Consider the following 144179-nt stretch of genomic DNA (forward strand, 5'->3'; position numbering starts at 1 on the left):
AATTGGTGGATATTTTGTTACCACAAGGGAAATGTCGAAGAAATGGGTTAATTTTTTTGAGGCTACATATGTGACGTGAATTTCGTATCATTTCTAGGTAACAGGGATGATGTTATGGGAAGGATCAGGGCAGCTGTCGACGGTGGAGGAAGCCTTTATGATATCTGTGGAACAAAAATCAAGTATTCTGAATATATTTTGTAAATAAAAAGGTACAGTACTGCACAGTAACGAAATTACATTGTTTAATAACGTTTTCCATCCTTCCATTACTCGACTCTTTTTCCTTTTCATTCGATCATTCCACCGCACAGAGAGTTTGCCAACACATCTGGAGTTTGGACAAAAAATCAATCTCTGGGAATTATATGTTACTTCAGGCCACCCAACTTCCTGAACTGTGTTTATCTGAAGCAGGCTGCACAACTCACTTACTCCTCCTTCGTTAACGTAATATACGAGATGCACTATTTGGCAATGGAACAGAGAAGGTTTTCATAAAATACGTTGAATGTATATTATACATACATGCATACACATATTTTTTCACGACATATTGTTATGTCATTCGATCTATACAATCTGAAAGCCTCAGTGAATGTCTTAACCGCACTTACAACCATTTATTTGTAATCAGTAGTATGGTTCCTTGTAGGTCTAATCTTCTTAACCACCCTACCCCGAACCCCATCAAGAAAACTCGGAGAAACCATAGTCTCCTATATCTCCCCCTGCCTCTGTTACACCCCAAGGCCGAGTATGTACATTATTCTCCTCCGCAAGCTACCCTTCTCCCATTCACCTCACACTTCCCTACTGCCGAAGTCAGTTCATATACACCACTTCGTACTTCCAGGTCATCCCCAAATTAGCCGTTATATATTATATTTCACTTTTATTGCTAAGAATAACAGCCGAGAGGATTTGTCGCGCTGACCACGCTTCACCTCGTAATCTCTAGGCCTTGCGGATCAACAGCGGTCACTTTGTAGGCTAAGATTTCCCAGAGCTGTAGCAGTTTTTGTCTTTCTTATCACGACTCCCCTCCTGTCATTGTTCCCACCAAGCTGGACCAGCTACTTTTCGTGTCTGTTATCAATAGATTATGAATGAGATATCGTATGCCCACCCAGCTTGGACTCCTGATCAGCAAGGAGCGATGAAGAGACAGTTTCATCTGCTAACTCTCGTCTTACAAAATGGTGTTGATATAAGATGGGAAGTCACTACGTTAGCTTTATTTCGCGCAATGGTCCAACAGCCACTTGCGATCCAGTTTTATGCATCCCTTCTCGCTTACTACAATTCTGAATGACATCGGTCCCTCTCCCTAAACCGAGGTAATATAACGAGATGTGTCTTTACGGACTAGAAGACAGCAGGAATCGTGAGCGCCACTAATTCATTATGGGTACCTCGAATGAACCTGTAAAACTAGTACAGATACGCAGAACACGTACTTCAAAACAGGAGGTGGATCCACAGACCGAGAGCACGGTGATGAATAGGCTGGAAAGTGGGCACCGTATGTCAAGTGTCGCAGTAGCTCACATGGCAAGCGGGAGGGGCGGTATGTGATAGTGGACAGTGCTCGAGGTATGGCTGTGTGTGACGTGGAGCTGATGACGTCAAATCCTGCCTCGCCTTGTCACGGCGAGATTGCTTCAGCCAACTAAGTGTTCTAACGTTAATAACTTTTCTTGGGATTATGATTAAAATATAATAACAACATTACCGTATTGGACCCTTTAACATCTTTATTTCTACCAAGTTTGATGAAAATCCGCCAAGGAGTAAAGAATATATTCAACGTAATGTAACGATTTCAACTCCCACGAGTTCAATGAAGTCCCACAGTCGAGACCCGACGGTCGACGTGTGGAGGTACGTGCAGCGATGTACTAGTCTATGGTTTTCGTCAAAGTGTCGAGTGATTGATTTCTTTCTACGTTGTAGGAACTAAAATTCTTCAGTGACAAAACTGAACTTGTAATTTTCTTCAGTGTTTATATATTTATGAGTGATTGAATTATTTCTGTGGTGAACTTAAATTACGAACGGTGTTATAAAGCTGGTGTTTTTTATAGTAAAATTTCAAGGTGATTAACTATTTCTTCGATCTGAAACAAGTGCGTTAGAACTTGCAGATTTTCCAAGTACTCACGTTTCAAGGGGACAGGAATATTTTCGATTGAAAAAGCTTGATCAATGTGATTGAACTTGTATCCTCGTCAAGTGACTAAAATATTTCGACAGTTAACACCTGTAGAGCTGTTTCGTAAGACTTGTCTTTTCTCAAGTGTCGAACATTTCCAAGTGATTGAAATATTTCTCTGACAAATTAACTTAGACTTCGTAGCAACGTTATTGAACTTACAATTTTTCTCGATGATGATGATGATGCTTGTTGTTTAAAGGGGCCTAACATCGAAGGTCATCGGCCCAATTTTTCTCGAGTGGAGAACATTTCTAAAGTATTTAAATCATTTCTGTAGATAATAGACTAAGAACTGTGTGTTAGGAATTGTGTTTATTTAAGTACAATTTGACTTTACGTGTGATTGAGACAAACTTTTAGCGAACAGAATCAATTTCCATTTTTTTGTCTAACATTATTATTTATAAAATTATAGTGAACGAGACTAATTTCACGAAGCAAGCTATTTCATTTTCTGACAAATCAAAGTGATTAATGAAATGTGTAAATATTTCTATCCAAGACGTAGGACTCTCTTTTATGCCAAGTGTCCCGTAATTTGAACTTGTTGATTCCATTGATATTCGACTGTACGAAAGAGTACTACAGTAATTTTCTAAGTGACAAATTTATTTATTGTGTGAGTTCGACTTCATTACCATTCGACTCTATTTCTTTACTCACAAGTTTATTTTCAAATGATCAATCTTAAACCACGGACTAGATTTCATTGACATTTTACCGTATGAAGTTAGTACTCTATCCTTTCGAATGCACGTTTTTTGGTGTTATAAATCATTTTGAATTTATTACTTCTTTTTCGTCTCCGCAGAAGCCGCTTTCCAAATTAGCACGTCCACAAGTTTAAATTTGTGTGTTCACGTCTATATTTCAAGTGACCAATCTCAGTACCCAAAATGCTAGATCTTCAAGACCGTCTAGACCTTCCAGAACGTCTAGACCTTCCATCACTGGAAGAGCCGTAGTTCCATGGTGCAGAGAGCTGATCCGTGGAGGAACGAGGGGAGCAGCCGACCTACGAATAGCATCGTCAGCCACAGGCCGGGGAAAAGTCATACCTACTTATCTTTTGTACAGAGGTGATATAAAAATTGATCTCTCATCAATAAATTCGGATAGTTTTTTAAAATTCTACGAACTTTATTTAACCTCTCTCTCTCTCTCTCTCTCTGTCACTCCATTAATGTACCGTACACGTCCTCCGTGAATTCTTGTGCACTTCAAGCCCAAAGTACCGGCATTTCCCGTTACAATAGGTAGGGCGTAAAACCCACACATTTTTATTATCTATATAAATAATGTTGTAGCTGATCCGATGTCTGTAATTTCGCTCGTTGTGACTATTTTTCAGATAGTTATCCGTTTTAGGTCAACTCAAGACCGTTTTTATTTTTCGTGTCTGATTGTGCCACCATCTCGGCGAAACGGCTAGATAGATCTCGAATAAACTTCATATGGACATCATTTAAAAATCGCTGAATAGACGGGGGGTTTACAGGAAATCCAGAACAGTTTTCATCCATTTTCTCTTATACTATTGAATTTTTGTAAAATTCATGGACTATATGTGAAACGTCCCTTCATTTTAAACAGTTTTTGTTACGTTCATAATTTCGCTTACTCTTCAAATGATGAAGAAAGTTATTATTTTCTGTGGCTTTCATGATCTGCATTGGAGTGGCCAACAGAACCTGTTACCATGGCAACGTCTATAGCTGCTTGCAGGAAACTACAGAATGCCATTTTCGTCATGGTTCTTGTAAACTCGTGGTTGTTCCTTGGGTAGGAAGCGAAATAGGTGTCCAGCTTCCATTCTGCGGGATACTTGCGGAATAACGTTGGAGGTTACAATCGTCCTCGAATAGCACTAAGGGGTTGTTAATATTTGATTAGTACCGCGGAGTGTAGCCTATTATTTCACACCGTAAGGTGTTTTCTGGTATTTGTTACAATTTTTACTGCATTTCTCTTCTATTTCTGTTTTCCGCTTTAATTTCTTCCCTCTTCCTTTCCTCTATAGGCTTAAGTAATAACACCTTAAGTCATCTTTTCATCTCTTTATCTATAAATCCTTAGGCCTAAATTTCTCCTCTGTCACCGCCTTCTTATATCCGTAGCTCATATCTTCACAATTTATTGACGGACATTTCATTTTCCAATACATCCACTTGATTTTTGCATATTTGTCCTATCCGGCTGTCCTCAGTTATAATCCTATTTTCGATTATTTTCAACTTCCTTTACTGCATTACTTTCTTCCTTAATTACTCCGTATGTATACGAGTGCTAATCCAGAAAGCTGGACACTCTTCCCTTTGAGGAAACTTTCCGAGTTGTTCAAATATAGGCTATAACTTTTTGGCTACCTGAAAATATCGAAATGTAGAGGCAGTCTTAATGACGTTTTCAGACCTTCGCTTCAGGAAAACTGCTGGATAAACGGTAAGTCATATCACAAAACAGATTACACAATCGTTGTTTAATTTGGAGAGTCTACAACTTTGGGCCTATGACTATTTTTGTCATATCTCGATTCTTTATACGTTAGATGGGGCTGCAATTTTCTATTATAATAAAATATTTTCAACTCGATTGTGATTGTCATTAAGGAAATGGGCCTTTATTTATTTCGAAAATTCTCCATTTCTATTTTGAATGACAGTTGGCAAGTGGGCCTGCCGTTATTGTAGGAACTCCCGAACTCGATTGCGAATGGGAGTAGGTAATGTGTCCTGCCATTATCATCAAAACTTTCCCAATGTCCAACTTACATCGGAAACAACGTATGGCGTCCTTCCTGTTTTGTTTCTCGAATAGCCCTAAGAGACATGTCCTTTAATATAATTCACTGCACGTACAGTAATTTACGTAGAAATCCGTATACGTGGTACCGTAGCGAAGCACGGGTACATTTGCTAGTATTTATTATATTGAAAGGAGGATTAAGATACTGTCACCTAAGTAACACACTGGCGTTTAATTCATTAACGATTTGATTCTGTAGGTTTGTTTATTGACTCTCAGAGGCACAATATCCCAAATAATCGGTTTGAAGTAAGTAAATTCGAATTCACCACACAGTTGTGACATAAAAGACAGAACAGACTCACTACATCAAAACATGGGGGAGATTATTCATATACTGAGATGTTTCGTTGATCCCTCTTTCGCTGTCAGAATGTATAAACATGGAATGGTTATTTCAAAATAAACACAGAAAATATGATTTAGTGTTATAAACTTCCTACAGAGACTGCCTATAGGGCAGAAATGATATTTCTCTATTTATGCTGTCAAGAAGATATGTAAGACAGGATTGTCAACTAATCAAGCAAGCCACTGTATTACCTCAGATATTTGTTTGGGCGCTTCTAACGGCTACCACGATATTCAATTTATTTCGAGGAGTTGAACTTGTTATTTCACAGCTACTCCTCCCAGGCGTTGTCGGACTCCACGAAGAGAACAACTCCATTCTTTGTTATATTATTAGAGAAATAAAACAAACAAAAAATAATTTTCTTTTTGAAATTTCCGTTGAACTTGTGAGAGCATCTTTTTTTCTTGAGCAGTTGCTCTTGAATAATATTCATTTATGTATAAACAGTTTGTAAGTTTCCCTCTGTCTAGCTTTCATAAATTCATTGAATAATGTGTTTTTCTTCCAACAGGTCATATTGTTATTGTTATTTCATTCTCCAGGGAATATAAATATCACTAATATGTAAATACGTCACCTAATAACAAAGCAAAGCAAAGTCACCTTGGTACAGGCCATGAAGGACCTTGGAGGCGTGGAAGGTAAAGGCTTCCACCATTGTTAACCTCGGCACGTGATTGGGTAGAGTGGTTAGCTCTAGGCCCGGCCCCCTTTGCCCCTAGGAATTAACCTGGTACTCATTTTTGGAGTAGGCTGAGTGAACCTCAGGGCCAAACGCACCTTCGGAAGTGAAAATCTCGTTTCTTTAATTTTACGAGTTCCTGACGGGAATTCGAACCCACGTCCTTCCAAGCGAACCGAGCACGCATTTACCGCCTCGACCAGGCAGCCCCTGTTACATGATAACAGTAAAGACAAAAATAAGTTCGTATAGGTCTACTCACTGAAGACGTATGTCTTATTTTTTATCACAGTGTTCCTGTTTATGTGTAAATAACTTTTTATCTACTTTTAGTAATTTGAAATAATTATTTCGTATTTCCTGTTTATGTATAACTAACTTTTATCTACTTTTAGTAATTTTAAATAATTATTTCATATTTCCTCTGTAATTGTAGATAAGAACAATCCGTCATAGTGTAAGTCAACAACTCAGTATGACGGTTTCCTCCCTTCCTTCCTCCTTCCAGTAGTGAAACGTGGGGATTTTCTTTGGGTATAGTGAGCGGAATACACATTTTCTTGTAATAATAATAATGAAATGGAAATGAAACGGCGTATGGCTTTTAGTGCCGGGAGTGTCCGTGGACAAGTTCGGCTCGCCAGGTGCAGCTCTTTTGATTTCACTCCCGTAGGCGACCTGCGCGTCATGGTGAGGATGAAATGATGATGAAGACGATGCGTACACCCATCCCCCGTGTGAGCGAAATTAACCAATGATGGTTAAAATTCCCGACCTTGCTGGGAATCGACCCCGGGACCCCTGTGACCAAAGGCCAGCACTCTAACCATTTAGCCATTGAGCCGGACAATAATAATAATAATAATAATAATAATAATAATAATAATAATAATAATAATAATAATAATAATAATAATAATAATAATAATAAAACCAACTCCTGGAAATACCGCGCCTACAGATGGTTTATTAAATGCCGGTATGTTATAAATATCATGTAACTGCCCCATGTATAGGAGACATGGAATCCGAAAATTGTCCATTCAGCTCTGAAATATCTTTGATAGTACATGCAGTTTTGTTTTAAACTTTCACAACATTTTAATGACCCTCTGCCTATTACTTCCACTACTGTTTTTAGCAGATGTTACCTCTTTATATGCACTTCAGATACCATCTAAATCGTCTCTATGTCTACAAAAGTGATAATATGAAATATCCTAAGCCTGTTTGAAGCTTTACATGGCACTAATGTAATTCGACATATCATTCGCGAAATAACCATAAACCACAGTATTTTCACACTCAAAGAGCAGTAATTCTTAGAGAATGTCTACCCTAAAAGTCCTGTAATGTTACGCGTGTCAATAGGCGGCTTTCCATTTCGTTTGCCACTTACTCGTATCGGCCTACAAGTGGAGGCTGCGATCACTCCGCTCACCCTGATACTTTCCCATGAACAGAACATGGTTTGCTAACTGGGTATTCCTTCGCTATGTATATTCGCTCCTTTCAGTAACATATTAAATTAATATATATTTTCAGACCTTTTCTGAAAATGTTTAGATTAGGCCTACTCTGTGAAATTTAAGTCAAGAATTCTGCAGCGTAGTTCCACGGGTTCATGGGGCTATAAAAGGTCCATGCTAGTCAAATAAAATTAATGTTTATATTCACCGAGAGGGGGGTAACAGTCTTTCGGAAGTTGCAAGGGCGGCTGTCTAGATGATTGACTGATATGGCCTTGTAATAATACTCAACATGGCTTAGCTATGTTGATACTGCTACACGGCTGAAAACAACGGAAAACTACAGCTGTAACTAACTCGCGAGGACATGCGGCTCTCTCTGTATGAATGATGTACTGATGAAGGCTTCCTCCCGGGTAAAATATTCCGGAGGTAAACTAGTCCCCCATTCGGAGAGGGGGCGATCATCAGAAGGATGGATACTGACATTCTGCGAGTCGGAGCGTGGAATGTTAGAAGATTGAATCGTTGTGGTAGGTTAGAGGATCTGAAAAGGGATGTACTTGGTATAAGTGAAGTACGTTGGCAGGAAGAACAGGATTTTTGGTCAGGCGACTACCTAGTTATCAACACAAAATCAAACAGGGGAAATGCAGGAGTTGGTTTAATAATGAATAAGAAAATAGCTCAGCAGTTAAGCTACTAAGACCAGCATAGTGAAAGAATTATTGTCGGAAAGATAGACACCAAACCAATGTCCACCACAACAGTGCAGGTCTATATGCCTACTAGTTCAGCGGATGATGAGGAAATCGAAAGAATATCTGAAGAGAAAGACGATTTAATACAATATGTAAAAGGTGACGAGAATCTAATTGTGATGGGAGACTGGAATGCAGTGGTAGGCCAAGGAAGAGGAGGCAATGCAGTGGGATAATTCGGATTGGGACAAAGGAACGAAAGAGGAAGTCGGCTGGTTGAATTCTGCACAGATCATAACTTAGTCCTTGCCAACATTTGGTTCAAACCCCACAAACGACGGCTGTATACGTGGACGAGATCTGGAGACACTGGAAGGTATCAAATAGACTTCATTATGATTAGGCAGAGATTCAGAAACCAGGTGTTGGATGGCAAAACTTTCCCAGGAGCAGACGTGGACTCTGACCACAGCATGTTGGTAATGAAATGCCATTTGAAGTTGAAGAAATTGAAGAAAGGAAAGAGTGCAAAAAGATGGGATCTAGACAAGTTGAAGGAAAGAGTGTGAGGGATTGTTTCAAGGAACATGTTGCACAAGGACTAAATGAAAAGGCTGAAGGAAACACAATAGAGGAAGTGTGGATATTCGTGAATGAAGTCAGTAGGGCTTCTGAAGAAATGTTAGGAAGGAAGAAAAGTTCAACTAAGAATCAGTGATTAACTCAGGAGATACTAGACCTGATTGATGACCTACGAAAATACAAGAATGCTAGAAATGAAGAGGGCAGAAAAGAATACAGGCGATTAAAGAATGAAGTGGATAGAAAGTGCAAGGTCGCTAAGGAAGAACGGCTGAAGGAGAAGTGCAAGGACGTCGAAGGTTTTATGGTCCTGGGAAAGGTAGGTGCTGCATACAAGAAAATCAAGGAAACCTTTGGAGAAAGGAAATCTAGGTGTATGAATATCAAGCTCAGATGGAAAGCCACTTCTAGGGAAAGAGGACAAAGCAGAAAGATGGCAGGAACATATCCAACAGTTGTATCAAGGTGAAGATGTAGATAATTTGGATCTGGAACAAGATGCTGATGAAATGGGAGACCCAATTTTGAAGTTAGAGTTTGACAAAGCTGTGAGCGACTTAAATAGGAACAATGGAATTGATGACATTCCCTCTGAATTATTGACTACCTTAGGAGAAACCAGCATGTCAAGGTTATTCCATTTAGTGTGTAAGATGTATGAGACAGGGGAGTCCAGGCGCGGCTCCATAATACGATCTGCAGAGCTGCAGAACCACCACAATGAAAGATATGCGATAATATATAGCGATTAGCCATCCCATCTTTCAAATTGAGTGTTTATATCGAGCCAAAGATCGATACACATACAGCCGCTGATGAACTGGCAACCCTGTTTAGATCTGTGAACGGCAGAACATTAGGAGACCACACTGAACTACAGCTTTCTTCCAATAGGTGGCTAAGGGTCCCCATAAGGTTCTGTATGAAGTGCACGCCTTGCAGTACCTTTGACCTATTCCCGTGACCATACAGTTAGCAAATAATACACGAGAGAGCGCCACCGTCCGTGAGAGAATCGCTCCAGCGAGCGAGCCTGTTGAAATCTCAGCTGTTTGGGGAAAGCTCCCTCCTTTGTACACATCAGTGAAATAGAGAACTAATAAGTATGTGTGGATATTCATATGGTTTAAAATTCTTACATGTCAACATTCTCAGCTATTACAGTGTAGTTGTGATGCTTCTGTTCAGTAGAAAGAATGCCCAAATAGCTTAAATACATGATAAATGCGTGATAAAAGAGGATGGTTATGATTAAGTAACACAAAATCAATTTACTGTCCATGTTAAGTGTATATTTTTCTATCTTTGGTGTAAATGACCAGGACTTCAGCAAAATTCTATCCAGCGATCGAAAATATTCTCGTACGAAGCGAATTAGGGAGTTCTTTGGCCTACAAGTAATCATGACTAAGTTTCTCCGTAATGGTAGTAAATTCTTCTGAGTTAGGTAGTCATGGAAATGAAAACAGAAACGCTAGTACCATCAGATAATGTTTCCGCTCCATTAAGAAAGCCGGCTGCCAAAGATGTATGCAGGTCTTGCAACATTTGTAAATATGAATGTGTCGATAGGTCAATTTTTTTTTCGATAAGCGGAAGAGGGGCTTTATTTTTTGTAACTTTTTAATTGTTGTTTTTGCACAAGTCAGTTATTTATATTGTCGATGTCCCTCGAAATCGGCGTCTTTCAAATTGAGATGAACGTCTACCTTCATTATTTCGGTACATTTTGGAGAACTTCACACTGATAGGACATTGAGTAAAGCGTTTCCGCGGGCTTGGAGGACGGATTCACACTAGCTCAGCTAACACTTACCGTATTTAATACGAATTTAGATTTGTCTGTTACACTTACTGCAATGGACTGGGCGTCACAGAACAGAACCACCAACATTATTCAGCACGATCCGCCACTGACTGGTGTATAATTTGTTTTTTGTTACCCCCTTAGGAGGTCTGTTCTTTCTTGGTTTAGTGGTAGTTTTGCTCTCGGCAACGGAATGCGTAGACAAGAGCAAAAATGGTTGTTTTTTAGATTTTTCTCCCGGTAGCCAGTTAGCAGGACTTCATCCTTTCTAAAGTACCTAGCCTTACCAACAGCAAATTTACCTTTCAGTTTGAAGGCATATCCTCCCTGTTCTGCGGGAAATTATCTGTGAAGAATGTGTCCTTAGAAAACAAATGCTGGGCCAGAATAATCGCAGTAAAGAAATTGCCCGTTACCACATGAGAGCCCTTCATTAGGTAGTTGCCTATCGCCAGTAATTTAGTCACAACAAGAAATGCTGTTCCATGTTTCTGTATATTTTTTCTATCGACATTGCTCTTTGCCCCTCGGTATCAGAAGAAACCCAAACAATAATGTAATACTGAGTCGCACAGCATCCAGAATTTTATCTCCCATTTGTGATGTTTTTGTTTGGAAGATACTGCAAAAAAGAGGAATGAGATTTTGTTCCAAAAAGTGACTCGTCTATGCTAAGGTGTTGGAGGGAAGTGTAATGGTGTCTGAACAATTTTTTGCTTTGATCCACAAGAGGACTGAAGAGGGCACATTGATTATATTTCTCATGGCTTGGTGGAAACAGCTAATCATTATTCACAAGGTGGAAGAATTTCAGTATTAGCTGGAATCTGTATCTTGAGAAGATATTTCAAAACCATGGCATGACTCAAGAATCAGTGTTCCAGTATGAAGATATTGTCGGTCTGCGTGTAATTTCCATTTCTAAGAATACAACGATAAAACCTTTCATTTCCTTCAGAGCAACAGGCCGCCACTGCATTACGCGGAAATTCAGCGTCAATTGTGCTAACGTCAAGAATTGACTAGCATATCTATTAGATTTTGTCACCATGAGCTGCCACAGAACCTGAGTTAAGATGTGATAAAAATAAGAAATAGGTTTCGTGTTGCAAGGCAGGACGTACTTTGGACCTGAATTTCCCAAGTATTCAGGTGCAGGGTGATAACGAGTGTCACTTCCTACGAAAACCTCCCGAAACACATATCTTTGGGGAGCATTGCTACTATCACCATTCATCGTCATCATTATCATCATCATCTTTATCCTCATTCTCTGGACCGTCATTTGCTCCATCACTAAGTTCGGAATCCTCGAAGCTCTCAGATATATTCGCTGCACTTACTCGCGCGGTTCCAGGCATAACCTCACTACTGTCACTGTCTGAGTCACTATTCTCAAAACCACTCCCATTAAAGGCTGAAGTGTTCAGATACTCCACTAACTCGTACTCTTTCGCGAACACATCCCCGTCAGTATCATGCCTTGCTGCCATTTTCACTAGCTACTCAGCGACACTTCATAAAACATAAACCAGATTCAAGCCCGTACAAAAGAGCGTAGTGACAACCCGCATGCAGTAACTAAATTTTTGTGCCTCTATTATCCTACATCAACTAGTTTTTCCACCCATCAACAAAGCAATACTCAGTAATTAGTGTTTATTAAGGCACTAGCGAGAAGAGCGCAATCCCGCACCCGGCAGTAATAGCGGGTGTCGGGAGGAGCGCAGTCACGCTTCGTGAACATTAGTCATCGTCCGGTAATGACGTTGTGAGGTAGGTACGAGTCAAATATGCCTTTGAGGAGACGAAGAAGGCAGAATCAGCACCTTACTGAGTTTGAACGAGGCCGTGTGTTAGGACTACTAGAAGGTGATTGTTCCTTCCGCGATATTGCAGAAAGACTTGACAGGGATGCATACACAGTGTATCGGTGTTGAAAACAATGGTCACGGGAAGGCACTGTCTGAAGGAGACCGGGATCCGGCCACACACGGGACACTACCGAAAGGAACAACCGCCGTATTCACCGCATGGCTCTGGTGGATCGTACTGTATCTTCAGCAGCCATTAGAGCTTTCTTCTGGCACCAGATGTCCTGAGCGTTCACGCCACTAACTCTGAATCACTAGCATCTGTAACTCCAGTTGTGTCAAGTAAGAGCCCATTGGAGGACGGAGCTGAGTTCTCAAATGAGAGCCGTTTCTATCTTGGTGCCAGTGATGACCGTAGGTTGGTATAAAAGGAGAAAATGTGAGCGCTTGGAACCAAACTGTCTGCGGCGTCGACACACTGGACCTACAGCATGTGGAATGGTCTGGTGAGCGATTTCCATTAACAGAAAGAGCTCTGTCGCCTTTCTCCCGAGAATCTTGACAGCGGATTTGTACGTCATACTGGTGACTGAATCGGCTCATTCACAGTATTCAAGGGGGTGTTTTGCAACAGGATAATGCTCGTCCTCACACTGCTGTTGTCACCCCACGGTCTCTACAGAGTGTCAACCAGTTGCCTTGACCTGCGAAGTCATCATACCTTTCGCTCATTCAGCACGTATGGGACGTTATGAGAGAATAAATCCAGCGTCAGCCAATACCAGCATTAACCGTTGCTGATTTGAATTACCAACCGAAAGTCGTGGAATTCCATCCCACAAAATGGCATGCGATACCTATACGACGCAATGCACGCATGTTTGCATACTTGCATTCAAATTCATAGTGAGTACAGTGGTTAATCATGTACTACACCCTAGCCAGAGGGCGCAATACCACCATGTCACATGTGTTCTTGAACCTGTGACCTGGAAACTTTAATCAAGTAAATATGTCACCTAAACAATTTTAGTCTAAATTGCAATCCTCTAAAACTAATTTCATCTTGGTGTTGCGATTTAATTTTCCACCAGTGTATATGATAGCTTACATGTGTATTTTATAAATAATACGATTGTACTTTATTACCACTTGGTTATATTATTCCATTAGTATTTTTATTATTGTTATATTTACTGTATTCTTTCTTCTGAACATTGTTAGTCCAATTATCTAAAAGTAGCTTTTACTAGGAATAGTATGTTAGGTTAAGTCTGGTTAAGTGTAAGAAAAGAGAAATCATTTCTCTTAAAGTGTAAGTATATCTACATAATACAGTTCAGGAGGCTCATATTGCATTATTGTGAACTGAATGGTGTTATGTTTTTGTACGAAATATTTAATTTACTGTAGGTCAACTTTTAAAACTCAGCAACTACAAATGCTACTAAGCAAAATTTTACATGTTTGGCGTATATTCGGGAAGTAGGCCTACTGTTCAGACATGTTTTTAACCGAATAGTTTTACCTGCAAATATTTCACCAAATTTACATTCACATATTTGCCCCTAAATATTTACACTTTCTATACTATACTGCAGTCACTGAATATACAATTACTATGAATGATTTAGAAACCTATATCAACAAATACCTGTGATATTTACAATACTTCAGAACACTTTTTCTTGTTAACCTTCCATATACATTTTTGTATTCTTGCACTAATAATTATTTTTAAATTCAAATTACTTTCGCCAAAGAATATAGCTTAGATCCTGTTATTTATGTAAACAAAATACACTATCGTGCAAATATCTTCAACTATTTTTAAATTACGTTGATAACCATGTGTAAATGTGAATTTTACAGAAAATGAGTAACTAAAAAGTTACTGAGTGGGACCTAGCATGTGGCATACATGGACATTAACAGGTATACCTTTTGAAGCAGTGGAGATGATTTTTTCACGTATTCAAAGAGGAAAATATAAGGGAAAAAAACAAAATTTCTGGGATTTTTATCCATTGAGATATATCTGCCTCCTAACATTCTTCTTAATAATGTTATATATATATTCCCCAATACGGTTCAATTCCTACCTATAAGAAAGGAAATAAAGAATGAATGAAAGAAAGATAGAAGGAATTATTGCTACAATATTAATTACAGTATTAAATGACCATTTAATGGCGAAGCGTACAGTATATCGCTTCCTGGATTAAAGAATGACACTAAATCTACTTATTAGGCAATATTATTTCTCTTGTTTACAATGAGAAAATCACTCATCACGAACATTATCGTGCACCAACTCCAGTTTCTTGGGCTCGGTAAGTGGGTTTTCTCTACTCCCCTTGTTTCAATACAGACTTCTTCCTCTTGCATTACGTGTCACCCGAACCTTCGTGTTTCAAAGACCTTTATTTGGTCTTCCCAGGACCATCCTTGGTCAATTTTTCTCAAGCACAAAAATTGCACTGAAAGCATGGTAAATGCGAAATACCGTAAGCTCAGGATGTTATTTTGGTAATTACAAGATTCTAGGTTTAAATTATGTGGCGAAACTCCATTGTTCTGCACTGTCTCAGGTTCTGATTAAGGGAAGTGAGTTTCGTCATTTCTTTCTGGTAGAATATTGATAAAACTCTTTTAACGCGAGGAAGGAATTTGATCTTTGACTCTTGTAATATAAATTTCCTTCTTTCTCGTGACTTTATCACTCTCTACGTGCTTCTTCTTCGTGAGAGATAAGAGACCATTGCAGTTTACCTTCACTGGCAGTAGTGTTACGTAAAATGAAAGTTATCCTGGAATGCTGTAATGCACAGCTCGTGAGGTACAAGACTTCAGCTTATAAACACAAAGAAGAATGCGGCCAGAAGAGCTGAATGAGATAGTTATTGAAAAACTCAATGAAGTTATTCTTAGAACACAAAGGATTAAGGGAGGGATAAAAGTGTTAACTCTGCACTACAGATACCGTTCTGCGTTGAGGTGCGGTTCTCATATGTTTCTACGGGGGGAATAGGTACGAATATATATATATATATATATTAAAAAACAGGAGTTTTGTCTGTACATCGCTCACAATTTAAAAAGGATAGCATTTATGTATCAGTCATGTCCACAGTAACTTGGAAATGCACTTTTTAATTTTCCGTAATGTCTGTCTGTCTGTCTGTCTGTCTGTCTGTCTGTCTGTCTGTCTGTCTGTCTGTCTGTCTGTCTGTCTGTCTGTCTGTCTGTCTGTCTGTCTGTCTGTCTGTCTGTCTGTCTGTCTGTCTGTCTGTCTGTCTGTCTGTCTGTCTGTCTGTACACGCTTCACGAGAAAACGGCTCAAGAGAATTTAATGAAAAGCGGTATGTAAAGTCGGAGAATAAGCCGCTACAGTATAGGTCATAAATAATTTTATTCACGCTGACTGAAATGGTAGTTTAGGGGAAGGCCTAAAATTTAATCCTCAAATATTTATGTCATTAGTGGTCGTATTTTAATGAAAATCGGTATGTAAAGTCGGAGAATAAGGAACTACAGTCTACGCTATAAATCATTTTACAGATCACAGAGTGGAAAGAAAACTAAATGTGAAGGCCTCCAATATAGAAAACTCATAACATTGATCAACAATAACATTACAATGACCATTGTTTGTTATGTTGTGATTTGTGTCTTCTGTTGCCACTCATCTCCGGTAGATAGGATTACTGCTGCGCACCGAGTATTTTTTTTTATTTGCTTTACGTCCCACCGACACAGATAGGTCTTATGGCGACGATGGGATAGGAAAGGGCTAGGAGTGTGAGGGAAGCAGCCTTGGCCTTATATAAGGTGCAGTCCCAGCATTTGCCTGGTGTGTAAGTGGGAAATCACGAAATACGATCTTCAGCGCTGCCGACAGTGGGGTTCGAATCCACTATCTCCTGGACGCAAGCTCACAGCTGCGTGTTACTAACCACACGGCCAACTCACCCGGTCGAACAGAGTGTAACAGCCTGCCTGAATATTGACGGGAAGTAGCTGGGGAGTTACATAACTTTCTTCTTTAGCATGCCATTCCTCTGGTTCATAAATTTCCTGATACTGCTGGTACGTAAGAAAGTGGTTCATCATAGCATTCGAGCTATTCAATCCCTACTCTGAGGTACTGATTGGAATGACAAATGTGCATATTTAACGGAATAATGGCAGGGGAGTGTTCACGGCTATCTGCGGCATGGTCATTCCAGGTCTGGAACTTTGGACTGTTAGATTGGCACCGTAATAATGTTCATTAAAAGTGATAAAATGTGCAAGTTTTTCATTTCATGGAGTATTTTATATTTATAAAATATATAAGTTTTTGCTTTTAATCGCTACATTCCTACTGACGTTTTTGTAATGACTATGTTGACTCCAGTTAGGAAAAACACAAAGTCAGTCTTAGAATCCCGTAGCGAAGCACGGGTACATCAGCTAGTACATTACTGTATAAGGGAGTAAGGAGACCAAGGTAGTCGATTCATATATACCCCATCGGGCATACATTTTTCACACTGGAGGGGCATTGGAACCGAAACCATGGTGTAGTATAGGCCTACAATTGAACTACACCTCCATGTCGCTAGAACAACCCCAACAGGCTTATAGGGCGCACACGCATACCATCCCCCAAGGCAACAAATTTATTTTCCCCTATAAATGCATTATTTTCTTAACGCTGATAAAACGGAATTTAAATACTCATATATGCATTAAGTTTATATGAAGGCGATTCGTGAACCACCTGTTGAGAACCTACCTTTGGGCGCGCATACAAACATATTGCAGTCGTATACAGTTTATTACTGCATCTCCCACACACAAAACTGGCAATAAAAGGTCTGGCCTTCTCCCTCATAACAGCCTTGGGGTGTACATGGGGAGAACTAGGTGAGGTACAGGAATCACAGAAGGTGTGTAGTAAGCGCTGTTGTGCTGTATTTAGGTTACTCCTCTTCTGCCAACCTAATTAAGAAATTATATCGTAAAATACCACCTATTGCCACTTCTGCATCCGTCTCTTGGCACATGTTCAGAGCAAAATGTAGCTTCACCGGGCGAGTTGCCCGTGCGGTTAGGCGCGCGCGACTGTGACCTTGCATCCGGGAGATAGTGGGTTCGAATCCCACTGTCGTCAGCCCTGAAGATGGTTTTCCGTGGTTTCCCATTTTCACACCAGGCAAATGTTGGGGCTGTACTTTAATTAAGGTCATGGCCACTTCCTTCCAACTCCTAGACCTTTCCTATCCCATCGTCGCCATAAGACCTATCTGTATCGGTGCGATGTAAAGCCGCTAGCAAAAAAAAAAAAAAAAAAAAAAAAAAAAAATGTAGCTTCCACCGCAGACCCAATCTCAACAATGGCTATGACAGTATGGAAGTTGCTGGGGTAGGGTGGTAGGTGACATTCAGAGCAAGACTAGAGCGTCCGAGTGTTAGGAAAGGTGTTGGTTACTTGGTAAATCATGTTGCAATAGCACTTTCTGGCCAAGCGAGGAAAGCAATGGCAAACCCCTCATTTTGGTTCCCTATAACCGTATGATCTTTGGTGTTCTTAAATCAAATTCAGGAAACTCAATCGTCAAAAATTACCAGTGTTTCGCCCCAGTGCAGCATGGGCTCATCAGTTGGATACCTCACCTTTCCAAGACACTGGCCGGCTAGCACGCCAGTAGCGTCACAACTGCAAGCTATACATGTGGTAAGCACTACACAGTGCCGACGTACGTACTTAGCTATCTCAATCGGAAGCCATATTTTTTGTCATGCTAGCCCGGGAGGGCATATATAGCAAGTAGAGATGCAATTCTCCTCCAATACGTTTTCAATGTGTCATGAACTAACGTAAACGATGAAGATATAAGAAAGTTAAAGGCTATGTCCGTCTATAAGGTAAAGAACGGACATTTATCTGGTGTGAAAATGGGATACCACGGAAGACCATCACTAGGGCTGCCGACGGTAAGGTTTGAATCCATCATCTCCCGATTGAAGCTTACAACTACACGACGCGAACCACGTAGCCAGCTCGCTATGTAAATGAAATAAATTGCATTAGGTAATACCGTAATGATGTGTCTCATTTGTGTAAAATACAATATAAGTATAGAAAATATGAACTCATCAGTCAGAAATTATGGTATTCTTCGGAGTTCGATTAACAGATAGCATTGTAAAGACATGATTCCGCTACTCTGGCGAGTGTAAAGACGTTGGCAGTTAGAATGTACATTCAAACATATAACAGTATTATTATTATTATTATTATTATTATTATTATTATTATTATTATTATTATTATTATTATTATTATTATTATTATTATTATTATTATTATTATTATTATTTATAATAATTTTACAGCGTTATTCTCATCACTATAGAACTTATTTAGCTGATGCTGACATTTTTCTTCTAACAAAATCTCTTCATCTTTGCATTGAAAATTTTCCTACGTTCTTCCGTCCATGATTGCTTTTATGAACTGGAGTCGATCTTGAATAATTTCCTGTGGGATAACAATTTCCAGAAGGACGTTTTCAATTTCACTAAGCTAGTTGTTCTTGACTTTCAATGAGAGAGCAAGATTGAGAATCATTTTGGTGAGCCTGTCATTATTCACTCTGAGAATGTGGCCATAGAACTCTAATCGCCTTTTCCTGATAGTGTCGGGGATCTTTTCAGAATGCTGATAAAGCTCCTGAGAATTCCGTTTCATCCGGATTCCCCCTGAGAAGACTGGACCAAAGATTTTCATCAATATTTTCCTCTCCTGTTTCTTTATATGCCCGCCCCGCGGTGTAGGGGTAACATGCTTGCCTCTTACCCGGAGCCTCGGGTTCGATTCCCGACCAGGTCGGTATCTGAGGGCTGGTTCGAGGTCTACTCAGCCTATGTGATTACAATTGAGGAGCCATCTGACGGTGAGATAGCGGCCGTGGTCTAGAAAGCCAAAAATAACGGCCAAGAAGTTTCGTCGTGCTGATCACACGACACCTCAGGCCTTCGGACTGAGCAGCGGTCGCTTGGCTGGCCATGGCCCCTACGGAGCTGTTGCGCCATGATGTTTTTTTTGTCTTTAATAAGATATCTGACCCCAATGATCAAGGTTTCCGAGGCGTATAGTGTTTCAGGTTTGATAACTGAATTGTAATGTCTTAATTTTGCGTTCCTGGATATTGATTTGTTATATCTGTTCCAGATGAGTCTATAGGCCTTCTGTAATTTTGAGATCCTCCCCTTATTTGCTTCACGATTCAAGCCTGATGGCTGAATTACTCCTCCTAGGTACTTAAACGTATTAGTTTGATTAATTTTGCCGAATTATTATTATTATTATTATTATTATTATTATTATTATTATTATTATTATTATTATTATTATTATCATTATTAATATTATTATTATTATTATTATTATTATTATTATTATTATTATTATTATTATTTTCCCGCTCGCTCCGCCAGCAAATTTATCTTGTTGTTCATTAATATTCCCGCCGCTGTACTTGCAGAGTTTCGAGGTAATGAAATAATACATATTAGGCTAACTGTTCTTGCAATAGAATGTTGTTTGTCCAACCCTTGTCCCGTTTCTCTGTGGGGTCGGGTATGAGGTGAGGTGAGATGAATCTTTCGTGGAGGGGGTTTTTATGATCGAATGCCCTTCTTGACGTCAATATCAGAGGAGTTAATGAGATGAATGAATGACGTGATATGTATGCCCGGTGCTGGCACGTAGCCTACTTCTGAAGAAGAGCACCAAGGGGTCTGCTCAAGACTTAACGTCCCCATCCGACGGACGAATCACCATGAACAGCGTCATATTCCCTCAATCCATGTGAGCACTGAGGAGAGGTTTGGAATTTAATCCTGGCTTTTGGCACGCAATCAAGTGATAAGAAATTGTATAACACCAGCCCCGCTACCCTATCGGCCAACATTCTTGAAAATGTTTCTACCAACGGGACTCGAACCGGCTAACCACGGTGTCAGAGCGTTTAGACTTCAACGCATCAACGATCATGGTCACCAGGCGGGCTTGTAGTAGAATGTAATATTATATCAACAAACACATAAAAATATATCACAGATAGAAATTGAATAACTTTTTTTCTGCAGTTATTTATTGCGAATTATTGATATCGAATCGTTAACTCTGTACATCTATTCTTACTACGAAAGCATTGATGGAGTTACGGTGAAATATTTAGAGCAGACTTTCCAATTGCTGCAATATACGGACGTGGTAAAGGTATTGTCAAGAGGACATACTTGTACGATTGCTTCGAAAGTTACTTAGCCTACATGTGTTCGGAATTCAGTTTTGAAGGTAATCTGGTTGAAATCCGTTGATTTATTCGTTTACAAATGGCATAAATTATGAAGATATTACTCGCATAACCGTGTTTTTCTCTCCTTCCACGTAGTTATAATAACAGCCATACGTCCAGCACCAACAAACAGTTTAACCCGGTACTCCTGCAATCTGTATGAAGTTGGGTCATGGCGCCTGAGTGTCAAATATGATATAAGAAGGTGAGAGAATATATTCTTTATTTATTCGTTATCTAGTCGATTAGATTAGCAGTTTTTCTGTTTCTACCACTACGGGATCTAATGCGATTCAATGCATTGTTTCACTTGAGCACCAAGACGAGCGCTAATGTGAGTCCACGGCCGACTTGATGCGTCGCTCTAGCTAGCTCCTTACCGGCCTTGACAATCGGGTCCACGTACTGTAATCGGAGTAGTTACACAACTCGACACGTGGCGCTGGCGGCCGACCTATTTGCGGTAGAAATGCATACTTCTTTATGGAAAATATATTGACTTTGGTTGCCGATTTATCGTAATTTAGAGCTATGGAGAATATTACATGGGTTAATACTGTTAAAATGATTAATCTTAAAGGTTACTTTCGTTGATATTTGACAAAATGATGTCGTGAAATGAAACTGCGGGGAGATGACTTAGTCCAGCTGACATTCTGATATTGACTCTGATTGCCGATGTATCTTAATTTAGGGAATAAAATAGTATGTTACATTGACTAATATTGTTAAAATGATTAATCCTAAAGGCTACTTTCATTGATATGTGCCAAAACAACGTCGTGAAATGAAACTGCGGAGGATGGAGTAGTCCAACTGACGTTCCTTAATTGTGAGGAATAATAGTAATCGTTTTTATTATCATGGCATTTAGATACATAGCAGAACTTACCACAATGCTTTTGTCTTCTGGTGTTAATATCGAGATTAAGAGTCATTGTTCAATTAGAGTTTTAAAATTCTTCAAGCGCTGCTTTTAGGAAGGGTGCTGGACAAAACATAAGAGTCTTACTTTTTCCATATTCGTTGTATGCAGAACATAAATATTTTGACTCAAACATGTTTAAATGTTAATTTCAATATATATAGTTTCAGATTATATTTCATTCATACCTTTCACTAGAATATTAAATACCGGGCAAGCTGGCCATGCTAAATTCAGAAAATAAATTTTACTTGAAATGCAGTAGGGTGGAACACATTGGCCGCGCGGCGTGGAGCTGTGAGCTTGCATCCGGGAGATAGTGGGTTCGAACCCCACTGTCGGCAGCTCTGGAGACGGTTTTCCGTGGTTTCCCATTTTCACATCAGGCTGTACCTCAATTAAGGCCACGGCCGATTCCTTCCCACTGCTAGCCCTTTCCTATTCCACCGGCGTCATAAGACCTATCTGTGTCGGTGCGACGTAAAACAAATAGCGAAAGAAGAAGAATTTTAAATAAAAATTCAGTGAGAGAAAAGTATTTTGAGTAAATAAAATGTAAACTGTTCTCTGCTCGATGATGATGATGATGATGCTTGTTGTCTAAAGGGGCCTAACATCTAGGTCATCGGCCCCATTGTTCAGGTAACAACACTTCATACGCTGGCCTTACCGTCATAGCAGTAGTGATTCTTACTTGTCAATGTTTAAATGTTAAAGTTCAGATTATCTTGAACAAAAATGTGTTGTGTTGCTATCATATGGCAAATACGACACCGCCTAAAGGATTATTCTATGAAAGAAAATTCATGGGTAAAAATGATTAGCGGCCACTCACGGAGGCCCGGGTTCGATTCCTGGCCCTGCGACGAAATTTCAAAAGTGGTACGAAGGCTGGAACGGCGTCCACTCAGCCTTGGGAGGTCAACTGTGTAGAGGGTGGTATCGATTCCCACCTCAGACATCGTCGAAGTGGTTTCCAATAGTTTCCCACTTCTCCTCCAAGCAAATGCCGGGATGGTAACTAACTTAAGGCCACGGCTGATGCCTTCCCTCTTCCTTGGATACGCCTTCCAATCTTCCCATCCCCGACACAAGGCCCCTGTTCAGCATGGAAGTTGCGACCGCCTGGGCGAGGTACTGGTCATCCTTCCCAGTTGTATCCCCCGACCCACAGTCTCACGCTCCACGATACTACCCTTGAGGTGGTAGAGGTGGGATCCCTCACTGAGTCCGAGAGAAAAGCCAACGCTGGAGGGGTAAACAGAGTAAGAAAAGAGAAAGAAAGAACGAAGGTAAATACCCGACATAGAAACGGAAAACTAAGACGTAGTTTTGTCCTGGTCTACAGAGAATTCGTAAAATGATAGTGTCCCTTTGCTTTTTTCTTCCTGTTCGGAATACAAAAAAGGCACACAGCAATATATATTCGAATATTTCCTAACACAGTTAAAGAAAAGCAAATCAACACACCATTAAAAAACGAATTAGCACATAAATTGAAATCCTTGTTCAGGACGAAGTTACAGCGAGAAATCACTTTGTTCTTGTTTCCATAAAATTTCTGCTCGAAGTACGAAAAGGTGCACAAGAATGTCTCAAATTCCAAGATTTGTAAACACAATTTAAAAAAATATAATCACCACACTACACAATAAAAAATAAACTCACTAGCGCACAACTATCAGATTTCATTATCAAGGCAACAAGCACCTCATTGCGAACACATTGCTAACATTTACGACAGCAAAACCAAAAAATAAAACTGGAAATGCGGCAATTTGCGGTATACAGCATCCTGTCAATGGGTAGTAGGCCAGCGCTCCAGCGGCATTATGGTGAAACTTTCCAATTACAGCTTTATGCTGGGCTTGACAAGCGATTGTCAAGGCCGGTATAAGGAGCGCAGCGAGGTATCCAGTCGGCCGTGGTGAGTCAATACATCGTTTCACTTAAGCGCCACTACGAGCGCTAATGTCAGTCAATACATTGTTTCACTTAAGCACCACTACGAGCGCTAATGTGAGTCAATAGATTGTTTCACTTAAGCACCACTACGAGCGCTAATGTGAGTCATTGCATTGTTTCACTTAAGCACCACTACGAGCGGTAATGTGAGTCAATGCATTAATTCACTTAAGCGCCACTACGAGCGCTAATGTGAGTCAATACATTGTTTCACTTAAGCGCCACTACGAGCGCTAATGTGAGTCAATACATTGTTTCACTTAAGCACCACTACGAGCGGTAATGTGAGTCGATGGATTGTTTCACTTAAGCGCCACTACGAGCGCTAATGTGAGTCAATACATTGTTTCACTTAAGCACCACTACGAGCGCTAATGTGAGTCAATACATTGTTTCACTTAAGCACCACTACGAGCGCTAATGTGAGTCGAAGGATTGTTTCACTTAAGCACCACTACGAGCGGTAATGTGAGTCAATGCATTGTTTCACTTACGCACCACTACGAGCACTAATGTGAGTCAATACATTGTTTCACTTAAGCACCACTACGAGCGCTAATGTGAGTCGATGGATTGTTTCACTTAAGCACCACTACGAGCGGTAATGTGAGTCAATGCATTGTTTCACTTAAGCACCACTACGAGCGCTAATGTGAGTCAATACATTGTTTCACTTAAGCGCCACTACGAGCGCTAATGTGAGTCAATACATTGTTTCACTTAAGCACCACTACGAGCGCTAATGTGAGTCAATACATTGTTTCACTTAAGCGCCACTACGAGCGCGAATGTGAGTCAATACATTGTTTCACTTACGCACCACTACGAGCGCTAATGTGAGTCAATACATTGTTTCACTTAAGCACCACTACGAGCGCTAATGTGAGTCATGCATTATTTCACTTACGCCCATATAACTACATTCGGGTGGACATTTTTCAAAAAATCAATAAAATCTGAAGGTATTGAACCAAGGAACACATTACAAAAAGAATTATGTTAATAAATTAATTTGGCTAGGATTTGAATGAAGAGTAAGGAAACAAGCGATTTTAGGCTGCTTTTCCGGAACTGCACTTAGGCCGGAAGTGATTTTCGAAATTTGATTTTTATTTTGATTGACCTATCCGACTCACGATTTGAAACTTTTCTGGGCCCTTTAGCCCTTCAACTTTCGGCACAATTGAGGAAATTGCTTTATTTTACATTTTTTGTAGTAGGCCTATAGGGATCCCCACTTTGGCTGCTAAGATATTTTTTTAACATCAGAAATACGCCCTGTACCAACAAACACTTTAGCGCTTAGTCAAGAAAATTTTTAATAAATAGAGGTATATCACATATTATGACTAGTCTTATGAAATCTTTGAAGATATAACTACCTCTACGACGCGTCTGGCTCATTTATGGATTAGTGAGTCTCATTGACACAGTTGTGTCAGAGTTTCTCGCCGTATGAATTTCATAGCGTGATATCTTTTTGCTAGGGGCTTTACGTCGCACCGACACAGATAGGTCTTATGGCGACGATGGGATACGAAAGGCCGAGGAGTTGGAAGGAAGCGGCCGTGGTCTTAATTAAGGTACAGCCCCAGCATTTGCCTGGTGTGAAAATGGGAAACCACGGAAAACCATCTTCAGGGCTGCCGATAGTGGGATTCGAACCTACTATCTCCCGGGTGCAAGCTCACAGCCACGCGCCTCTACGCGCACGGCCAACTCGCCCGGTAGCGTGATATCAATAAATGTATTTGCAGTGGCCTGGATTCAGCCTGGGAACTCGTTTCCCCCTGTGGGTGGGGGTGGTAGAATAACACCCACGGTATCCCCTGCCTGTCGTAAGAGGCGACTAAAAGGAGCCTCAGGGGCTCTGAACTTCGGAGCGTGGGTTGGCGACCACGGGGCCCTCAGCTGAATCCTGTCATTGCTTCCACTTACTTGTGCCAGGCTCTTCACTTTCACCTATCCTATCCGACCTCACTTGGTCAACTCTTGTTCTTTTCAGACCCCGACGGTAGGCCTATTACGTATGGAGAGCCTAGGGAGTCCTTCACTTTCATGCCTTCGTGGACCTTGTCTTCCTTTGGCCGATAACATTTTTCGAAGTGCCGAATCCCTTTCATTTTTTCTCTCTGATTAGTGTTATATAGAGGATGTTTGGCTAATTGTACTTCCTCTTAAAGCAATAATCAACACCACCACCACCACCTGTGAACTATTCGAGTAAGAGGATATTTTTTTAGAGAATAAATCGCTGGATTGTTTCATAGAGCAAAACGCAGGGAAGTACCAACGAAGAGTTTAGTCCTGTACTTCTGTACGAGGTTCGACCATATTCCTTGCTATTCTCAGTTCCACGGTTTTCCTTCAGAGCTTTGATACTTAAAAAAGAGCGCCAACACGTAAAACTTCTACACGTATATCACATTCTTCTTCCACCCCTTTTCCCACATCTGCGGGGTCGCGGGTGCAAACTGTGTCACACATATGTGGATTTGGCCCCGTTTTACGGACAGATGCCCTTCCTGACGCCAACCCTATATTGAGGGATGTAATTACTAATGCGTGTTTCTGTGGTGGTTGGTAGTGTAGTGTGTTGTCTGGTTATGAAGAGGGAGTGTTGGGACAAACACAAACACCCAGTTCTCGGGCCAGAAAAATTAATCACACACGATTAAAATCCCGACCCCACCGGGAATCGAACCCGGGACCCTCTGAACCGAAGGCCGCAACGCTGACCATTCAGTCAATGAGTCGGACTTGAGCATATCACATATTATGACGAATTTTATTTTATTAAATCTCTGACTATATAACTAGCCCTATGACCCGTACGAGTGCTTCATGAGCCTTGGTGCAAATTTCGGTACTGATCAGTGGAGGCGTGCTGATTTGTATAACAAACAAACAAAAACGCCAATACTACGGCTCGTGGAGGGAGGTATTCACTATTTGATGATCCTGTGATTGTCGGTGGTGTGATGTGTTGTATGTAAGTGAAGATGTGCGTCAAGAAGAGCGCATCAATCGGGTTCCCGAACTGGAGAAATTAATCAACCTGAGTTTAAATCACCGACCCGGCCGAGAATCGAATACAGGGCGCTCTGAACAGAAAGTCACTACGCTGACCATTCAGCCAAGGAGCCGAATATTGCTATTTCTCCTGTTACTTACATTACTTTATTATTATTGTTACTTTTATTATTACTAGCATCACTTGTCTCTATTCTGATCTACTGCTCCATTCCCGACAGTTCTTTTCCTTACCGGGCGAGTTGGCCGTGCGGTTAAGGGTGCACAGCTGTGAGCTCGCATCCGGGAGATAGTGGGTTCGAATCCCACTGTCGGCAGCCCTGAAGATGGTTTTCCGTCGTTTCCCATTTTCACACCAGGCAAATACTGGGGCTGTACCTTATTTAAGGCCGCTTCCTTCCTATTCCTAGGCTTTTCCTTGTCCCATCGTCGCCATAAGACCTATCTGTGTCGGTGCGATGTAAAGCAAATAGCAAAAAAAAAGTTCTTTTTCTTAGTGATAGGACTCAAAATAGAAGAGGCGACTAAGAGGGAGAATCTCAGGAGTGCTGAACTTGTGAGCGTGGTTTAGTGACCACGGAACCTCTAGCTGATTCTGACGTTCCTTCTACTTCCTTGCGCCAGGCTCCTTACTTGCATCTTTTCAATCGGCCTATGGCCTTTCCTGGTCAATTCTAATTTTCTCGCAATCCCGAGAGCGTCAGCCTTTCACCGTCGTTACGATTTTGCCGATACCTTCACTATTTGAAGTGTCAGAAGTCTTCCATCTTTTTTTTAAAATTTCCTGATAAGTGTTTTTCTATAACCTGTGCGAAATAGGATGCTATTTCCATTATGATCGTTTTTATGAAGTAAAAATATGTGTAAAGAATTGGCATTCAACGCAGTATGATTTTCCACGATGCACCGCGCAGTGAGTAGGTGGGATAAAGCGACAACATAGTAGCCGCTTGATTGCAAGGTAAGTGAGTAGCCTCTCGTGGCCGAAACGCTACCGTTTTGATTTAGCTGTACTTCCCCTTAAAACATTAATCACTACTACCACCATGAATGGCATCGGTCATGGTCATGACATCCATTTACCTTATGGTGTGGCCTTCACTGACGACGTTAATACAGGTACTGTCAGAATAATACAGTACACAGAAAAATCTACTGTCACTAATGTGCATATAATTCGTTGAGACTTCTATAGGCTAAGAAATTTTTTAAAAGCTTGAGAATGGTACAATAGGCAGCATTCGTCTCGAGTATCAGGAGACTCCTAGAACATCCTGTCATGAAATAACTGCAAAACGGACCGTGACCCGTGATGGAAATACTGTATTCAACTTTTAGTACTACCTGCCCACGACAAGAGTGGCTGATCGAAACGTTTGTGCTTCTGTGGTCACTGGACTCCGTATAACCTTTCATTCTAACTTTTACCTTAAAATTTGACTTTCTTGGCATATTGAACTTAGCCCAAAATAAGAGGACCGTCTTATTGTAAAACCACAAGAGCAAATAGCCCTATTCATTTAACCGAAATCTCCTATGCGAAACACTTTGCTTGAACACTAGTTCTTTGTTTTTAGTTCGTTTGATTGATTGATTGATTGATTGATTGATTGATTGATTGATTGATTGATTGATTGATTGATTGATTGATTGATTGATTGATTGATTGATTGATTGATTGATTGATTGATTGATTGATTGATTGATTGATTGATTGATTGATTGATTGATTTTTGTTGTTGTTGTTGATGTTGTTGTTTATGACGACATTAAGGAGACTGTTGTTATAAACTTAGATCAATAATAATGGTCTAACAATGTTACTGCTTCAACGTCCCACCAACTATTTTTACGGTTTTCAGAGACGAAGAGGTGCCGGAAATATGCCTTGCATGAGTTATTTTACGTGCTGATACGATTCGAAGCTGACGTATTTGATCACCTGTAAATACCACCGGAATGTGCCTGGAACGAACTCGCTAACTTGGACTGATAAAGCCAGTACTTCTACGATCCGAGTCACTCCAACCAGCTAGTCTCAAACCATGATGTAACATAAATATAATACAATTTCATGAATAATGGCAACCAGGAAACAAACGGAGGATAAAGCTCCAATGATCAGAATGTCCGGACATTAATCACTTTACTGTCAATACCCGCTTCTTTCCACCATATTCAGAAGAATGTTAGTCACGTCGCTCATATACATAGTGTTCGCTACACAGAGCACATCCTAATGCTCTACTTACAATGAGTCTTTATTTCACTACCTAATCAAAACATGAGTGTTCAAAACTTACTGGATGTTATCATGTGAGGATTCATTCATGGAGGCTACTCGAGGTTAAAGACGACAATGTCTCTAAGTGTCTTCATGAACAAATCATTTTGAATACTGTAGTATATAATATTTTACGTATTTTGTCCAATGTTTACCCTTGTGATTATTTACAATTTCATTTGAAGTTAAGACGTTTTCAAAAAATTCAATATTTTGTTAAGAAAACGAGTAGACCAAAGAATTGTACGAGGATTGTCCAGAAACTATAGTAACATCAGACGAGCTAAAAGTAAATCAAGGAATTATTTTCACTGGTGAACTACTTTCCTGTACAGTTTCCTCAAATTACTGAGTCAATAGAGGAGAGGTAACAGTCATTCTATCCTTCTAAGGCATCACATCATCTGCTTGGAGGCTGATTGCATAATCACACACCACCAAAGGTTATGAAGTTGTATGAAAACCGCAAGGACCGATGACAGCACCGTAATGAGGTACATCTCGGGGCAAGAAAAGTGAGACATTTTCCTCACTGAATCAGAGATTGCTACTCCAGCACGACTGAATCTTTGAGTAGCAGCTTTCGCATTATCGTGACGCACTAGCTGTGGTCTGAAAGTCATTACTTGGTACCACCCATACTGTACGTCCGCATCCTCTGTATTGTCACGTCCTTAAATAATGCTCAGCCTTCACTGAAAACTGCATTTTGCTATGGCGTGTACAAAAAGAATCCATCCATTGAAAAGCAACAACAGGCGGGATACTTGCATACTATATATCCGCTAGAAATGCAAATGGCTCGAGTGGTCGTTTATATGCACCGTCATAGCCTCACTGATACATTCGCTATTTGTTACCAGTGGTAATGGAAGGCATTGCCACTTAACTTTGTACTACGTATAAACGAGAGTGTTCTTTAGAGAAATGCATGCTTACAACATGCTTGGAGAGAGTTTATGTTGAGGAAGATTTGACTAAATGTCAGTTAGGGGTGAATATGATTAAAATAGTTCGTCTTTTTAGTGTCCTTGCACTTTTCAGTGTGTGAGAAGGGGTCAGGGACCGTGTGCTGTTCTAATTGACTCGTCTTCACAAGCGGAACATACTCCTTTGCTATTATTATCGTACTGGAAGAACTTTGTGCTTTATGGGCATACGATTGTTTAGCTCAGGTTCTTAAATTAAGAGATCAGTCCTTCTTTTTTTCCTTTCTTTTATTCTCCTTTATTTTCACTTAACGACCTGTAACGAATTGTTTACTAACCTGCCTTATAACCTTTCAGATATCATGCTGGAGATCTGGAACAGTTTGTTCCTCAAACTACGGTTCGCAACTTCTGAGGCTAAAATCTTACCTTCTCTTTTATGGTATGAGTGTTACCTTCATAAAGGCCCCCTTGTAAAAACAAACAGAAAGTCTACAGGGAATCCAAGATTATCTTTATTTGTTTTTATGTTCAAATAGGGGCCCTAATGTTTCAGATCATGGGTCGGCTAGTCACCAGGTTTACATTTCAAGCTCAACAGGTAAAATTTGTACTACAGAGGGTTAGAATGGAATTATTAGCATAATAAAGGAAGGAATAAAAGAAAGAAAGAGGGAAGGAAAGAAGAATTTGTATGTGAAATGGTGTGGACAAGTAGCAAATGTTCTAACACCCTCTAATGTAAAAACTGATCGCATGTTATGCTTGTATCAGGCTACGTATTTACTAATTGGTCATCTTAGCAAATGTTCAGTCATATAAAATAAAACTACAAATCTACCCGACTTCAAAAGTTGAGTTTGGTGAGAAATGACCCAGGAAAACTGTTAGGTAAAATTAAGCAGTTCAATCCCCATTTTAAAACTTCTGGTTGTTACCAAGACGTGCTTTTCATTTATTTCTTCATTCTTCACTCTCATTTCATAAACTGATTACGTTTCAATCTATTTCATGCTCCTGATAACATACGCCAATCCAAATTCGAAACCATAACTATGACAAAAGTTACATGCATCCATTCAGGATTATGAGACAAGTTTTACTCACGCGGGTACACATGGACCTTTACATTAAGACGATGTAATATTTCCTTCCTGACCTTTTCCCATTTAATAGAGGTCGGCAATGCATGTGGATTTAAGCCTATTTTTACGGCCGTATGCCCTTCCTACGTAATGGGATATATTCAGTATTATGTATATCTGTAGAGGTTGTAAGTGCGTTGAACTAATTTAAAGGTATGTATCAAGACGAGCTCAAACACCCAGTCCGTGAGCAAGACGAATTAGCCACACGCAGTTGAAGCTTCCTTATCGGCCAGAGTTCAAAACCAGGGTTCTCGCAATCGAAGACCACAATGCTGACCATTCAGCCATCAAGCTGGACAACATTTTCTTCTGTTTATGCCAGGTGTTTCTGGATGTCACTGAAGCCACCATGGTTCTCTTGTATTTTGGCCACAGAATTTAAGGCCAGACGCCCTTTGTGACCACATGATTTTCAGGTGAACATTCCAAGGCGCTATCCACAAGGATTCTTCCAAGTTCGGTCGTTCGAACAAAATGATAACAGCTGAGCCATTGGACTAACCACGGCCCCTAAACGTATGATTTCGTTAGTCCATAAAACAAAAACAACAACGATAACAAAAAGTAAATATAATTTAAATACTGATTTGATATTCTGACATGACTGTCTTTAAGTTGTCTTTACTAAAATATATCCTGATGTCAGAGCGTCATGAACCAAATATTCTTCAGCTTATCCTTGATTTTACTGGAGTCGCGGATGTCATCCTGGTTCATTTTAGATTTTATCAAGACCTTGAAGGCCGGTAGGACGCTCTTCCCGACGACATGTTTCTTCAGGCGCTGATTTCAACCCAATATCCAATGGGAATCGAGCCTCGGCTGCCCGCATGAAAATCCCCTGTGCTAACTAAGTCCTCACTTAACGAACCAACTAGCATAATATGCATAATTGGACTCTACTGAGTAAAGTTAACATAACTAAATCTATTTACTAAATAAAATGTCACAAGCAAACAAACTATTTTTATTTTGCTAATGGTTCAACGTACCGGTAGTACTAACACATCAAAGGTGTCCAGTGACACAGTCAGGGAAAAGGGGTACAATTTGGACGGTACCATCCGTGGCTTTAATTAAGATACAGCCTCAGCATTTGCCCGGTGTGAAAATAGGAAACCATGGACAATCATCTTCAGACTGCCAACGGTTGGATTCGAACTCATTATCTCCCGAATGAAAGCTCACAGATAAGTGACCCTAACCACGCGGCTATCTCGTTCGCTAAAATTACATTTCATTTATCTGAATTAGTTTTACTGACTAAAGCAGCTGAACTATTTATAATTTAACTACCGAAATATTATCTGATATGTTAATGGTCACGTGTCGTGAGCGAGTCCGCTCACTTCAGTGTATTGCTTTGTGCTCATACGACTGCCAGCCCTTTGGAAGCCCACTTCGGTATTTTCTGGAAAGGATGAGTGAGTCAGGCTAGGAAGCATCCGACCAGCCTGAGGGCATAAGAAGGTCTCTCCTTGTATTCAGTTTTTTGTGTCTCCGTGGACTTTCTGAGAGGCAAAACTAGTTCGGACGAAAGTCGAAGTTAATAGAATTTCGTCAGCAGTTATATAAAAGCAGGCTCGCCGCGAGCAAATGATTTGTGTTGTGTTGGAAAGTAGTGTTGTTGTTGTTTAGTTTTATAGTAGTAGTAGAGATGATATGGAATAAGTTGTTCAGTGTGTGGAGTGGTCACGTGAGTTATCGGTTTTGTCTGGAGTCGAGCCAAGAATACAGCCGTCGTGATAGTCAATGGCGTACGTTCGAACGTGTCTGCAATGGAGGTGCTGTGTGGAGTGACTGTTGCTTACGAAACAAAGTTAAAGGCGATATCTGCCAATCAGATTATGGAAGGATCGCCCGTTCCAAGTAAATACCACGCAACCGGAGACACACTGTGAAGTCAACAGACTTTTCTAAATGGTCACTGAGAGTTTCCCAGCCCTAGATGACGTAGAAGAATTCTCGTACATATAAAAACCCTAACCTTCTGTTCATCCACAGCACGGTTACCTTTCTAGTTCATCACAAATAAAATTCGTTTAAAAATTTGAGACCAATGTTGGTAATTCACATTCAGCAGCTCACGAAGTACAACCAAGTCTAATTGCAGTTACCTTATTTACCCATATGGGTTGGACTACCGTACTCAAAGCCATCCGGTGACTGTGTCATGACGGGACAGAAGTTAAAAGTATTATGCACACATTATTGTACTCGAAGGGCGTTTATGTTCCATAATTTTGCCATTACGTAACCCTACAAGCACAAAAACTACAATCCCTCTCTTCATATTAACGAGAGTTCTCTCAACTTCCAAAGTCAAGAGCGATATTTTTGTCTCGGTGTATGTTTCATGATTGCCAATACAGTAGATACACGTTCTGCAAACGGGTCCTCATATTTGGAGTCCTCAGGGTTCCCTTCTTTCCTTCAGGGTCTCGGGCTCGTTTTTCGTCCGGGCGAGGGTTCTTGGTCACTTTTTGTTAATTCCTGTGATAAGTAAACTCGTGTCCTCATCCCGAGGTGGTGCAGCTCTTTTCAGGCACACCCTTATTGGAGGTGAGCTGCATGTACCATTTCAATCACATACCAGCCTTCCTGCCATTCCTAAATTTCTGGCAGTACCGGGAATCGAACCCGGACCCCCGAGGACGGCAGCTAATAACACTAACCGTTACGCTACAGATGCGGACAATTCCTGTGATACAGCGAGTGGATATTTGCATTTATATTGACTTAAACACAACATTCCACACTACCAATCACTACAGAAACATGCAATGGCGAAGACATTCCTCTTCGCATGGATGGCGTCAGGGAGGTCATCTGACCGTAAAACTGGGATAAAACCCACATGAAGTGTCAACCCCAAGTAACTGAGCATATCACCCGGGAAGGAGAAAAAGTTTATTTTCAGATCACCCGTTGATGAGTAATTATGTTTCATCAGTTTTTCATTGGAATGGCAATGCACGTAAATATGAAGAAAAGAGAAGTACCGAGTAACACAAATCCTCTAGAGCCTACGGTAATTTCGGTAAAAAAGGATTTGACGACATGAATTTAAATTTATACTCAAACTTTTACCTTTTTTAATGTTTCATTCCTATCGAAATGGAACTTAGAAACAAAATTGCGTTCATTCTACGTGCTTTCTGCAATTTGGAAATTATTTCTTTATTTGCTTCGCGGTTTAAACCAGAGGGCTGAATAATTTCTCCCAAGTATTTAAATTGGTTCACTTGAACAATTTTGTCGAATTTAGATATCATAGGTTGTCCATCTACAGTAAGTATCGTGAGGCTCCTTCGGAATCTTGTCTCTTGTACAGCTAGGATATTGATTGGGTTTTTTTCCAAGAGCTTTTCTAGTACTTTTTGATTTCCAACACTAGTAAGTGAGTTGACGTTTATTGTTCCAGTGAAACAGTTCTTCTTTAATTTGACTTTGGGAGGTGTTTCAAGACGCTCCGACTCGTCTTTCTTGCGGATGTTGGGACTCCCCTGAACCCTAGGTCCCGTTGCATTGCATAGTGCAATGGTGGATTTCTCTGCTGAGCTGCCACCTGGGGTAGTGCTTTCTTTCAGTGACATTTACATCTTGCGAATAAAGTTGCGATTTGTGAAGAAAGGAATTAGCTTCCAAAGTAAGATCGGTTTGTTAGTCTGAAATGATGACTTTTTCGTGGTTTACTCCACTAGGTTCTTCCGCTCTCATTGCCGTTGGGAGTTAAGATTCCTCTTCCGCCTTCTACAACGATGACCGAGCAACTTGCAGTCGCCCCTAACATGGGAGACAAACGTTGCTGATAAATAGTGTACTCATATTATTCCCTGAGTACTGGGCTGCCTCTTCCGCAAACTCCACTGTTCCGAAGTTCAACTTCAACTTCTCCGCTATAGATTCCGTTGAGGTGTTATTATTATTATTATTATTATTATTATTATTATTATTATTATTATTATTATTATTATTATTATTATTATTATTATTATTATTGCAATGTAGATCTATTTTATTTACATTTATTTGTAACTAAAATATATTCATTTTATTTTGTAAAATTATTCAGGGATATTCTGCTATGTGTGTGTCATCATCAGTATGACATACAATTTAACACGGACAAGCAATAAATTTTGTCCGTAACAACAATGAAGCAAAAACGCCGGAGAACGCTGCCGGCATGTTCTGATTTCTCGCGCTAAGAAGAACATATTTACCTTCACATTCGGTAAGAAAAAATCTATTGTCTGTTTGGTTTTAGGTAAATTGCACACTCAATGCCTACCACAAATTGTTCGGCTGGAAAGTCTAAGGGAAGCATTGTTATTCTCGCCACAGCCTGCGTGAAGATACCGTTTAGAAACGGATGAGGGTGGGAAAGTTGAGTGAATGCAACGAACAAGTTAATTTATGACACTGACACCCATTTTCTTGCTGATGGTCATTGTGAGGACAGTTGCATGTCAAACTGTGAAGAAGGGATGAATTTACGGTGAGAAACTTCTCTTTTACAACGCAGTATGCTATGCAGCGGTTTGAACACAAAGTGAGCTTTAGATACACACAAAAAACATTGTACACTTGGTTTATTGTTGATTGTTAAGATATATGTGCTGGATAAGACTGTTTCAAACTAACGTTCGCCGGATTCTCTCCAAAAATGTCTACCAAGTATGAGATGATAGTACCAGCCTTTTCTTTGCATTTACCGGTCTACTTCACAGGCTAGTTTTGTTTGGACATTGAAACCGTTGCTAGCGCCAGGATAACAGGGATATACCGACTGGTGAAGTCTGACTTCAACCTCTGGGACGAGGTGTACATGTGTACGTTGTATGCTGAGTCTCTAGCCCGAAGGCTGGTTAGATCCCGAACTGCTCTGTTTCTATGTCGGGAGAAATATCGACCCAGGAATCTAAAGTCGAGAGCCTCCTTCCCACCTGGAGAACCCTAATTCAATTCCCAGCTAGGTTAGGGATATTTACCTCGATCTGATGACTGTTTAAGATCCACTCAGCCTGCTCGCGAATAATTGAGGATCTATCTGACGGTGAGAAACGAGCGCGGGTCTAAACAGTCAAGAGGATTCGTCGTGCTGACCACGCAACTTGCAGGCCTTCGAGCTGAGCAGCGATCACTTGGTAGGCAAAGACCTGTCAGGGCTCTAGTGCCATGGATTGTTTTTTCTGTAAATATACTGAAGTCTCAGTGAGTTACATTACATGAGGAGCTTACGTGAAAAGAGGAATAGAGAAATAGAAGTTCATCACTAGCTTACACGGCGAGAGAGAGAGAGAGAGGTGGTGGAGGAGGGTGGGAAGATGGGAATTGTTGACCACTACTTTATCGTTGTATTCTCTCGGGATGAAGAGAGAGGATGTAGGGGCGTGGTATGTGGCTATCATTTGTCATGACTTGTATTATACGGACAGTGGTTCTAGTTATAGATAAACCGCGCGGATGATGTATCTGTGTAATAGACTGTTGAAGGGGGTGTTCAATATGCCTCGGATGTGATATTAATAGCTTAGCTCCACAGCAATGGACGAATTATGATAATAGGTGGTCACAGAGGTCAATGTGTCATTCAGTTTATATTTGAATCGAGAATGAGTATAAACATTATTGAATGTGACAGTAGCTGGCTTTCCAACAGCGTTATGCGGCTTTCCAATGGACACACCGGGAATTAGAGAGTAAATGATGGACACATTTACGTCTTCAAATATTTGTAGACTGTGTTTCAATTAACAGACATAAATGTTGGTTCCTTGTGCATTTTTATCTCAGTTATTACGATAGACTAAAACTGGCTGAGGGAAATAGGATAGCAAGAATATATTTAGGTACAACAAAATAACACCCAGCATTTGCCTGTGAAAAACGGGAAAGCACGGAAAACAATCTCCAGGGCTGCCGACAGTGGGGCTCGAACCCACTATCTGCCGGATGCAAGCCGACAGCTGCGCGCCCCTAACCACACGGCCAAATCGCCCGCTATTATTATTATTATTATTATTATTATTAAGTTCTTTTGGGACACCTGTGGACCACGGTGCTTGTGCCTTAAGCTATGTTTTTGTTGTTGTTGTTGTTGTTGTTGTTGTTGTCATCGATATTTGACACTTCTTAGTTTTCTTGATGCCGGTTCTGGCTGTTGCTTCCTTTTTGGAACCTTGATCTTTTCTGTTGGCCCAGAATCCTTCATTTTCTTGCTGAACTCAATCGTACGTTTCTTGGACCACTTTTTGGTGTCTTTGTGGTTAGCTGTTTTAAGGGATATTAGGAAAAATCTGGGTTTGATAGTTGAACGGTAGCTACTTCTGTAAGTTATTATAGCTTGATTAATATTCAGTTCTGCGAGATCCTTCTCTAACTGCTTGGTCAACAGAGATCTAGTGGCCTTACCCTTATTGGCTACTTTGAAGATCTTATAGGACAGCCTTTATTAATTCTTGTATTCAGTTGTTGCTTCTGAAACACAAATAAATAATCTTAAGACCAGAATTAGCAACATATCTAAACATCAGCCAGTTAACAAAATGTGCAAATAATAATAATAATAATAATAATAATAATAATAATAATAATAATAATAATAATAATAATAATAATAATAATAATAATAATGTCCGCCTCTGCGGTGTAGTAGTTAGTGTGATTAGCTAAAACCCCTGGAGGCCCGGGTTCAAATCCTGGCTCTGTTACGAAATTTGAAAAGTGGTACGAGGGCTGGAACGGGGTTCACTCAGCCTCGGGAGGTCAACTGAGTAGATGAGGTTTCGATTTCTTCCTCAGCCATTCTCGAAGGTGGATTTCCGTGGTTTCCCACTTCTACTCCAGGCACATGCCGGGATGATACCTAACTTAGGGCCACGGCGCTTCTCTGCCTCCTCCTTGTTTATTCCTTCCGATCCTCCCATCCCCTCCCCCCCCCCCCACAAGGCCCTTGCTCATTGTAGCTGGTGAGGCCGCCTGGGCGAGGTACTGGTCCTTCTCCTCAGTTATATGACCCAACCCGATATCTCATGCTCCAGAATACTGCCTTTGAGGCGATAGAGTTGGGTCGGGTCCCTCGCTGAGTTCGCGGGAAAAATCAACCCTGGAGGGTAAACGAATGAAGAAAGAAATAATAATAATAATAATAATAATAATAATAATAATAATAATAATAATAATAATGAAGGTAATTCCATTTACAGCTGGCCTCACTGTCTAGGGGTAATAAATCTGTCTCTTATCCGAAAAACCCGGGATTAATTTCCAGTATTTTTATCTGGGTATGGGGACTGCTTCGAAGTTGACCCGCCCTACATGAGAATTAAGGAGCGATCTCTACCCACTACCTTGAGTATATCCCCAGAAATCTTTTCCGTTCCAGTTGCTCTTCTATTTTCAACTTTTTTTATTTTGTGTTCTGTACTAGTTCAGAATATGTATCCATAATTTAATGGACAGTATTATATTACAATGTATTTCTCAGTTAATTGTTTACGGTTTGAGAATCTTTACATACAGGAGAAAATATTCATGCAGTCATTGCGTTTAGATTGATAACATTTATGGAAGAATTTATCGCGGAATGAGGTTTCTGTACCTCTGTAATGCCTGAACTCATGAAAATTTACTTCCATTAAGATTATTTCCCATAACTTCAGCTCACCCTAAGTTCCAGTTAAACTCAACACTTCTTCCAACTTTCACTTTTGATGTGATTTACAGTGTAGACTATTAAACAATCTTCAATAAACGGGATAAGAAGAAAGTAATTGATGAAATTTTGATCAGGAATATATGCATTTATCACATTATAAAAAATTATAAGGTCCTAAATGTTTTCATCGGAAATATGCCCTGTTCCATATTTAAATGGTTAGCATGCTGGTCATCCGTCCAAAAGGCCCCGAGTTCGATTGCCGGCAGGGATGGATATTTCAGCCTTCATTGGTAAATTACTGTGGTTCGGACCTGAGTATTTGTACCATTTTCAACATTAGAATTGATCATAGGTAGGGCACCATGCTCACAGACGTGCAGGTCACCTATAGGGTGTCAGCTCGAAAGACCTGCAGCGAACCTCTCCGTAGGCCATACGTCTCCATTATTATTATTATTATTATTATTATTATTATTATTATTATTATTATTATCAGGAGTATTGATATGAACATTTCGAAGTACAAAACAAATTAATAAAAATCTTAGTTAATATTACTAATACAAATGAACTGTAAGACATTTGCTGTTTGTATTTTGTTCACAACACGTTTATGTAGAGCATGAACCTAAAACACACGAGCCTTGAATGAAATTATGCCTGTTGACTTCCTACCTCTTTAGTGGATACATATGTTTTAGTGACTGTATATAAAATCACATAATAAATTACATTTAACAACATTAGGTAAATATCTGACGTTATTGCCCTCGAGTAGAACTTTGACAACCATTTAAAAGAATGATCAGTGAAATATCTTTAAAATACTAAGAGAAATCCTTCACAAAGTTTTAAAACAGTTTCAGAAACCTCCTGCCTCATATAATGTCCCTTCTAATGCTGTATTCGGATCTTCATCTTCCTTCTTCCACTCAGGTACCTCATCCTGGTATTATGCTCCTCGGAACTTTGTAGGTGACTTTTGTTCTGTTTTAGAACTTTAGCCAGCTCCACACTGGCTCGGGTATGTTTACAAGCACTTTAGAATTTCCTGTTCTACATCTTGGCTAGAATTATGATGGCAATGGCACCCATAAGACAAAATTCATGTTCTCAGTCCTCCATGGCCATTGTTTGGACATCATCTCCATATCATACCATTAACACTTGCAGTTTGATTTTACGTTCCATTATACAGTACATTTGTATATGTTTGTTTATATTTGTATTTATTTAGCTTTTGTTAGAAGTTACATATATTCCAGTAGTGACAATCTGGTGGGCTAGCTGCTCTCAAATCACTACTCACAATTACATTGTCCTGCCCTAACCTATCAACTTTCTTCACTTCTGAAAACTGGTTTCCATGGAACTTAGTTATAGGCCTCCTTTTATTTTTCCTGTTACCCATGGTCTTAACAACATATGCATCAATATTCAAAATAAACAAGTATACAATCGCTGGAAAACTTTCTAAAAGTACAGTATATCAATACAAATAGTAGGCCTACAGAATTCGTTGGTTGTTCACAGCTGTTGATTCAAATTAGGAAAAACAATTTCCATAGATAGCAGCACAGGGTTAGAGTGAAGTGATCTCTTATTAATGAGTAATTAGAAAGAATGTAAAAGTCACAGATGAAAAGCATGAGCAGAGGCAAAGAATAAATGCTTGTGTCCAGTAAAAGGGACGTGGCCTAGTGTGCTGTATTTAACATAAATGTCAATATCTCAAAAAATACTGAAGGTGGTGTTATGTAATTTAAACTAAATTAAAGCTAATAGCATAACGAATCCATGCAATGTAAAATTGAAATTTGAAAAATGCAGGCCTATGACTTTTGTACAATTTCTTTTCAGTTATCCACGAATATACGTAAACATTCTCCAATAATTTTAGTTTTTAATCTGGAACAGAATTAACATTATTTTTAACAGCATCGTTTGGCATCAAAAAATTAGCACACACTACCTAAGAGATACCAGTAATTAACTCAATTTCCCACCAGAGGCTACTTACAATTCTGTGATAAATCTGTCTCCGTAGGTAGTACTAGAAAATCTCATGACATGAGTCTCGTGTAACTTCCAATAATCTGTGTAATAGATATGTATCGCTCGGCGTTCATACGGATATGGTAAGTCTGACATTCTTCCTTATCGACATCATTCAGAAAGCATAAACACACAAATCATAATGCAAAACTGATCCCATAACACTATTCGTGCTGTGAAAGTTAGTTTAAATGCAAATATTTCCAAGAAATATCTGTCACACCATCAACAGTTTATTTCATTTCATTTATTAGCGATACGTACTGGAGGATGAGACGTCTGGACAGCAGGTGGCAGCTTAACATAAACTTAACAGACAACCATACCAGTAACGGCTTGTACAACAAGCTTAATGATATGCTTGCAAGCGTTGTAACAGCTAAAGATATGGCTATCTATCTCAAGTTATCTACAATCTCACTTTTTTAAGTATGGTTTGTTTAATAAAGTGGATGTATGTATCTCTTTATAACATTTTTTTGTCTCTTCAAAAAAAGTCCCTGATAATGCTGTAATAAAATGATGTTGGGGAGGGGTTGTGAAAATGACAGTATTCAGATACGTTTGTCGAATTATTACTGCCATTATGCTCATAGCTAAGGAATGATTACATAAGAAGAGATGATGTTGTTAATTCCCCGCAGACTTGTGACATCTGTTGGGCAAGCTAAAACGATGTGGAAGTATATTTTTTGTCCTTACTGAAGAATCCTGTCTGGTACAAATTGGTGGTTACTCTGTGAAGAACGACTAGGCTCCCTAAGCTGATCCTCTACCATTAGCGAAGAGAACACATTAGCGGGCGGCGCAATAGGCAGATCCTCTCAACATGCCAGCCATCTTTGACTCGAACGAGGCCGTTGGTATTGAACTTAGCAGCAAGTACAATATTCAAGTTAGTTGGATAGAATGCACTGTTCTATGTTAATTTCTTGTACCTCAAACTCAAGAAGTGGTACCATAATAATTTTTTGTTATGCCTTTTCTAAGATACTGTATAAGTAAATATTATAAACGTGCCCACAAAACATCGACACTGTAGTTTTCAAGCAGTTAGAATGCCTTACCTGAACATTATTAGTGAAAGTTATTTTATAACAACTACGTTTAAGAAAAATTTGAATTCAAGTATAATTTTAATGAAAGGGGATCTGGAGCCTTATACTCAAACATGTTCACATTTTTACATTTCCATTTTTAAAAATAATTTAGAAGATACTGATTAATCACGTACTGTAAAGACTAATTTGGCCTACATTGAGTCATAAAATGTAAATCATTAAAATTACTCCCTGTAACCCAGTTTCAGTTAAAAACTACTGTTTTCATTCATTTATTTTCAGTATAACATTTTTAACAATGGTAAATCAATGACATAAGAATAAACTACAGTAATTAATTACTCTCTAATGAGGCACATGTTCGTTCACCAACAGGGCTGAATAGTTTAGACTGTAAAGCACTGTTCTGACCTCAAGTTGGCGGGGTCCATCCCGGTTCAGCCCAGGGGCATTTGAAGATGTCTACATACTTCAGCCTCATGTCGACAGATTTATTGACAAGTTATTATTATTATTATTATTATTATTATTATTATTATTATTATTATTATTATTATTCAACGTTCAAAGCGTTGTCGAAAAAATAGCATGAAGCCGATTATTAAAATATTTTCTCATAATAAGGATTGGTAAGAAAACATCCAAGTACTCTATAAGCAAAAGAGCCATATCTCGAGAAAATACCAATATAGGCTTACTGTCACTTGCCAATGCAAGACCTTTTGTATTACCGTATTTACGAGTAGGCCTATGTGTAACAATTATATGTGTGAAAATTTTTAACTTACATTTTTAATCTACAGTAGGTCAAAAATACAGTATCACGTATTTTGTAGCAGATCGGTTGGCAACAAAATTTGACGTGAATCACCTACCCACGTTAACATCTTCTTCCAGATGTTTAGTCCCACACCTCTTCTAATTAAATAATTAAAAGTGGATTGCATCATTGTCAGCGCTAATGCCTTCCACTAGAAAGCAAATTAAACATAAAACATAAGGAAAAAGGATAGAAATAAAGGGGAAAGGAACCAATTTGTTTTACAACTTGGTGTTACGTCGCATCAACACAGGTAGGACTTACGTCAACGATGGGATACGAAAGGGCTAGGAGTGGGAAGGAAGCAATCGTGGTTTTAATTAAGGAGCAGCCGCAGCATTTACCTCGTCTGAAAATGAGTGACCACGGAAAACCCACTACCTCCCGAATGCAAGCTGATAGTAACGTGATCCCAACCGCGCAGCCAATTGGTCAGTGAAACCTAAAATGAAGCATAAGCATTTTGCTTAACATCCTGACTTGAACCATGACTTTCTAAGTCAGATGACATGTTGTCTTCCCATTTGTCTGGTTCACCACGAGTGAAGTCCGGCTTCGTAGCGTAACGGTTAGCGTACTGTCAGAAATTTAAAAATTGCAGGAGGGCTGGTATGTGGTTGGAATGGTACATGCAGCTCACCTCCATTGGGGGTGTGCCTGAAAACAGCTGCACCGCCTCGTGATGAGGACACGAGTACGCATTTTTTACCACTAATGAAACCGGCTTCATTGGTGGTGTCATGTGAGGTGTGAATTGAAAACCTACGACCTTTTTTCCAGTCAGTGACCGGGCCAGGGATGAAATAAATGAAGCCCCCATCTTGCGGTGAGGATAGTAATTGTGCCGGCTGCCGAAGCCTGTCGCACTCCTCTGGGGTACTGATTAATGACTGACAGATGCAATGAAATGATATTGGAGAGTGTTGTTGGAATGAAAAATGACAAGGAAAACCGGAGTACCTGTCCCACCTCCGCTTTGTCCAGCGCAAATCTCACATGGATTGATCGGGATTTGAACCGCGGAACCCAGCGCTGCCGCCTGAGCCACGGAGGCTTATTCATGTGAGGTGTAGGAAGGAGAATAACAGACTAGGCCTTGGAGGGTAAAGTATAGAGGGTAAACTGGGGCAATAATGGTTACACTCAGCATTTATTATTTAGAAGAGGTGTGGAATTATACGACGTGTAGATCTACACTGACTTAGCAAATGTCATGGGATAGTCAACTAATAGCGTGTGGGGCCTCCTCTGGCCCTGCGAATTACAGTGAAACGCCGTGGAAGTGAGTCGACAAGTCCTTGATAGTCCTCTGGACGCAGCTGACACCAAATCGTTTGCAGAGCGGCCGCCAATGCTGGTCTGTTCGTGGGTGCAGGATCCATGCCACAGAGCCTGCGTTCCAGGACATCCCAGATATGCTCGATAGGGTTCATATCGCGGCTCCTGGGTGGCATGGCAGTCGTTGGACCTCCGCTGCATGTTTCTGGAACCATTCCCGGGCGACGTGGGAGCGATGTGGCGGCGTGTTATCATCTTGAAACACCGCGGAATCGTCTGGGCCCTGGAAGGCCAAAAATGGGTGGAGATGGTCTCCGAACAGCTCAACATACCGCGTACCATTCAAAGTCTCTTCCAGAACAACTAGGGGGCCCACTCCATACCAGGAAAATGTACCCCATACCATAACAGAGACACCAACGCCCTGGATCACACCTTCGAGGCAGGCGGGATCCATAGCTTCATGTGGTCTGCGCCGTACACGGTACCTTCATGGTGCAGTTGAAATCGTGATTCGTCCGACCATATCACGTTACGCCATTGTTCCAGTGTCCACCCCTAGTGACTGGCGGCAAATGCGCTTCGTTGTGCCCGATGACGTTGGGTTAACAGTGGCATCCGTGTGCGGCGCCGGCTCCCATACCCCATAGAGCCCATGTTCCTACGGATTGTCCACTGGGAGACGTGTCTAGCACGGCCTGTGTTGAATTGAGCCGTGATTTGTTGCACGGTTGCCCGTCTGTCACTATTGACAATCCGTCTCAGATGTCGCCGGTCACGGTCATCGAGGGTGGCTGGACACAGTTAATCGTGTGAAGCTGAATTCCCGCGCCACTTCCGAAATCGCACTTTCCATCCGTCGGGCACTGACCACCATACCCCATTCGAACGGTGTCAGCTCACGACGACGTTCCATGTTACACCTGTCACATGCACAGCCACTGATCACAAGGTCTCCTATACAACTGCCGCTGGCACAGGGGGCGTGTGGTGCGCAAATAACACACCTGCGCGTCAGTGCTCCGCTATCCCATGACATTTGCTCAGTCAGTGTACATTCTATAAGAAAAGGATAGTCCCGTTCTTGCAGTGGGGGTATATTGCGTAATTTCAAAACAATAACATTTTGCTGCTTTTGTGCAAGCAATGCAAAAAAAAAGCTTGTTACAAAAGGGGTCAAATAGGTATTTATAGTGAACCGTTTCGATCCAGAAAGATACGATTATTTCTCAACGCCTCATGCATATAAAGTATTAGCGCCAAGGATTGAAGCTAGGATAGAGAGCCAGAGAGTGACATGATACGCGATAGCGTCCCACCAAAGACGTGCAGAGACCTCAGCATTTTTCCTGAAATTACAGTTTATTCACTACCACTGCTAACTAGTCATCGAAATGCCACCACCCCGCCACAAAAAGCGGGAGAATAGAGTAGTGGAATGGTAATAAAATAATTAAATTGCGCCTACAAGCGATATTCTGTTGGTGTGAAATGTAAGATAATGTTCTCTCAATAAGATCAGTTAATTTGTGCCCAATGTAATAAATAACTGATTTCTAAGGAGCGTGGGAACCCACGCGGATTCATCAGGGTTAGCGTGTGTTTGATAGCGATTCCCCAAAGTATCGCACCTTCCCAGAGATTTATAATATGAGGTTCGAGAACCAAACGACGCTCTTGCATTCTGAAGTAACTATGGAAGGAAGTGGTTGTTACGGTGCGCGAATCAAGAGACAATTAGAGTGTACGACAGTGCGCTAAAGCGGAAAATATCATTTAGGCTTCCCGAAAAGTCTTTGAGAATCCAGAATAATTTTAGAATTGAAGGAATAGATTCCCAGACATTAATATTGGTGGAAAGGGGCGTACAATGTAATTAGGGAGAGACCCTATAAACTACAAGTGTTAGAACGCTAGAGAAGGGCCTAGTTCGATCACAATAGCAGGGAATATCCTTTTAACTTATTACGTGATAGTGAAGTCAATGACAGTACCATAACGGTCAGGTGACAGCAAATACTTCTAGGCTGATGGCAGTGGTCGACAGTCATTAACCAGTATCACGAGTTGAACGAGCTGTACGAGTTGAACCAGGAGAACGAGTTGAACGAGGTGTACGAGAGATAGCAGCATCGACTGAGGGAAACAAGACCATTGAACTTCTTTCCGGCCGAGTAGACGACAATGCCATGTATTGCAGTGGAGAACGTGTCAGAAAGATTAGAACCATGGACTCCCAGGGTGAAATGATGCACTAAGTATCGCCGTAACCCAGGCGATGGAACCGGACGACATAGCATGAATAATCGAGTCTGACCAGATATTAGCATGGGTTAGACTAGTAGGGTTCGCTTATTTTGTCTGTAAATAAATCTTCATTTAAGCCTCAAGGCAAATGAATAGCAAATTAGGCAGGTTCAGGACCAAAGCATGTCTTAGTTGTGTGTATAAGTTTTGTATGTTATTGGTTTTGAGGGTAATGTGTTAGGCTAGTTTATTTTGTAGTTTATTCGCTGGTTCGTCGTATCATATCTAGGGACGTGGGATATGAGAGTTAGGGTCCTTAAACAGACCAAGGACGAGAGGGCCTTGTAGCTATTGATATCTGGGGAATATATAACCTAACGATGGAAATTGCATGAATTATATCATGTGCATTAATGTACAGTGATTTGAAGAGATGAGAGAGCACGGCGGACGAACGTTGACGAGGTAGAGTCCTCAAAGGTATTCGGGAAAAGGTAATTCATGGTAGCGCGAGAGACATGGACAAGGGCCAATTAAATACGAAATATTACGACGAGAGACGGGAGCTAGGAAACATAGTCTTGGACTATGAACCAAGGGTTTTAAGATGAGATATACTTTTAGAAGTGTGAAACAAGGGTTCTAAGATAATAAATACTACGCGAAATATGAACCAAGCGTTCTAAGGTGAGAAATGCTCCGAGAAATATGAACCAAGGGTTCTGAGACAGGAAATATTACGAGGAATATGAACCTTGACCCATGATATAGGAAGCATGCGGTAAAAGAAATTATGGCAGAATTATGAATAAGGGTGAATTTGCAGAGAAAGAGTGAAAGATCTCGAGGCGAGAAATGAAAGCCAATAGCTCCTATACTACCCTTTGAAACAGTGTAGAACGCCACGAAACACATGTCTGTCCCGCTATGTTTCCTCCTCGTTCGCCCAGGGGAAGGTTGTTAATGTTGAGTATGTAAAGGGACAAGCTTACAAAGAAAAGGGGAGTAGCCGACAACGACCTTGTCTCAGTTTTTGCCAGCTCCAAAGTGATGACCTGGGATCAACGTCAGCCACGAGATTTACGATACGCTAACCTCCACGAGTGTATTTCCTGTACGTAATTTTGTTTCAGAGATATTTATTAGTGTGTATTTTCTTTGAATTTTTATCACAGTGATGATTGTCATTTTTTTTTTTTTTGCTACTGGCTTTAAGTCGCACATAGATAGGTCTTATGGTGACAATGGGGGAGATTAGGCCTAGGAGTTGAAAGGAAGCGGCCATGGCCAGCCCCAGCATTTGTCTGGTGTGAAAATGGGAAACCACGGAAAACCATCTTCAGGGCTGCCGACAGTGGGATTCAAACCCGCTATCTCCAGGATGCAAGCTCACAGCCGCGCGCCCCTAACCGCACGGCCAACTCGCCCGGTCATTTTATTGTTGTTGTTTTGTCCTTGATATAACTGGGAATGAGGTCGTAAACTTACAAAGCGGAGTGAGCTTCTGTACTCCTCCAGTTGAAATATGGAACCACGTAAATATTTAGAGTCAGTGATTAGTTTAGGTTTGTTTATAGCGGGCGTGGACAAATGTTATTGTGTTTTGTGTTTTAGATGTTAGTGAATATCAATGTGCGAACCTATCTAGTTTTTCTAGTGCTAAATATACGTTTCATTGTGTGTAAATATACAACTGTTCAGACTAGAAAGATCATAATATTTTCATGAACAAGAAGCTACGTATCTCATGTATCCACAAAATAAAGACGATGATGTAATCAGTATGTGCAGTGCACCCATCACTCAAATAATTATGTGCTAGGATTTTATGTATTTTGTACAGCTTTCAGAGGGAATTTATTCCAGATTTTATGTTTTTTCATTAAATTTGTTCAAACTTATTTCGTTGCGTTCTCATTCACAATTATGTAACTTTGATCCCTGTCCTGCCAATTATATTTTAGAAGCCCATTTTTTTAAATTATCGAACAGACTGCGGTCTCACCGCTATCTAGCCGGAGCCTACACCAAACAAGATAAGGTACAATAGGCATACTGTATTTGAAACAACCCTAAAACCCCGAAATGAACTTATATTAAATTTTTTGTATGATTCCTATCCAAACGTTTCCAAGTTCCTGCTGCACCATCGTCAAGTAGGTCTATGCAGTAGAAGAACATAAATGGGCAATTTTAACGTTGGTAAGATACAAATCCAACTGGACAATTTTAACATTGATAGTGACAGGACGACCCAACTGGGCAATTTTAACATTGGTGCGGATAAGGTGATCCAATTGAGCAATTTTAACATTGGTGGAGATAGGGTGATTCAATTGAGCAATTTTAAAATTGGTGGAGATAGGGTGATTCAATTGAGGAATTTTAACATTGGTGGAGATAGGGTGATTCAATTGAGCAATTTTAACATTGGTGGGGATAGGATGATTCAATTGAGCAATTTTAAAATTGGTGGGGATAGAGCAATCCAACTCTCCTAAATGATTAGAACAGGATTTGTAATTCAGCGCGTCTTTCACACGCATTATCTGCAATGTGTTGTACGTAACTTAAATGTTTAGGCCCAGTGTTCGAATAAGCAGCCAGCGCCGTGGTTAAGGGGTAGGTTGTGTGTCTCACACACGGAGGCCATAGATTCCATTTCCAGTCCGTAAAAAGATTCAGTTATGGACTAATGACAAGAATGTGTTTCACTTAGCTCCGCGAGTCCTACTGAGGAACTGTGTGATATGAATAGCGGTGGATCCAGTCAGTCAAGCCAAGCAATACGGCTAAGGAGCTTTTAGGGGGCGGGCAGTTATGAGCTTGCATTCGGGAGGTAGTGGTTTCGAACCCCACTGTCAGGCAGCCCTAAGAATGGTTTTCTGTGGTTTCCCATTTTCACACCGGGCCTTTTCACACCTTAATTAAGGCCACGGCCGTTACTTCCCACTCCTAGCCTTTCTATCCCATCGTCGCCATAAGACCTATCTGTGTCGGTGTGACGTTAAGCCACTAGTAAAATAACAAACACACTGCTGAGGACCCCATCAGGCTGACCACATTGTGGTCTAATATCTGCGGGCCACTGGGATGGGTAGCATTCGTCTAGGCAGATCAGTATGCTCAACGTGACCCACAAGGGTTGGATTAGGTATTCTGAGATGAAATGAGTTGTTATTCCAGCATTTTTATGGAGTAAGTGATAAGTATGGATAAAGGCGGAAAGAGACGACGGTCAGAATACTTCTCGTAAGACCTTGAATTCGAATTCTGAACAGTGTATCTCCCTAATTCCAGCGAGAAACGTGATTTAAAATGCAATAAAGCTACTTCCTATAAAACTAAAGGATGGGAGTTAGAATGAAAGAAATAAAGAGGGAAAGAAATTAATAGGACACGGTTTTGCAATTAAGACAATATTCTAAAGACACTAATGCATTCAATAACGAATATGACAGGATTTTCGACACAATCATGTTTACAATTTAGAGAAAATAATGTTACGAACTATACAATACAAACTTACGATATTTCATTAAAATGGTATGTAGGCCTATGTTGAGCAATCAGCCCGAAGCCTGGTTGGATCCTCAACAGACGCAGCTATAATATATGGGCTAGGGGTCACTGAAGAGACGTACTAGACAAAATATGAGTGAGGTAGTTTTCCCGTTGTTTTCCTCACTAAGGCAGACAGTGCTGTCAGCCAAGCCCATAGAAATGCGTACACCACCTGACCCTATGAGCGACACCTCCACAACCTTCATCACAGGGAGTGGCTGCAAAAGGAATGACATTACTAGCATCGCTCATACCTCATTTACTTTCATATCGTCGTTAAGAAACAAAACCTCTTCCTATCCACCACGTTCCGAAAGACTTGTCACCCCTCCCAGTCAAGGATATGCGGTCCATCAGAACAATTTTCGTTGTGTTCATTTTCCTATATATGTGTGTAAAGGCGCCTGTTGCCATTTCTTGACGGATGCAGTATTTTTGTATCCGTCTCTTGGCACGGGCCAGAGTAAAGTGTAGCTTCCCCCGAAGTCCCAGTCTCATCCATGGCTGTGACAATATGGAAGCTGCTGAGGGTATGGGTGGTGCTGAGTAATGACATTCAGAGCACGGCCAGTGCATCTGAGTGTTATGAAAGCTGTTGCTCATAGGGTCAGTCGTGCTGCAATAGCACTTTCTGGTCCAGTGAGGAAAACAATGGCAAACTACCTCACTCCTCATCTAGCCTAGTACGCCTCATTTGGGCTCTGCCATTGGTTTTTCGGTTTCCTTATAATTGCATAGCCTTTGGTGGTGCTATTTGAGGATCCAACCAGCCTCTGGGCTGATGACCTAACAGACAGACAGCGTGTAAAGAAAAATTAACCTTACCGTATTGTGGGAATGTATGTTTGCATGGCTATTTATGCACTCCTACATGAGGGCCTATACTGTATTTATTGTTCATTTTCCTTTACACCTTCGCGTAGGAAAATGAACACAACGAACGTTATTCTGATGGACGACATATCCGTACGTGGCTGGGAGGCGTGACAAGTCTTGAAGGAAATAATGGATACGAAGCGCATTTTGACATACGTGGTGTTGTTTCCTCACCGGCGATACTGTCATAGCCAAGGATAGCGATTGACTGTGAGACCGAAAAATGAAAGCTACAAAATGAGTCGACACAGTACACTCTGCACTCTGTGTCTCACTAGAAATGAAACTGGGCAGAATTAAGATTGTAAAGAAACATGCAATGAAGAAAATTAGGACATCCGTTGAGCATTTTCGAAGTGAATATTGTTACTGTTTGGTTTGCGGATAGGAATCTATGATTGCTTTGTGTCATTTTCGACGTTCCATTTCACTCTACCGGATAACAGCGAAGCCGGATCTCTGTCAGGCGACCTGTGGCAGAATTTCAATTACTTTTTTCAGTAAACACCAAATACAGAGATCTTTTACGTGCCAACATCGTACGATATGCAATGCCGAAAGAACCCTTCAAAAATCCGACTACCACTACCGGATTTGACCCTTGATATCAGGATCCCGGCACTATATTTCTAAATCAAATACACAGTCACACAGAGGGAGAGAGACGAAACTCGAAAGCTGCTGTCGCTTAAGTGTCCAGTATTCGGGAGATAGTGCGTTCGAACCCCAACGTCGGCAGCCCTCAAGACGGTTTTCTATGGTTTCCCATTTTCACACTTGGATAATGCTGGGACTGTACCTTAGTTATACTCCGCACGGCCTTACTTCTAAATTGAAGTTTCGCAAAACAAATGAGCATCACCTTCCCTCTGTTGCCAGCGCGCTACGCCTGCGAGAACAGCTGATGCAATATGACCGCGGTAAACAGCCCTTGTAAATTGTAATACAGTACTCAGAAAAACGAATGAATATGGATTGAAAACAAATTCACAAGAACTACACTTTCTAACAATATCTGGCACTGAAAGAGAATATATTATTAACAATAAAGGAGAATGAGAAAATAACACATCACTAACGGCTAATGGCTGGGACAGAAAGGAGGTTATGGCATACAAAGGGAACACTCTACTGATCTCAGAGTCACTGGAACTGGAACAAACACACTAAATATTAAAGGAAAATGCAAATGATCGCGAACCGTACCGAATACCATACACGCTGAGCGAGATAGGTTAACCACGTGGCGAATGTAATATTAGAGTTGGCAACTAGGTTTCGAGATCGTGCTCTGCCGATATAAATCGATATGAATGGCAGCTTGGGATTGGTTGTATGTCTATGCTTCAGCGCATAACCACCAGACAGAGCCAAAATCTGCTAAAACGTCAATTTAGAAGTAGAGCCGTACGGAGTATAAGGCAATGGCCACTTCCGTCCCACTCCTAGCCCTTTACTGTCCCATCATCGCTATAAGACATATCTGTGTCGATGCGACGTAAAGCCACTTATAAAAAGAAAAGGGGTGGGGGCGTGAGGTACAGGAACGGTTTTAATGAATGTTTTGATTAATTAGCAATGAGCGAACCTAAGGCGTCTTCTGTGTGATTGTTAGCTATCGAGAGAGTAAACTACTTTCAGGATTGTTGCTGCCATCATAAAAATTTGACACCAGCACCTCTGGACACTAAAGCTCCTAGCCAGACGTTTTACCTCTTTGATATGGATGGAAGTAGGGCCTATCCTTTAGTACGACTCTTCTATTTTCAGTACACTAGACTAGATTATTCTAGGACTTGTTTGCTGTTGCGAGATGTGTTGAGATAAGTCAGTAAAGAGATGTACAGCCTTGAGTTACGCGAGAGAAGGACAATCGTCATGAGTGTGGATGTGATTTGTCACCGTGGCAGCTGGTCTTGTTTATCCCACCCAGTGTTACTCTGTTCCTGTCTCAACACCACCCACATGCAGTATTGTGTGGATATTATTTCTTATTGCAGTTTCTACTCGTATCACTCCCAATACCAGCCATCTATCCATCTGAGCAGCTAGCCAGTAGCTGAAGTGCATTTGTACTGCAAGACCTTCTTGGTTCGAATTCCGACAAATGCAGGTGTGAGGACCACACATAATGAGACATAAGGATATGTTAGATCCTCCTTCAGTGTAAGCTACAGGACAGGCTGCCTGGCCGAGGCGGTAAAGGCGAACTCGGTTCGCCCGGAAGGACGTGGGTTCGAATCCCCGTCAGGAAGTTGTAAAATTTAAGAAACGAGATTTCCATATGGCCCTGTGGTTCACTCAGCGTACACCAAAAATGAGTACCAGGTTAATTCCTGGAGGCAAAGGCGGTCCGACGTAGAGCTAACCACTCTACCCCATCACGTGCCGAGGTTAACAATGGTGGAAGCCTTTACCTTCCACTCCTCCAAGGGCCTTCATGGCCTGTACGGAGGTGGCTTTGCTTTGCTTTGTTTGCTTTGCAATATGTGGTCAACTGATTTACTTTCCTGCGAGTGAACCACGCCTAATGGGAATAGAGCATGCGTTCTGACCATTGAGTCCCAGATGAATTTTGTCATAGTTTTAATCGGTGTTGCCACATTGGCTATAAAATTCGATACGATAAACTAACTCTCTAGCCTGCCTCTTGGCTAAACAGTCAGCAATGAGGCCTTCAGTTCAGAGTGTCCTGATTTCGAATCCCGTCTTTTGGTTTGGGCACTGGGTGTTTGGGTTCATCTTAAATCACATCTCTCATCCATATTACTAACCAGCACAGAAATACGCAATAATAAATACATCCCTCCTTGTAGGATAAGAATCAGAAGAGGCATCTGAGGCCACCTAGGCACTCCGATTGTGTTGATATGTAGTAATGAAAGCTGAAAGTGACACTGATTACTATGAAATTGTTTTAATTCTTACCCTGAAGGGGGAGACGGGCCTCTTCGGCGGTGACGCGTCTCTTAGGCCAGGAAATCTGTGGTGGTGAAGGGGATGTGTCGATAAGGTGAGGTAGTTGGCGGCCGTGGCGTATACTAGAAACTATTCTGGAATTCGCCTTAGTGCAGGAGAATGGAAAACCACGGAAAATCATTCTCAGGACAGCCGACGCAGCGGACCAGACCCTCTCCTTCTCCCGAATACAGAAGTGTAGAGCCATGGTAGAGACGTGGCCGCCCGTCCTCTGCTCGGTTGACGGTCGTAGTGCAGAGCAGTCGGATCACTTTAAGGCCGAAGCCCACTCTGCAACAGCCGACGTAAGGACACTTAGTGCCAACACTTACACTTACAGGCCAACAGCAATGACGTGGAGCGCCAATATTTTTGACGGTGCTGAGCTTCAAAATTTGACTTCCTCAGCCGGAATCGAACCCTCAAACTTGAGATCATGAGCCGGACATTCTGAGGCTACTACCTGTTCAATTTTTGAAATTCTCACTAAGCCAAGGTACAGTTTCATTGACTTGTACTTCTTTGTGCCATCTATCGGTAGGGCGACAAACTAGAGGATACATGAACCCACAACCAACTTTTTACGTGCTCGGGGACCATGTGATCACACTATAGTATCTCCTACAAGCGATTCTCCATACTGAATGAACGTATTGCTTTAATCACCACATGCACGGATAAAACTGTGCTACTTTCGACTGAATATTTTTTGAATAATCTACTTCCAAATACCACAGTGGCCATACTTGTCAAACCTAACATCGTATGACAGATATAATTTGTTTATATAATGTTGTTAGTAGTAGGTCTACAACAAATGCACTGTTGAAAACCAAGAGCAAGTTAGCTTACAGTTTGGAGACACGTAGGCAGAAAATATGAAAACAATCGTAATTTATTTTTATTGGTTTTCTTGAAGATACGTATCAATGAGTATAAAATCCCGAAATTTTACATTGAAATTTGAACTACAAATGGCATTTAAAAATTAAAGAATCATACACTTCTGTATGTCACGCCCAATACTCAGACATTGTGACAGTAAAATAATGTCTTTGTACAGAGTTCTGTCATTTAAACTGCTGACAACAATTTATAAAAGGCCATATATTCTTTCCTTTTTGATCAGGCAGTTGTAGAACCAAGCCAGGCATGATATAGAAGACTGTAGTTGACAATAAGGGGCTTTTTTCTATATTTATTGTGTGTCTTTATATGAGTTTTATAATTGTTGTAATGCAATGGTTTTGATATCCTTGTAAGTATTTACAGAATGCCTAGGATTGGTAAAGTGTATAAGAAGTATAAAAAATCACATATAAACAAAACAAAGTCATGGTGAGGTTAGGGACAGGCCTGAAATCGTGAACCTAGATTCATCTCTAAGCTCTTCAAGGTAGAATATCGGACCAGGAATTGTGTCAGAAGAAGAAAATGATAAAGGAAGGAGAGAATTTATAATTATTGATATTGAATTGTTAGCAGAAGTAATACAGAAAGCGTGTAGGTGTTCTGCTTGTGGTGGAAATATGACGTTGATGGATGATCAGAAGAGAGAAGGTTTGGAATGTACATTACACATTTTGTGTGAAAATTGCAACAGAGATATACCACTCAAAACATCCAAGGCCAATAACAGAATTTACGAAGCAAACAGTAGGTTGCTTATGGCCTAAGGTGTGTTGGTCTTGGTAGAAGGGATGAGAACTTGTTAGTGGTATTATGAACATGCCTGCTCCAACAACACGATTCACTGCTATGAACATGTCACTTTTGACTGCAGTGGAAGAGGTTAGTGAAAGGAGCATGAAAGTAACTGTTCAGGAAGCTGTTTTCAACAATAATGCACCTAAAGACTTGGCTTCTTCCTGTGAAAGCTCCTGGATGAAGAGGGGACATACGTCGTTGTGTGAAATATTTTTAATATGAAAAAATTACAGAAAATCAACAAAAAAATTAGGAAACTTACTGGATTTTAAAGTCTCTATACGTGTGTAAATTAGATTAGCATATCTGAAAATTTCAAAATTATCTCAATAGGCAATGTATATAATTATACATAACTAACCCAAAATGTGTACCGAAAGCAGTGGTGTATGAAAAATGTAATACTTCATTAATTTCATATAGAATCACCACAGTGTCCCTTAAACATATACAGCAACGCACTAGGTCATTTTAAGTAAGTTTACGAAGATTCATTTAGATTTAATGAAAACTGTGGAAGATATGTGTAATCAAACATGTGAATGAAAATCTGCCTATGTCTGCCATAACTCTGAGAGCATTCTGTGTCGAGCTCTGAAACCTCAGTAAAATTGAGTAGGATAAAGAAATGCAGTTAATTTGTGACTGTGACGTCTTATACCTGCATTATAGGCAATGTATAACGCAGAATGTTGCGCAATTCGTAGTGTTAAATGTACATCCTTTCCCCTTTTGTTTTTCCTGTTGTTGTTGTTTTAAATATTGTAGTAAATGATAACAGTAAAGTAATACAACTTTACTTACTGTAAATTTGATCAGACTATTTCTCCCCTCCAACTAAACGAAATGCATTTATTTTTTAACTACGGTACTGTTAAAATACGGAAGTCAAAGGTATGAAATATTTTCTTCATCTCATAGGTTTCTTCACCAACTCGTTGCTGGTAGGTGCTTCTCAGTGCAAACCACAAGTTGGGACAGAAAACACGGCTTGAGAAGTACTATAATCCTATTTTCTTCCCGAATGTAATTTATGATTATAGAAACATAACATCTGATCCATACTGTGAATGTTCAGTTTGATAAGCTAAAGTGCATTGATCGTTATAGAAAACTGCCTAAGCTGATAAGATTCGTACCACTAACCAAATATCTAAGTTTAATTAGCAGGCCTACATAGAATGTCTTCTTAATAAATAGGAACATGGATTAAATATCAGGTAGGAAAGTATTTAAATTTAACGATTCCCAAGGAGATTATATAGTTTTCAAAAATTAAAATTCCAATAATACGCCTATAAATACATAGTTTAACACATGAAAATGAAGAAACGCTATCAAAAGAAATAACATACAAATACACAATCTTATGCACTCCAGGTATACTTTTCCAATGAAGGCTATTCACCTGGGCAGTACGATTATGTTCACCAAGCGAACTGTTCTCTCTCAAAATGATGTCATTATTTGGCGTCTTGTTTGAACACATGATGTTGTTAATAATTTTTGAATACATACATACATACATACATACATACATACATACATACATTATCATTATAGACTGTAATGCCTTTCAGCGTTCAGTCTGCAAGCCTCTGAGAATTTACTAAACGTCGCCACAATCCTCGACTTGCAACTAGTGTTGTGGCCTCATTTAGTTCTATACCTCTTATCTTTAAATCGTTAGAAACCGAGTCTAACCATCGTCGTCTTGGTCTCCCTCTACTTCTCTTACCCTCCATAACAGAGTCCATTATTCTCCTATCCTCCTCCATTCGCCTCACATGACCCCACCACCGAAGCCGGTTTGTGCGTACAGCTTCATCCATCGAGTTCATTCCTAAATTAGCCTTTATCTCCTCATTCCGAGTACCCTCCTGCCATTGTTACCACCGGTTTGTACCAACAATCATTCTTGCTACTTTCATGTCTGTTGAATTACTATTATAAAAAACATTTCCCAAAATGTAACAGATCTTGGACACACTTTACACCACTCACCCACACTTGTCACAGGAATTGCCAAGTTCTTCAACTTTCACTTTCGAAAATTAAAAAAGAAATACTCCCTATAATTTCCACTGTTTAAAAACATTGCTTTGAATAAAATATCAAGGTCTGAATTAACGTCCAAATCTTCGTAACAATTTGAAAAATAGTATGATTGTCACTAGGTGACTTGTCGTCTCTAAAATGTCATTGTTTTAAACTAAGTTGAGTATATGGTGTTGTTAATTATGAATAACTGTGAAAAGGGTATTTCCCCAAATATAGCAGTTCTTGGACCCAACACTCATTAACTTTACAACTCATAGCTACAATTGTCACAGAAATTAACTGGTTCTTCAACTTTCATTTTCAAGAGGTTTTAAAAATCCCCATGATTTTTACTGTTTTGACAATCAGGCATTAAGGTCTGAATTAACACGTAGCCCTCCACAATAATTTAAAAACCGGGCGAGTTGGTCGTGCGGTTAGGAGCGCGCAGCTGTGAGCTTGCATCCGGGAAATAGTGGGTTCGAATCCCACTGTCGGCAGCCCTGCAGATGGTTTTCCGTAGTTTCCCATTTTCACAACAGGTAAATGCTAGGGCTGTACCTTAATTAAGGCCACAGCCGCTTCCGTTACACTTCCTAGGCCTTTCCTATCCATCATCGCCATAAGACCTATCTGTGTCGGTGCGACGTAAAGTAAAATAGCAAAAAATTTAATTTAAGAAATAGTATGACGGACAGTAGGCGAAGAGCTGTCTCTCGAAATATCATTGTTTTACGCTTATCTGAGCGCACGATGTTATAAATTTTTTAATAATTGTCGCCAAGAATATTTTCCAAAATGTGACAGATCATGGACACAACACTCATTAACTCTTCAAAAAACACACACACTTGTCACCGAAATTGCCAGTTTCTGCGACTTTCATTTTCATGTAATGGCATATTTTAAGTAAATTCTCGCAAATTCTTATGAATTTCTTTGCAATGGCTTTCAATTATTACGTTACACTATTCGTATGTCATCTTTAATTCACAGGTTCTTTTGATGCACTTCTCTTTGATTCTTCCTCTGTTATCTTGAATTTTCCTCTTTCGATATTATTTGTTTTAGTATTTGGTTTCCTTGAAAATCGTTTAGGCCTATAGTATTTTTGTTGTTGTAGTTTTTAGCGTTGTCATGCAACTGTAAGCCAGTATTCCACCTGGATATCTCCCAGTTGCAATGTATTTGTTAATAATAATTGTACCGGGCGGTACACCTCCACGCCGCTAATTTAAAATGTGCGCCAATTGAAACTCCTCTGCTAGAGGAAGTCTGAACTTTATTGACGGTATTAATTTTCAAATTTCTCAGAAGATGTCACTACGTGGAAAATTTGGAGTTTTTGAACTGTGTCATTTTCGACGTATTTTTGTTTTGCTTGTAGAAAGAAGTGTGAACTTTCTCTTCTAGAGGACACTACTGAAGATCAACAATAGTGCACCCTAGTGCGGAGTGAAAGAACTGTGTTTTTTTTGGAGAAATTTTTATTTCAAAAGTTTGTTTCTTGTTAAATTTCTTTCTGTTATTGTTTAAGTTGGCTGTATACCCCACTCTTTCCCCTTGTTTTGTATTTTGCCAATCCCGAATTTCTTTTATTAATTTCTGACCAATCGGATGTATCTTCCCCTAACTTGAATATGTTGCTGTATCCTACCCAATAAAAGTTTTTGTGGGAGGGTGTTCTCATTCCCCTAACGCCTCGAACTTTCCGCGAGAGGATATAAACTGCTGATTTTAGGGTCTCCGGGCCACTTCTGTTCCATCTTTCAGTGTGTAAAGTACATAACAGGGGGCGGGAAGCGCCTCTTTCTTCGGCGACAGTCAACAACCAGGTAATGGCCGACTAATTACTTCTTTTCTTTCTTGCTCAGCAGTTTAACTCTCGGGGCGGGTCCGAAGTTTTTCCATTATGTAACCTTCCTTAAAATGTAAAGAAACTTGTATCTATTCTATCTTTTAAACTACACATGGGGATAGAGAGTGCTTAACCCTCTCGAGCTCCCACTCATATTGTTTTGAGGTGAACTTATATTTTTCTCAACCTATTCTTCTTCGACTTAATGTAAATTGTTTCCTTCTTAAGTCACCTCTTTAGTATGGGATTAGCCCTTGTATTAACGGCCTAGTGCCAAGTAGGTTTTAAACAAAGCGTATTAGGAGCGCAAGTTCGCCTCCTCTCAAATTGTTATTTTAGAGGTCAAGTAATTAATCTTTTCTCACTTAGTAGACCTCAGTAGGTTGGGTATTTTACCCCTGTGTCTATGTCCAGAGAGGACAACTTGAAGGTGGAGTTTGGTGTGGCCTTTGAGAGGCTTAAAGTTGAGAGCGAGTGGCTCTTTCTTGAAAATTAAGTGTTGTATGCCTCGAGGAGGCTTTTTTTGTGTAATTTGGAGCAAGTGCTCTGGAACATGAACGGGGTTTTCGGCCCCTCTGGTAAAAAATATTTTGGAGTAAAGTCGGGCTAATTGCTCAAGTATTGTGAATTTGGGGCTCGAAGCCCAAATCCTGTAAATCCTGTAATTGGAACTGTTGTTGCCTTGCTACTCTGTACCTGCCGTAATTGTTAGTCTTAATTTTGAAAAGAAAATATAACCTTGTTAAATTTTAAATTAATTTTACTTTCGTAGCTTGAGACCTGTTCACCACCCCGCACCTTCTTTCACCTCTACCTACCACCAAAACTCGGTAACAAGTGGTAGCAGAGCGTGGTTGAATGGGTCTCATTTTAGCCCCTTTTGACGGCTAAACATTGTTTTGATCCGAACTCTAACCATTTTCTCAGTTGCTGGAATTGTTTGAGTTTTTCAAAATTGTTCTGTCATTATGCCCGGCCCTCGCGATGTTCTCCATCTTAACTACTTGCGCAAGGAGGAGTTGATCTATGAATTGACTATTAGATGTGTGCAATCTGGAGGCACGGTTGCGGTAGACACAAACAAGCTTAGAGAGTCCCTTCAATTGCCCATTTCCATCCCCACCTTGGGAGAGAAAGAAATTGACGACTCTCTTTCCACGATCGTCGAGAATATTACTGGGCTAGCCTCTGTAGTTAGTTTTTTTGATGAAAATGATCCTTCTCCTAATCAAATTAAGCGTGTGCAAGCCAGGTTGTTTCATTTTTCAAATAGAGTTAACGATCTGTTGTCTCTAAAGTTGAATGACGTTCAGAAGAAGGAAGCTAGTACGCTACTTGAAAATATTTCTGAGTTATCTAGCAAGGTCACTCAATTGTTAACTGGGGAAATTCCTCCCAAAATTGATCAACCCACCACGATGAATGCAGGTTCCGAGGAAGAGTCTCCTAAGGGAGAAGTTAATAGGATAACCGTTGCTGCTCAAACTATCTCTGCCCCATTGGACAACGAGTCTGGACGCCGTGCATCGTTGAATAATATACGTTCGGAATTAACTTCCTTGCCATTGAAACCTTTACCTACTATGTCACCCGGGTTCAGCAGTTTGCCTCATCCATTGGCAATGTTGCTCAGAGGTATCTCTAAGCTTTCCGTTAATACCACTAGTGAAGTAATTTCCTTTTTAAGATTTTTAGTTGAATTTCAGGATCATGCCCTTGTGTTTTCTCTTTCTCCATGTCAAATTTTGCAACTTATCTATCCCTATGCAATTGGTATTCTCTCTGATAAAATAGTAAGAGCCATTGCCGAGCAATCATCTATTGAGGATTTCCACGCCCACTTGCTAGCTAACTTCATCCCGGCTAGGGCCAGGTCCTCCCTTATTCAGAAGTACTATTATCGTGTACAGCGTTTGGATGAAAACTTGGCAGACTTTATCCAAGATATTAAATTCTATACTAGGGTGTTTGCTCTTCATTTTCCTGAAGACCAGATTGTACAGGCTATTGTAGAAGGAATTTCACCACCCTATAGGTCATATTTGTGTTTCGCGGCGTGCCCGCAAACTTTCTCCGAACTTGAAGTGTTGGCCGTCTCAGCGGAAGGAGTGAGATACGCCGATTCCTTGCGTGTCGCGAAAGAACCCCCGCCTTCTTTTAGTAATACTCGGCCTCCACCTCACCGATCAGTCACACCTCGTAAATGTTATGCTTGCGGTCGCCTGACCATCTGCGCAATAAGTGTCCACTGATCAAGTCTAGTAGGGCAAATAATGGAGCTGGTTCATCACAAGGCTGTTTTAAATGTGGGGCTTTCTCACATATCGCCAAGAATTGCCCAAACTCAAATAGCACCCCCTCCTGCTCAACTTCTGGTGCAAATTCCACCAATGCCAATAATAAAATGTGACTAGCGGCTTCGGCTGAGTCGACTAATTCTGCTTCTCAAGGCTCAGCCCCTGGCAAAAAGGTCGTGAATTCAGGGAACGTTCAATTTGCAAATCCATCTTTCGAATGCCCCAAAGAATGTCTTAGGATTGCGGCGGATACCCCCGCACCTATTCCTTTTCTTAAGATTGAGTTAAATAACGAGCCTATAACAGCTCTATTAGATTCAGGCAGTGTTTGTTCAATTATTTCGGACCAATGGTATTCAAAATTGAAGTCTGTCTGTAAATTACCTGACTATGGCTCATCTACTGTTCAATATGTTTCGGCTAATTCATCTCCATTAGAAATTTTAGGTTCTGTACAGGTCAAAATTCGTATTTTTAAATTCACATGGAAAACCAAACTGTTTGTGGCTAAGCACTTGTCTTGCCCCATCATACTGGGAGCGGACTTCATTTCTCGCACTGGTCTTGTGCTCGATCTTCAGAGTAAGTCGTGCACGTTCAAATTTGCGTCCAATTGTAAAATTCCCTTGCTAAAGTGTAATTCTGTATCATGTTCATCTATTTCGCCTACCCAGGATGAGATGTTGTTAGACCTTAGACATCTACCTGAGGAGCAGGCTGATAGTATTCATAAATTATGTCAGTCATTTCCAGAGGTGTTCTCGGATACTCTTGGTGTTACTGACCTTATTGAATACAAAATTGAGGTCACGGATTCGATTCCTGTCCGCTTTCCACCTTATAGGCTATCGCCACGTAAAATGAAGGCTCTGAAAGAAATCATTGATCAGATGTTGAAGGATGGTATTATTAGGCCCTCTAAGTCGGCGTATTCGTCACCTATTTTTCTAGTCCCGAAACCCCAAGGAGGCTTCAGGCCTGTCATTGATTATAGGGCTCTCAATCGGAAGGTGGTGTTACAATCTGTGCCCCTTCCCGACCTTCATTCTTGTTTTTCATGGTTCCGTAAGGCCAAGTTCTTTACTATCTTGGACTTGAATCAGGCCTATAATCAAATTCCCCTTGCCGAAGAGTCTAAACATCTTACAGCGTTTGCCACGGACTGGAATTTATACGAATACAACCGCGTGCCTTTCGGGCTCCCCACGGGAGCAGCTGTACTCACTAGGCTACTAGATAGGGTCTTCTCCGACATCAAATTTGAGTACTTATATCACTACTTGGATGATGTCGTCGTATTTTCAGAGACTTTTGAAGAACATCTAGATCATCTGCGAGAAGTTCTCGATCGCCTTCGTAAGGCTGGGTTAATTGTCAAGTTGTCCAAGGTTGCCTTTGCTAAGCCCTCTATGTCATTCCTAGGGCAAATTGTGTCACCTGATGGTGTAGCGGTCGATCATTCTAGAACACAGGCCATCCGTGATTTTAAACCTCCCAATGACATTAAAGGTATCGCCAGGTTCATTGGTATGGTGAATTTCTTCAGGAAGTTCATTCCTAACTTTGCTAATAGAGCGGCGCCCTTGAACCTTCTTCGTAGGAAAGGCATCAAATTCGAGTGGGGACCTTCTCAACAAGCCGCTTTTGAAGATCTTAAATTAGCTCTCTGTAATGCCCTTGTACTTGCTATGCCTGATTTCTCGAAGAAATTCATCGTCCAAACCGACGTGTCGTCGTCAGCAGTAGCTGCAGTCCTTCTTCAGGAGACTGAACTAGGGAGGCGACCCATCGCCTATGCATCTAGGACTCTATCGGCTCAAGAAGCCAAGTATTCTACCTATGAGCTCGAAGGGTTGGCAGTCTTATTTGCCTTAGAGAAGTTCCGTCTCTATCTGGAACATGTCAAATTCGACCTGGAGACAGATAATCAAGCCTTAAGCTGGGTCTTAGGTAGGCCGCGTCGTACTGGTCGTATAGCCCGTTGGGCCATCTGTAGTTCTGCCTTCCAATTCGATGTCCGGCATATCAGAGGTACCGAAAATGTTGTCGCTGATGGACTCAGCCGTATGTTTTCCAACGACGTCGAGACCCACGAACCGGTCGACAGTTCATCACCTCCCGAGGCCATACTATCTGGTGTTAATGCCATCTTAACTGATGCTCCCATGCTCTTTAGGGATATCGAGAAATACCAACGTGAAGATCCGACGCTGGCTCCGATAATCGAAACCCTTTCTTCTGGGGAACATGTTGTCCCTTATGTTCTGAGGAATGGTGTTCTATGTTGCCCTTCGAGGCATGATAAGATGATGAAGGTTGTCGTTCCAGCTGTTCTTGTGCCTATGATCTTCAAATACTATCATGAGACCCCATTAGGAGGGCATCTTGGAATCTTTAAAACTCGTGAGAAGATTCGTGAAATGTTCATCTGGAAGGGTATGTACGGTGAAATCCGTGAACTAGTAAAAGCTTGTAAATCTTGTTTGCTCAGTAAACCCACCATGTCCACCAAGGTAGGCCTTTTGTCTTCGCATCAAGCGTCGCGTCCCATGGAACGCCTGTATATCGATTATGTAGGACCTTTCCCCCAGTCAAAGGGAAATGCCAACAAGTTCATCTTTGTATGCGTAGATGGCTTTACTAGATTTTCCTGGTTATTTCCGACTAAGCTGGCTACCGCTCAGTCCACCATTACTTGCCTAAATTCTATTTTTGCTTCTTTCGGTCCGTGCCAATATATTGTATCTGATAATGCTAAGGCTTTTACATCTAATTTATTTCGTAAGTTCTGCTTTGACCTGTCCATCTCTCATGTGACAACTTCTGCTTATTACCCTCAACCATCTCTGGCTGAACGGGTTAACCGTAAACTCAGGTCCGCGCTTATTGCCTATCACCATGAAGATCATTCCAGGTGGGACACGTCCCTGCATTGGTTAGCTTTTGCTTTGAATTCGGCGGTTCATGAATCACATAAATTTACTCCAGCTTCTTTGATATTCAAGTTTGTTCCCAACACCCCGCTCTCTAACCTCTGGTCTCTGAGTGACATTCTACCTGAGACAATAGATCCGGACAACATTAAAGATCTTTGGAAGAAGGCTAAAGCCAATCTTAAAGTGTCTCATGAAAAGGTTAGGGAAAGGTATGATCGTGGACGGAGACCCACCAATTTGAAGGTAGGCGACCAAGTGATGGTCAAGAATTTTGTTCCCGCGGGCAAGCTTGCACCCAGATTTCATGGGCCGTGTGTCATTCTCGATTTCCTGACGCCGGTTACGTTATTATTAAGTAATCCAGCTAACGAGAGGATATTTAGGGTTCACCTGTCACAGGTGAAACCGGTGTAATTTCTGGGTTAACTTGCTTCATATAATCGTGAAAGGAATATGAAGGTTATATTTTTTTTGAGTTTTCACTTTTAAGGCATTCTGCCCCTTCTATAATATTTTGTTTCATATGTAAGTTTTTTGTTAACCCCTCCCGCACGGTTAAACTGCCATCCTGTCCTTGCCACGGCCATAACCACGCTCCCGCCTCCTGCTCCACTCTACACAGTGGCTTAATTAAGGCCATGGATTTCTGCACGCCGCTGGCCCCTCAACCTCTCCACAAAGCCTGTGCCCTCAAAAAATGATGATGGTCCAACAATTCTGCCGCCTAGCTTTAATGTTTCAGTGCCCCCGCAGCCGCGCGGCGCCGTGCTGCGACTGGGTCAGAGGAAGGGCCCCCTCTTCCCCAGCGAGGACCACATGTGCACGGCGAGCCGGAGCTCTCCTCCCGGCCAAGGCTGATGTGCGGCGCACGACCTGCTACTTGCCCGCAGCCTGTATATGTTCACCGCGGGCGCGGCGTGTTTCAACACCACTGCTCCCCTCATAGTGCGGGCGAACGGTATCTCAGGGTACTTGAGGGGTCCGAGCGGCCTCCTCTGGACGCAAGCTGCAACGGCCGGTCTGGCCATCCAACTTAATCAACATTAACTACATGAACTATTACTATCAGCAATTACTGCACTTGGGAATTCAACAGCAATATTTGGTGGACCTTGCAAAATTTTTCTTCACTTTCAAGTATTAAAAGTTTATCTTCTGAATTCAACTTCTACCAACATAAAAACTTTACTTCTCCAGTTACAACAAAAATTTTGAAACTGAATCAAACCACATTAAGAAAATCTTATAAATTCTTCGGCAATTAATCTCCATATCTACATCAAAACTTGGACCTTGTTTTCAAACAAATTTCATGTGTCACCCCTGGAGGAACTTTTGGGGGGGGGGAGGTCTGTACCGGGCGGTACACCTCCACGCCGCTAATTTAAAATGTGCGCCAATTGAAACTCCTCTGCTGGAGGAAGTCTGAACTTTATTGACGGTATTAATTTTCAAATTTCTCAGAAGATGTTACTACGTGGAAAATTTGGAGTTTTTGAACTGTGTCATTTTCGACGTATTTTTGTTTTGCTTGTAGAAAGAGGTGTGAACTTTCTCTTCTAGAGGACACTACTGAAGATCAACAATAGTGCACCCTAGTGCGGAGTGAAAGAACTGTGTTTTTTTGGAGAAATTTTTATTTCAAAAGTTTGTTTCTTGTTAAATTTCTTTCTGTTATTGTTTAAGTTGGCTGTATACCCCTCTCTTTCCCCTTGTTTTGTATTTTGCCAATCCCGAATTTCTTTTATTAATTTCTGACCAATCGGATGTATCTTCCCCCAACTTGAATATGTTGCTGTATCCTACCCAATAAAGTTTTTGTGGGAGGGTGTTCTCATTCCCCTAACGCCTCGAACTTTCCGCGAGAAGATATAAACTGCTGATTTTAGGGTCTCCGGGCCACTTCTGTTCCATCTTTCAGTGTGTAAAGTACATAGCAGGGGGCGGGAAGCGCCTCTTTCTTCGGCGACAGTCAACAACCAGGTAATGGCCGACTAATTACTTCTTTTCTTGCTTGCTCAGCAGTTTAACTCTCGGGGCGGGTCCGAAGTTTTTCCATTATGTAACCTTCCTTAAAATGTAAAGAAACTTGTATCTATTCTATCTTTTAAACTACATATGGGGATAGAGAGTGCTTAACCCTCTCAAGCTCCCACTCATATTGTTTTGAGGTGAACTTATATTTTTCTCAACCTATTCTTCTTCGACTTAATGTAAATTGTTTCCTTCTTAAGTCACCTCTTTAGTATGGGATTAGCCCTTGTATTAACGGCCTAGTGCCAAGTAGGTTTTAAACAAAGCGTATTAGGAGCGCAAGTTCGCCTCCTCTCAAATTGTTATTTTAGAGGTCAAGTAATTAATCTTTTCTCACTTAGTAGACCTCAGTAGGTTGGGTATTTTACCCCTGTGTCTATGTCCAGAGAGGACAACTTGAAGGTGGAGTTTGGTGTGGCCTTTGAGAGGCTTAAAGTTGAGAGCGAGTGGCTCTTTCTTGAAAATTAAGTGTTGTATGCATCGAGGAGGCTTTTCTGTGTAATTTGGAGCAAGTGCTCTGGAACATGAACGGGGTTTTCGGCCCCTCTGGTAAAAATTATTTTGGAGTAAAGTCGGGCTAATTGCTCAAGTATTGTAAATTTGGGGCTCGAAGCCCAAATCCTGTAAATCCTGTAATTGGAACTGTTGTTGCCTTGCTACTCTGTACCTGCCGTAATTGTTATTCTTAATTTTGAAAAGAAAATATAACCTTGTTAAATTTTAAATTAATTTTACTTTCGTAGCTTGAGACCTGTTCACCACCCCGCACCTTCTTTCACCTCTACCTACCACCAAAACTCGGTAACAATAATAATAATAATAATAATAATAATAATAATAATAATAATAATAATAATAATAATAATAATAATAATAATAATAATAATAATAATACCGGCTGGTACACCTCTACGCCTCACATTTGAATTTTCCGCCTTAAAGTACTCCTCTACAGGAGAAACTGTGAACCTAAAACTTGATTAACTTAAACTGTTAATTTCGTCGTGTTTTTGTTTACTATTTATCAAGAAGTTTGGACATTGTCTCATAGATGTCTCTACTAAAAAGCTATGATCATGCACCCTGGTGCGAAGTGAGGGAACTTTCTTGAAGATATTTTGTACTCATAAGTTTTCTTATTACTAAATTTCGTTCTTCCATTTGTGGGTTGGCAATATTAATCTTTTCCTTCCCCCAGTTTTGAAGTTAGCCAATCAATTATTTCTGTAATTAATTTTTGACCAATCGTGTCTTTCTTCCTAGATTTTGTGTGTAACTGTGTACTGTAACCAATAAACGCTTGTGGGTGTGGCTTAATTATTCATGAAAGGTCTCGAATCTTCCCCGAGGGTATAAAAACTGCTGATTTTCTTGTCTCTCGGCCACATCATCAACATTTAACTTAGTGTATGGACGTGTAGCAGGAGGCGGGAAGCGCCTCTTTCTTCTGGCAGCAGTTCTTCAGTAAGGTAATGGCCACTTAACATCTTTATTTCTTGCTAGCTCAGCAGTTTAACCCGCGGGGAAGGTCGGAAACTTTTACCATGTAACCTATCTCTTAAAAATGTAAATTTCTTCTTGTTTATGTAAAATCTTCATATATCTTTAACTGTAAATCGGGAATAGGGAGTGATTTACCCTCTCGAGCTCCCCTTCATTTTGATTTGAGGTGACTACCTTTTTGTAACCGATTTTCTTCTAGTCCTTAATGTGTTAAATTTATTCAGTATACGAGTCGCCTCCATAGTTTGGGAATAGCCCCTGTTCCATCGGCCTTGTGCCTCTTAGGTTTTAAGAAGTTTCTTTTAGGAGTGCAAGTACACGCCTCCATTCATTTTGTATTTTGGGCCATTTACTTAATCTATTCTTTTTCTACTAAGGCCCAGTAGGTTGGGTACAAGATACCCCCGCTTCAATTGATGTAGGTTGTGCCTTGAGGGCAATTGTTAAATCTGGTATGGCCTGGTAATAGGCGTGAAAAATTGAGAGCGGGCCAGCTCTTTTATATGTGGTAAAAGTGCCTCTAGGAGGCCTGATATGGTTTTTGGAGCAAATGCTCCTTGAATGAAGGGGTTTTCTGCCCTTTGTACAAAAATGTGCCTTGGTAAAGTTGGGCAAGTAGCTCAAGGATTGTAAAAATTGGGGCTCGAAGCCCAGAACTTGTAAAGATCCCTAAACTTGTGCTTTCGTGCTCTTGTTTGTAAAATGATACCTTCTACCTGATCATTCATTGTTATTTCACCCAGTGAAAATTTGTTAAATCGTGTTATCTATTGAAAATATAACCTTCAGTAAAATTTTAAGTTTAGTTTCATATTGTAGATAGACCCATTCCAGCCCGCACCTTCTTTCACCTCTGCATTCCATGGGTATCCCCGTAATAATAATAATAATAATAATAATAATAATAATAATAATAATAATAATAATAATAATAATAATAATAATGATAATAATAATAATTGTTACGGAGCTTTCCGTGGTAGGTAGAGGTGAAAGAAGGTGCGGGTGTGAATAGGTCTCCAGCTACGAAAGTAAAATTAATTTAAAATTTAACAAGGTTATATTTTCTTTTCAAAATAAGGAGATAACAAGCATGGCAGGTACAAAGTAGCAAGTCAAAAGGGTAGTTACAATATTTACAGGATTTTTGCTTCGCGCCCTGACTTCACGATGCTTGGGCAATCAGCTCAGTTTTACCCCAAACACAAGTTTCAACAGAGGGGCAGAAAACCCCATTCATGCCTAGGAGCCCTTGCTCCAAATTACACAGAAAAGCCTCCACGAGGCATACAACACTCAATTTTCAAAAACGAGCCACTCGCTCTCAATTTTAAGCCTCTCAAAGGCCACACCAAACTCCACCTTCAAGTTGTCCTCACTGGACATAGACACAGGGGTAAAATACCCAACCTACTGAGGTCAATTAAATGAAAAGAAGGTTGATTACATGACCTCCAAAATAACAATTTGAGAGGAGGCGATCTGCACTCCTAATACACTTCGTTTTTAAAACCTACTTGGCACTAGGCCATTAATGCAAGGGCTAATCCCATACTACAGAGGTGACTTCAGAATAGAACAATTTACATTATATTAACGAAGAATAGGTTGAGAAAATAAGTTCACCTCAAAACATTATGATTGGGAGCTCGAGAGGGTTAAGCACTCTCTATCCCGATATGCAGTTCAAAAGATGAAATAGATACAAGTTTCCTTACATTTTAAGGAAGGTTACATAATGGAAAAAGCTTCGGACCCGCCCCGAGAGTTAAACCGCTGAGCAAGCAAGAAAATAAGTAATTAATCGGCCATTACCTTGTTGTTTACCGCCGCCGAAGAAAGAGGCGCTACCCGCCCCCTGCTATGTACTTTACACACTGAAAGATGGAACAGAAGTGGCTCAGAGACCCTAAAATCAGCAGTTTATATACTCTCGCGGAAGGTTCTAGGCGTTAGGGGAATGAAAACACCCGCCCACAATCACTTTATTGGAGAAAAAAGAGAAACCCCTACATAAGATGAAGAAGAAACACATTATTGGTGGAAAATTAATTTCAGAAATTCGGGATTGGCTAGATTTAAAACAAGGGGAAAGAAAGGGGTAATATTGCCAACTTAACCAATGACCGAAAGAAATTTAACAAATAACAAACTTTTGAAATAAAATTTTCTCCAAAGAACAGTTCTTTTTCTTCGCACTAGGGTGCACTATTGTAGTTCTTCAGTTGTGTCCTCTAGAAGAGAAAGTTCACACTTCTTACTTCAAGCAAAACAAAAACACATCAAAAATGACACAGTTCTAAAACTCCAAAATTTACAGGTAGTGACATCTTCTGAGAAGGTAGAAAATTAATACCGTCAATCAAGTTCAGACTTCCTCCAGCAGAGGAGTTTCAACTGGCGCACCTTTTGAATTAGCGGCGTGGAGGTGTACCGCCCGGTACAATAATAATAATAATAACTGTGTCTGGTCAGCTTGCGTGGGGGTTTGTCTCTGAATTGAGTAAGAGCTAAGCATAAACCCGAGCGAGACACTGAGGAGATATGGCGCGTCCCAATGGCTGATGGAGAAGTTCCTGTAGATATGCAGAACAGGCGTGAATAAGGCATAGCCAAATTAGCACCCGCGGATCAACTAAGGTGATGGGAAAATGGTCAACGTCCTCGAAGACAGATGAGGACATACCCCAATGGCAGAGAGTACGGAAGAGCCAGCTCAAATCCAATTCGCGTCTGACTTGCAGCAAGCGGCAAAGTGGTCAGCGTCTGATCACGAGAGGTGCGGCTGGAAATTCATGTTCTGGAGCTCACCACTCCAGTCCTAAGAACTTGACCTAGGTCCAAACTTGTGATAATCAAGTACCATGAGGCGTGTTAGAAATCAGACTTTTACCCCGGATGGTAACCAATCCACTGCTGTCAAGAACAGTACAACCAAACTGTCCGATTCTGGGAAGTCTGGCCTGACACGCAGAGGGAGTCGGGGAATTCTGGCCAATATTGTCCAAATAGAAAAATCTTTTTCGTAACACTAAACATAAATACTCTTATACGATTAGAAAAATTGTATGAATTGGAACAAACCTTAAACGAACAAGAAATACAGATACTGACATTACAAGAAACAAGACTGACTTACGAAATCACAACGAATTTCTGGAACTAACAGACTCTTCAAAAGTAAAACAGACAAACGAATTCTCAAAAACATTCCACTTGTAGGAGTCTTTTTTGCAGTCAAGAAAAACATACTCAAATCAATAACAAATGTAAGTCTGTAAATGATAGACTAATGAAAATCACCATAAAGTGTGCAAATAAAACATACACACTAATTAATGCACACATGCTAATCAATGAGGATAATAAAACAGGCCGCGAAAAGGTAGACAAATACTGGGAAATAATATCCAAAATTCCTCCACACGTCAAAATCGTAGAAGATCATTACCTGACAAGAATCAAACTACAGTTGAAACCTTTCTCAAAGAAATGAAATGTCGTATGACTTTTAGTGCCGGGATATCCCAGGACGGGTTCGGCTCGCCAGGTGCAGGTCTTTCTATTTGACTCCCGTAGGCGACCTGCGCGTCGTGATGAGGATGAAATGATGATGAAGACAACACATACACCCAGCCCCCTTCCAGTAGAATTAACCAATTAAGGTTAAAATCCCCGACCCGGCCGGGAATCGAACCCGGGACCCTGTAAACCGAAGGCGAGCACGCTGACCGTTCAGCCAACGAGTCGGACTTCTGAAGGAAGAAACCATATATCCTAAAATTTGACCCCACTAGGATCCAACCATCCCTCACAGAAGAATTAGAGAGAAAGGAGGCGAACAATTGGCAACACCTCAAAAGAAAACTGAGCACAACAGCACAAACACTAATTCCTCTGCAGAAAAAGCAGATTTTTTTCTGCTATTTGCTTTACGTCGCACCGACATAGATAGGTCTTATGGCGACGATGGGATAGGAAAGGTCTAGGAGTGGGAAGGAAGTTGCCGTGTTCTTAATTAAGGTACAGCCCCAGCATTTTCCTGGTGTTAAAATGGGAAACCACGGAAAGCCACCTTCAGGGCTGCCGACAGTGAGGTTCGAACCCACTATCTCCTTGATGCAATCTCACAGCTGCGCGAGCCTGTAACTGCACTGCAAACTCGCCCTGTGGAAAAGAAGAGACTCCCTTGGTGGAATTAGGACTATGAACAAGCAATCCATTCTCGACAGAAGGCATACAACAACTGGAACAGCAAAAAGACGGAGAATAACTACAAAACATTCCTTGCAATGAGGAAAGCGACAGCTCAACTGATCAGACAGACCAAAAGGAAATTTGAAATTTGAAACGGATCAACTACTTGAAATCGAGAAAGATATTGTGAGAAACAACACACGAAATTTCAACAAGAACTTCAAAACTAAAGCTTGCAGAATATCAACAACAAAGTCTCTGCCTCAAGAAAGAAAATGGACAGTTGGCACTAAACAACCAAGAAAACTGTGGCGAACTCGCCAGATATTTTGAAGAGTTACTGAACAGTCCAGAACAAACACAAAGATTTTCTCCACAAGAACCTGAAATTACTGATCCAAATTCATTGTCACCAGATGAAGAAGAAATGACAAGACAGATCAAAAGACTTATAAACAACAAAGCATCGGGTGAGGATGGAATCATAGCAGAAGTACTCAAATCAGCAGGCCCAAACACCATAAAAGAAATTTTAAAAAATCATGCAAGACATTTGGAAAACGGAATAAATCCCAGAAGACTGCAAAAATTCATTAATTCACTCAGTACACAAGAAGGGAGACAGAAGAGATGTAAATGACTGTGGAGGAATCTCACTAGTATCGGTTGCATACAAAATTCTAGCCCAATGTCTTCTTGATAGAGTACAACAACAACTAGAACCGAAAATCTGAGAATATCAGGCAGGATTCAGACCAGGCCGATCGTGTCCAGAGCAAATCTTGAACCTAAAACTAATCCTAAGATATTCGAGAATTTATAGCAAAAATTTAGTCTGCACATTTGTTGATTTCAAAAAAGACTATCGCAAATCACTCTTTCATAGATTGAAAGAACAATGTTTAGACATGAAAAATCTTTCAATCATAAAACAGATAATTACAGACACGAAGTCCAAGGTTAAATTCATGGGAGAAACCTCAGATCCCTTTGGAATCAAAACGGGCGTGAGACAACGAGATGGACTCTTGCCCTTACTGTTCAACTGTGTCCTGGAAAAAGTCATATAAGAATGGCGCAAACAGAAATTGGTCCTCAACATTCACCAACCAATCACTTTAGGCACAGGACTGCTCAGCACTTGTCGATGACCTACCAATACTAACCCGAGCTATTTCAACAACCCAAAATCAGATTGAAGTCCTGAAAGAAATTGCGGAAAAATATCGGCCTTCAGATAACGTTTGTAAAGACAGAATACAATACCTGAAATTATCATGCACCAAAATTCATGGAAACAAAATATGGAAAAATTAAACGAGTGACAATTTAAGTACCTTGGTGAAACAATTCAGGAAACCAGTGAAATCAGATGCCTAAAGATGGAAACTGCACATCGACTAAGCCAAAAATGTATCTCCAAGCATACAAAACTGAGACGCTACCATAAAATCATTAAACCAGAATGTCTTTATGGATCAGAGACGCTAATTTTGAACAGGAAAGCAGGCATTGAAAACATTGAGACAAAGGAATGCAATATCATAGTAAAAATTCTAGGCCCAAATCTCACCAACGGACAATACTAACTTAGAGGCAGACCGGAAATCAAAAATACACAAATATTCACAGTGATATTAGAACACGCACGCTAAGATTCTATGGTCATATAAAAAGAATGCATCTATACAGAATTACCAAACAAATAGTCGAATTCTATGAAAATAAGGCTAAAACAGACACAATGAAATGGATTAGTGAAATTAAAACCGATTTGAAACAAGCAGGATTTACACAAGCAGATGTCCAAAACAGGGTAATCTTCAGATCCAAAATTCATAAATGGCAAGTTGACAAAGAGGAACGACCAACGAAGAAGACTGGAACAGCCAGCTCTGAAGAGAGAAAGGAAGCCCACAGTAAAAGAATGAAAGAAATATGGGCACAGAGAAAGGCAAATACTTGCCTCTAAGTACTTTGCGTAGTCTTAATGGGCTTATTCGCAAATATATAAATACTACTACTACTACTACTACTACTAATAGTAATAATAATAATAATAATAATAATAATAATAATAGTTTGGCTTCAGCTATCATGTGTAGAACCTTTCATCTGAATGCATCTAGACTGCCTCCGCGACAGTTTTGATGTTCGTTTCAGTTCACCAGACGGTAGCGTAAACCGGATCTTTCTTGGGTGACGTGTGGCTGAGTTATAATTAATTTTCTTTGTTAAAAACCAAGTGTATCTATAGAGATCTTTTACACGGCAACAGCGTACGACATGAACAGTCGACTGGAACTTCTTCTGCCCTACAAAAGTTCGACTATCTCTGCCGGGTTTGCACTCAATATCTTGGGATCCTGAGGACAACAGCCTACCTCTGATCCACACAGGGAGCTTTACTAGAAGTATTAGTGGTCAAACAATTCATAATACAGATAACAAATTTTATGACCAGTATAGTTTAAGACTGAAATGGTGGAATGTGAAACATGGCAGCAGGTACAATTGACGGTAAAGGGTTGGGGTGATTGTACGGAATTTTTCTGCCTATACCAGGCTCCAATCATCTTTGTATTCATATCCAAAGGCAGATACCTACTAATGTAGCAACCCTTCCCCTTCCCACGTACAGTACAACACATTCCACACGATCTTTGATGTCAATACTCTTTGAAAAGAGGTTTTTCTAATTATTTGAAATGTTTCCGAAGAGATAGTAACGGGAGCACAAAGGAGCATCATACAGTAGACGTGTTTGTGTACGATGGCTCGTGTATGTAGCAAGCAACAGGAGAAGCCGGCACAAAGCTGGTCGAGTTTTACATACCCAGGGCTTTGCTCTTGAATTATTCCGCTACTTCGTGCTCCTGAGAGCACGTCAATAGGCAGTCTCCCTCCATACCTGGAGACAGACGTGCATCTCAGTAAATAAACGGCTAATTATTAATAATGCTAGTAAGGAAATCGTTCCTCTGCAAAAAACTGGTTTCTACACGATACTTCAATAAAACAGCATTAAATATAGAAGCAGTTTACAGTATTCTTCCATTTTCCAAGAGATGTTTTTCTCGGATCTGCTGAACATAATATTTACACGATTATTATCGGCATAACATCTTGCTCTCCTTCAAAACTGATTAATTTATACGAGAACTCCTGGGTATCTGCGTTACAATCATTATGTTACGCTATTTGTAAAGGAATATCTTAAGTCACAGTTTGTATATGTTTTGTTAGTTCCAGTTAATTTTATTACAATTATTATGTCATTCTACTCTCATTAAATCCTTACTTTTTATGTTAGACATTTTTTTCTTGTTTCTTCCTTTGGTGAATATATTTCTTAATATACTTTTCCGATGTCAAATAACTTCTTTTGTTACAAGTTCTCGTAATATTTCCTTTTCAAAAGTACCAATCGCAATGTATCATTGTAAATAATGTCCAGCTCCATGGCTTTGGTCTTTGATCACAGGGGTCTCGCGTTCGATTCCCGGCGGGTCGGGAATTTTAACCATCATTGGTTAATTTTGCTGACACGGGGACTGGGTGTATGTGTCGTCTTCATCATAATTTCATCCTCATCACGACGCGGAAGTCACCTACGGGCGTCAAATCAAAAGACCTGCACCTGGTGAGCCGAACATGTCCTCGGACACTACCTGCACTAAAAGCCATACGCCATTTCATTCCATTTTTTCATTGTAAATAATAATAATAATAAGAAGAAGAAGAACTGATTTATTTACAATTTGCTTTACGTCGCACCGACACAGATGGGTCTTACGGCGACGATGGGACAGGAAAAGCCTAGGAGTGGGAAGGAAGCGGCCGTGGCCTTAATGGGTAGAGCGCCAGCATTTTCATGGTTTGAAAATGAGAAACCACGGAAAACCATGTGCAGGGCTGCCGACAATGGGGTTCGAACCCACTATCTCCCGAATGCTGGATACTGGCTGCACTTAAGCGACTGCAGTTATCGAGCTCGGTATGAAGAACTGTAAGCAATGACAGGTAAAAGGCTGGAGATATTTCAGTGCTTTTACGTAGCCCTACATTTAGATACATACTTGATATAAATACTTGGCTATATACTGTACTCCAACAATACCTCACGCCCATGCATTCAAAAATAGAGTTAGTCAGCAAAATACGCTTGGTCATGGCCTTAATAGTCCTGGCATTCCAAACTGATTGCACATAGTGTAAAAACAGTAAGCAAATGAGTTTTAGAACTAGATATACCAAAAAAAGTAATCGGAAGGACATAGTTCGCAATAAGCGTTTCTATGCTATGCAACTTTACCATGTTCGCCTGATTATTGTGAAACCTGCAGACACTCAATGAAAATAACCTACAGTGCCTCATAAAACGCAAGCCAAACCCAATAGCACTACAGCCATGAAGGACCTACTAAGCGACCGCTGCTCAGCCGAAGGCCTGCAGATTACGAGGTGCCGTGTGGTCAGTACGATGAATCCTCTCGGCCGTTATTCTTGGCTTTCTAGACCGGAGCCACTATTTCACCGTCAGATAGCTCCTCAATTGTAATCGTGCAGGCTGAATGGATCTCGAACCTGCCCTCATATCCACGCAAAAATCCCTGCCCTGGCCGGGAATCAAACCCGGGGCCTCCGGGTAAGAGGCAGGCAAGCTACCGCTACACCACGGGGCCGGTAATCTATCTCATAGGTGAGTAAATTTGAATCATATGTAAGGCTATTCACGAGAGAAACTTCCAACTAATAGTTTTCGAAAACTAGTAAAAACATTGCCCAACAACGAAAAGGGTGAACAGATTAGGGCGTATTCAATCGAAGTCTCAGCCAGCTATATTCGAAGGCAAGGAGAACACCTCCAGTTCCTTCGGGGCCTTAGCGTCTGTGAGCACACCTCGTGAGCACATCAACAAGGAGGTGTGTTTAGGCAAGGTTATTTATAAACATACGTATACGAAGCTGCGGGCTTTAGCTAAAAATAAATGTATACAATTAAATATTTCCTTGCCGTCCCGATTTTGTGTGGTTGAGTGTACGCAGGGATGATCCAAAATATTCCGAGCCCAAAATATGAATTTTTGAATTACAAACCCGATATTTTCCTTTGTGTGAAAAAGGGAAATCAAACAAAATTGTCTTCAGAGCTGCTGGTGGTGTGATTCGAACCCTGCATCTCTTGAACCCAAGCTTACGGCTACCTTCAGCAATTCGCTCGGTAGCTTGGAGTTTTATGTGACTGCAGATTATCATGATGATATCCACAGAACATCCTCTTTTACATGGAATTGAAACCATACAGACATGCTTTTTCATTTCTAAAATCACCCATGCATTTGCCGGAATTCGAACTCGGCCACATTGGACAAATCCCATTTATGTGATTACCCCAATTAAGATAATTCCTTATATTAACACCTAAGTAATTACAATCATTACCCTAAGGAACTTTCACCCCATCAACGCAGCAATAAATACTGAGAGGACTTTTTCTATTTGTGAAACTCACAACCTGACTTTTAACCCCGTTGTGGACTGCCATGTTTGAGTCAAATTTGTTCGCCTATTAGTGTTCTATCACCTGCACTTTGTCCGATGCGGATCCTGCGTCATGACATTTTGACTATTTTTTTTGAAAACAAAAGCGTATTGACCTAAACCCTCATACACCAGTAACTGTTGAATATCTTCCCCTCCGAGGTAATAATAATTTCGTGTGGCTATTTCTAGCCGAGTGCAGCCCTTGTAAGGCAGACCCTCCGATGAGAGTGGGTGGCATCTGCCATGCGTAGGTAACTGCGAGTTACTGTGGTGGAGGATAGTGTTATGTGTTGTGTGTGAGTTGCAGGGATGTTGGGGACAGCACAAATACCCAGCCCCCGAGCCATTCGAATTAACCAATGAAGGTTAAAATCCCCAACCCGGCCGGGAATCGAACCCGGGACCCTATGAACCGAAGGCCAGTACGCTGACCATTCAGCCAACGAGTCCCTCCGAGGTACACTGAAGCTAGTTGAAATAGGTTGGACGTAAAGTGTGGCATTTCCTTATTAGTCACAACTGAAGGTATGTTAACAGATTTTTCGAACTTTTTGGATTGCGTCCGTTATTCGACAATTTGCCCACCCTTGAACTCCACCATAGCATCACACAAAATACCTCATTTATGGCTCGAACCCATGCCTGGAGTATGACAAAGCACGTGACCGCGAAGCCTCAGGCTCTATCACGTGGTAAAACACGGAGCGGAATGCGACACAAAGGCGAGTCCCTTTGTGTGGGCTCATGTGCTGAAACAACAGAAACTAGGTCTGCCCAGGGATGGTTAACAGGTGCAGCTGTACTGCGCCCCAACTTGTCTCAATTACTCTCTGATGCCAATGGATTTGTTTTAGGCGATAAAGTTTTACGATTAATCGCTCAATAAAGTTGTTCTCATATGCCTATATTGTTTCAGTTCTGGTAAATGCAGATGGAATGGCTTCTCATACCAAAACAGTATCGAAACTGCAGCTGCTGAAATGTGAACTTAGCGACCGAAAGATTTATCTTTCATTAGTAATGTGAAAGGTCAAATATTTGGCCATGGCATAAGGCCAGGCAGGTAACGCTCAATTGTGTTGTCATCCTTCCCTGACGGACTTAAATGACTTCATTCCTTTCAGTGCTCCCAGTCTAAACTTAATTAAACAGTTAATATACCGTACATACATACATACATGATCGTTATAGAATGTTATGCTTTTTACCGTTCAGCCTGCAAGCCTCTGTAACGTAACTAAATGCCTCCACTACCCTCTAAATGTAACCAGCGCTGTAGCCTCCTCTTCCCACATCTCGCCTTGAAATCATTACAAACTGTACCATATCTGAAGTACTTATTTGATTATTGTTTGTTTGAAGGAGCTATACCAAACGAATGGAGAGTTGCTATAGTAGCCCCTGTGTATAAAGGAAATGGTGATAGACATACAGCTGAAAATTACAGGCCAGTCAGTTTGACATGCATTGCTTGTAAGCTTTGGGAAAGCATTCTTTCTGATTATATTAGACATGTTTCCGAAATTAATAACTGGTTTGATAGAAGGCAGTTTGGGTTTAGGAAAGGTTATTCCGCTGAAGCTCAACTTGTAGGATTCCAGCAAGATGTGGCAGATATCTTGGATTCAGGAAGTCAAATGGACTGTATCGCGATTGATCTATCTAAGGCATTTGAGAGGGTAGATCATGGTAGACTATTGGCTAAAATGAGTGCAATTGGACTATAAAACAGAATGACTGAATGGGCAGCTATATTTCTAGAAAATAGAACTCAGAAAATTAGAGTAGGTGAAGCTTTATCTGACCCTGTAATAAGTAAGAGGAGAATCCCTCAAGGCAGCATTATTGGACCTTTAAATTTACTTCTATATATTAATGATATGTGTAAAGAAGTGGAATCAGAGATAAGGCTTTTTTCAGATGATGTTATTCTGTACAGAGTAATAAATAAGTCACAAGATTGCGACCAACTGCAAAATGACGTCGATAATGTTGTGAGATCGACAGCAGACTAATGTTCTTATGATAAAATAGATTAAAAGTCAGGTTGTGAGTTGCACAAACAGAAAAAGTCGTCTCAGTTTTAGTTACTGCGTTGATGGGGTGAAAGTTCCTTATGGGGATCACTATAATTAGCTAGGTGTTAATATTAGGAAAGATCTTCATTAGGGTAATCAGGGGTTTTAGGGGTTGTAGTAAGGATGTAAAGGAGAGGGCATGTAAGTCTCTGCTAAGACCCCAAATAGAGTATGGTTCCAGTGTATGGGACCCTCACCAGGATTGCTTGATTCAAGAACGGGGAAAAATCCAAAGAAAAGCAGCTCGATTTGTTCTGGGTGATTTCCGACAAAAGGGTAGCGTTACAAAAATGTTGCAAAGTTTGGGCTGGGAAGACTTGGGAGAATGGAGATGAGCTGCTCGACTAAGTGGTATGTTCTGAGCTGTCAGTGGAGAGATGACGTGGAATGACATCAGTAGACGAATAAGTTTGAGTGGTGTCTTTAAAAGTAGGAAACATCACAATATGAAGATAACGTTGGGAGTCAAAAAGGAAAAATTGGAGCAAACACTCGTTTATAGGAAGGGGAGTTAGGGATTGGAATAACTTCATCATCATCATCTGTTTACCCTCCAGGTTCGGTTTTTCCCTCGGACTTAGCGAGGGATCCCACCTCTACCGCCTCAAGGGCAGTGTCCTGGAGCTTCAGACTCTTGGTCGGGGGATACAACTGGGGAGTATGACCAGTACCTCGCCCAGGCGGCCTCACCTGCTATGCTGAACAGGGGCCTTGTGGAGGGATGGGAAGATTGGAAGGGATAGGCAAGGAAGAGGGAAGGAAGAGGCCGTGGCCTTAAGTTAGGTACCATCCCGGCATTCGCCCGGAGGAGAAGTGGGAAACCACGGAAAACCACTTCCAGGATGGCTGAGGTGGGAATCGAAACCACCTCTACTCAGTTGACCTCCCGAGGCTGAGTGGACCCCGTTCCAGCCCTCGTACCACTTTTCAAATTTCGTGGCAGAGCCGGGAATCGAACCCGGACCTCCGGGGGTGGCAGCTAATCACGCTAACCACTACACCACAGAGGCGGCTTGGAATAACTTACCAAGGTAAATTAATAAATTTCCAATTTCCTTGCAATCATTTAAGAAAATGCTAGGAAAACAACAGATAGGGTATCTCCCACCTTGGCGACTGCCCTAAATGCAGATCAGTAGTGATTGATTGATAAGTCAATTATTCCCCTAATATAAAATAATCGTCCACTGCGGTACATAATCTGCCGAAAGGAATAAGTAAATACCACCAAAAGTTTTCCGAAAATATTAAAGCCATAGGTAAAATACGCCGAAACAAACCAGGCGATTAAAGATAACTTGGTTTAATTTTCACGCCTATTACGTCAGAATAGCAGTGGCATAATAATGCCTACATTTGCAAAATTTGTGGGATACCAGTTTTACTACATCCAGTGGCGGCTCATCAAATAGAAAACTGTGTGTTAACAAAATTTAACAGTAACAACAACGTATTAAGTAAAATGCTTGTCACTCGGCTAACTGCGTTTTAATATAAAGGTATCACTTTTCAATATTGAATCGATTGAGTTCATGGTTGCCTTGCCCGGTCAAAAGAAAAAAATCTATATGAAAACTGAATGGACAGACAGGATTACTCTGTACATTTTCGAAGCCTTGATATACACAGTGATACACTACACAATAGTAGTAAATCAAAAGAGCCTTATCCAGGTTATAGACCGCGGTAGTGTGGTATTGAGAGATACTGAAATCTAAAACAAAGGCTATTGCTTTTCAAAGAAGTATGACCGAGCTCGATAGCCGCAGTAGCTTAAGTGCGGCCAGTACCCAGTATTCGTGAGATAGTGGATTCGAACCCCACTGTCGGCAGCCCAGAAGATGGTTTTCCGTGGCTTCCTATTTTTACACCAGGCAAATGCTGGGCTGTACCCTAATTAAGGCCACGGCCACTTCCTTCACATTCCTAATCTTTTCCTGTCCCATCGTCGCTATAAGACCTATCTGTGTCGGTGCGACGTAAAGCAACTTGAAAAAGAGAAGTATGAGGTGGTGCAAAATCCGTGGAGATGGCAGTACGATCCCGTAAGGTTTGGTTTTTGGAGTTCTGTATACGTTAAGCAGCTCCGCAAGATACGCTATCGCCTTTACTAGCGCATGCGCGAAACCTCACACAGCAAGAGCACAAGACCGATATGCACAAGCAAGCAATGCTGGAAGTTTGAAGCGTAGAACCCGGCAGATTTAAAATGTGGCAGATCAGAATTATAATTAATAAGTTCGATGAAGAGTAATTAAAGGTAACATGCGTCCCACTTGCAGATTCTGAGTGTGCACGTGAACTTGTGCCCTTGTACATGAACCACCGCTGACCACATCCATTCTGTAAGCAGTGCTTTTTATTTTCCACTTATATTATGGAGTAGTACTTAGCACTTCAAGATTTTTTTTTACGTCGCACCGACACAGGTAGGTGTTGGCGAATATGGGACAGGAAGGGGCTAAGAGTGGGAAGGAAGTGGCCGAGGCCTTAATTAAGGTACAGTGCCTGGTGTGATAATGGGGGAAACCACGGGAAACCATCTTCAGGTCTGCCGACAGTGGGGCTCAAACCCACTACCTCCCGCATAAGAATAAATGGTTTCTGCTTCGTGTCTATATAAATATATATTGTAAAGACCGTGTACCTGTACATTCATTATTTTTGCGAAATTTCTTTATAGTTATCTGTTCCAGGTGTAATAATGACCATCTACATGCTTTTTAGCTTTGTTGATTGTAGATCTGTGTGTCATTTTGAGATCCAAAAACTGAAAACTACTCGATGTAATTCAACCATACTTCGTATGTAGGATCCACCTATCCACGGATAGGTTTTAGAGTCTTTATCATTTCAAAAACCCCGAATCGACTGAGGGTTTATAGGAAGAGAGAAACAGTGACTTTACTCTCCTACAAAATATCCATTACAAACATTAATGGAGATCTACCAAACTTAATGGAAATTTATTTCTAAAACTTCTTCTCGTGTACGCTTTTTTGGATAGGGGGACTAATAAGGGAGATAGTATTCACGGAATGTTTCATATTCTATTCATATTCACCCAGCAGTGGGTGCGACAAGTGTTGATCTGTTTTAACTGGAAAACTACTGACCAGTTTTTCTTAATTCTTTGGTTAAGACCTTTATTCACCGTAGAATACTGTTCGCTGACCTGGATTTAGCAACTTGACGCCTACATCGGCCGCTACCAGTGTGGCAATTTCGTATGGTTCCACCCATATTCCAGGGAAATGCTCAGGTAGTACCTAATCTCGAGTACCAAAGCACCTATCCTATCCCTATACTCAAGTAATGACAGCAGCACACACCTCCACACCTACGACAATTACATAAGCTTCCTGCCAGTTTCCGTTTGCAGTTCCCTGTCAGTTCAAGATTCGTGACGACTATCAACAAGTCACAGAGTCAGACTCTGAAAGTTGCAGGACATCATGACCTTGACTCGAGGTCCTTCTCACCCGGCTAACTGTACGTCACATACTTCCGTGTTGGTAGTAGTAAGTTATACTTGGATACGGTAACAGAACGACGAATGAGGTGTACAAAGAAACATTAGATTAAATTACGGACGTCAAGTATCCCTAATATAGAATTTGCGTCACATTTAGGCGCCTTTGTGTGTATCCCTTATATTACACTGTTTCGTGCAATGAAGTAAATAATGGGTGTAGGCCATGTGTTGACAGTACCTCTACATGCCAACCTATTCTGTGCTAAACTTTTCACTTCCACGTAACTACTACATCCTATATCTACTCTAATCTGTTTGTCGTATTCATACCTGGTCTACCCCTACTGACACTTCTCTCAAAAACGAACTGAACAAGTCCTCGCTGTCTTAAGGTATGTCTTATTATTCTATCTCTTCTTCTGGTGAAATTTCGCCAAATCTTTCTCCTATCACAATTCGATTATCTCTTCATTCGTGATTCGATCTGCCCATCTCACCTTCTGAATCCTTCTGAAATACCACATTTCAAAAGATTCTACTTTCTTTCTATCTGAGTTATTTATGGTCCACGTTTCACTTCCATACAATGTCACACTCCAGACGAAAGTCTTCAAAACATCTAATAACTATCGCGATGTTCAAACTGACCAATCTTCCATTCTTAAGAAAAATCTTCCTTTCTTGTGCTAGCCTGCATTTTATGTCTTCCTTACTTCTGCTGTCATTAGTTATTTTGCTACACAAACAATCATATTCACCTCCCTCCTTTAAGACTTCGTTTCCTAATCTAATATTTCTTTTTTGCTACTTGCTTTGCGTCGCACCGACACAGATAGGTCTTATGGCGACGATGGGACAGGAAAGGCCTAGGAGTTGGAATGAAGCGGCCGTGGCCTTAATTAAGGTACAGCCTCAGCATTTGCCTGGTCTGAAAATGGGAAACCACGGAAAACCATTTCAGAGCTGCCGACAGTGGGGTTCGAACCTACTATCTCCCGAATACTGGATACTGGCCACACTTAAGCGACTGCAGCTATCGAGCTCGGTCTAATATTTCTTGCATCACCTGACTTCGTTCGACTGCCGCCCATTACATTTGTTTTGGATTTATTTATTTTCATCTTGTACTCCTGTAAGACCATGTCCGAATCATTCAGCAATTTCTCCTGATATTCTGCAGACTCAGATGAAATAGCAATATCATCGATAAATCTCAGAGTTTTGATATTCTCTCCTTTCCAAATTCGCCTTTGCTTTTCTTTACAGCTGATCAGTTCTGTTTGTAAAGGCCTGGATTGATAACATTCGAATTATGGAGTTTTCGTTGCCTTGACTTCGAACTGCAGAGATTTTAATTGCGGGAATTAGAATTATAAAGGTTACATTTCTGATTGGTTACCTCAAAAAATCCAATTTGTTTATCTAATTATCCATTCTGTTTACTTCAAGACTATCGCCCCGAGTGGAAGGGAAAGTCTGAACTTCGAATTCGAGAAGTTTTCATTTTATCGGTGTTTGATTTATCTAGGTTTTACTGTATCATCGCTTATGAACGGTAGAGGTTTGAAATCATTTGGCCATACAAAATGACTAAAGTATATGTCGATCAAAGACTATGGAAAAAGTAGAATGATATGTCGTTCAAGAATATTTCATCATCAGTATCTGACAGAACATCGTTGCAAGAATATTTCATCATCAGTATCTGACAGAACATTGGGTGCATAAATACAACAATGTTCTATAGAATATATTTCACCAACATTGCATGGTCATAGCAATGCATTCATGTGAAATACCTAGCAACAAAATGCATCTGAGTAATATGACTACGAGCTGCATGGAGAGGTCTGACAATAGTATACTGTTGTAGCGCTTACAGCGTGCCATCCAGGTTGTCAATATGAAAGTCAGTAAATTGTTGTTAGTTCAAACTCAGATGACATGAACACCTCTATCCCTATGATATTGATGAGCTTCCCATAAAATTAACTCTTGAATCCATAATTCAAACATACTGGTTTCCTGATTAGCTCGATTTTGACTCTTGGATTTCAACAAAATTAAGACTGCTCTGAGGTTGCTGGAACACTGTGCATTCGGTTTTGAGCAACAAAACAGAGAAAATGACGTAAAATTTCATTGTCGGATGTTATAGAAGTAGGCTAGTTCTACTGTTTCCTTGAAATAGAAATTGCGTATGGCTTTTAGTGCCGGGAGTGTCCGAGGACAAGTTCGGCTCGCCAGATGCAGGTCTTTCGATTTGACTCCCGAAGGCGACCTGCGCGTCGTGATGAGGATAAAATGATGATGAAGACGACACATACACCCAACCCCGTGCCAGCGAAATTAACCAATTAAGGTTAAAATTCCCGACCCTGCCGGGAATCGAACCCGGGAATCTTGTGACCAAAGGCCAACACGTTAACCATTTAGCCATGGAACCGGACGCTATTTCCCTACTTGAGTTACAGGTATTGTGACGTTGATACCTGCTATATAGGCCACGGTATTTCATTCCAAATGATATTTTTTTGCTAGCGGCTTTACGTCGCACCGACACAGATAGGTCTTATGGCGACGATGGGATAGGAAAGGCCTAGGAGTTGGAAGGAAGCGGCCGTGGCCTTAAGTAAGGTACAGCGCCAGCATTTGCCTGGTGTGAAAATGGGAAACCACGGAAAACCATCTTCAGGGCTGCCGATAGTGGGATTCGAACCTACTATCTCCGGGATGCAAGCTCACACATTCCAAATGATAGTATCAATTACTACTGTAATAAGCACACCAGCGCAGACACCATGATAATAATGAAAATGAAAATCCACAGCCTCTTTCAAGTCATTCGACCGGTTCAAGAATGGAATGAATGAAGCCCCAATCTAGTGGCGAGGGTAGGAATTCTGCCGGCTGCCGAAGCCTGTCGCACTCCTCTGGGGTAATGATTAAAGAATTACAAATGAAATGAAGTGAAATTGGAGAGTATTGCTGTAATGAAAGATGACAAGGAAAACCGGAGTATCTGGAGAAAAGCCTCTCCCTCCTCCGCGTATAATTTAAAAAAAAAAATTCTATTTGTTCGGGGCGTCGACCTATAGAGATATTTTGCCCCTACTTGCACCTTATAATATGAACCTGCGTGTAATTGGAATTGCGGAAGTGTTGAGTGTTGAATATAAGGAAAGGAACGTTAAGGACGACACAAACACCCAGTCCTCAGGCCAGGGATATTAAACATTTACAATTAAAAACCCCTGACCTGGACGGGAATCAAACTCGGGGCCGCCTGGGGACAGGCGGACGCGTTGCTCCTACACCGCCGGGCCGGAATAATAATAATAATAATAATAATAATAATAATAATAATAATAATAATAATAATTGTACCGGGAGGTACACCTCTACGCCGCACATTTAAAACTTGCGTCTTAAAGAACTCCTCTACAGGAGAAACACTGAACATGAAACTCGACCAACTTATAAATTTTCTCTGAAGATGGCACCACTAAAATTTTGTTATTGTGAAGTCTCCAGTACTGTGTGAATTTCAACTTGTTTTGTTTTCCATTTATCAAGAAGTTTGGACGTTCTCTCATAGATCTCACCGCCAAAAAACTATGATCATGCACCCTGGTGCGAAGTAAAATAACTTTTTTGAAGAAATTTTGTATTCATAAGTTATTTCCTTACTAAATTTTGTTCATTCATCTTTAGGTTGGCAACATTTATGTTTTCTTTCCGGCAGTTCTGAATGTTGCCAATCAAGAATTTCTGGAATTAATTTTCAACCAATCCTGTATTTCTTCTTCGATATTGAGTGTAAACTTTTCATCCACCAATAACATTGTGAGAGTGTGGCTGTTTTATTCGTGAAAGGTCTCGAACTTTTCCCGAGGGTTTATAAACTGCAGATTTTCTCGTCTCTTGGCCATTTGATCATCGTCTAACTTAGTGTGTCTGTGTCAAGCAGGGGGCGGGAGGCGTCCCTTTCATCAGGTTGCAGTACTCCGACAAGGTATGACCACTTAACATCTTCATTTTTGTTAGCTCCGCAGTTTAACCCGAGGGAAAGGTTCGAACCTTTAATTATGCAACCAACTTCCTTAAAATGTAATTCTCTGTTCGGCTCATGTAAAATTTCATAAATCTTTAACTGTAATCCGGGGATAGAGAGCGATATACCCTCTCGAGCTCCCCTTCATCATGGTTGAGGTATCGCATTTGTTTCTGCAATGTATTAAAGTGATTTCCATCCGCGCTACCTCAGTAGATTGGGATTAGCCCCTGTTTCGTTGGCCAAGTGCCCTATGGGTCTGTATATTTTTTTGTGGAGATCAATCTCCGACTCCATTCCTGTTGTATTCGGCCCGTTTATTGAACCTGTTCTTTTTCACTAAGGTCCCGTAGGTTGGGTACTAGATACCTCTGTGTAATAAGATGGCTTTTTGTAAATAGTGCCTTGTAACGCCAGTGATTATTAGATTCTCATATTGTGTTGCCTGGAATAGGCTTAAGAACTGAGAGCGTGTGAGCTCTTTTTCAAGTGTTGTAAAATTGCCTCTGGGAGGCCTGATATTACAATTTTGGGAGCAAGTGCTCCAGGTATTCGGGGATTTCTGCCCTTTGGGTAAATGTATATTCTTTGTAAAATCGAGCTGGGTACCCAAAAATTGTAAAACTAGGGGCTTGTAGCCCAAGAATGTTCATGTCGGAAATCTTGGATCTTTCTAAATCTTGTTTCTAGTTTGCTATGTCATTGTTATTTCACTAAGTGAAAAGTGGTTAAAGTTTTGTTATTTTTTGAAAAATATAACCTTTGTTAAAATTTTAAATTAACTTTGACTTTGTAGTTAGACCCATTCACCCCGGCACCTTCTTTCACCTCTGCTGATCCACGGGTAACCCCGTAATAATAATAATAATAATAATAATAATAATAATAATAATAATAATAATAATAATAATTAATAGAGGAATGTATAGCCAAACTGAAAAATTGTCAGATGCACTCATGAAAAGAAGAATTTCTTTTTTATAGTCCCTTGGTTAAAATGAACCCAGAAAGACAGGCAAAAATACTATATCATTTTTACAAAAAACCCAACACACAATTAAGTTGGTTCATCAACATGATTACGAAAGCAAAACTTTTAGGCAGGCTTACATTACCAAACCGGATTAGAAAGTTCAGGGGTTTTCAAGAAAAAGACAGGTAGCGTGCAACTGTCTGCACTGGGAAAAGCGGAAAACACAGTGAAAGGGTGAAGAAGTACTGGAGAGAACGAAAATCAAGAAAGGAGACAGAAACAGGAGAAAGTTATTATACGTGGTCCATAGATATCCGAAATCGAAGAAGAAAGAAATTGGAACCAAACATCTCACGTCATAATTGGAGATCACATTGCTAAAGAGTTCTCAATACATAAAGGTGTGAGACAATGTAGCCCCCTCTCTCTAATATTTTTAACTCAAACTCTGAAGCCATTTTTCGAACTGCTTTTGAAGAAATTGATAAAGGGATCAAGAACAACGGGAAGCAAATAACATTATTCGCTACGCAAATGATACCGTGGAACGTACTGGCAATTTAGAAGACCTTCAATTCCTTCTGATTATCAACAACGAAGTAAGCAAGGTGTTTTGCCTTAAAATAAATATTCATAAAACTAACTGAATGGTAATCAGTCAGCGGAAAATCACCAACGCTGTTACCACATTGGAGATAAATACCATTGAGAAAGTTTCGCAATTCAAGTACCTGGAATGATGGTTAACACAGGAATTAGATCTGGACGCGGAAATCAATACTAGAATTGAAATCGCTGGAAGAGTGTTTTTGAAATTAAAACCGTGGTCTCCGATTCGAAACTCGTAGGTGTGACGTGAAGTGTTACGTGTTAATGGTGCTGCTGTACTATGTCGAAGGATGGACGCTAAAGGCTTCGTCAGTGCACTGGCTGCAGGCCTTGTAAGTATAGATGTATCGCTCGATATTCAGAATCTCATGGGTAGACCACGTCTCTAACTAGGAGGTACTCCGTCGAGCCGGGTAATCATGTGGAGACTTCGTCCTCGCCAAACTCAGGGTAGGTTATTTCGGTCACGAATTGACAAATACAGCCTGATACAACTGATCATAGAAAGCAAGATACAATTGAAACGAGGACTTATTGCTCGTGGAACCTCTGACATTGCTTTACCATCCACAGCACGGTAACTCTGATACGGTAAACACTAAATAGGAAAACTTGCTCCATAATGGTCACCTACCTTCTGTGAAGAGACCGCACCAGATTCAAGAAGAAAACAGACTTTTGTTTTGTATCTACCTAACTACTACTAAGCTTTTTGGAGACGTCAGGGGGCCCGAATTGTATTGCTCAGAAATTCCTTCATGCGCCGCAAAATCTACGACATGAAGCTGACACGGCTCTTCATACACTGCCGTCCCACAAAGATGGTCTCTCTTCTCATCAATCCAGTTCTTCTAAACCACCGACGAGCTCGTATCTGTCTGTGTGAAGACGGCAGTGAATGAAGATGAAGACATGTACTTTGTTCTTCAGCATTTTCGTGTCAATCCTTGTCTCCTCTTTCTCTTGCTCCCTCTTGCCACAGAGATCCGTTATTGTGTGTACCTCAGGTGTTCCTTGTTTCTATCGTCCTGTATACTACTTCGAAAATTTTGAATTACTTACGACATCACGAGTCGATGGTATGCCATCAGTGACCGTGCCGGATGCGACCGCGCCTAAATCATGCCGCTAGCGATCGAGTGGATTAAGCATCGTGCCGGATGTCACCAATCAATCAATCAATCAATCAATCAATCAATCAGTCAATCAATCAATCAATCAATCAATCAATCAATCAATCAATCAATCAATCAATCAATCAATCAATCAATCAATCAATCAATCAATCGAAAAATCAATCAATCAGTCGCCACCGATATGCATTTGGAGCAGCCTTTCTTCAATAATTTCAGAGAATTTGGGAATATATCGAACATCCCCCTTGGTAAATTATTCCAATCCGTAACTCCTCTTCCTATGAACGAATATTTTCCCCAAGTGTTTCGCTTGAATTCCAAATTTATTTTCATATTGTGATATTTCCTACTTTTAAAAGACCAACCTCACTTATTCCTCTACTAATGTCATTCCACGCCATCTCTCAACTAACAGCTCGGATCATGCCACTTAGTCGAGCAGCTCGTCTCTTTTATCCCAAGTTTTCCCACCGCAAAGTTTGCAACATTTTAGCAACACTACTTTATTTTTTATTTATTTTTGTTACCAAACATTACAATTGTTTCTTAGTGTTTCAACCCCAACTTCGGAGTCCCTGGTACAACGTAATTAGGTTCTGAAACAATATTTTACATATGATACGCCAGAGCCCCATATTAGCCTAGTTTTCAGCTACTAGCACGGAGATGTTTGGAATTGGGCTTTGAATAGCTACTGTTGTCCTTTTTGTTTGTTTGTTTGTTTCTTTGTTTGTTTGTTTGTTTCGTTTTATTTTGAACTTTTTTCAGCAAAATTTTGTCAACGAAGATTAACAATCCTAATCACTTCTTAAATGTAATTGTTTCAGCAAAATTCATTTTTGTAACAATGATTTCAATTGGCAGCCTATAGAGAGTTGGACAAGTTTAAAGTCAAATTAATACAATATTTGAATAACCACTTCTTTCACTGCTGGTATTCATTCTTATTTGTTTACATAACTCAAGATATTCAAACATCTTTGTAAATCTCCATCAGCTCAAAGCGAGTGAGAATGTTATTAATGCTTGTGTTCAGTTCAGTGTTCTTTTTCTTTCTCTTCGTGCCAACTTCTAGTTCACGTGACATGTGGGTAAACGAGACCTCCATCGCCGTTTCTTTCAATTTTTGAACTGAAAGAAAGACGTTTGGTTTCCTCCTCTCTATGTAGGCATTCAGCTTAGAATTCCACCACCACCATCACCACCACGACCACCACGACCAAGCGTATTGGACATGCGGTTAGGGGGCGTAGCCTTGTGCTTGCATTCGGGAGATAGTGGGTTCGAACCACACTGTCGGCAGTTGTGAAGATGGTTTTCCGTGGTTTCCATTTTACACCAGGCAAATGCTGGGACTGTACCTTAATTAAGTCACGGTCGCTTCCTTCCTACTCTTAACCCTTTCCTACACCGTCATCGCCATAAGATCTGTGTCGGTGCGACGTAAAGCCAATTGTAAAAAAAAAATAGAATTCCACCCCTTCGCTGCATTATTGGTCAGGTGTCGCAGGTGTCGGCGAACGTTCCATATCTGCCGGGGCAATCCATCCACTGCTCCACCATACAGTCAAAGAAGTGTGTGAGTTAGTCGTTTCCTCCCGGGTCGTTATCCATGATAATAAGCCAAGCGTTATTCAAGTGAAATAAGGCAATATGTACTAACGCAGCACATTGTCGGCATTTCCTAATTGATCTGCTGGAAGACCCAAGGATTGGATTTGCCGCCTCAGTCACTGGCTGAAACGAAAAGCGATTCCGGAGAGAGTTGACTGTAATAGCACACGTTCAATGGCTCATATCATACATACATACATACATTATCATTATAGACTTTTTATGCCTTTCAGCGTTCAGTCTGCAAGCCTCTGAGAATTTACTAAACGTCGCCACAATCCTCGATTTGCAACTAGTGTTGTGGCCTCATTTAGTTCTATAAATCTTATCTTTAAATCGTTAGAAACCGAGTCTAACCATCGTCGTCTTGGTCTACCTCAACTTCTCTTACCCTCCTTAACAGAGTCCATTATTCTCCTAGGTAACCTATCCTCCTCCATTCGCCTCACATGACCCCGCCACCGAAGCCGGTTTATGCGTACAGCTTCATCCATCGAGTTCATTCCTAAATTAGCCTTTATCTCCTCATTCCGAGTACTCTCCTGCCATTGTTCCCACCTGTTTGTACCAGCAATCATTCTCGCTACTTTCATGTCTGTTACTTCTAACTTATGAATAAGATATCCTGAGTCCACCCAGCTTTCGCTCCCGTAAAGCAAAGTTGGTCTGAAAACAGACCGATGTAAAGATAGTTTCGTCTGGGAGCTGACTTCCTTCTTACAGAATACTGCTGATCGCAACTGCGAGCTCACTGCATTACCTTTACTACACCTTGATTCAATCTCACTTACTATATTACCATCCTGGGAGAACACACAACCTAAATACTTGAAATTATCGACCTGTTCTAGCTTTGTATCACCAATCTGACATTCAATTCTGTTGAATTTCTTACCTACTGACATCAATTTAGTCTTCGAGAGGCTAATTTTCATACCATACTCATTGCACCTATTTTCAAGTTCCAAGATATTAGACTGCAGGCCTTCGGCACAGTCTGCCATTAAAACCAAGTCGTCAGCATAGGCCAAACTGCTTACTACATTTCCACCTAACTGAATCCCTCCCTGCCATTTTATACCTTTCAGCAGATGATCCATGAAAACTACGAACAGCAAAGGTGAAAGATTACAGCCTTGTCTAACTCCTGTAAGTACCCTGAACAATGAACTCATTCTACCATCAATTCTCACTGAAGCCCAGTTGTCAACATAAATGCCTTTGATTGATTTTAATAATCCACCTTTAATTCCATAGTCCCCCAGTATGGCGAACATCTTTTCCCTCGGTACTCTGTCATGTGCTTTCTCTAGATCTACGAAACATAAACACAACTGCTTATTCCTCTCGTAGCATTTTTCAATTACCTGGCGCATACTGAAAATCTGATCCTGACAGCCTCTCTGTGGTCTGAAACCACACTGGTTTTCATCCAACTTCCTCTCAACGACTGATCGCACCCTCCCTTCCAAGATGCCAGTGAATACTTTGCCTGGTATACTAATCAATGAGATACCTCGATAGTTATTGCAATCCTTCCTGTTCCCTTGCTTATAGATAGGTGCAATTACTGCTTTTGTCCAATCTGAAGGTACCTTACCAACACTCCATGCTAATTTTACTACTCTATGAAGCCATTTCATCCCTGCCTTCCCACTACACTTCACCATTTCAGGTCTAATTTCATCTATTCCTGCTGCCTTATGACAATGGAGTTTATTTACTATCCTTTCCACTTCCTCAAGCATAATTTCACCAACATCATTTTCCTCCTCCTCATGAGCTTGGCTGTTTGCAACATCACCATGATGATTTCCTTTTACATTGAGAAGATGTTCAAAATATTCCCTCCACCTCTCCAGTGATTCCCTGGGATCTATTATGAGTTCACCTGAATTACTCAAAACACTGTTCATTTCCTTTTTCCCTCCCTTCCTAAGATTCTTTATTACTGTCCAGAAAGGTTTCCCTGCTGCTTGACCTAGCCTTTCCAGGTTATTACCAAAATCTTCCCATGACTTCTTTTTGGATTCAACAACTATTTGTTTCGCTCTGTTTCTTTCATCTACGTACAAATCCCTGTCTGCCTCGGCCCTTGTTTGGAGCCATTTCTGATAAGCCTTCTTTTTACGTTTACAGGCTGCTCTCACTTCATCATTCCACCAAGATGTTCGCCTTTTTCCATCTTTACACACAGTTGTTCCTAGGCATTCCCTTGCTGTTTCTACTACAGCATCCCTGTGTGCCACCCATTCACTTTCTATATCATGAACCTGCTTACTGTCTACTGTTCGTAACTTCTCACTAATCATATCCATGTACTTCTGTCTAATTTCCTCGTCCTGGAGATTTTCTACCCTTATTCGTTTGCAGACAGATTTCACTTTCTCTACCCTAGTCCTAGAGATACTTAGTTCACTATAGATCAGATAGTGGTCTGTATCATCGAAAAATTTTCGAAAAACTCGTACATTCCTAACAGATTTCCTGAATTCAAACTCCGTTAAGATATAGTCTATTATGGATCTGGTGCCCCTAGCCTCCCATGTGTAGCGGTGAATAGCCTTATGCTTGAAGAATGTATTCGTAACAGCTAAACCCATACTAGCACAGAAGTCCAGCAAACGCTTCCCATTCCCATTAGCTTCCATATCTTCCCCACATTTACCAATCACCCTTTCGTATCCTTCAGTTCTATTCCCAACTCTCGCATTGAAATCGCCCATTAGCACTATTCTATCCTTGCTGTTGACCCTGACCACGATGGCACTCAGTGCTTCATAAAACTTGTCAACTTCATCCTCATCTGCACCCTCACATGGTGAATACACGGACACAATTCTTGTCCTAATTCCTACCACTGACAAATCTACCCACATCATTCGCTCATTTACGTGCCTAACAGAAACTATGTTGCGTGCAATGGTATTCCTGATAAAGAGCCCTACCCCAGACTCTGCCATCATCAAACTTCATAATCAACTTTCAATACGGAAGGGTTCCGTAACGTATTGCACTCTTTAATGGTCATACACATTTGAAAATAGATATTCTGAGTCTTGTCTGGTAATAGGGCATAAAGAGCAGTGTTGCCAACTTATATTTTCAAGATCCGCTAAATGCTACTTAAAATCATCTAAAATTCTGCCAAGAAATCCGATATCAAATAATGAGCAATGAAATGAGCAATAATAATAATAATAATAATAATAATAATAATAATAATAATAATAATAACAATAATAATAATTGTAACGCACTCCTCACTTCACCGGCAACCACAGTTATGAACTTCGCCACGCACATAACCTTTTTCTACTATCAATATGGACTTACCCTCATCATGATATAAACCGCATTTTCTCTCCAACTGGAACTTACATACTTCTGTGAATTTGCACACATCGTACCTTGCATGAACTCTGCTCTATCCATCTCTACTATCTATATATATAAAATAACTTGTCCTGACTGACTGACTGACTGATTCATCATCGCCGAGCCAAAACTACTGGACACAATGAAATGAAATTTAGGGGATACATTCATATTAAGATATAGGTGCTTGCTAAGAGAGGATTTTTCGATATTCCATCGCTAAGGGGGTGAAAAGGGGGGTAACATTTTAAAATGATTGTATCTATATCTCAAAACTTTAATAGTTAACAGATGTAAAAATTAGTATTTAGAATCGTCTTTAAAAATAAGGAAACACATATTTTTTTGTTTTCAGAAAATCCCAATAGGAGGGGTGAAAAAGGGTGATAAAGGGGTTGAATGCCTTTAATCAGGATACCGGTACCTATATCTCAGAAACTGAACATATTACAGACCTGAAAATTTGTACTTTTGATCTCTTCTAAAAATAAAGAAACACGTAATGTTTTATTTTTGGAAAATCCAATTAATGGGAGGGTGAAAAGGGGATGAATTTTTAAAATGAGTGTATCTATATCTCAAAACTTTTAAAGTCTATAGATGTAAAAATTGGTATTTAGAATCTTCATTAAAAATAAAGAAACACGTATTTTTTTGTTTTCGGAAAATCCCATTAGGAGGGGTGAAAACGGGAGAAAAACGGGTTGAATGCCTTTCAAGTGGATACTTATATATCAGAAACTAAAGATATTACAGACCTGAAAATTGGTGTTTGGGATCTCCTTTAAAAATAAAGAAGAACGTATTTTTTTGTTTTTGGAAAATCCAAAAATGGGGGGGGGGTGAAAAGGGGGTGAACTTTTAAAATAAGTATATCTACATCTTAAAACTTGAAAAGTTTACAGATGTACAAATTGGTATTTAAAACCCTCTTTAAAAATAAAGAAACATGTACATTTTGTTTTCGGAAAATCCCAATAGGAGGGATGTAAAAGGGTGAATAATTGGTTGAATGCCATTAATGAGGATACATATATCTCAGAAACTGAAGATATTACAGAAATGAACATTTGTACATGGGATCTCCTTTAAAAATAAAGTAACATGCATTATTTTGGAAAATTCAATTACTGGCGGTTAAACAGGAGTGACAAATTGGGGTGAAATTTTTGAAAGACTATATCTACAGAATACCTGAGAAACGTAAAATTACAGACGTAAAAAGCGGTATTTAGAATCACCTGTAAATGTAAAGAAACATAGGTGATTTGTTTTGGGGAACTCCACTTAAGGGGAACTAAAAGCGGGGTGAAATTTTAAAATGAGAATTTCTACAGTATATCTCAAAACCTTAACATGTTACAGAAGTGAAAACTAGTACTTTTTATCTCTATTAAAAGTCTTAAAAGTCAAGAAACGAGTATTTTTACTTTTCCGAAATACCACTTGGCTGGCGGGGGGGGGGGGAGTAGAGTGACTGAAAATGATGTTGAATTATTTTAATTAAGCTACTGATATCTCAAAAATGAAGATGTTACAGACGTGAAATTTGATATTTGGATTCTGCGTTAAAGTAAAGAAACACGTATTCTCGAAAAATCCAATGAAGGGGGCGGGGGGATGTGAAAGAATTGAAAAATTGACTTAATTGTATGAGAATACTTACGTCTAATAAAAAATAAAGTAGCTACAGACGTGAAAATTGGTATTTTGATCTCCTTTAGAAACAAAAAAACGCCTTTTTTGGGGGGGGGAGAATCATCTTGGGGGGCGGGATTGAAAAGGAGTTGAATTCCTTTCATGAGGTCACACACATCAAAAACTGAGGAAGTTAGAGTCGTGATAATTGGTATTTAGAAGATACTTTACTATTAAAGAAACGAGGTTTTTGGCGGAAAATTCAATTGGGGGGGGGGGTGAGGAGGAGTGTGAAAGGAAGTGAAAAAAGTGAATTATTTTTATGGGGATACTTATATCTCAAAACTGAAGGTAATAGAGGTGAACATTTTTGTTTGGACTCTCCTTTATACATACAGAAACAGGCCCTTCTGTCATTTTTGTGGGGGGGGGGGGGTAAATAAACTTAACGGTGGTGGGGTGTAAAAGGAGGTGATAATAGTTGATTTTACTGTTCCTAATGTACTTATTAGGAGCCTCCGTTGCTCAGGTGGCAGCACGCCTGCCTCTCACAGCTGGGTTATGTGGTTCAAATCCCGGTCACTCCCTGAGACATTCGTGCCGGACAAAACGGAGGCGGGACAGGGTTTTCTCCGGATACTCCGGTTTTCCCTGTCATCATTCATTCCAGCAACACTGTCCAATATCATTTCATTTCATTTGTCATTCATTATCCATTGCCCCAGAGGAGTGCGACAGGCTTCGGCAGCCGGCACAATTCCTATTGCCGCCGCCAGATGGGGGCTTTATTCATTCCATTCCTGACCCTGTCGAATGACTGAAAACAGGCTGTAGATTTCCGATGTCCTTATTCTGATCATAAACCGATCATTTTTTATCTTTCCTGGGTCCGTTTTCAAGAGCCATCTTTTTCTTCGGAGAACGTTCATAGATTACAGTATATTCTCCTGGCATATAAATAAAAATTTAAACACCTTTGAAATAAACGATAGGAATGAGATTGACCGTCCAATTGTTCACCTCTATAATAATGCTCGGAATATGTCATTCGTATCACCAGAAATCCCGCACACTTGGCTACGCGCGACAATGGTGTTGGTCATATTGTTAACAATGACAGTGGCAGCGGATGTAATTTACCGCCAAGTAGCGGTCTTGCATCTTGCTATGGGGTCCATAACATCTATAATAATAATAATAATAATAATAATAATAATAATAATAATAATAATAATAATAATAATAATAATAATGTTCTGGACCGTCGTCAAATGTGCAGACCGCCCTGGAGACGGGTCCTGGACGGGTAATGGCAGTCCATCCGCGGGTTCAGTACCGCCAAGGCACTCACGCCGGATCTCCTCAAGGATTTGATCCATATTAAAAATTCTTATAGGAAAAGATGGCAAAGATTTAGGGACACAACTGACCGGGCGGAATACATGGACCTAGCCCGGGAAGTACGAAATCGATTGCTGGAAAGAAAGATTGAAAAATGGGAGGAAACTTGCCGTAATCTATTGGAAAACGAGTCAGATCGCGAATTTTTGCGGATTCTCTCAGATAACCAGTCAGATCGCGAATTTCGGCGGATTATATATAAAACAATAAGCATTTAACTATAAATTTCAGTATAATACCGTAGCGAAGCACGGGTAACTTGCTAGTCTACAATAAACTAACTTCCTTTTCGCCGGCTAACGTCATGTCACATCGCCTGGTTTGTCGCGCATGCTCCACTAACCTCTGGAATTTTCCAGACATATTTCTTATTATTTCCCCTCTACTCCACACTATAAATACCTGGCCTTCCTCTGAAAATATTGAGATGGACTCTGGCCTGTGTGGAGGTAGCAACATCCAACGTCAACTTCGTCCTTTGTGACATGTGCCCAAAAGTCTCCATTTTCGGGCAGTTCAATTTGGTTTATGATGAGGTATGACAAACTGATTTCTTTACTGTAAATACTTTTAATTGCATTGGGAGATACTTTCCTTACACATTCTGACTGGGAGCATGGTATTTCCAGGCCGAAATTTCACTTGTCTTTTTTGTATTTAAACTCTTCATTGACCAACCTAGTAACAAATTTCTTTCTAAATGTGCGTGTGGTGTATGGGCAACTGTGCGACTACTACTGTACACACACTTCTATCCGTTCAGTGCTTCGACATTTGAGTTTTTGTATGTCGTGAAACTGGTTCACTTGAAGTATATGGTGATTATTTGCCTCCTGAACTACGTTACTTAGTGTCAATCGAGTGATAACGGAAGTGGTTGAGACTTGCATATAGCATTTGGATTGTGCTCAGAATATTTCCTGCTGGTATACTCGAATTTGCTAACTGTGAACATCTTATTTTCTTGTTGTTTTGGATTTCTCTTTGTTCAGCAGTATTTATCCTTTCCTTGTTTGTCCCTTTCCTTTCCTGCGCTATTCTCTCTCGTTGGCTTTCTCTTGGATATCTTATTTTTTTTGTATAATGAGTCTATGTTTCGTATATATGGTTGGGAAAATTTCATATTTGTACAGTTCTCGTTTTATGTAAATTGCTAGGGTTTTTGATTTATTATTCTAATATATGTTTCCAAATTTTATCTTGGTTTCTCATCTATCTTCACCCGTCATGTCCCTCATTTCTCCTCAGATTCTCTTTTAATTTTTTTAAATGTTATGTAGCATGGTTTCCACTGCGCAATGTCTTGTTACTCTGGAATGCTGGTTGGAGATTTCTAATTACCACGGCCTCCATTCTCAACTTGACGTTTACTTCGCTGCGTAAATATTATTACTTACGGATTTCAAACCACTCGGTATAATCTCTACTTTTAGATCTTCCCTTGCCACTATCATATATATAATATATGCACATAACCCCCATAATCGGGTTACATAATAATAATAATAATAATAATAATAATAATAATAATAATAATAATAATAATAATGATAATAAAAGTAAATGTCTGCACTCACCTGATCTGTGAGTTTCACTGGGATTAACCCTCTGCCTGCATGCCGGCGAGCTAATAACTGTAGGCGTTTTAGTGCCGGGTGAAAACTAGGTGAATCCCCTACCTCAATGGCCACACACAGAACAGGCCAGTTTATTAAACGGTCTTCCTTCATAGCATGAATATAAATGCTACCCTCTCAGTTTCATTATCTGTTGTCATTCGTCAACTAAGAGATAAGTAACCTTTCCCCACGCATTAGAAGTTTATGATACCATGATCTCATAACATCAAATCCAAATAACATGTTTTCCTCATGTGACTGCTAGCTCCTGACAAGAAATAAGGAATAGCTCGGAGACATACTGGAGTGCAAATTAAAACAGAACGTAAAATGGATAAAACACTAAATTCCGCTGTAATAAATCTAGAATTTCGCCAAAAATTCCGCTGTCCGCTAAATGATATATTTCTCCACCGACAGTCTTATAATTCCGCCAAATTTAGCGGAAAATCCGCTAAGTTGGCAACACTGATAAAGAGCAGGGTAGACGTTTGTTTCGTTATCCGTGCTCCCAATGTCCACGTTGATGGTGTAAACTACTGTAGTTCTCTATATCCAACTGGAAGTCAAAAAAATACCACCTTTAAAAAGTAAGAAGAAGAAGAAGAGTCAACGTATTAGCCTTCGGTTGAGAGTTCGGATTTCCTGGTGGGCTGGGGATTTTAACTGCGTATGGTTAATTACCCCTGTTCGGGGACTGGGTGTTTCCTCTATCTACATACAACACATCACACTACCTATAATCACAGAAATAAGCATCCTGCTGAATACCTTGGCCAAATCCTCATCAAGTATTGAACACAAGAAACAAGGAAAGGAAGAACAACTACTAGAAGAAAAAGCGTACTGGCATGGTCTCTTCTACCATATGCAGACATTTTGATTTCATTTCCAATTAGGATGCGGGCATGTAGATGTTGACAATCTAATAATAATAATAATAATAATAATAATAATAATAATAATAATAATAATAATAATAATAATAATAATAATAATAATAATTTCATGTGTAAATTTGGTGCACACAACATAGATCTGTTTGGAAGAATTACGCTTCATTTATGATTTCAGGGGAGTAATTGTCGCATTGTTTTGTATGATAATTATGTGTTAGTGTTGTCTGGTGAATCTATAACTTTTTTTAATCGAATTCAGGATCATATTTGTTATCAACTTTTTGCCCTAAGTGGGAACCATCTTGTTTTGACTATAATGGTCCATAGATAATACTAACAAGAGGGGTATTTGATTGACTTATTTGTTTACATTCTTGTCCTAAGTGTCCGACATCTTGTTTCGATTTGTCATTACTCTCATAGAAATCAAAAAGAAGACTGGAACTCTACGCTCTCTCCACGATGTTGCCAAGGTCACAGAGTATGCATTGTTAGTTTACTACTTCTGACGTAACTAAGACAGCCATCTTTAAAAGGGCAAACTGCAGTGTTCGCATGGTATTGTGTAGGATACAAGATCTACATTTTACTCAAACCTGGCGGTAGGTATAAAACGTGACCCAGTTTTATGGAGATTATGGTAAAGGAAGATAACCTCGGAAAACAGCCGCTGCCTGGGGATCGCCAGGGCACTCTTGGAACCACTGCAAGGAGTGACAGCATGCAAGCCAGTGATGGTAGGATGGTGAGCAAACGGCCTCCTACCGGGAGGAATCCCAAAGAAATTACAGTCGCCGAAGCCAAGGAACACAGTGTTGCGCAACACCTCATGACAACAACCACTGAAGGTGCTTTTGCAAAAGATGCAACCACCAAAGTGCGAAAAGTCCGTACTCGAATGAAATGGGAAAATTCTGTCAATGAGTTTATAATGAGGGCTTACTATAGAATTACCACGCTGGAAAAGGACATGACAGATTATCGACAGAAGCTATACACGGTTTTCAAAGCACAGTATCCAAACACACAGGTCTCAAAACAACGAATAGCAGATCAAAGACGCGTAATTGTCATGAAGAACTTTATACCAGAAACAGTTCTCAGTAAGATTAAACAGGAAATTGAAGCTGAGCTAATGGGTCCCTTGGAACCTTCAGGTGAGCATGAAAGAATTGTATATGAAACGAACAGAGCCACACCCAACACCAACACCATGGCCCCACAAAACCTCCAAGAAACTGAAGTTTACACACACCAACAGAATACAGAAAATGAATGGCAAACTGAAATAGAAGATGAATTCCAAAGAGCACTTATTGAGTTTGAAGGTACAGATCCCACGCTCAGACCTATACTACCCAGGCAAAAGCAAACCAAGAAATTCACACAAATAATTGAAAAGTTGAATACCAACATTCTACCAATATATTTAGAAGCACACCAGACATTTCTCCTACTGTGCTGCTGTGGCAGCAATCAGGGCAAATGGGGGAAAAGTAAGATATGCAAATAGGTCAATGAACCGAATACATAGAGAACCACCATGGCAGCGCCGACTCAAATCACGAACTGAACACCTACGACAGAACATCAATCGACTTACTCAATACACCAATGGTCATCGAAGTCCTCGGCTTTGCAATCACGTAAGGAAAATATTGAGGAATACCAAAAACCACTCTACTAAAGATGCAGAAAACTCTCTCATTACCGAACATTTAGATACAATGAAGCAAAAAAACTAAGTGCCCTTGCTAAACGTCTCAAGCGCTATTCTAAGGCAACGGAAAGAAAGGCACAAAACTCTCTTTTTAATAGGAATGAGAAACTATTTTACAACAAACTTAGGACACCTGAGACAGCTAACATGCAGAATAGCAATGGGATACCAACTGCGGAGAGTGAAGAATACTGGTCAACTATATGGGATGCGTCCATACAACATAATGAAGAGGCACATTGGCTTAAAACTATCAAGAAGAAAGCTGAGAATATTGAAAGCATGACCCAAGCTGATTTCACATTAGAGGAGGTTGTAACAGCGATTAACAATTTACACAATTAGAAGACCCCAGGAATAGACCGCATACACAATTACTACTATAAGAAATTCACCAGTGTTCACAGATTACTCACCTACCACGTACAAATTTTCATCAGTAAACCAGATGCCCTCCCACACTTTCTCACTACAGGAATCACGTACCTAAAGTCTAAAAATAACAACACGGCAAATCCTGCTAACTATCGACCAATCACATGCCTACCAACTTTGTACAAAATTATAACAGCACTTGTAGCAAATATAATCCAGAATCATTGTAAGGTCAATTCCATCATCGATGAGGAACAAACGGGCTGCAAACGGTTCACAAAAGGCTGTAAAGAACAATTAATAATTGATAGTATAATCATGGAACAAGCATACCATAACAACCGAAATCTGCACACTTGTTTCATAGATTACAGAAAGGCATTCGACTCGGTGCCACATTCCTGGCTTGTTGAGGTCCTTAGAGTATATAAAGTTGATCCTAAAATAGTGACATTTCTAGCAACTACCATGCAGACTTGGAAAACTACTATTAACCTCCGCAACGGAGAAGAATGTGTGGTAACTGACCTCATTCCAATTAAAAGAGGCATTTTCCAAGGGGATTCCCTTAGTCCGCTATGGTTTTGTCTTGCTCTGAACCCACTATCAGACTTACTGAGTTCAACAACATATGGATTCACTATAAAAATTAAGCAAAGAACAATCTACAAAATTTCACATCTGCTGTATATGGATGATCTGAAACTGTATGCTGCATCACAAAGACAACTTGAACACCTTGTCTCAATTACCCACACTTTCTCCACAGACATCTGCATGAAATTTGGACTCGATAAATGTGCTACTCAGACAATTAGGAGGGGCTCTTTCTCGGTACAGGGCATCCACTCTGAAGCAACACATATCTCACCACTGACAACAAATGAGACATATCGATATCTTGGATATAACCAATCAGCCAGGATTCAACACAAGGACACAAAACAGGCATTGAGACTGACATATATTGAACGAGTAAGACGAATCGTACGTTCTAAGCTCACGGGAAAAAGCATCGTTAAGGCCATCAACACGTTTACTATACCTGTTCTCACATACTCATTTGGAGTCATAAAGTGGACTACAACTGAGTTGAAGGATCTTCAAACGAAAGTGAATGTTACTGATAAAACACAACATGCATCATCCAAAATCAGCCTCAGAAAGACTCACTCTGCCTCGTTCTGATGGTGGTCGTGGACTAATAGACCTTGAGAAATTACACAATGAACAAATTGCATCACTAAAGTGCTACTTCAAACATAAATCAGAAACCTCGGCCCTACATAGTGCAATGGTTGTGGCAGATAACGGTTTTACACCCCTCAATATGAACACCCCGGCTTCACTTACAATGTCATTCTCCACAAATGAGGAAAAGATCGTTCTATGGAAAAAGAAACCTCTTCATGGGCGGTATCCAAATGAGTTAAATCAGCCATATATCGACAAACAAGCGTCGCATGAGTGGCTGACACATTCGGATATATACCCAGAAACAGAGGGCTTCATGTTCGCCATACAAGATCAAGTCATTGCCAAAAGGAACTACAGAAAGCATATACTACATGATCCGTCCGTCTATTCAGATCTGTGCCGACGATGTAATACATCTCCAGAAACCATCCAGCACATAACCTCAGGTTGTCAATTAATGGCAAACACAGATTACAAGTATAGACATGACCAAATTGCAAAAATCATTCACCAGAAATTAGCCCGACAAAGTAACCTAATCCATTGTACCACAGCATATTGGAAGTACAAACCCCAGTCAGTCTTGGAAAGTGAAAATTACAAAATTTACTGGGATAGAAGTATAATCACTGATAAAACTATTACCTGCAATAGACCAGATATAACTTTTGTAGATAAAAACAAGAAAATCTGCTTCATAATTGACATAGCATGCCCTAATACTCACAATCTTCAATCAACACATACAGAGAAGATTTCAAAATACACAGATCTGGCCACAGAGATAAAAACCATGTGCAAACTCAACAATGTTACCATACTTCCAGTAGTGATTGGATGTAATGGTATTATACCAAAGACACTACACAGGAGCATTGAAGCCCTTAATCTCCACCCTCTCACTTACAGAGAATTAAAAAAAGCAGCAATCCTGGCCACTTGCCATATAGTAAGAAAGTTTATTGGCATCAACCATTCACCATACACAGAGGACTAATGAAAATCGTCCACTAATAATTTTGGCCGTTTGTATGTAGTAAATATCTCATAAATATCTGTCAAGTCTATTTGTCAGCAATGTTAAGTATATACCGATATCTATGAAGCATATGTGCGTATGTACCAAATAGTACTTCTTCCATGTACATTGTACCGAAGAAGCTCATAAACCCAATTATAAAATTGTGAATTATATATAATGAATAATAATAATAATAATAATAATAATAATAATAATAATAATAATAATAATAATAATAATAATAATAATGGCTTTACGTCCCACCAATTACTTTAACGGTTTTCGGAGACGTCATGGAACCAGATTTTAGTTACGCAGGAGTTCTTTTACGTGCTAGTAAATCTATCGACGAGAGGGCTGACGTACTTGAGCCAGGATCGAACTCACCAAGCCCACTCAGCCCAGCGATTTTTGACAATCTAATTCACTCTACCAAAAGTTAGAGATTTAGTTGTTTCCGTTAGGGACGGAGATCTCTTAAATGACGATATCACACGACGTTAGAGTAACGAATGGACTCTATTTTGTTATCCAAGTTCCGACTACCTCTGTCGGGTTTGAAACGCGATCTTGGAATCTGAAATTCTACAATCTATTTATTGATCCACAGAGGTAGCTAATGTACAGTAATTGCCGAACAGAAAACATAACCCTCTGTCAAATCATTTCAAAAAGCAATTATTGGTCAATTTTAAAAATTGTGGTTCCTGTTAAAGTACCCCAAAATATAATACTACTGTAATTTAAAAGAACTAGTTGATGACCTGCGAATTTGTACTGTTTTATAACTACCAGTAAGTTTAATCCGTCGTTGAAGGTACTATTTCAGCAACAATGCTTTCTAGTGGAGATAACTGGAAGCGGAAAAGACAACGCGCACGTCAAACAACAATAGCCATTAAGTGTGATGTTATCGTTGATAATGAACTAGGTACCATTACTTGGGTTATTCGCAATTATACAACTCACAGTTGGCTCTTATAAAAAATCTGTCATGACATAATATTGATAACCACGAGGTTTAAAATTAAAATTAAAGTAGGTTTTGTTTCAAAAAAACAGTTTTGCTTTTAAAAATCTTCAAAAACCATTTCAGTTCCCACTTGGTCCCCATTCCTTCTTTGAATATCATAAGATCTAACATCTAAGTTAACGCAGTTGTAAAATATATATGTGCAGTTTCATAAAAGTATGCCCTGCCCTGCCCTGCCCTATCGTTTTCACATGATATTCGAACGCACATATTACATAGGCCTACAGGCAGAGGGAAATTAAATCGGTGATCTCTAAGGCCTTTATATAACGTGGAGAGGTTATTTTCAGTCAATCATTTTCATGATGTCAATTTTATTTTTAGAGATGAGGACTTTAAAATGTGACACAAGTTAATATTTCGTGGTTCGTATTAAAATTAAATGAGTAATTTATATAATATATAATTGTATTCCAAGGAATTATGTTCATAATATTATGTCGGGATATGGTTAATCGTGAAGCACGTGAAAGGCTATTTCTGACAAAAATATAACGAGCCGTCTTTCATGATGGCCCACAAAGTGAACTTTTAGGGCCCACAGACTGCTATAAATTAGGTCGAGATTTATGAGTGGATAATAAAAGTTAAATATTCATACGCTAAGAACATTCAAACTTCTTCCTCTTTGATGCCCTTTCGTATTCAGAATATAGATTGATCACCTGCATGTTTGACTAGCTTATGCTGTTCACTCCAGCCCATGAAGATCACAGCTTTCCTGATTCACCACAGGGGCTCACGAGTCGTAGTGACTGTTGCAAATCGCCAGCCGAGTCCGGCATCGTTTCTATTGTTATTATTTCTTGTCTCACCGGATTCAAATTAATTTCCGATTGTGATAGTACTAGGTTTGTGAGACTGGATGTTCGCAATTTTTCCATCTAACACGACAATTACCATTCATTTCTTAAAGTCATCAATGGATCATAATATGTCCCGTTCCCTCGCTAGGCAAAAGAATGATGACACCGATGAAAATCCCACTTAACAAAGTCAGTGACAACAATATCTCGCTGATTTGATGATAAATCACCGTCATATCTTGAAGAAGGGTAAGCAAACTCGTAATCCAGAAATGAAAGTGTGTGCAACACAAGCTACGCCTCAGTTCTTTACCAATCGCCGGGGTTAGAACTGAGCAATGCAGACTAAGTATCTTTCAGTGACATCAGAATGGAAGGGAATTTATTTTGTGGTAGAAAACTCATACTCTACTGTTCATAAAAAAAATTCTCACTGATTACTATCATTGAAAATCTGTGTTAACTTATTTTCAAAATGTTAATGGAGGGGTTGATGATATTACTCATTCTTCATTCCCTTCTTCCGATAAGTGGTGGTTGCCTGCATCCATTTATTAGTTGCAACCGGTCTAGTGCGAGTTTACGAATTTGTTCCAACTTATTCTTTCCACGTACTCCTCCCATTAGATTAGTCGACCTTATCCTCTCTCACCCTCAGGACGGGTTTGTAGAATATGATTTCGTTTACGATATTCTTCCACGCTATTAATGTGGCCAAAACACTGCAAGATCTTTCTTTCAACCTTTTTTCACTACGGGTTTCTGCAGAAGATATTGTTATTTCTGATGAGATCTATTATAGTCTGTTAGCCTACCGCTTGCTTAAAATAAAGTACCATACCGAATATTATCTCTTTGAAGAAGTACACGTCTTCTACAAGGGCTCCCATATATACTAAGACCGCCCAAGCGGCGATTTTACTCTCCGTTACGTAAGCTGCAGTCGCTCGCATAGTTCTTGACATTGCAAGCAGCGTGTAATTGTTCGACCTCGCAAGCATCAGTCGCCAGTCTGGAACTCAGTTGTTAACATGGTGAGACATCACTGTAACACCGTATTTTCGTAAGTAAAAGTTATGATATGTATGAGTCAGCTCGACGGGTACGCGATACGTTTATTTAGCAATTTCCTGGTGAAGTGCCACCAGATTCACGTAACACGATTGTAAATACATTTGAAACTACTAGCTCGGTGCTCAATAAAAAAACATGCCCACACATCGGAGTAAAAGTTAGATGACATTGGTGCGAATCTTAAACGGTCACCGAATAAATCACACAACATTAGCACAGCGAGTAGGGGTTTCTGTTTCTTCCACACACAGAGCTACAATGATGTTACACATCAAACCGTACAGGTTTACACGCGATCATTATTTAAAACCTGCACATCCAGTCAAAATATTGTGAGTGTTATCTTGCACCATTGAATGATCGTTTATTCCACCCACACCTTGTGTTTTTTTTCGGATAAGGCCTGGTTTCATCTTAATGGTCGTGTGAACAGGAATAACTTTCGCTATTGGTGTGCAGAAAATCCTAATGGTGCAGCAAATTTTGGAAAATTTAAGGTTTTAAAAAAATTTATTAAAACTGATGTAGTTGATGTAAATTATTAACAATTATGAAATTACCTGAATTTATAAAATTTTTAAATAAAGGACATATTTATTTTAGATTAGTTGATGGTTTTTAGTAACAAATTTTGGTCAGTTCCCTCATTATGAAATTAAGATTAGTGTTTGGTGTGCTGCTAGTGCAAGAAGAATAATTGAGGTTTTTTTTTTTTTTTTTTTTTTTTTTCGAGACGACAGTAAATGCAGAAAGATCCCAAGATGACATTTTGACACCATTCTTCTATCAGTTAACGGAAGAAAAAAAGCTCGTAGGTTGTTTCAACAAGATTTAGTCCTTGCTCATACAGAATAAGACTCTCTTCCTACAATCTCGGAAGTATTTGCTGACAGAGTGATCAGTACTGCTCTATTTCCCCCTCGTTCTCCAGATCTAAGAGTGTGTGATTCTTACTTGTGAGGTAAACTGAAAGAAAAAGTGTATCGAACAAATCCTTCTGTTAACTTCAAAAACCCACACTTCTCCCTCTAGTCCGTTTTCAGACCGTTCAAAGTCTTACATTTCGTTTATGATTCAAACTATTGTTGGGTTACAGGAGCAATCAGCTATACTTTATGATCCTTAGTTGATGATTCCCTTCTATTATGAAAATAATATTTTAATAGGAACACCATAATATTATAGTTTGTTACAAGCATGGGATATAAATAGATACACCGAAAGAATGCCACAGAATAATTTACATACCTAGAAACCAAACCAAACCCCATAGCGCAAGAGCACCGAAGGGTCATGGTTTACCAAGCGAACGCTGCTCATCCTGAAGGTCTTCAGATTACATGGCTAGGTGACATGTGGTCAGCAAGTTCTTTACATTAACCCATTCATCTACACTTACGTCGTTCCAGACGTGGTTACTGCTGTGTACGAGTTTTCTTGAACTATTCAGGCGATGGTGAAGACCCAGCGCTGTACTGCAAAACCACCCTAGTGTGATAAGGCACAACAGCACTTGCTGAGGAAGTAAATTGGAGAAGATAGTCTTTCATTTTACTTACGAAAACTTGATCTTACGTATTCCGTTTTTAATGTTCAATATTCACAAGTTTTATCGGCTACAGTAAATCGTATTCTTGTCATTAATGGCAGGAACTTAAAATGCTTACTAACCAAGTGAGGAGGTTACGCGGTTCGAGTCACGCAGCTGTGAACTTGTATCCGCGAAATCGTACATTTTTATCTCACTGTTGGCAGCCTTGAAGATGGTTCTCCGTGGTATCCCTCTTTTACACCAGGCTGTACCTTAGTTAAGACAAATACAGTAGAGACAATACGCGACACTTCCGGATTTAGCCTTGTTAAAATGGGAGACAAGTCGCAAGTGGCGCTCCTAATGGCTTGACCTGAAAATTCGCACTATATTCAAATATCATTGGAAATGTATAGGTATACGGAAATTGATAAACAAATCACATCTAGAAAGAAAGTGTTATTAAGATATTAACTTCAAAGTTGCTAATGCAATTCTGGACAAATGAATAAAGAATCATTTAGCGGGTTATTATTTAAAGACTGAAATTAGACATATAATCAAGATGTGAAATGGACTGCTGCGAAAGGGCTTGATCTTTCATTTATGCATTACTTTTTTAGCTTTAGACTTCCTGCCTGAACGTTCACGGCTAGATTTTTCTTTTTACTCATTTAAAAGCATTGTATCATCATATTAAAACACTTGTTAACAAAAATATCGGCACATTCCTTACGCACATGATTCAATGAATCTACATTTAAGAGCTAAACAATCTTCCCTTTAACCTGAAGCCTACTAACAGAAAGAAAATCTATAAATTTAGCCTCAAAAACATTCAAACATTCCCTATAAGCAATACTTGCCATAATGCCATTACATTAGGGTAAAGCAAATTTGCATCATCATATTGTTTCAACAAAATATGTACATTTCTTAAATCACCCATATATTCTTCAGTGCTTGACAACCCATTACGGCATTCCAAATGGGGTAACTTGGAACACAACCAGCTACACTCATATGCATATGTATTTTCCTGAATTAAATCAAACCCACAGATCACACCTACAACAACACATCGGTATTGAAAGTTAACTGCTGCACTATACAATAAAATATGCGTATTATATTTTAAGCCAGTTAAAATATGGGTCGAGCAGGTCAGAAGATTATGCAGTACTATAAAAATCTCTTTGTTACTGGAAGAATATATATGCAAACACAATATTACTTACATGTTCTTGTCACGAGGGAAACGGAAGAAAGACCGCGCATTCTTTTCTACTTCATAGTTACTGCAGCCAAACACAGCACATACCTTTCCCCTCATGTTGAGAGGAGATAACAAGGAATGACACACGCTACTATTTAATTATGTCAACTCACTGAAAACGCATAAATAACACCAAAAACTTCACACACACATATACACGTGCTCTTACGACAGAATCAGTAGTTCTCAGGTCAATTCGCTAGAGAGAGCTGTAATAGCTGTCCCTCGATATCTTGCAGAGTGTCGCGTTTTGTCTCTACTGTATTTGGTTAAGGTCATGGTCACTCATTTCCCATTTACAGCTCTGTCCCATCTCATTGTCTCCATGCGACGTAAAACAAATAGCTTGATAATTAATTTTTAGAGAAGTGCGCTGTCTGCATTAAATGGCGTTCCAATTTGTCCATCTCTTCATGTCAAGAAATTCTGATTCTACGAATATTCCAAAGTAGGTCTACTGGCAATGATAACCATCTTCCATTTTATGACGTTAAAAACAAACTATAACAAAGATTCGGCCTCTGGAAAGCTGATTATTTCACAGTTCTGAAGTGAATGTAAATCAAATATTCATTTTTGTGCAGAGTTTCTCTGTATGTTAGACGGTCAATTAGCAGCGCCAAATCCAATTACAAAGAGCTGTGTAGGGAAGAAAGTGATTATTAATGAAAGCTTTCACTCTCGTAATGGACTTGTAAACAATTGGCGTACACCGTGAAGTACAATCTAATTGCTGTTGATAGTCACTGCATGTGAAAACTGTTAATGTGCCCTTTCGTGTTCTAGGCTAAGTGCTTATTAATAAGCCATACGTGAGCATTTGTGTTGCTCTTAAACATACCTGACACCTCCACAAGTTAAAGCGTACCTAGTTTTACACAGACTGCTTAGTCGGAAATAGTAATTACGGTTTTATTTAAAACAGAGGTCACGAACAATACCGTTGAAGAAACGTTGATTACAAGCGACTTCGAGTACTGCTATTGAGTCCATCTGAGTGCTTGTGGAATCTGCTATTCCATTTTCTTTTTTCTACTTTTCTTGCTAGTAATTCAATGTCTCACTAACGCAAACAGGTTGTCAGCGACGCTATAACAAGAAAGAGTTCGGATGGTCAAGGCCTTGAACATAATGAAGTATTAGCCCCAGTATTTACCTATTGTGAAAGAGAGTATCCGATAGATAGTCGCTCCTCTTAGGGATCAAACTTAACGATTCTTTTTTTTTCTTTAAGTCTCACCGACACAGAGAGGGACAGGAAAGGCCTAGGAATGGGAAGAAAGCGGCCATGGCCTTAATTAAGGTACAGCCTCAGCATTCTTCTGGTATGAAAATGGAAAACCATCTTCAGGACTGCTGACAGTGGGGTTCGAACAATTATCTTCCGGATGCGAGCTCACAGCTGTGCGCACCTAACAACACGGCCAGCTCGCCCTGGTAAAGATTTCTTTTCAATTCACACAGAGCAATAATTATGGCAAAGAACTTCAATCCTTCTTTCTTTTCTTTCTCTCTTTCTTTCTTTCTTTCTTCTTTTCTTAATCTGTTTACCATTCAAGGTTGGTTTTTCCCTCGGACATAGCGAGGGATTCCAGCTCCACCACCTCAACGGCAGTGTCCTGGAGCATGAGACTTTGGGTCGAGGGATACAACTCGGGAAAATGACCAGTACTTCGCCCAGGCGGCCTCACCTGCTATGCTGAACAGGGGCCTTGTGGGGAAGATTGTTCGGGAAGATTGGAAGGAATAGAAAAGAAAGAGGGAAGGAATCGGCCGTGGCATTAGGTTAGGTACCATCCCGGCATTTGCCTGGAGGAGAAGTGGGAAACCACGGAAAACCACTTCCAGGATGGCTGAGGTGGGAACCGAAGGCACCTCTACTCATTTGACCTCCCGAAGTTGAGTGGACCCCGTTCCCTCCTGTATTTTGGAAAATAAAGAATACAATCAATACTGATCTGCATTTAGGGCAGTCGCCCAGTTGGCAGATTCCCTATCTGTTGTTTTCCCAGCCTTCTCCTAAATGATTTCAAAGAAATTGGAAATTTATTGAACATCTCCCTTGGTAAGTTATTCCAATCCCTAACTCCCCTTCCTATAAATGAATATTTGCCCCAGTTTGTACTCTTGAATTCCAACTTTATCTTCATATTGTGATCTATCCTACTTTTATAAACGCCACTCAAACTTATTCGTCTACTAATGTCATTCCACGCCGTCTCTCCGCCGACAGCTCGGAACATACTACTTAGTCGAGCAGCTTTTCTTCTTTCTCTCAATTCTTCCCAGCCCAAACTTTGCAACATTTTCGTTACCCTACTCTTTTGTTGGAAATCACCCAGAACAAATCGAGCTGCCTTTTCTTTGGATTTTTTCCAGTCCTTGAATCAGGTAATCCTGGTGAGGGTCCCATACACTGGAACCATACACTAGTTGGAGTCTTACCAGGGACTTATATGCCCTCTCCTTTACATCCTTACTACAACACCTAAACACCCTCATAACCATGTGCAGAGGTCTATACCCTTTATTTACAATCCCATTTATGTGATTACCCCAATGAAGATCTTTCCTTATATTAATACCTAGATACTTACAATGATCCCCAAAAGTAACTTTCACCCCATCAACGCATTAATTAAAACTGAGAGGACTTTTCCTGTTTGTGAAACTCACAACCTGATTTTTAACCCCGTTTATCAACATACCATTGCCTGCTGTCCATCTCACAACATTTTCGAGGTCACGTTCAGTTGCTCACAATCTTACAACTTATTTATTACTCTATAGAGAATAACATCATCCGCAAAAAGCCTTACCTCTGATTCCACTCCTTTACTCATATCTTTTATATATATATATAAGAAAACATAAAGGTCCGATAATACTGCCTTGAGGAATTCCCCTCTTAATTATTACAGGGTCAGATAAAGCTTCACCTACTCTAATTCTCTGAGATCTATTTTCTAGAAATATAGCAACCCATTCAGATACTCTTTTGTCTAGTCCAATTGCACTCATTTTTGCCAGTAGTCTCCCATGATCCACCCTATCAAATGCTTTAGACAGGTCAATCGCGATACAGTCCATTTGACCTCCTGAATCCAAGATATCTGCTATATCTTGCTGGAATCCTACAAATTGAGCTTCAGTGGAATAACCTTTCCTAAAACCGAACTGCCTTCTATCGAACCGGTTATTAATTTCACAAACATGTCTAATATAATCAGAAGGAATGCCTTCCCAAAGCTTACATACAATGCATGTCAAACTTACTGGCCTGTAATTTTCATCTTTATGTCGATCACCCTTTCCTTTATACACAGGCGCTACTATAGCAACTCTCCATTTATCTGGTATAGCTCCTCCGACCAAACAATAATCAAATAAGTACTTCAGATATGGTACTATATCCCAACCCATTGTCTTTAGTATATCCCCGGAAATCTGATCAATTCCAGCCGCTTTTCTAGTTTTCAACTTTTGTATCTTATTGTAAATGTCATTGTTATCATATGTAAATTTTAATGCTTCCTTAGCCTTAGTCTCATCCTCTATCTGGACATTATCCTTGTAACCAACAATCTTTACATACTGCTGACTGAATACTTCTGCCTTTTGAAGATCCTCACATACACACTCCCCTTGTTCATTAATTATTCCTGGAATGTCCTTCTTGGAACCTGTTTTTGCCTTAAAATACCTATACATACCATTCCATTTTTCACTAAAATTTGTATGACTGCCAATTATACTTGCCATCATGTTATCCTTAGCTGCCTTCTTTGCTAGATTCACTTTTCTAGTAAGTTCCTTCAATTTCTCCTTACTTCCACAGCCATTTCTATTTCTTTCCAGTCTGCACCTCCGTCTTAGTCTCTTTATTTATCTATTATAATAAGGTGGGTCTTTACCATTTCTTACCTCCCTTAAAGGTACAAACCGCTTTCCGCGTTCCTCAATAATTTCTTTTAAACCCATCCCAGAGTCTGTTTACATTTTTATTTACCGTTTTCCACCGATCATAGTTACTTTTTAGAAACTCCCTCATGCCTGCTTTATCAGCCATATGTTACTGCCTAATAGACCTACTTTTAAGACCTTCCTTTCTATAATATTTATTTTTAACTATGACAAAAACAGCTTCATGATCACTATCACCATCTATTACTTCAGTTTCTCTATAGAGCTCATCTGGTTTTATCAGCACCACATCCAGGATATTTTTCCCTCTGGTTGGTTCCATCACTTTCTGATTCAGCTGTCGTTCCCATGTTAACTTATTTGCCATTTGTTGGTCATGCTTCCTATCGTCACATTTCCTTCCCAGAAGATGCCTCAAACAAGTGGCTGTCAGTGTTTACTAGTCATTAAAAAAATTGCAGGATTATAAAAACTTATGTCTTTTGTTATGAGCGTTCCTGGGTCAAATGCATTTGTTGAACGCATTTACTTCTTAATGTCTAACAATTGGTCAGACAGTAGGGACAGGTGCTCAGTAGATGTGATTAAAAGTGAACTACTAATTACTGTAAACATGAACATGTCTTGTCGAGAGTTCCATGGCATGACACAGTTAGGCAGTGCAATTTTAAAGCCATCTGAATCAAATGTGAAGTATAGATGGAGAAAAATGATGTACTTCTAATAATGTTTTTTCTGCATGTTTTGTCATACCTAATGCCATTGCCTTCGTATATTACGAAGGGAGTGCTGATGCAATGTAGTCTATGTACTATTAAGAGGGTGTAAATTGGTTTCTTTTACGAATTTCAATAATTATCTTATTCTGTTAATGAAACTACTCTAATTAAAATCTAGGTGAAAATGGTATCTAACGTTTGATTTTCAATTATTTTTGAACTGTCCCTTATTTTTGTTAAAAATCCAGGATATTTAGGTAAATATCTCTTATTTCTTATATCAAAAAAGTGGCAACCCTAGAACCCGTGTTAATTCTTTCTTCCCTTACACCGCATCAGTATTTTATGCAGGTATTTTCCCTCAAAGTGAAATAAATTCTTGAGTTTTTTGCCGTATACACTTAAAAAGGGGAAATAAGCGCAGATGTAGGAGAAAAAAGGAACAGGGTCTAAAATAAAGGTAAAAGGAACAAAAGGAAGTTAAAACACGACAATCTTGAGTTTTAAATAAATTTTTCACCCATAGTATTGATTATTTCTTGTTCCCAGTTAAATTTGAAACACGTCCGGTCTCTAGGCATCAAATTCTCTCATTTTTGCTCTTCCACGATTAATATTTTCCCATATTTATCCCATAAAATACACTGGACACCAACAGATGCAGGCTATCCCATTTACGGTAGAAGCATTCTATAATTCTCAGCGTTAACTGTTCTGCCGTACTTCCAGAATGTTTTATTCATTACTGTTAACACTCTGCTGCTTTCTTTTTGTTTGCTATTTGCTTTAAGTTGCACCGACACAGATAGGTTTTACGGCGACGATGGGATAGGAAAGGCCTAGGAATTGGAAGGAAGCGGCCGTAGCCTTAATTAAGGTACAGCCCCAGCATTTGCCTGATGTGAAAATAGGAAACCACGGGAAACCATCTTTAGGGCTGCCGACAGTGGGGCTCGAACCCACTATCTCCCGATTGCTGGATACTGACCGCACTTAAGCGACTGCAGCTATCGAGCTTGGTCACACACTCTGCTGTTCCAGTCCTTCAGTAACGTAATGATAACTACACATCGTATTTGTATGAAAATGTATATTTTGTTTGCCGATATGTAGACCTTCAAAACCGACAACTAAGTGCGTTTGCAGGTGAAATTGGATGAATTATTAAGTTTAATAGTGCAAATTTATGCGTATTTGCATATGTTTGAGATTAGTGCATACATTTCAAATTTTGGATTTATTGTGCATATTTTAACACGTTTTACAAGCAGTATTGAAGAAAATGTAAAGTAATTAATGCCATGAACTTTTTCGACAATGGAACGTTTCAAACGGAGATGGCACTTAACAAAACACAATTCCAAATCATACCAGAATCAATTATGAAGTCAGAAACATGTAGATTGCGCCTTGGCGATTCGCTGGTCATCATGGAGAACGTGAAGCGTGAACTGTATGGTATCCCAGGAAACCTCAGACATGTCTTTAAACGAAATCCGGGCTACGACGTCACGGTAGGTATAAACAAATGTTAGGCTAGTACCGATATTGTGGATTTACCAGAACGTTTAACACCTACACTCGTCCCCGAATTCAAGTACTAACCTGTCACATTCGTTGTGTAGAGAGATCATTCTCCGCATTGAAGCTAGTTTTTAAATACAAACGCCACAGAAAACTTGGAGAAGACTGTGTACCGCAAAGCAAATTATGGAGGGGAAAATTAGAGTGTGAAGTGTAAAACGGAAGAGGAATGTGTATTTAAGTGTTTTTCTTCACGTTTGTGCTTTCCTTTCACGGTTTTTATTACAACTTTACTAATTGATTTATTGCCGGGCTTAGTGGCTCAGACGGTTAAGGCGCTGGCCTTCTGACCCCAACCTGGCAGGTTCGATCTTGGCTCAGTCCGGTGGTATTTGAAGGTGCTCAAATATGACAGCCTCGTGTCGGTAGATTTACTGGCACGTAAAAACTCCTGCGGGACTAAATTCCGGCACCTCGGCGTCTCCGAAAACCGTAAAAGAGTAGTTAGTGGGACGTAAAACAAATAACATTATTATTAATTGATTTATCATTTGTATTAATGAACACAATTTGTTTTATCAAGGAGACGTCTGAGTTTTGTTTTAACCAGGGCCGCTCAAACGCCCAAAAACTCACGCGTGCAAATCGAGGCGCAAGAGGTCCGTGCACTGTGCATCGGTCCCGCTTGGCTTGGCTCGGACAAACGCTTGGTCTCTGGGCTTCTCGGCTAAGCTCGGCTCCACTCGGCTCCACTTGGCTCGGATTTGGAGCGCTATGGAGCAAGTGAGCAAAAGGGAGACAGGGGGAGCGAGCGAGACAGGCATGGGGAAAGAGAGAGACAGCGCTATTGCTCCAAATCGAGGAGTGGGGTTCTGTACTCGTGGCAACCGAGCGGAGTCGTCTTTTGCACCGTGCACAGCACACTGAGAGGTCCTGGTTTTAACAGTGAACACTAATAGATTGATACGACTCACAAACTATGCACGGATTGTTTGTACTAGTGGAGCAGTCGCAGCTGAAAGTAGTGTGATTTTTTATTCATGATGATTTATATGTATTGGTATGGGTGAATCGCGTGAGTCTAGTAAAGGGATGTTACGTTTGAATTTCATCATCATCATCATCATCATCATCATCATCTGTTTACCCTCCAGGGTTGGCTTTTCCCTCGGACTCAGCGAGGGATCCCACCTCTACCGCCTCAGGGCCAGTGTCCTGGAGCTTCAGACACTTGGTCAGGTGATACAACTGGGCAGAATGACGAGTACCTCGCCCAGGCGGCCTCACCTGCTATGCTGAACAGGAGCCTTGTGGAGTGATGGGAAGATTTAAAGGGATAGGCAAGGAAGAGGGAAGGAAGCGGCCGTGGCCTTAAGTTAGGTAACATCCCGGCATTCGCCTGGAGGAGAAGTGGGAAACCACGGAAAACCACTTCTTGGATGGCTGAGGTGGGAATTGAACCCACCTCTACTCAGTTGACCTCCCGAGGCTGAGTGGACCCCGTTCCAGCCCTCGTACCACTTTGCAAATTTCGTGGCAGAGCGGGGAATCGAACTCGGGCCTCCAGGGGTGGCAGCTAATCACGCTAACCACTACACCACAGAGGCAGACAGATTTTAATTTTATATTAGTGTTTAATAGCATGAAAATAAGTGCATACATAAATGCATATTTCACGACGTTTTGCAGCATAGTTGCATGCTTATATTCTCGATTTATACAGCATATAAATCCACACACACATACACACACACACACACACACACACACACACACAGTGCGCTAGCCTCTGAGAATTAACTACGTACATCTAGCTCTGTTCGCAACCAGCTGTTTAACCTCGTCTGGTATCCGACTCGTTGGCTGAATGGTCAGCGTACTGGCCTTCGTTTCAGCGGGTCCCGGGTTCGATTCCCGACCGGGTCGGGGTTTTTAACCTTCACTGGTTAATTCCAATGGCCCGGGGTCTGGGTGTTTGTACTGTCCCCAACATCCCTGCAACACACACACTACACATAACACTATCCTCTAACACAATAACACGCAGTTACCTACACATGGCAGATGCCACCCACCCTCATCGGAGGGTCAGCTTTACAAGGGCTGCACTCTGCTAGAAATAGCCACACTAAACTATAATTACCTCGTCTAGTACCACATATCTTACTTTAAAATCATTACGAACTAAGTCGAGTCATAATCGCCGTGGTCTCCCTTTACTTTACGTTGTCGAGTCTATTATTCTACCAAGTAACCTGTCCTCCTCAATTCACCTCACATGATCCCACAACCGAAGTTCGATCGCAAGTACAACTTAGTCCATCAAGCTCAGTGTTAACGTAGCCTCTTCTCCTCATTAAAGGTAACCTCCTGCCATTGTTTATACCAGCGACAATTTTATAACTAGTCTCATGTCTACTACTTCTAGTCCATAAATAAAACATCCCAAGTCTACACAGCTCTTACTCCAGCACAGAGTAGGGCTAGTTAGTTATTTTTAATATTAACGTGTTTCTCTTTCAAAGTAATTAACTTGGTTGGAAGATTGGAAGGAAGGAACGAACCAACGATCAATCGAAGGAAGGCAGGGAAGGAAGGAAGGAAGGAAGGAAGGAAGGAAGGAAGGAAGGAAGGAAGGAAGGAAGGAAGGAAGGCAGTAAGGAAGGAAGCTTGTAATTGCACATGACTGTTAATATAGTGATCGCAACCACGTGACCTCCAGTTTTCCTTTCAAAAGTCGCACATATATTGGCTGTAATTTTAATTGCAGTCGCCATGAAATGAGCTACTCGACTATTGAGAATTGGTAAAGGAACCTCTGAGTAACATGTAAAATACTATCGTGGAATGGGCTGTGAATTATAACTACGAAGAAGATCAATAAAATGAATGCACTAAAACAATCACAGAGTCATACTGCATACAAAAGAATTCAAACTTCAGGTATTCGAAAATTGATGCATCCCAATACGTTACTGGCCGAGATCGAAAAGGTCTAAACTATTCGCAATAAATTATTTATTAAAATGCGTAGGGGATCAAAAGAACGTATTTCAGGGATTTGAAAAGCATGATCTATTTAGTAAACCAGCCCGCAGTCTTGACAGATTCATAGGCGTTAAAAATAGATGAATCCAAGATAACGTTGCTGTAACGGGCCTTTGTAGCGTTGTAAATGTCAATTAATTGGAATGAGACAGTAAAAGTTTCACTACTGAAACGGTGAACAGAGGTTCAGGAACATTAAACTCTACATTTTACGTACCTTGTCCCTGTCATGGCAATAAACACCAGAAAACAGCCTTCACCTCAACAGTCAATTATAGAAATATTTTTTTGCGGTAAGTGGAAATTCACGGAAAAGAGACTTCTATTTGCATACAAGCTGTGTCCAAGAATAAATAACGAATTCATATGAGCCATCGTTTATTTAGGGAAGTAAATTACGGTCGAAGAATGTTAGGAGAACGTTCTCATGAATAATAATAATAATAATAATAATAATAATAATAATAATAATAATAATAATAATAATAATAGTAATAATGTTGTTGATTTGCTACCCGTGACTTACAAAATTCTATCACTTGCCATCCTGGAGCGTTTGGAAGCACAAGTCGAACATGAAATAGGTGAATACCAAGGAGGGTTCAGAAAAGGTCGCTCAACAGCTGAACAGATCCGAAATCTCAAAACGATCATCAGATATTGTACACTAAGGTCCAAGCAGTATGTGTCCGTCTTTGTGGACTTGAAGAAAGCGTACGACTCCATTGGCCGGGAAGTCCTGCTAAACATCTTAAATGAATTTGGAGTTGATTTGAAACTGCTGGAATTAATTAGAGCCACCCTGACCGATAAAAAATCCAAGGTGAAGTTTCACGGATGTCTCTCGCATTCCTTTGACATCAAAACAGGAGTCCGACAAGGTGATGGGCTATCCCCGATACTCTTCAACTGTGGTCTCGAAAAGATCATCAGAACCTGGCGGGTGAGATTACAGGAAACCAACTACAGTCCATTGAGAATAGGAACCAAATCCAATGGGATCGCAACAGACTGCTTAGCATTTGCCGATGATATTGCTGTTCTCTCAAACGACATAGTAACCGCTAGAGCTCAAGTTGAAATTTTAAAGGAAATTGCCGAACAAACTGGTTTGCAGATATCGTTTGAGAAAAAAGTAATGACTAACATCAAAGAGGCTCCACCAAAACTCCATACAAAATACTGGCACATCACCCGAGTAGACAAATTCAAATACCTGGGTGAGATCATCATGAAAAATGGACTGGAAAAAGAAGCACTTCAGGAGCGAGTACGCAAACTGGAAATAGCCTACCAAACATCCCGCACAATCTACAACAAAAAATGCCTTTCCCAAAACACCAAGATTCGTCACTATGAAACAGTTCTGAAGCCAGTAGTTCTATACGCAGCCGAAACCCTGTCTCTAAATGCCAACAAAGGACTCCTTGAAGAACTGGAGAAAAAACGCAAAATTGTGAGAGGAATCTTGGGATCAAAGTACAGAAATGGAATCCATCAAAAGAGATCCAACAAGGAAGTCTACAGCAAAATAGATAAAATTACCGACACAATCAGAAAAAGACGGGCACAATTTTACGGTCATCTGAAAAGAATGGACGGAAGAAAGTTAACTAAAGAAATCTTCCACTTCTTTGATTCAAACCCCAAAACCACAATTCCCTGGTTTAGAAATACCAAAGAAGACCTGCAAATGCTACATATTTCAGCTGAAGACGCCCTTAACAGAGATCTCTTCCGCAAAATAATATTGACGAACGGGCTAAACCGAGACGAGCAACCGAAGAGAAGACACGGTGCCCCTTGGACAGAGGAGCGTAAGCAGGCTCACTCACAAAGAATGAGGGAAATTTGGGCTCTAAAGAAGGCCAAGTTCAGTGTCAAATGCAACAAGACTTAACGTGGTCCTTGATGGCCCCAGCGAATTATATGTATAATAATAATGTTACAGGAAGCAGAAATAAAACGCCTCTAGAAATAACACACAGTTACTGATGTTGTAGTTGTGATCTCAGCTACTAAATTTGTACCAAACGGAGTGCCCAATCTATATAAATAAAGTTGTAAGGGGTCCGCTGTCTGTAATTTCGGTTGTTTTTTTTTGCCAATTTTTCAGATATTTATCCGTTTTAGGTCAACTCAATACCAAATCGATGGTTTTTATTTTTCGTGTCTGTTTGTCTATCTGTCTGTCTGTTCCACCATCACGGCGAAACGGCTGAATAGATATCGACCAAACGTCATATTTAGTATATGCACATCCCGGAGAAGGTTTTGATATGCTTATCTGTTTATATTTTTGAATAGACTGGGTGTTTATAGGAAAACCCGAATGGTTTTCCTCCATTTTCTCTTATACTATTGTCTTTCTGTAAACGCCGTGGACTGTATGTGAAAAGTCTCTTCATTATAAACAACTTTTGTTATGTTCATAATTTACCTTACTCTTCAAATGACGAAGAAAATTACTATTTTCTGCCGGTATCATTCTCTGCATTGAGTTACCGACAGACCGACAACAAACCTACAGGTTACCATGGCAACGTCTCTGCTTGCCAGCAGGGAAGTAACGTATTGCCATTTTCGTCATCATTTCTGCAAATTCGTGGTTCTTCCTTGGGTAAAAAGCAAGAAAGACGCCAATCGGCCATTCTGCGGGATATTGGTGGAATATCGTTGGAGTTTATAAGCGTCCTCGAATAGCTTCAATAATAACACTATTAGTCATCTTCTTATCTGTTTACCTAAGAATCCCTGCGCCTAAATTCTTCCTCTTTTACCGCTTTCTTATATCCTTGACTCATATCAGCATAATTCATTGAGCGGCATTTGATTTTCCAATACATTCACTTGGTATTTAAATATTATTGTCCCATTCGACTGTCCTCAGTTATTAACCTATTTCCTATTAATTTCAACTTTTTAACTGTATTACTTTCTTACTCCGTACATATGCGAATGCTAATCCCGAAGCCTGGACACTCTTTTCTTTGAGGAAATATTCTAAGCTATGCAAATGTATAACTTTTGGCCTCGGAAAATATCTGAATATGGATGCAATTTTTAACGACGGTGCAGATCTTCGTTTCGGGATAATTGGTGCTAAACGGTAAGTCGTATCACAAAACGGAAAGCACAATCGCGTTTCATTTTGGAGAGACCTACAACTTTGGTCCTATGACTTTTTGTCGTATTTCTATCCCTTATACGTTAAATAGAGCTGTATTTCTCGATTTCAAGTTAATTTTGTACTTCTTACACGTTTGTGTTATCGTTTGGCTCATTTATAAGAAACATAGAATCATGACATTCAGCTCCCATATTTACATGACCAATTGCCATATAATAGCCAAATTTTATGATTCTAGTTGTCACATGAGTATCAAAAATATAAAGTATGTGAAAACTGTACGAAATTTCACCCCATTCAATGACTCTAACTCAATCTAACCCATAAATATAGGAGATACGAGAAGATGTCATGGGACCAACCATGTAAAACACTGAAAGGGGCGTCGGATGGTGAAGTCCGTTTGTAGATATGTCGTTCAGTTTCAAAGCAGTAACTCTCGAAATAATGGTCTGCCCTTCTGGACGTGTCCATGCTTACCTATATAAATAAAATTGTAGGGGGTCCGCTGTCTGTAATTTCGTTTGTTTTGCCAATTTTTCAGATATTTATCCGTATTAGGTCAACTAAATTTTGTACTTTTTACACGTATATGTTATCAATGGCATACTTGTAGGAAAGATGCAATCATGACATTAGGCACGCACATTGACATAACCAGTGGCCATATGTTCGCCAAATGTTATGATTCCAGTGTCACATGGGTATCAAAAATATAAAGTAGTATGTGAAAACTGTACCAAATTTCACCCCATTCAATGGCTAACTCAATCTAACCCATAAATATAGGAGATTCGAAAAAATGTCATAGGACCAACATGTAGAACACTGAACGAGGCTTCGCATGTTGAAGTCCGTGTCTAGATGCAATTTAGTATAATCTTACTCACTGCCTTTAGAGTAATTTACGGAGAAATCCGTATACAATGTAGAATTCCGTAGCGAAGCATGGGTACATTTGCTAGTAATCTACTGCACGTCATCATAGAGAAACTCCAGAACACAGTTACTTTGGACAACTGTCATACAGTCAGAAAATACATAAATGGACTGAGTTAGTAAAAATTGAGTGTAGACACCGAAGTTTTACTGAAGAAAGAAAGAAAGAAAGAAATAAAGATAGAAAAACTAATAATAATAATAATAATAATAATAATAATAATAATAATAATAATAACAATAATAATCTCATCACAATCATAATATAGAACTTTTTTCTGCTCGATATCACTCGATCAAACCCTTTGTTTATTTTCATTCTCGACTGAATTAAGTGAGTGTCTATGATATTCTTCTAGCAGCATTTCCTGACCCTGTTCCTTCTGAAGTATGATCTTGATTTTGCTATTGAACGTTGTTATATATTTTAGTTGATTAGTACGCCTCTGTTTACACCTTCAATTTTATAGATTGAACTACAAGCCGTATTCAAGAAACTGTGAATATTTCGTCTATCCATAATATTATCTTTCTGTCTGTACATTTTGAATATCAACCTGATGCTTCGTTTTTATGTCGGACAGGGTAAGTAATGATCAACGTCCAACTCCCTGAATGGTCATCATTGAGGTTTTCGGTTCAAAGGGTCTCGAGTTAGATTACCGGCTGGTTTGGGATTTTAATAGCATCTGATTAATGCTTCAAGCTCGGGAACTGGGTGTTTGTGCTTGTCCTAACACTTTCTTCTGCGTATTCACACAGTACACAACATTACTAACCACCACAGAAACACGAAATAGTTATTACATCCCTCCACATTGGGTTGGTGTCAGGAAGGGCATCCGGTCGTGAAAGAGGGCAAATCCACATGTGGCGCACAGTTCGCACCCTTGACCCCTCAAGTGTGTGAAAAGCGGTAGTGGAATAATAATAAGAAGAAGTAATGATCAACATCGCGTTCCCGTTTATTTTTTCCGCTTATCTGTTGCAGAATCGAGGAAATGACAGGGTGGAATGGCATTAAACTTGGTATTTGTGTTAATGGTACAGTTCAAGGAACGTATATAGATTACCTAAATTGTCATTAATCTTGTTAAATATTATTTTGGTGTTAATTTCATGGTAATAGGCGATGGAAATGATGATGATGATGATGATCATGATGATACGATCGTTATTAGAAGCACTAAAGTAAACGGAGTGGGAGTTTAGATGTGTGAAGCAGCATATCATACATCTTTAAGGAACGTGAGAAAACAGATTAGATGTCGAATAGTGTGAGACTGAAAATCAAAACCAGAAAGTGAACAAAGATGAATCTTATTTAACATAAAGTAAAAAAGCCAAACAGGCCTGTTAACTCTGCGGAATGCGATAAGCAGGACAGACTATGGAGGAAAGTAATTGAAGTTCATGAGTAGATGAACAATCCCATAAAGCTACTGTAAAATGACATTGGAACATTGTAAAACTCTCTTTCATGAACTTTCAAAAATTAATTGTAAGAATAGAAGCCTAAACTAAATGAAACATAGTACCGTCCTTACAAGATCTTATATATTTCTCGGATGGAGATATCACTTTCAAGAACTTCTGAATATGAATCGCACACATCACGACCAGCATAAAGATCTAGAAAGTGTAGATTCCATTGAACCAGATCTAGCCGTAAATACAGAATGTCCATAGAAGGAGATAATCTACATAAATAAGAGATTAAAAATTTGTAAAGCACCAGAAATACGCAAGGAGGTTATCTGCAGAACGTTCACATCTCCTGTTTGCGGTGATTGGAAAGAAGCACCAAATTCCAGTAGACTGAAAGCAAGATGTCCCCGTGAAGGACTACATCATAGTCTACTTCAATAACTGATGCATCACTCTCTTGTTCTTTAGTTTCAAAATATTACTTGAATTTTGATACATCGAATGAGAGGCCATATGGATCACAATATTTACGACACAACAAACTAGTTTCCTAAAATTCAAGTCCTTATATTTATGGACCACGTCATGATGATGCCGTTTCTGGGAATTTTGGACCACAGTGAAATGAGTGGTATTCTTAACATTATCATCTCCTGTATATGCAAATTTAGAAGTGTGTGAAATTTACCTGGACAGCCAGCTTTGCCAGTGAATTGATTGTTCTTTCCTTCGACAGAATTGATTACCCATGGTGTTCATCTCCACAGTGCAAAATATCAACTGACAGATTGGTCTACAAGGACATCAAACCATGTTTCTCTCCTGAAGTCGTACTTACATCCTCGCGAATTTTAACCAGCAATGCAATATGCTATCAAGACAGTAACATGAATCTTGCATACGAGCGAGGGAATAGACACATCTTGAAATCAACCACGATTTCCTCTGAATTCAGCCCGAAACACTTTCCTTTATTTTCCCAAGAAGTTCGCATTATTGTACACAAAAAGTAATGTGTTTGGAAGTTGGTTCATGCTGTTATCATTACTATCAATGTGTGGGTAAAATGCATGCTATAAGACTTCAAACTACCCATGATTCTGAAATGTTTCTCGCCTCTCTGAAAGAACGAGGATATTCAGGTCATCTCCTTCATCCTTCGAAATAAAACTTGATCCATCGTCCAAAAAATACTGTGTTTTACCTTGAAATGTGGACGTTACTATCTCCTTGTGACACTCCCTTCACATAGTTCATTCCTGCTACCTTTCAAATACGCAGGAAGTTGTGCCACGTGGACGAATCCTTGATTAAAACGACGAATCATTTCTTCTTGATACAGCTTGGATATTACTTCATCACCTTCTGCTGATGTCTTCCTAGTTGCTATTCACCGAATTCGAATTTCTGTTGTGGTTTACCCTTGTGATCTGCTGAGCTGAAGATTTCCTGTGTTTTTGTTTTTCCTGTCTTTCTGTCTTCTTCTTTAAAACAAAACAAACCATTTTATCATTCGTCTTCATCTTAATGTGATATTGAAATACACTTAGCACAGCACTCAGATTACCTTTGTTCGTCTTGATTATTGTCATGCCAACTATGAAAACACACGTGCTTCAGCGATGAGTTATAAAGGACCAAAATCAGATTGTCAGGAGGATAAGTTACCAAGTCAGTGTCATCATCTCTCCACCTCTGACCTTCTAACGTTAGGGTTGACCTCTTCATTCTACATAACATTCTTCAGCTTATCCCCGTTATTTATGAGGTATCTGGAACCATCTTGAAGTATTTTCCCGAAACAAACGAACAAATAAGCAAACAAACAAACCTGTTGTGCAATAACATAGTGGGGCCTTGTCCTGTCAAAATGACTGTTGCCCATCCACATGACCTGTAGATCATCTGTGGTCAAGATGAAACCAACTTTAGCCTAATGCTTGGTTTTCCCGGCAAGATCCGCTGCCTCTCGCATCAACCAGCTCCTCAGCTAGTCCCAGGAAACGGAGTAAATCCATTCCAGAATTAAAATCCCTGCAATGGTCGGAAATGGAGCCCGGGACCTCCGGCACATTTCCTACACCACGGGGCTGGCCCTCATACTGCTGAAGTCACACGGACTTCAACTTGAGAATACCACTCGAGGATGGACTAGGATTCAAACCTCGCTCGTCTGGGCGAAAAGCTATAGTAGCAGGATATTTCTAGCAGGTATATTTCCCGTATACCGTATTTATATTTTGCTGTTTGTTTCACGTCACGCCGACACAGATAGGTCTTATGGCGACGATGGGACAGGAAAGGCCTAGGAATGCGAAGGAAGCGGCCGTGGCCTTAATTTAAGTACAGCCCCAGTATTTGCCTGGTGTGAAAATGGGAAACCACGGAAAACTATCTTCAGGGCTGCCAACAGTGGGGTTCGAACCCACTATCTCCCGGATGCGAGCTCACAGCTGCGCGCTCCTAACCGCACGGTAAACTCGCCCGGTTATACCGTATTTGAGGCGAGCAAATTTCTTGGCATCTATGCTAATAAAGATGAAGGGGGTCCGCTGTCTGTAATTTCTTTGTTGTGCCAATGTTTCAGATAGGGCTATGTATCTGTTTTAGGCCAATATTTACAGTATAATCATCCAGAAGCAGGTTTAAATATGAATAACATGCATTTAAAAATCACTAAATAGATTTATAGGAAAAGCAGACAGGCTTTTCATTTTTCTCTAATTATACTATTACCGGACGAGTTGGGCGTGCGGTTAGGGTCGCACAGCTGTGAACTTGCATCTGGGAGATAGTGGGTTCGAACCCCACTGTCGGCAGCCCTGAAGATGGTTTTCCGTGGTTTCCCATTTTCACACCAGGCAAATGCTGGGGCTGTACGTTAATTAAGGCCACGGCCGCTTCCTTCCCACTCCTAGGCCTTTCTTGTAAATCGTCGCCATAAGACCTATCTGTAAAATCCGTAGACTATGTGTGAAACATCCCTTCATTTTAAATAACTTTTGTTATGTACATAATTCCGTTTACTCTTCAAATGACGTAGAAAATGATTATTTTCTGCAGGTTTCGTGCTCTTCGTTGGATGACGGACACCCTCGCAGACCGACACCGAACCTACCTTTTACCATGGCAACATCTCTGGCTGCTTGCCAGAAGGGAAGTAACGTAATGACATTTTCGTCATCAATCATGTAAACTCGTGGTTGTTCCTTGAGTAGAAGGCGAGAGAGACGTCAAGCTATCATTCTGCGGGATATTCGAGGAATACTGTTGGAGGTTACAATCGTCTTCAAATAGCATTAAGGGTTACTGTTATTATTTGAACAGTACCGTGGAGTGTAGCCAATTATTTCACACCGTAAGATGTTTTCAGGCATATGCTGTAATTTTTACTGTATTTCTCTTCTACTTCTCTTTTCTGCATTAATTTCTTACCCATGCCTTGCAACTTTAGGCTTAAGTAAATAAACCGGAAGTCATCTTATCTTTTTATCTAAGAAATCCTGCGCCTGAATTTCTTTTCTGCTATCGCTTTTTTAAATCGTAACTCGTATCATCACAATTTAATGAGGGAGATTTCGGTCTTTCAATACATCCACTTCGTATTTACATATTTGTCCTATCCGGTTGTCCTCAGTTATTATACTATTCTCAATTAATGTCGAATTTCTTAATTGTATTATTTAAAATGAAAATCCACAGCCTGTTTCCAGTCATTTGGCCGGATCAGGAATGTACTGAATGAAGCCCCCATCTAGCGGCGAGGATAGGAATTGTGCCGGCTACCGAAGCCTGTCGCACTCCTCTGGGGCAATGATTAATGACTGACAGATGAAATAAAATGATATTGGAGAGTGTTGTTGGAATGAAAGATGACAGAGAAAACCGGAGTAACCGGAGAAAAACCTATCCCGCCTCCGCTTTGTCCAGCACAAATCTCACATGGAGTGACCGGGATTTGATCCACGGAACCCAGCGGTGATATGCCAGGGCGCTGCGGCCTGAGCCACGGAGGCTTTCCTTTAACTGTATTGTTATTTTCCTTAATTTATCCGTATGTATGCTAGTGTTAATCCTGAAACTTGGACACTTTCCTTCGAGGAAACATTCCAGGATGTAAAATGTGTAACATTTTGTCCCCAAGAAAGTGTTGAAATATGAAGGCAATGTTTATGACAGTGCAGGCCTTCGTTAGTGGGTAATTGCTGGCTAAAGAGTAAGTCGTATCACAAAACATATAGTACAATCGGTTCTCAATTTGGAGAAATCTTTAACTTTGGTCCTATGACTTTTGTCATATCTCGATCCCTTATACGTTATATAGAGCTGAATTTCTCGATTATAATCAGTTTCTCGGATAGCGCTATAATAATTTCGTGTGGCTATTTCTAGCCGAGTGCAGCCCTTGCAAGGCAGACCCTCCGATGAGGGTGGGTGGCATCTGCCACATGTAAGCAACTGCGTGTTATTGTGGTGGAGAATCGTATTGTGTGTGGTGTGTGAGTTACAGGGATGTTGGGGACAGCACTAACACCCAGCCCCGGGCCTTTGGAATTAACCAATGAAGGTTAAAATCCCCGAGCCAGCCGGAATCGAACCGGGGACCCTCTGAACCGAAGGCCAGTACGCTGACCATTCAGCCAACGAGTCGGACTCGGATAGCGCTAAGAGACATGCAATTTACTATAACCTTACTCACTGCATATACTGTACAGTTATTTATGTAGAAATCCGTATACAAGGTGGAACACCGTTGCGAAGCACTTGTACATTTGTTAGTCTAGTAATAAATTAACCGGGCGAGTTGGCCATGCGGTTAGGGCGCGCAGCTGTGAGCTTGCTCCCGAGAGATAGTGTATTCGAACCCTACTGTCGGCAGCCTTGAAGATGGTTTTCGTGGTTTCCCATTTTTACACCCAACAAATTCTGGGGCTGTACCTTAATTAAAGCCACGGCCGCTTCCTTCCCACTCTATCCCTTCCTTATCCCATCGTTGCCATAAGACCTCTCTGTGTCGGTGCGACCTAAAGCAGCTTGTAATAAAAACTAATAATTTTGTCAGTTACTTTGTGACAGTGAAGTGAACTATTGTTCAGATTCCTCCAGAGTAATGTACAGCAATATAAATCTATTCAATGTGACTTGAAATCTAGTTTGATCTCTTTAAAACTATTTGTTTAAAAGTTTTGATTTCATGGGCTGAAACTGTAAGCTCCAACACCAAATTATTCCACAAGACCAGTCATAGACCAGAACTCCTGCATTCTCCTTTGTATCCTCCAGAATCTCAGCCTTACAGTTGGCTTCCTTGTGAGATTTTCAATAGCGTAAACAACGGTTTCATTTATTGTAAAATATACGAGTCGTCGCTCGAAGTTTATAGTTAACATGTTCTTAAGATTCCTCCTTTGTACACTTAAAACAAATTGCTAACATAAAGTTAAAACAATTTTAGTCTCAAAGGAAACGGTGCAGTATATTGGTTACTTCATTGTCCATTCAAACGAGCTAAAGTGTTGAGGAAGTTCGGAATTTTGTATGTATTCCCTCCTACAGTCCAGCCATGTCAGACGACGGGCTATTTACGAAATGGTTTAGAATGTAACTTTTCCCATTCAGAGTTCACTACCGGGTGTTCCTCAATGTTACACTCGTTATTTCTCCTACTTCTTTGCTTCTATACGGCTAGTCGTTAGTGTGTTCAACACGTTTCTCCGTTTAGTTAGTGGGTAGAGCATTCTAATAATGATTTCATGTTCTTCACTTCGAGTTATATTTTCATCTCGATAGTCATACTCGATCACAACTACAGCCGTAAGCACCGAAAGGGTTTTCTGCACATTTTGTTGGCAGCTGAGCACCTTTTTCTGGGAATAGCTTTGGCCTTGAGAGTCGGGAACGTTCAAATCTCATTGTGTACCTTCCTAATATGATATATCATAGTTTACCATTTTACCTTCAAGTGGTGTTAGGATGGTACTAACATCAAATCACGATCAGTCCTTTCTCCATCTTAGCTCCATTTATTACCAAGTACATACATACATACATACATACATACATACATACATACATACATACATACCACCGAGCGAGTTAGCTGCCTCTGCGAATCAGTGGTAGAGTGTCGGCCTCCAGATCCCAAGATAGCGGGTTCAAACCCGGCAGAGGTAGTCGGATTTATGAAGGGCGGAAAAAGTCCATTCGACACTCCGTGTCGTACGATGTCGGCATTTAAAAGATCTCTGGTGACACATTTGGTGTTTACCCGACAAAATTCATTAAATCTCAGCCATAGACGCCCAAGAGAGTTTCGGTTTACTCGGTCTGCCATATAGTAGGCCTAGAGTAAAACGGAACGTCGAATTTGACGAGCAGACAACCAGATGGCGTCAAATTGCAATGTTTGCACACGGTAGCTGAGGCCATACGATTATTATTATTATTTACCGAGCGAGGTGACCGTGCGGTTAGGGGCGCGCAGCTGTAAGCTTGCATTCGGGAGATAGTGGGTTCGAACCCCACTGCCGGCAGCCCTGATGGTTTTCCATACTGGGGCTGTACCTTAATTAAGTCCACAGCCACTTCCTTCCCACACTTATCCCTTTCCTATCCCATCATCGCCGTAAGACCTATCTGTGTCGATGAGACATAAAGCAAGTAGAAAGAAAAATCATACTTACCAGGTAGTTACAATTAAACTGTCCTTACTTAACCGTCTAATTGTGGAAAACGAGCGATCGCATCAACAGGAAACATAATAACATGGGAAGAGAAGTAATGATAAGCAATTATAAGGAAATACTTTTATTGCGTTGGCACATCATACAATACCCCTATTCTTTTTTTTTTTTTTTTTTTTTTTTTTTTGACGTTGCGTCCGTCATACTACAAAGTACTGTGCTCGAAATGGCGTCTATCTGTGTCCAGAATAGTCTCAAAACGTAGGATAATTTGCTGTATGCCTGCACGAAGCTTCTCCATGGGTATGCCTAATATCTCTTCAAATCGGCAAAAGTGTGAATGTTCTCAAATTGTAAAACACAACTCACGGTGAAGGGAGTTTTTAAAGTCGGGAAGAAATCTATCAGATACCCCAGGTCGTGCAATGTCAGAATGTGAATGATCTCTTATGTTTACTCGCAAAACTTAATTAAAACTTAGCTATAGGTCGCCCAACGTAATTCTGGTTTCTCCGTCATCTGATACAGGAAAACGGACATGATGCAGCCTCTCACATCTTGGTTAGTTTATACAATTGATTTCGACTACTCTCTACAGGTGACGGACGTAGTAAATACATAGTACTAATGAATTTTTGTCAATATTCCCGGAAGACCTTCTTCTTGTATTTAAGCCTTAGAATTTCAATTACTATTATTATTATTATTATTATTATTATTATTATTATTATTATCATTATTGTTCCGTTAGGGCCTACTAGCGACCACGTTCCAATTTCAATTCTTCATCCTTTGTTGTTGTTCATTCCTTTTCTTCCAACTATTATTATTATTATTATTATTATTATTATTATTATTATTATTATTATTATTATTATTATTATTATTATTATTATTATTATTATTATTATTATTTAATAATAGTGTTTCAATGTCCCACTAACTACTTTGACGGTTTTCAGGGACGCCGAGGAGGCGGGATTTCGTCCCGCAGGAGTTCTTTTACGTGCCAGTAAATCTACCGACACGAGGATGACGTATTTGAACACCTACAAATACCACCGAACTGAGCCAGGACTGAACTCGCCAACTTGAGCTCAGGAAGCCAGCGCTCTACCAATTGAGCTTCTCAGACCGGCTATATTTTTATTATATATATAATTCGCTGGGGCCATCAAGGACCACGATAAGTCTTGTTGCATTTGACACTGAACTTGGCCTTCTCTAAAGAGCCCAAATTTCCCTCATTCTTTGTGGGTGGGCCTGCTTACGCTCCTCAGTCCAAGGGGCACCCTGTCTTCTCTTCGGTTGCTCGTCTCGGTTTAGCCCGTTCGTCAATATTTTCTTGGGGAACAGATCTCTGTTAAGGGCGTCTTCAGCTGAGATATGTAGCATTTGCAGGTCTTCTTTGGTATTTCTAAACCAGGGAATTGTGGTATTGGGGTTTGAATCAAAGAAGTGAAAGATTTCTTTAGTTAAGTTTCTTCCGTCCATTCTTTTCAGATGACCGTAAAATCGTGCCCGTCTTTTTCTGATTGTGACGGTAATTTTCTCTATTTTGCTATAGACCCCCTCGTTGGATCTCTTTTGATGGATTCCATTTCTGGACTTTGATCCCAAGATTCCTCTCACAATTTTGCGTTCTTTAATGGACTGTAGTTGGTTTTCTGTAATCTCACCCGCCAGGTTCTGATGATCTTTTCAATAACACAGTTGAAGAGTGTCGGGGATAGCCCATCACCTTGTCGAACTCCTGTTTTGATGTCAAAGGAATGCGAGAGACATCCGTGGAACTTCACCTTGGATTTTTTATCGGTCAGGGTGGCTCTAATTAATGCCATCAGTTTCAAATCAACTCCAAATTCATTTAAGATGTTTAGCGGGACTTCCCAGTCAATGGAGTCGTACGCTTTCTTGAAGTCCACAAAGACAGACACATACTGCTTGGACCTTAGTGTACAATATCTGATGATCGTTTTGAGATTTTGGATCTGTTCGGCTGTTGAGCGGTCTTTTCTGAACCCTCCTTGGTATTCACTTATTTGATGTTCGACTTGTGCTTCCAAACGCTCCAGGATGGCAAGTGATAGAATTTTGTAAGTCACGGCTAGCAAATATATTCCTCGGTAGTTGTTGATGTTCGTCATGCTGCCTTTTTTGTGTAATGGATGGATCAAAGCTATTTTCCAATCTTCGGGTAGGGTCTCCTTGTTCAAAATGTCTTCTATTTGCTTCGGCAAGATATCAAGTGATTCCTCTGGGGCATATTTCCATAGTTCTGCTACTACTGAGTCTTCTCCCGGTGCTTTGTTATTTTTGAGACGGGCAACGTGGCGCTTGATTTCATCTCCGTCGGGTGGTCTGGAATTTGGGTACCTGAGTAAGGGTTCCTTGGTCTCAATGGGGCTTTGCGGTTTAGAGCAATTAAGTAAATTCTTGAAGTAGTCTGCCAGAATGCTGCAATTTTCTTCATTTGACGTCGCCAGTGTGCCGTCCTTTCGCTCAAATCATAGAGATGGTGGTTTGTAGCCAGTGAGTTTGCGTTTGAAGGCTCTGTAGTACTCTCTGCTTTCCTTCTTCCTAAAGTTTTGTTCTATCTTTTCAACGAGAGATTTTTCGTATTAACGTTTCTCCATTCTGAACACCCTAGCTGCTTGGGCACGTTGGGTTTTGTAGGTTTCCCAATCATTTTCTGATTTCGTAGAGTAGTACTGTTTCCACGCATTGAGTCTTTCTTTGAGGACTGATTCTCAGGTACCATTTCAACAGGCATGCTTTTTGCTTCTCTTGATTTCTGCAACGTCTTTGGCGGCCTCAACAAGGAGACTTTTGGTGTTGTTAAAGTCACAGTCATTCGGTCTAGCCTTCTCCTGGAACTCCTCGACCATTTGCCGAAGTTTATCATTGTCGAAGCGTGTGATCTGTTTGGTTGTCTTCCTTGTATTTGCGAGAATTGGTTTGAATTTGATAAGAGACACATAATGATCTGAGGCCACATTGATGCCTTTCTTTACCTTGACATTCATAACCTCAGGGCTGTTCTCCTGGAGATTGCAACGTGATCAATTTGGAACTCTCCGAGAGCTTGGACGGGAGAACGCCAAGTCATTAGATTTCTGGGTAGATGGCGAAAGTGGGTCGACATGACCTGCAGGTTGTGATTTTCGCAAATGGACACCAGTCTTTTGCCGTTGGGATTGGTTCTTTTGTGAGCAGGGTAATTTCCTATAACTTTCTTGTACTTCTGTTCACGACCTAGTTGGGCATTGAAGTCACCCAAAAGAAGCTTGACATGGTGTTTGGAGATTTTGTTTAATTTTTCATCCAGTAGGTCCCAGAAATTATCAACTTCATCTGGATCAGACTTGTTCTTATCGTTTGTAGGAGCATGTGCGTTAACTAGGGAGTAGGTTTTGTTCCCGCATTTAATTGTGAGTATAGACAATCTGTCATTCACAGGTTCGAAATTTGCAACCGATTTAAGGATCTTGGTTCTAACAGCAAACGCGGTTCCAAGCACCACAGCTCCTTTGAGGATTCCTCTTTGCGCTTTGCTCTTGAAAAATCGGTAGCCTTCGGATTCAAAAATCTCTTCATCTTGGTACCTTGTTTCCTGTAGGGCCATTATGGATATCTGATTTTCGTGAAGAGCTTTGGTGAGGATTTTTAGCTTGCCAGTTTGCGTAAGTGAATTTATGTTGAAAGTTGCTAGAAAGGTTTTAGATTTTGACCTGAGTTTTTGACTCTTCGGAGTACGCCGAGACGCTCCGACTCGTCTCTAGCATGATGTCGAGTCTCCCCCAGAATCCGAACGAGACTCGTGCGCCGTGGCGTTCACGACGAGGGATTTATCCGAAGCTTTACCCCCTGGGGTATGTTTCTTGAAACGTTGTTCCATCATGCTTCTTGACTTGACTTTGCTTTGGACGGGTACCCATCCTTTTACGACTAGGGTTGTTAACCCTAGAGGTTGCCTCAAGATGTTTTCTGGCTTCTGGTAATTTACCAGTCTTCGCCGTAACCCTGGAAAGGGACCAGTTTTTTTTTTCACGGTGGTATTTTATTTCCCTGGCGGCAGAGCCAGCGAGCTTCCCCAATTCCAATGGGACGCGCCCGATGGAGGTAACTGGTAAATCCCCACACGGGATATTATTATTATTATTATTATTATTATTATTATTATTATTATTATGAGCTCCTTCTGTGGATTAGTGGTAGAGTTTCAGCCTCTGGATCCCAAGAACGCGGGTTCAAACCTGGCAGAGGTAGTCGGATTTTTGAAGGACGGCCAAAAGTGCATTTGACACTCCATGTCGTACGGTGGCGGCATGTCAATGATCTTTGGAGACACATTTGGTATTCACCCTACAAAATTCATTAGATAAACTCAGTCATAAACACCTAAGAGAGGTTTGGTTTACTCTGCCGTCTAGTCATAAAATTCTCCACCGTGCTTGGATAAATTAAATTAGGTATTATTTAATTCACACTACACAGGTGACTTATATATATATATATATATATATATATATATATATTACAGAGACTCGCAGAAGAAATATGAGCTTTTAATAAGTAGGTCTATGTGTCGAGACGAGTCAGTGGATTACTAGCATTGCCTGAAAGGGCCAGGAACCCTTTGTGGTAGAAATGAAATAGGTTTAATTTGAGAACCCTGCAGCTTATATCTAAGGAGTCGCAATACGGCGCACAGCAGATGTGCATGTGAGGGTTTTCCCATTGTTAGGTATCTACTTCTGTCCTCCTCATTTTGCTCCGCTTGATGAACGGAATTTGTCGGATTTCAGTCATTTGTGTTGTTTGCAAGATTTACTCCCTTCGTTGTTCTGTAACATATATCTGCTTCATGAAGGTAGTGAACAGCTGCATCTTTAATCTAAATCTATAAAATCATAAGTATGTTTGATCGTCATAATAATCTATACGTCTACACTGATCCGTACCGAAATTTAAACGAAGGTGCACGGGACACTCAGACGGGTCGTAGTGGTGGTTATATAGACACATTCAAATTTTAACTCCGTATCGAAATAGGGCACAAAACGAAAAACCCATAAAATAGGAAAAATATCAAAGTTGTCACAAAAGGACCGAACAGAGATAATTTTACGCCCCTCACTGCGAGATACAAAACTCGGTCGGCCCGATAGTGACTCCGGAAACAAAATTTTAAGGTCCTGAAATCAACCATTTCCCCGCTCTTGGGAACTGATCAATGAATGACCAGCCGTAACCACGGTAACGTCAGCTCAAGATGTCCCATTTAACTTCCCCTATATCCCCGTAAGAGGCTATGCCCAAAACATGGTGGGGCTAAGTTCAACTACAGCCTATTTTCTTTTTGCCATCTCCCAACGTTCTCAAAAATTACTGAATTATTCAAGGCCCACTGTGATAGCTTACTTTACAGCTGAATTTTGCTCTATGATACAATCTAGGAATTCATTCTGTCGAAAATTAACCTCAATTCCTTAAATGAGGTGCGGATTACTTGCTCCCGTCGTACATACCATAGTTTTGCATTCCGCTCCGTTTCTTAATTGCGAAAATAAGAACAAATTATGTGTTTCCTTGACTCTGTTTATTCCAACCTGTAGATACTTCGTTTTAGTGGTATAATGCAGCCATTGAGAAGTCTGCTCTGAATATTTCACCTCCATTTTATCATCAGCGGAAATCATAACTGCATACGGTACTTATTAGTCGGAACTCTTACTGGTTTATGAGAGAGTAGCACATCAGCGTAACGAAGTTTTAGCAAGGACTGTAAACAAGGCTAATGGAAAATCGCTAAAAGTATCAGGGATTAGTCTGGAAAGTCCGTATTTCTCTCAAGGTCAATTTTATATAGCTTGTTCCAGTTGGAACACAGAGAAATGTATACACTGCCCGATAATGAAATCACAACACAAATAAGGAGCCGTGCTAGATAAACAAAATTCGAGAGGCATGTTTGTTTGCACATCTGGAAGATGACGCTCGTTCAAATTTGCGCGCTGGCCCACGAAGATTGGTTCTAGTAGCGCCACTATGACCTTGCAAAGTGTGCCATTCCACTATTCCAGAAATAAAACTCAATCGAGTTGGAATGAATGCGATTACTGATAACGAAATTAAACATAATGAATAACGTTATAGAATGTCATGGAAGTTCAGAATAACGTAATGTCGAAATGTATAGATTCGTAATGGCACTGATAAAGACAAAATAAGAATTTGAATTGTTAAAAGAACCAACACTGTACAAGAGACGAAAAAACAAGCTTAGGAAGCAGGCGTATTGCAATTGAGAAGCGAGCTGAACCTCATAAAAGATCAAGAAAGAAGATAGTTTGAAAAGAAGAAATTATTCACATCGATAAAATAACAAGATAACGCAAAACATATAAGGATATTAATATAAAACGCGTATGTTTTATATATATATATATATATATATACAGTATATCTAAAATACGCGACAACATTTGGTTATTAGCCATACAACAGACGGCACAAACAAGGCTTGATCAGAGAAGCAAACAGTCGATATAACGCAATATCATCGTTGTATGAATTCATAAAGCAATATCAACTGAGATAATCCAGACATCTTGGAGGTCTGATAGAAATTAGAATTACGCAGAGCAATCTAATTGTAAAAGTATGTTCGAAGGCTTTGATATCATTCATATGCTGCAGATGATTTCATCAATGTATTTTATCTTTGTCATTGAGCAAGTCAAGATCGTCATGGCTCTCTACGAAGACGTGAGGCAGGCCACCTGCATAAACTAGAGCTAGACCAACACCGCAGGTGACATCTAGATGACCAGCCACGCAATATGATCATCATCTACGACTGCAGATGATGAACGAGCAAAGATATCATTCTGAAAGCGAAGGAAAAAGAGTTACATAAAAGTGTATATAGTGTACCCGGGTGATATAGCCCATAATGTAATCATGATTTGATATCCGAAGGAGAATGTGTTACGGATATTGAAATGGGAAGAATCGGTTAACAATATTCAGGCCCAAGGAAATATGGACATAAGCGAGCAGGCTGCGCGACGGATTGGAGCCGTAAGGATTATTCTATTACAATCGCCAGAGTTCTCTCTCCCAGTAGGGTGCCCAGTAGTTTACCGACTAGAAGATTTGGATGTCCCCAATATTCCTCGTACAGGAAAAGAAAGAAGAGACAGAAAGAATGGCAGAGGTTACAACATTAGCGCTGCGAAAATGTATTTCTGTCAGGCAGGCAGAAGTTTCCACTATCTCACGAATTCTTGGAAACTGGAGATTGGAAAGACCAGCGCATCAGGGCGAATGTGTGTTGTCACGGAGGAAGATTCAAATAAACCGCTTGCTCTAGCCCAATCACAAAATTCATTTGGCCAGCCAGGAATATCATCTTTAAAGAAATGAATTGAAATATCAGTTATTTCCGAAAGTAATCATTAATCAAATATTGCAATTATATGAATTAAATCAAGGAATTTTTGTGGTGTCATGCATAAAAGAATCAGTTGTAACATAAATAAATTGAAGAATGAAATTCCTGGAACGGGGACATCTCGAAAGCTATTGCCCGGAATGTGACCACGCTATGAGAGACGCTGCTTAACCCGCGAAATATTGAAGAGCGATATCTGCTAATATCTCTGAGATCTGCGATCGTTAGGATATCATATTAAAGCAGATGTATGTTCCAGACGAGGGGATTAATTTCGTATCGATTTCGGACTGCCCGTGCCTATTTGAGAGAACCACCCCCCTCTCTCCAAGGCGTGACGTCAGTTAATCCAGCAGTAAGGCCCTCCATCCATAAATACGAGTGAAAGGAACAAACTACTCTCTCAATCGTATTCTGATCTCGGGCGAAGTGACGTGTCATTCTGATTCAGGTAGTTGCGTTCCAGTCATCCGCATTCGAGTGAACTTTAGATCCAGCCAGATCTTGTTACGATCTGAGCTGACTATTCGTATATTATGAATTCAAGCAGATGTGTAATAGTCAGAGAGTGGTATTCTTTGAAATCAACAGTGAGAGCAGAAATAGTAAGCTGTGTGACGGACAGTCTTATAGTGAAGATTGTTAGTAGTCTCTAATTAAGCCTGTACCGTAGGACGGTGAGATAAGCCATGCGGACCGCCGGAAACATGAACACATCAAGAGTGCGGTTTGATAATATTTCGGACGCGCCGTACCGGAACTCGTGAAAGGCGCCGGGCGATTTATTCGACACTACGTCGCTGTGTCCCAGTTCTTTGTGCCGGAAAGGACGAAGAATAATTAGTGTAAATAAAATTTTGGGTCTTAGGTAACTTAGTGTGATTAGGTGTTAAAATAAAATTTCAATGTGTAAGTGTAAAAATGTCAAGATATAAAATCAGTGTTATAATGACGGAACGCTGCGATATAAAATGTAATTGTGAAATGAAACCAGCCACCATGAAGGAGTAAACGGTTGAGGGCCGAAAGGACCTCTCGTCCGTTATATGCCGACCAAGGATATCAACCAAAAGATGAGTACTAATCTGTAAATTATTTGGGAATTTTACCGTGATTAGGAGGAAATCAGTATTATTTTGACTTGGTTACTGCGTGTAACAAATGGATCGCTTACCGAGTCCATTCTAAATTTAGGATAAACGGATGGAGCTAAAATTGGTAATGTAAATGTTGGGTCAGATTCAATAGTATATTTCCTTTGTTGTACATGGTTAATCGTAGGTGTGAGTTTGAAATTTAAGTCATGCATGTATTATAATGTTAATCGATTCGAGCTTTTCTCGATATTGTTGTGTTTAGTGTTTGAACTGACCCATTGTTTGCTTTTTTATGTCAGTCACTGGATGACAAGTTGTGTGAAAATTTATATGGGAAATCCAGCCACATGCCAGTGTTTTTCATTGTGTTGATTGTTTTAAATTTACGTTTATGAATTCGTAGGGCAGGTCGCGAAATAAAAATAATAATTCATGATGCTGAGATTTGCTGTGATTTTAAAAGAGATTCAATTGTTGGGATGTAAATAGAATATTCAAATGTAAACAGTGCTAAACCTTAAAATTTAAATGGTTAATATGCTGAAATAAACGGGAATCGTTAATGAGAGACTAGCATTTCTAATTGGACTTAAAGATGGTGTTAATTAAAATTTGTGAAATAATGATTATAAATTCTAATACCGGAGATAATAAACCCTAAATAACAGTTAAACGTGTTGTTTAAATTACGTTTCTAATATATTATAAATAAACGTCAGATATTTAATGTGCAAGTATTGGCAGGACCACGTAGGCCTATTAATTACGTGTTCATGATTGCCAAATTTAGGCGAATAGAAAGTCACGCCCTGGCGATGATTCATGGAGACTGACCTCAGAAATAGATCAAGTGTGAAGAGAGACGTTGCGAAAATCATGCAGTCATGAGATAAATATATCGTATTACGTCCTCGATGAGATATAAGTCCGTCGAAAATTCTGTGATTAATAATTAAAATTACGTTGAGAGATGAGGCAAGATGGAATTCCGTATGGTGACACTTACTGTATAATGAAGCTGCGTTGTAAGATAATGTGATAAGAAGAAATGTATGAAAATAATGATGAACACAGAGTATATCAGTATACAAACACGGGTAATATAAGCAGAGTAAGATTGAATTACGTAGAGTGCAGGACTCGCACCCGTGGTAGTACGTACGAGATAGATGGACTGCACACGTAGTAATTTGAAATACTAGGGACCCAAAGATTAAAGAGGTTGAGTTTCCACATTAATGATCGTATGGTGTGATGATTAAGAATGACAAGTGATGGTAATCATGATAATCATAACAATAATAATTATTATTACAGATCTAAATTTGAGCGTGTTAATGAAGGGACGATGATAAATATATTAAGGAGAAATATAACGAATGATTTAATGATTTACAACCAATAATAACGTTATGACGGTGATAAATCGTAGTGATCAAAATAATAATTATCGTAATAATAATAATAATAATAATAATAATAATAATAATAATAATAATAATAATAATAATCCTTGGATATCGAATACCTGTAAACGCAACCGGTATGTTGAAACGTCTATGGATGTGAACAAATCATTAATCATAACCCAAATAATAATAATAATAATAATATCATTTAAATATTGCCTCCAGTAATATTAATGAAAGTAATTAAAATATTGCAGATTCGGCAATCGTAAATAATAACAATAATAATAATAATAATAATAATAATAATAACAGTAATATCCGACCGGAGAAAGTTAAATTACGTGGATGTCATTCGTTTGATTGCGTTAAATGGAGGTAAATAGTAATATCTTGGATAAATAACACTGAGTTACAAAATGATTTTTTTCAAGGCTTGAAGTTTTAATGGGTGATTGTAATGTAATTTTGCCTCCTATTTATGAATCTGAAATCAAATTTTATGAATCACGTAAGGATTTTTCAGAATTTCAAATTAAGTATTTACTTAATTTATAATATCCCTTACAGCGAAGTTTGAGAATTAAACACCAGTAAAGTAACTATAACTAACTTAAAATAAAAAGAATCCAGAGAACAATTTATTATTTACCTTGTTTGTGAACATATAAAATTAAATTCTACAAATGGCAAGTTCAGGATACAATTTTCATGACGTAAGCTCTCTTCCTTTTGCTGCGGAAGTATGATCTTCGTGATCGTCTGACGCGTTGCAACTCCGGATTGTCCCTCTTCATATACCAGCAATAGTCAGCTAACATCCAAGCATTCCACCTGACTTGAAAACGTATTTCTATCTCTTTCATGTCCTGGTGGAACCGCTCCCCATGTTCTTCGCTAAAAAAAAATTCTAAAAGTTTTCAGGGAAAAAGTCGAGGTGACTATGAAGGAAATGTAGCTTGTTCATATCACAATCTGCATTTTTCGTAGCCATCAACATGTCTTCTACGATTTTCTTGAAATCCAGGTGCTTCCTGTTCCCCAAAAAACCGTTTATCACATTCTTGAAACTTATCCAAGCCAATCTTTCCTCAAAGGTCATCAACGCCTCAAATTGTTCATCTGTCGTAAAGCTCCGTACCTGTGGTCCCACAAAGATACCTTCTTTTAGTTTCGCATCAGACAGGAAGGAGAATTTCTAACAGATGTACTTAAAACAGTCACCATCTTTATTCAATCCCTTTACGAACTGTTTCATGATCCCTAATTTAATATGGAGAGGTGGCAGAATGATTTTTTCTCGTTTTACCAAACATGATCTTATTGTATTATTGTCTCCTGGATCCATTGTTGTTCTAGATGGCCATTCCTATCTAACCCAGGGTGCAACACGTCTACGGCTGTCCCACAGGGAGAGGAAACATGGATACTTTGTGTAACCTGACTGGTGTCCAAGAAGGATTCCTATAACTTTTAGACCACCACATTCAATCCATTCGTGCTCTGAATACTTAATTGCCGTTAATAACATTGCAAGGGTTCCATAGTTTTCCTTCAAGACGTACGAATAAGCTACAGGTATCGAACCATATTTATTGGTGATGTGTAAGAGTACAGCTTTGATATTGTTTACGCTTCCATCGATAAATAACCTCCATTCATTCTTGTTGTATGCAATTCCGTATTTTGATACTACTCCCTCAATGTTCTTACAGTAAACAAGAGAACCCTCTTTATTGAAGTACTCACGAAATTCTGCTTCTCTTGTCCGGTACCAGAAAAATGTTGTACCTTTTCTCCTTTAAACGAGAACCCAGCATTTGTGACAACTCCTTTGCGAGACCCAGATTTCTTACCAAGTCGTTTAGTTCACATTGAGTAAACAACTCTGGTTGTAGCTCTTCTGTGGTTATCAAGATTTCATCACTGTCACTAGAACCAGACTATGATGATGATGATGAAGATGAGGTTTGCAGGGTTGCTTGTGGGTTACGCACAGGAATGCCAGGTCCATGTGGTACAGGTCTGATTGCTAATTTCAGTTTGGATATGCAATGCTTTTAATACTTTTCTTGTTATGGCCTTCAACTTTTACCATACAAAAATATCAATTTCGGTGTGATTTGTTTGCTCTCTTCACACCATCGGAATTCCAAAAGGTAACCACTTCTGCTTCCCCTGAGTCAATTTTCTTAAT

The sequence above is a fragment of the Anabrus simplex genome, chromosome 1 (genome assembly GCF_040414725.1).
Source record: "Anabrus simplex isolate iqAnaSimp1 chromosome 1, ASM4041472v1, whole genome shotgun sequence".
Taxonomy (NCBI): domain Eukaryota; kingdom Metazoa; phylum Arthropoda; class Insecta; order Orthoptera; family Tettigoniidae; genus Anabrus; species Anabrus simplex.